Source organism: Colias eurytheme, chromosome 19 (genome assembly GCF_061535395.1).
Source record: "Colias eurytheme isolate Ceu_HAF_F1 chromosome 19, ilColEury1 Martin Lab GWU primary, whole genome shotgun sequence".
NCBI classification, from domain to species: Eukaryota; Metazoa; Arthropoda; class Insecta; order Lepidoptera; family Pieridae; genus Colias; species Colias eurytheme.
Genome location: NC_142998.1, coordinates 5,528,918 through 5,673,096, shown reverse-complemented (window position 1 = coordinate 5,673,096; position 144,179 = coordinate 5,528,918). Strand labels below are relative to the sequence as shown.

General features: G+C 31.9%; 11 protein-coding genes and 1 long non-coding RNA gene across 15 annotated transcripts; 6 read left to right on the top strand and 6 right to left on the bottom strand.

Annotated features, from left to right (window-relative positions):
• Positions 1-58,572: 58,572 nt before the first annotated feature.
• On the bottom strand, positions 58,573-64,284 carry betaggt-I (geranylgeranyl transferase type-1 subunit beta). The gene is made up of 5 exons (XM_090113177.1): positions 63,967-64,284; positions 63,638-63,765; positions 62,118-62,291; positions 61,298-61,461; positions 58,573-61,022 (listed from the first exon to the last, which is right to left on the bottom strand). Exons 1-5 carry the CDS (start codon positions 64,071-64,073, stop codon positions 60,540-60,542), a joined length of 1,056 nt encoding a protein of 351 aa, XP_089969303.1. The 5' UTR covers positions 64,074-64,284; the 3' UTR covers positions 58,573-60,539.
• A 2,503-nt stretch (positions 64,285-66,787) lies between these two features.
• Positions 66,788-69,761, top strand: RpS6 (ribosomal protein S6). The gene is made up of 6 exons (XM_090112997.1): positions 66,788-66,872; positions 67,202-67,406; positions 67,566-67,711; positions 68,242-68,412; positions 69,215-69,361; positions 69,638-69,761. The coding sequence occupies exons 1-6, from the start codon at positions 66,867-66,869 to the stop codon at positions 69,722-69,724; spliced, it is 762 nt and encodes a 253-aa protein (XP_089969123.1). The 5' UTR covers positions 66,788-66,866; the 3' UTR covers positions 69,725-69,761.
• Positions 69,762-69,851: 90 nt separating this feature from the next.
• On the bottom strand, positions 69,852-76,197 carry LOC149900182 (uncharacterized). Its single transcript, XM_090112995.1, has 7 exons — positions 75,302-76,197; positions 74,600-75,072; positions 73,606-74,526; positions 71,875-73,247; positions 71,591-71,791; positions 70,232-70,315; positions 69,852-70,062 (listed from the first exon to the last, which is right to left on the bottom strand). The coding sequence occupies exons 1-7, from the start codon at positions 76,087-76,089 to the stop codon at positions 69,922-69,924; spliced, it is 3,981 nt and encodes a 1,326-aa protein (XP_089969121.1). The 5' UTR covers positions 76,090-76,197; the 3' UTR covers positions 69,852-69,921.
• A 2,142-nt stretch (positions 76,198-78,339) lies between these two features.
• Positions 78,340-84,166, top strand: Atg7 (Autophagy-related 7). Its single transcript, XM_090112991.1, has 11 exons — positions 78,340-78,686; positions 78,890-79,085; positions 79,562-80,017; positions 80,164-80,270; positions 80,687-80,831; positions 81,477-81,635; positions 81,980-82,168; positions 82,401-82,553; positions 82,810-82,925; positions 83,221-83,503; positions 83,773-84,166. The coding sequence occupies exons 1-11, from the start codon at positions 78,490-78,492 to the stop codon at positions 83,803-83,805; spliced, it is 2,034 nt and encodes a 677-aa protein (XP_089969117.1). The 5' UTR covers positions 78,340-78,489; the 3' UTR covers positions 83,806-84,166.
• A 150-nt stretch (positions 84,167-84,316) lies between these two features.
• mRpL2 (mitochondrial ribosomal protein L2) lies at positions 84,317-87,285 on the bottom strand. 3 transcript variants are annotated; one of them, XM_090112992.1, is made up of 6 exons: positions 86,947-87,284; positions 86,563-86,675; positions 86,115-86,250; positions 85,749-85,829; positions 85,144-85,275; positions 84,317-84,567 (listed from the first exon to the last, which is right to left on the bottom strand). In XM_090112992.1, exons 1-6 carry the CDS (start codon positions 87,170-87,172, stop codon positions 84,362-84,364), a joined length of 894 nt encoding a protein of 297 aa, XP_089969118.1. In that variant the 5' UTR covers positions 87,173-87,284; the 3' UTR covers positions 84,317-84,361. The 3 variants fall into 3 exon arrangements, with proteins under 3 accessions (XP_089969118.1, XP_089969119.1, XP_089969120.1); XM_090112993.1 differs by lacking the exon at positions 84,317-84,567 and adding an exon at positions 84,588-84,732; XM_090112994.1 differs by lacking the exon at positions 84,317-84,567 and adding an exon at positions 84,780-84,898 and having other exon boundaries at positions 86,947-87,285.
• A 572-nt stretch (positions 87,286-87,857) lies between these two features.
• On the top strand, positions 87,858-92,940 carry pygo (pygopus family PHD finger). The gene is made up of 3 exons (XM_090112961.1): positions 87,858-88,137; positions 88,393-89,875; positions 90,323-92,940. Exons 2-3 carry the CDS (start codon positions 88,539-88,541, stop codon positions 90,441-90,443), a joined length of 1,458 nt encoding a protein of 485 aa, XP_089969087.1. The 5' UTR covers positions 87,858-88,137; positions 88,393-88,538; the 3' UTR covers positions 90,444-92,940.
• Positions 92,941-94,591: 1,651 nt separating this feature from the next.
• LOC149900178 (uncharacterized) lies at positions 94,592-96,521 on the bottom strand. The gene is made up of 2 exons (XM_090113228.1): positions 95,749-96,521; positions 94,592-95,662 (listed from the first exon to the last, which is right to left on the bottom strand). The coding sequence occupies exons 1-2, from the start codon at positions 96,247-96,249 to the stop codon at positions 95,039-95,041; spliced, it is 1,125 nt and encodes a 374-aa protein (XP_089969354.1). The 5' UTR covers positions 96,250-96,521; the 3' UTR covers positions 94,592-95,038.
• A 3,195-nt stretch (positions 96,522-99,716) lies between these two features.
• LOC149900177 (uncharacterized) lies at positions 99,717-101,223 on the top strand. Its single transcript, XM_090113341.1, has 3 exons — positions 99,717-99,877; positions 100,590-100,758; positions 100,995-101,223. Exons 1-3 carry the CDS (start codon positions 99,872-99,874, stop codon positions 101,129-101,131), a joined length of 312 nt encoding a protein of 103 aa, XP_089969467.1. The 5' UTR covers positions 99,717-99,871; the 3' UTR covers positions 101,132-101,223.
• Positions 101,224-103,393: 2,170 nt separating this feature from the next.
• On the top strand, positions 103,394-108,836 carry LOC149900176 (putative odorant-binding protein A10). The gene is made up of 3 exons (XM_090113340.1): positions 103,394-103,553; positions 107,095-107,272; positions 108,021-108,836. Exons 1-3 carry the CDS (start codon positions 103,548-103,550, stop codon positions 108,158-108,160), a joined length of 324 nt encoding a protein of 107 aa, XP_089969466.1. The 5' UTR covers positions 103,394-103,547; the 3' UTR covers positions 108,161-108,836.
• Positions 108,837-110,211: 1,375 nt separating this feature from the next.
• On the top strand, positions 110,212-119,680 carry LOC149900175 (uncharacterized). Its single transcript, XM_090113246.1, has 5 exons — positions 110,212-110,770; positions 111,022-111,098; positions 112,669-112,851; positions 113,237-113,295; positions 113,380-119,680. The coding sequence occupies exons 1-5, from the start codon at positions 110,595-110,597 to the stop codon at positions 118,777-118,779; spliced, it is 5,895 nt and encodes a 1,964-aa protein (XP_089969372.1). The 5' UTR covers positions 110,212-110,594; the 3' UTR covers positions 118,780-119,680.
• On the bottom strand, positions 119,676-140,967 carry LOC149900173 (synaptic vesicle glycoprotein 2B-like). 2 transcript variants are annotated; one of them, XM_090113247.1, is made up of 11 exons: positions 140,833-140,967; positions 125,973-126,101; positions 125,718-125,777; positions 125,537-125,632; positions 124,590-124,723; positions 123,428-123,618; positions 122,915-123,063; positions 122,321-122,723; positions 121,624-121,886; positions 121,201-121,360; positions 119,676-120,591 (listed from the first exon to the last, which is right to left on the bottom strand). In XM_090113247.1, exons 2-11 carry the CDS (start codon positions 126,007-126,009, stop codon positions 120,408-120,410), a joined length of 1,677 nt encoding a protein of 558 aa, XP_089969373.1. In that variant the 5' UTR covers positions 126,010-126,101; positions 140,833-140,967; the 3' UTR covers positions 119,676-120,407. The 2 variants fall into 2 exon arrangements, with proteins under 2 accessions (XP_089969373.1, XP_089969374.1); XM_090113248.1 differs by lacking the exon at positions 140,833-140,967 and adding an exon at positions 134,831-135,107.
• LOC149900174 (uncharacterized) lies at positions 136,369-136,881 on the bottom strand. The gene is made up of 2 exons (XR_016457786.1): positions 136,692-136,881; positions 136,369-136,450 (listed from the first exon to the last, which is right to left on the bottom strand). It is a non-coding gene; the product is annotated as an uncharacterized LOC149900174 (long non-coding RNA).
• Positions 140,968-144,179: the final 3,212 nt, after the last annotated feature.

The window sequence follows — 144,179 nt, the reverse complement described above, 5'->3', positions numbered from 1 at the left end:
TCACTCAGTCAGAATTTACATAGTTCATAGATTTTGATTCTTTGTTCGAAGGAAATTCGGGTGATGTTAGATATCAATAAATTCCTAGAAATAGTGCTGCTAGTCCTAACGGATAGCATTATAGGACACATTTTATATTATTATTTTATTATATCTCTACCAAGAAACGTATGCTTTTAATGTTTCACTTGTGTTATAGATATTCACCGAAATTTTGCTGTTACTCAATCACGAGAACTCATCTAGATGCCTTGAATACCCAAAGCATAAAAATATGCTCGAATAAAAAATTATTCGAGTTCCACACGATCGAAGCCGCAAGCGGGAACTTGTAACAAAAGCGCTGATATTCTTACAATCATTATTATACAACAATCACTATGAATAAAAATAACCTAAACCCCAGAGAACGTCGCTCCCTTCATTCATTGCATATCAATACCCCAGAACACAAATATATTGTGAAGTGTGGAACAATACAAAAAGCTTTTGTTTCTACCACAATCGTGTTGGAACTCGTAAATATCGCGCGGTGAAAATTCTTTTACGACTTATTTGCATATTGTATTTAAAATTCCGTCACGTGCCAACTAAATGTATACATGTATTACTTTTTTAATTTCTTCCCAATTTTAGAATGTGATCATTAACGAGTTTTTTAATTATAAGAAATAAAAATTGGTTTGTATTCTCGTACTATACTCGTCTTATGAGACGATTGATATAATATAATGTATCAATTCATCTATGTACTAGTTTTTGTATTTACTAGTTAATAAAGTAAATAAATGTTTCGACTCTTTTTATAAACTTAAAGGTTCCATGTAACAAGAGTTACATGAAAAGTTATCAGATTCCCTATAAATTTTGATATTTCATACATGCACGGCTTAAGATAGCGGTCTGCCAAGACAATGTTGGCACAAGTTTGTGATCGCGTACATGCTGTGGCTAACCTTCAATTAAAAGTGTTTGTTATACGTGCAATGCGCACTATTGAAAGCCATTATTTAACTATGTGTTATTTACATAAAGATATTAAATGTAGTAATGAAATACGTAACTGAAAGTTAAGGTAGATTATTATTACATTAATAAAACTGAAAAGAGATTACGTTGTAGTATAACCAAACCATGTAATCTTGTATTTTGTAAGGCTTATAAATTATAAGGAATATAAACTCAATAATTTAATCACAAATATAATGTTTATGTCACCATAAGATTATAAACAACTTTTATTTAAATTGGATGCTAAGCTGTTCCACAAACCATAAATTTATCACACTATTTTTTTTAGTTTATAATCTCGTCTTAGCACCTGGTAAAATAAATATGTATATCGAGAGTAATTTATTTATTTATTTATGCTTTATTGTACATACATACCAGGGCAAACAAACTTAGACTATAATTTTATACAATGTTATATATATGATTTAATGTACCAGAGCGAAATTTCTCTGTTAAACGAAATATAAAACTTCTCCTTTATACGAGTACGTCGGACTTTAAACTTTCGCCAAGAAAACCAACAAACGTCTACAAAATGTTTAAAGTCATTGTATCGGAGATGTCAAAAAAGATAAAATGCCCACTAGAATGAGGACTATTCTCCTCAGTTAACGCTCATTGTATTGTTGCTTTAGAAAAATCCATTACCGTGGTCATTCTTTGTAATTGAGTTCTTTTGTTAGTGTTCAATGTACGTAGGGTAGGTATCTACTATTTAAAGAAAATGTAATTTTTGCTGTTTTTTGTTCGTATTAAATCAACAAAGGATTAATTTTAGGGCCTGATTTGATATAGATTAATACTCATTTGTTTAAAAAAGTACCAGTTGTAGGTAGGTATTATTTAGTATTTCTCGACGACTTTTTTGTCATTTCAAGAATACCAATTATTCATAATCAAATGCGATGCAAAATTAAGTCATACAATTAAATTAGATAAATAATATTTTTATCTATCTCGCTTCTTGCAAACGAGTTTCGTTTAACTGCATAACCTGAATGAACGTATACTTTCAACTTTGTAATTAGAAGTGTACTATTATATCGTATTTACAATCTTTTATATTACTTTTGTTTTAATTTTTAACGGTACTATAAGATTATAATATACCTAATGTATCATAGATGACGTATGGTAATTAAAAACTATCAATACATTAATAATATTAAGACTCTTCAAAAGTAGTTTAAAATGCTATATTCTTACCTGTAAAAAGCGAGCAAATTCTCGACGAAGTTCTTCGTTAAAAGATTAAATTTTCATGTCAAAGCAAATTAAAAATAGATTAAAGCAGGACTCTTCTTAGACTCAGTTCGTCCAGCCTTATTTACTTTACGAATTCACGTTCACACGTTATATTTAGACAAATAATCCTTTCAATCGACTTTAACCTGAAACCAAAGTATATTCCGACAGACGCCATGGTCCGTACGTTGGAACTAAATGCATTTTTCATGTCGAGAAGGCAACTTTGTCCGAAGTTTGCTATGAACACTTGCAGTATTGATACACTGCGCCCAAGAGATACGGTGAATTTTTCTTTTGGGACTGCGAGACGAAATGTTTACGTATTTTAGGACAGTTTTAAATTTATATAACATAGGGATGAGTGCACATTCCTTTGGTGAAGTAAAATTATCTAAAGCTAAAATAATAAATATAGAAATTGTTGTATAAATATTGCACTTTGTCACATGCACATTGGTGTTGAATTCCGATAATCCAGTGCTCTTAATGAATTCAACAACGTATTATTTGTGTTTATTTGTGACGAATATAACCAGCTATGTTTTTAATCAGTCCTCCAACATACAAATTAATTTCACGTGACTTGTTAATGAACCGTAAATGATACTAATTGAATTGTAATTCGGTTTCATTTTAGTTTGCAACCAATTGTATCTGATGTTTGTTTAAACTGTGTGTTGCCTATAGATAAAGAGATTATGAAGTGATGAAAGCAAACCTGTATAGTAATGCGACATAAAGCCTGTTGAAAAGTGGACATTATATTTTCAATCAAATTAAAACGCAAATGTTTGAGTTATTTTTAGAACAATTAAATCCGCAATGAGTTATTTTTAGAACAATAAAATCAACAGGAATTTTTACAAATGATATTTAATTATCATTTTAAAAATAGGTAAATCTTTCATTCTTGTATAACAATGTTTAAATTAGATGACGAGAGATTATTCTACTTGATTACTTATTTTAAGATTTTTTTTACATACGGCCACATTCACATCATTTATTATTTATTAATTTCATATACGGTAGGGACGTCGAAATAAATAATCTAAGAGACAAAACATAGAGCACTGCACCGAGCGGAGAGCAATTGCAACTCAGATCTATTGACGTCAGCACTAACAAAGTCAGCATCTTTGCAGTCTAATCTCATCCAATACGCAGTCACGTCCCAGTTTCATACATTTCGAAGCGAAATCGTGTCGAAAAATATCCGAATACCCTCGCCCCTATATCAACAATTCGAGGAAGAAAATTGTTTTTATGGATTCGATATGCTTCAATTTCAATCGCTGGATGTGTACCGTTTGCAGCGGGGCGAGAGTATGGAATCAATTTGCTTTCGAATGAGGTCCCACAGGCCTCGTGAATAATGCCTCTTATTGAAAGAGAGGCCACATTATGCGTGATGGGAATAACACACGTGACGCGGCTGCGATTGGACATTATCATTCAGAACACTACGCCTCATTATTTGAGATTTTCCGACGCGATAGAGCGTAATAAAGTATACGCGAATTTGCACGATGTATGCGTCAAGAAATCGAAAAGTTAAATCATCCAAAATGACAGCGTAATAGACCAAGTAACTATTTTAAAGAAGTTTAATGTATTGCTAAAAGTTTACAATAATGAATAGACCCAAAACCTCTTAGAATCCATCTGGCATCCGAAATGTGATTAGTAGGCCAAACTAATACGCTACAGAGCGGCTCCAGTTGACCGGGCTCTTGGATCTCGGGTAATGGCGCACCGACTCGAATAATTCGATTGCAAACTCGACCATCGCCTTCCGCGACTAATGAACGTCTTGTACATTATTATGTACCCTAATGTTTCAATCGACTTATAGATCTCTTGAGCAATAACTGGAACGTTAGTTATTTGTGTTGAAATGTCTGTATATAACAGCTTACAAGTATATTAATTAGCTTTGCTTATAATCTGTCATCTCTGATATTTTAGCGCTCTTATTCAATTAATAAATGTTTCTTAAAAAAAAAACTTGTAATACTTTGTAAAATCCAGAGATAATTACTTTCGTTATTGAAAATTAATGTACGTGCATCTTTAAAATGTTACTAATAAATACATCAATATAAAATACAAAACAAAAAGCTTTAATACAAATCCGATCCGCTACGATGACTACGCCGTAGCACTTCGTAGCGTTATTATTTGCACTATTCAAGTATAGTTTCAAATAAGTTTGCGCAATGTTTTTTTTTTTGTTTTTAGTTTTACGTAACGTTCAAAATATTATGATGAATATAAAAAAAAATGTTTTTGACGTGACAACGTCTTATAGCCGGCTGCACGCACGAAAAAACATGACTCATGCGGCGTTACCTCGCTCTGAGGCGTTTCATGTAAGGCTTGAAGTGCAAGCGAGAGCGCGGAACGAGCGACAAAGAAGCACAATCGGACGTTGTCACGTTCTACTATCGTCAGTAAACCGTCTTTACAGACAACCAGTTTTTTAGTTCTAATCAAAGAAAGACTCGACTAGCCGATTAAAATATAAAAAATATAGTATTTGAAACAAAATATCAGTTTGGTAAATTATGAGGCGTTCTACATTGTTTATAATCTAATCTTTATTCTGTAGTAATTCACATATACTTATATTGTTTACTATCAATCATAATAAAGCTTAGTATAAGCCTAACCTAATTGTAATTAGTATTATTTTTAATTCTTTTTAATAAAGAGCGAACTTTGCCCTACTACCATGCCCTTTGTGAATGAACTTTGAAATTAGAAGAACATTCCTCAACTGGTGAACGTAATTTACGAAATGAAAGATGGCTAGTCCTTAATATTTTTCCATCCAATTTCAGTCATAAGCTCGTGAGCAACAGGCGTGAACAGGATGACGTTTACCGTTTCGTATTTGCCTCCGTTGATTTCATCTAATTGAATGACTGCCCTTATAAAGGAACGCCTGCCAATTTTCAATTTATCCAACGCTCAAATTTTCACTGAGATTCATCGGAATACGTCTGATAAGGAGAATATCCACTGTACATTTTGGCAGCAACGCATTATTAAGGTTAAAGTTTTTATTGTATTAAATAAATGTCCAGCAGTTCAGCCTGCAAGTTCACGTTAACTTACTTTTTTAAGTTCGGCGTCACATAAAATTATATAAGAGTTAATTCCTTGAAAGAACAGGTTATAGATGCATTATTATATGTATTGTTTGAGGATAAGACAAAAATTGTTTTGTTCTATTATTTTGATATCGTAAAGAATTTCCTGTTTTTCTTATGGATGAGATTCTACTTCAGTTTTCATAATCCGACTCAGTCAATCCGTATCAGTCTCTCTAATTGCTTTTATTATTTTAATTTACGGAGATGTTCAATTAAAAAAGGTATATGTATATACATATACATACATAAAGCTCAAATATTTGTGTAGTGAATAAACTTTTTTTTTTACTAGAAGATTCCCGTGAAAATGTGACACAGCGACAGTTCATTGCATTACACAGACTGTTTATATATTTCTAGAAGTACATGTACAACACATTAATAGAACACTAATTCACAAGTTTTCAATAAAATATAATCATCATATATCACCTCAATGATTTTTTATAGCTAATATGCACTGACATTTAATTAACTATACTCAAATATTTATTTCGCATACGATGAAATTAAAAAAAAACGATTGACAAATTAACGAGAGCTCAACCCAGATTGTCAGCAATAACTGAAAGCAATGTATAAGCACCTTTTAAATTATTACAGTGATACGTTTCACGTAAAAAGCGAGGCAAACGTGTTGATAATTAATCATTCGTGCTGGACTCATCAATATTTCGTTCATGTTACATTTCTTTTTATATATGTCTGTACGTAAATTAATTGTCCAGATGTTGAACCCCATGACTAATGTAATTTATGCCGATTAGAATTTTAAAACAAGGGGTTGCGAGATTTTTAAACTTAAACAGGTAGGTAATTTGTGTGTATGTTTCAACTCCGTAATTTATCACTTTTAAGTATTCCTAACATCCCATTATAAAAATCGATATATCAATTTCGTACTTCATGTTAGTTTTTTCCATTATTATATTACAAATTCCAATCTACTTACGCCGAGGTATTCACTAAAATATCATGTTAGATACTTTCCTCGAGGCATAAATTCCATTATTCATTATTAATGAGCAAACACGAAATTTACACTAAAACTTGTATTGTTAATTACGTTCCACATTTCCAAACAAACTGTTAGCCAAAGGATTATTGTTTTAGTGCTTTATATATTAATTAAAAGTATCCCATCATCATACAAACTAGCGTAAGTAGTAAACAGCCAAGTTAAACAACTTCCAGAAACTTATTATGTTCAGCTTTTAACTTCAAGAAGGAAGTTAAATATTATTTCCTTCTTCTTGTTCATATCCACACTTTATCGTCCTCTCTGGAGGTAATATATGAAATTTAGTATTCAAAGTGGACTTCAAGCAGCAGACTTTAGTAATACATTTTTTTAATAAATTTACCTTGGTAGACAATAAACTGTCACGAACTTTTGTATCGTTAATTTTTGAGAAATAAAACGAAACTAAAACACGTATTTCCTCGTGGTCTAAAACTCTTTAAATTATTAATAAAATAATTAAACAACCAGTCCTTATTAAATAATTAATTGCTCAAAATATACGCAATATATATTAAATTATAATTTCTCAAAACATCTATAATAGCGGAATATTTGAGCGGGGAAGCACGCAACAAGCGCTTAAATCAAATTGTCAGAACCCTTTTAGTGCGTGTAACTAAAAACTGTAATTCGTCAAGGGGTAACTCGGGATTAGGTATAGCGTTTAAATTCAAGTTCTGGTGCTAATGTAATTTCTGGAGGGTCGGGTCCGGGCGGGTCGTCTGAGCGCTCGTCAGTTATCCCACCAATTAAGGTGCCTTCGAGACAGGAAATCCACTCTGTTAGACGTTAATCATGTAGTACGAGCACTCCACATACAAATTACTTTTCCATTTTACGCTATGAGATGGCTCGCCGGGAAGCGATTGTCAATGAATGAAGGGAGATGCGACGCGGACGTTGATTAGTGACGCTAATTTTCCTCAACACGATGTAAGTGCTTGTTTGAGATGATTAATAACGGTCGAAGGTATCGTAATCGTTGTTTTTTATCTTGTTTCTTTTTTGGATACAGGAAAATAATTTGTTGAAAGCATAAATTTATTAAACGACACGTATTTACGTATAGGGAGATATTATACTATATTTTGCATTATATCATTATTTTATGTAGTTATGACTATCTTTTTTAAACATATGATGAAAAATATAAATTTACACTACAACAATTTTGTAAACTGTAACTTTGCGAATATTAAATCAAATTCTTATAAATCCAAAGCTTAGTTAAAAAATTCATGGCAACAGCTGCGCGTTTATCAAATATATTCACAATCAAGACATCGAAAATGTAAATCCAGCTTGTAATCTTTCTTTGGCACACTCGCAACTTGCTCTCCCAGGCTTTAATGTTTAAAATCTTAGCAATGCGGCAATCAATAGAATTTTAAGAACACTCGTTGTATTTTTGTCTACTTGCTCAAATATGTCAATATTTATAATATTAATATATAACTATTATACATTTCATTCACTTAATATCATAATTTAGTTATTATATACAGAGTATCTTATTTTTGTTTAATTGCTATTTAGACATTCAATCCCTAATTTTTTTCCATGTACAAATTCATAAGCAAAACTTACCTGCAAGCTTCTTCGTGCCTTTTAATATAATATCTAAGTAAACAAAAGCAAGTTACCAAATAAATATGTACACAGGTAGCACTGCAAGTCGTGGACACTGAACAGTTTTTTTATGGAAACAAGCATCTAAATCTGAAGAAGCTGCGTTGGAAGGTTCCGGCTGAGTGACCAGATGACGCCCACGACTACTTAAAGAAGAACCTGCGAACTATCCAAACGTTGCGTTTCTTATATTATCGCTTTAATTATATAGCCTTGGTTAATTTGATTATATACCTTGGCCGGGTTGTCTCACTGCTGGACGATATCTTTTCTTCCAGATTTCAGGACAAGATCCTACTGTATAAGGATTGGAGCAAACTTTCAATAAGTGCACGAGCACTGAAGAAAGAATCTACTTATATTTAAAACAAAGGAATAACTAACAACATTACCGTATTGGACCAACCATATTACCCGTATTCATTTTCTATCGTCTTTGAAATATCGTTAAAACTTTTACTGTTCTTCGCTATTATGATAGGTGTAGTTTGTCTTTGAATATATCTTAGACCACACATCAGGCGAGATCGTGGTCAAGCGCTTCCCTATTCTCAATGTGTCAAATATATTAGTATTGTATTTTTTTATTAAATACACTTAAAAGCACAAACTTTGAAAATTATATGCAGTTTTAATATATCCAATGATATTCCAACCCATTTTAGAAATGTGTAGAGTCGTGCGAATAAAGCGCTTTGCCACCCGCAAATATCTTATACCTATCTCTATCCCTTACGTTTCAAAGTGGCGTCTTAAATAAATGTAACCGTTTAATATTTCAAGCGCTCACAGTCGCTGTCTTTACATATTTGTACCAAACAACGTTCGGGCAGGTGGGTGACGACGTGAGCGGCGTGCTAAAGAAATCACAACCACCGGCGATTTAAGATACAACACTTGTCCAAGGCGACGCTATGGGCAACTCGAATTACTCTAAAACATGTGATATATCCTTCTAGATCTAAAGAATAAGGAACGCTTATTGTTTCTGAAACAAAATTAAATACCAGTGTAGAGATACGATACGCTAATTATTATTATAAACCTTTCAAACAAAAATGTTTAATAATAATGATTTCAAAAAGGTTTCAAAAATGATTCTTTAATATTTTCTGTCTGTATATGAAGTATTGTCATAATATTGTAATCCCCCAAATTGATTTTACACATATTATAAAAAGCCGAATATTATACGGGAGCTGTATTATTTTAGACAAAGGCTTTTGTTTAATCTCTTTTAACGTACAAATGTATGCGGTTCTTTTGAGAATATGTAAAATAGAACAGACAAGGACGAATGCACCTCTTTATAAAATGTGTAGTGTAGATTAATAGCTACTAATCTACACTAATATTATAAAGAGGAAAACTTTGTTTGTTTGTTTGTTTGATTGTAATGAATAGGCTCATAAACTACTGGACCGATTTTATATTTATTTATTTTTTAAAAATTCTTTCACCATTCGAAAGCTACATTATCCACGAGTAACATAGGCTAGGTTTTATCCCGGAAATCCCACGGGAACGGGAACTATGCGGGTTTTTCTTTGAAAACGCGGGCGAAGCCGCAGGCGGAAAGCTAGTGGAATAATAATAACGAATGTATTTGACTAATATCTACGACCTATATGTACATAGTTCAATGCAATTAATTGCAATCATTTCTTTACACAATTGCTCATAATTTTAATTGAATCACATTAATAACATCGTAATGTTATCGTTAATGGTTAATAATTGAACCAGGTGAGAATACTGATTGCCAAACACAACTCAGATAATACCTAGTTTAATTTGATTTGAAGCAATATAAACATTGGGTAGGTATATTATAGAAAAACACGGAGTTAACCAAAATAAATAATAATAACACGTATCTAGAAAAAGTTTATAAGCACAGTTCTGAAAAATATTCTTAAATTATCTTAGTTTTCTTAGCTAAATATACCGTACTTTTATTAATTTTGTTCTTATGAGGCTAAGCAATGGCTTACCACTAGTCTATTTCACGCTGCATCGTTACTTTGCCTTTCAAACAAACATTTCAACTAACATCTATCTAAACATTTAGAAAATACACCTTCAAAATAAAAACACCTTTCTTCTTTAAACATGTAAAATCAACTTATAGCCCCAAAGATAAAAATTTCAAACCATGCAATTCGAGATGTCAGCGCTTGCATGTACTGTGATTTTCATAACAAAAACGTTCCTGTTCAGTCGGACAAAGGGCGGCTGTCGACGCGAGAAAGCTCCCCAGAATACACAACCAGAGCCTTTATACAACCGAAATGATATTTTGTCTGAAATATTCATCCGCTTTGTGCTACCAACTTGCCCTGTGGCGTTCCTCCAGATTACGCCACAAATCTGTGTGAACGAGTCGCATCACGACTCCCCTTGTGCGGTCCGAAATGAGAAAGCGCTTAGGAAGTGACGAAACAAGGTCTCTTGTTAAAGAAATTAACATTTCAAAGTATAATTTTCGAATGAGCATAACTTTGGACCTTCCGTGAGGTCAAAAACAATAAACATATTTAAAATAATACCGGAATAGTACCACATGCAAGTGGACTAAAACTGCTGTCTAATAACAATCTCTAAATATAATACTAAAACCTCAGAATATGTACCTTACGTAATTTGTGTTAGAATAACTAAACAAACATAGAGAGAATGAAATCAAGACACCGACAGCGGCACGACCCTAAAACCGTGGGAGCGCGTCGAACGAAATAACAAATTTACTTAAAAGAACGTAATTACAAACAAAGTAAATAGGAGCAACTAAAATTTTGATACGAGAGTTTCACTATTTAAAGCTGCGGACGAATCGCAAACATTAACAAAGTTTGTTCAGGGGATTCGGTCGGGCTAACGAAACATTGCAACTTATACGATACAAGCAGATTTCTAGAAACTCCTCGTTTATTTGTTTGAAATTTTAAACCACTTACCTTTTAATTTGATGAAGTTTTAAAGCGAAGGCCGTGCTCTGTGTCGCGTTTCTTAAATTCAGCATAATACAGAAATAAGCTTTACCATTTTAAATTATTATTATGAAACTGTCTATAAAACAGCATTCTTCAATTTTTGCACAGTAACCGTCTTTGTGTGAGCTTTTTCCAATTATAAATCTGTTCACAAAAAATATTATTTTTTGATAGCAGTTAGATACTAATAAGTCGTTCTTAAAATAATATGTAGGTACTTGAAATAATAATTCACTTGACAACCAATATGTTACTAGGGCAAAATGAGCGAATCACGTGCTGAGAATACGACCTGCGAAAGGTTTTGTAGTCTACAACTTCCCACATTAATTATAGTTTCAAATTACTCTTTGTTTGACAAAGCTTTCAACCACGTTACAAGTCGTAAAGGGCAGTTCACTCACGATTGCGGTTTAATCCAACCCATATACTCATTTGAATCACAGTGAAGAGGCTGTGTGGGTAAAACTAAACGAAACGCTGCTCATTATGGTTAGTGTACGCGCACCCTTACGGCCCCAAGAATACAACATAGTGTTCACTTTAATTGCTTTCGCTTTGAAGAATTTTAGTAATTCAATATCTGGAAACTTCGACGGGGTGTATTAATTAATTAAAATTAAAATTGAAAAGATTTATTAGTCTTCTGACATCTTTTTCTTATGAGTTTAATAATTTGTAGGTATTTTAATTTTATAGTCTACCATCTATGAAAAGCGTCTAAATGAGCTAAATCGAAAAGATAATTTTACCTAAAACGTAAGCGAATGCAGGTAAAGCCAGCTCCGTCACGCTGGAACCCGCTTTAAAAAAAACCTTACTTTTTTCAGCCTATTTTACCTACAAACGATGCTAATAAATGTAGTATAGGTCAATTTTTGTAGTCTTATTAGTTACTTAGAAAACATCATTGATATCGTTCTAAGTAAAAAATATAAATAATAGCGTGTTGATTAGTTTTGGAATGGGTTCCAAATTGATTGTAGTTTATTGTAGTGGCAAGAAAATTCTTTATTTGCGTTGTTTTATCTCAAATTATTGCAAGAAGGTCACAATAACAAGATTTTAAAAAATAAATAACACTTGTTCAAAAACTACAAACGTTGCCAATAAATGTAGTATAGGTCAATTTTTTGTAGTCTTATTAGTTACTTAGAAAACATCATTGATATCGTTCGAAGTAAAAAATATAAATAATAGCGTTTTGATTAGTTTTGGAATGGGTTCCAAATTGATTGTAGTTTATTGTAGTGGCAAGAAAATTCTTTATTTGCGTTGTTTTATCTTAAATTATTGCAAGAAGGTCACAATAACAAGATTTTAAAAAATAAATAACACTTGTTCAAAAACTACAAACGATGCCAATAAATGTAGTATAGGTCAATTTTTTGTAGTCTTATTAGTTACTTAGAAAACATCATTGATATCGTTCGAAGTAAAAAATATAAATAATAGCGTGTTGATTAGTTTTGGAATGGGTTCCAAATTGATTGTAGTTTATTGTAGTGGCAAGAAATTTTTTTATTTGCGTTGTTTCATCTCAAATTATTGCAAGAAGGTCACAATAACGAGATTTTAAAAAATAAATAACACTTGTTCAAAAACTACAAACAATGTAGTTGATTGTAGCTAAACTCATATGTTTGCTGCTGAACCCCTGTAAGCAATAAAAAAACAAAAAATTTAGTGTTCAATATTTTGATATATAATAATTTCGATCCACGGATTGTTTATTGGCACACTTAACTTAAAATCCGGATCACATTTTCGATCGAAAATCTGCAGATATTAGATTGGATTGAATATTAATTTCGGCCGTAAGTAACTAATAAGACTACAACAAATTGACCTATACTACATTCATCAGCATCGTTTGTAGATAAAAATAAATAAAAAAGAAATATTTTTTTGCTCTTGAATCACTATAAACGCAGTATAAGGCTTTCGATGAACCAATTTTTAGTCTTCAAAAAGCTGTACAGTTTATAAAATCGTTTGTAGTATACGATCCTTCAACTGTATCGTAGCTGTTGTTAAAAATACTAACAATTACTCTCTGATTATTGATTAACAATTTTCAATTATCAAAAAGTTTTACACTTTCAGAAATTATAATTAAAAATTCAACTCATTTGCAGCTCAAGTTTTCAATACTTACGAAAGTCCGTGTATAGTTGGCTGTCATTATTTTTTAATACGAAAAACAGCACATACTTGTAAGTCCAACGATTTTGAATTTATATTTTGAGGTATATTCGATGCTACATTTACTGTAGGCACTATAGTAACTGTAAACTTGTGTACGCACGCTTATATTTAATCGGTAATGTCCATATACATATAAAGGTATGCTGTCGGAAGACAAACTGTGAAACTACGAACGATTTCCTTTTCTATTTTCTAACGTCTTAAAATGTATCACTCTATCAAACACTAAGTAGATTTATTCATTCGCACTTATAATCAGTAATAAGCAAGACATACAATTAATATAAAGGTACTGTGACAATTGTTCATATCGTTTGTAGTTTCTATGCCAGTGTCATTTTATTATACTTACCACTACAATTTGGCTAGTTTTATCTGATTTTTCTTGAAGTTATTTTAGAGGATAAATTATTTTACCAGTACTACAATAAACGATAAATGACAATATTAATTCCAATTTTTTATATTGCACTATTTTGAGTTTTTTTTCGTTTCGGATGGAATTTATCCATTATTTCATTTTAATTACTTTTGTCGTCTCAGCAGTTTCGAATTATTAAGTGACTTTGTAACATTGAACAGCAAACTACTGAACATTAAAGATATCCAACTCTTTTTTTTTTAACATATATCATGTGCAATTTAATGTACACTAAATTACGAAACTCCCACACGCATACACAAACACGCACGTGTGCGAAGATGTATGTATGAGCATGAATATTTTTTTTTCTAAAACTACAAACGACACGAAATCCAAGGCTCATAATTGTTTTGAATATATTAACTTATTGAACACTAAATTTTTTGTTTTTTATTGCTTACAGGGGTTCAGCAGCCACTACAAACATATGAGTTTAGCTACAATCAACTACATTGTTTGTAGTTTTTGAACAAGTGTTATTTATTTTTTAAAATCTCGTTATTGTGACCTTCTTGCAATAATTTGAGATGAAACAACGCAAATAAAAAAATTTCTTGCCACTACAATAAACTACAATCAATTTGGAACCCATTCCAAAACTAATCAACACGCTATTATTTATATTTTTTACTTCGAACGATATCAATGATGTTTTCTAAGTAACTAATAAGACTACAAAAAATTGACCTATACTACATTTATTGGCATCGTTTGAAGTTTTTGAACAAGTGTTATTTATTTTTTAAAATCTTGTTATTGTGACCTTCTTGCAATAATTTGAGATAAAACAACGCAAATAAAGAATTTCTTGCCACTACAATAAACTACAATCAATTGGGAACCCATTCCAAAACTAATCAACACGCTATTATTTATATTTTTTACTTCGAACGATATCAATGATGTTTTCTAAGTAACTAATAAGACTACAAAAAATTGACCTATACTACATTTATTGGCATCGTTTGTAGTTTTTGAACAAGTGTTATTTATTTTTTAAAATCTTGTTATTGTGACCTTCTTGCAATAATTTGAGATAAAACAACGCAAATAAAGAATTTTCTTGCCACTACAATAAACTACAATCAATTTGGAACCCATTCCAAAACTAATCAACACGCTATTATTTATATTTTTTACTTCGAACGATATCAATGATGTTTTCTAAGTAACTAATAAGACTACAAAAAATTGACCTATACTACATTTATTGGCATCGTTTGTAGTTTTTGAACAAGTGTTATTTATTTTTTAAAATCTTGTTATTGTGACCTTCTTGCAATAATTTGAGATAAAACAACGCAAATAAAGAATTTTCTTGCCACTACAATAAACTACAATCAATTTGGAACCCATTCCAAAACTAATCAACACGCTATTATTTATATTTTTTACTTCGAACGATATCAATGATGTTTTCTAAGTAACTAATAAGACTACAAAAAATTGACCTATACTACATTTATTAGCATCGTTTGTAGGTAAAATAGGCTGAAAAAAAGTAAAGTTTTTTTTAAAGCGGGTTCCAGCGTGACGGAGCTGGTAAAGCCTAGCGCTAGGCACAATAAAGTGTGATTTTATTTTATTTCCACACGTACCTCGAATCCTGGCGCTCTGACTCGAGCTAGACATTGTGAGGCTGTGCAACGATAATTGGATTTTCGATATATATATTTAAAGTATAAAGCATAGAAAAGGTTCCATTTTATCTATCAAGAGACGCTGAAAAGCTATTATATTTTCAAATTTCACGTTCAATTTAGTAAAAAACTACCTTTCCGCCCGCGGCTTCGCTCGCTTTGTCTAAAACATTATAAATGATATTATACTAAAACCTTCCTCTTGAATCACTCTATCTATTGAAAAAAACCGCATCAAAATCCGTTGCGTAGTTTTAAAGATTTAAGCATACATAGGGACATAGGGACAGGAAATTAAGCGACTTTGTTTTATACTATGTAGTGATAAAGAACAAAAAGGATAAATTGTTGCACTTTTTAATGCATTTTTTTGCATATATTATTCTGATGTTCTTTTTACTTTACACCCGTATAAGAAGATAAAAGGTGGATAATATCCATATCAATCACCGAATACATACTTGAAAAATAATCAAAAGCTTCTCAAAGGTTGTAAAATAAAAAGTCATTTTAATGAATAAAGTTTAGTCCTTGTATAAAATTATTTACCATGGAAATGTATGGAAATTTATGATCACCGCAGTGGATAAACTTCGTGAAACATCACTAACTCATAAGCCTTTACTGATTCTTAGAATATTATTATTCATGATGGATAAATTTTTTTACTTTTAAATTTATTATAAAATATGTGAAAATCTCATTAACTGGAAAATAAATTATCATTTCCAAATATATACTTGTCTTGCTGCTTGTGACTTCTATTCGTATTTCACAAAACAATTTAAACATCATTTTGAACCTTGAAAATTTAATATGAATTTCTGTGTAAAGCAAAGACAATTTACAATAACAACCTTAATCATTTTATAACTGATTCAATAAAATCCTTTCTAAGAACCTGATATAATAACAGACACTAGAGATATGAATATTTAAAAAGCTATTGTTATTAAATTACTACTTATAATGAAATATTTTATATATAATAAGCGAAGTAAAGTTGATAAATTTTTATGTCACATTTTAACGATAATATATTTATATAACTAACGTAAAAAGACAAAATTAAAATACCTCTATATAGTTACATACTTATCATTTTGAATGTTTCAAAAGAAAAACAAAACTGTGGCTCTATAATAATATCCAACCAATAATAAGTTATTAATTACCTACTTACTAGATACTAGATATATTAATTAAAAAAGTTACAATATACTTTCTTAATACAAATAAGGTTTCCGTTGCAAAATAATAGTACGAAACTAGTTTTTTCAATCCACTTACCACACGAAGTATTTCTTTGTTGTGGCTGTAACCGCAATTTGCAATTAACGCGTCTAGCTTCAGCCTGATCTATTTTCCAGCTCGCTTCAATTCTTTGTCGTCGAAGAGAAAACATTTTTCAAATGTATTGAAGAAAATAATTTTAATTGGAAACTCAAAGCAAAGATGTCACCACATCGCCGTAATGCTGCTGGAAATTAGGTGTAGCCGTAAATACAAACGCAATAACGATTTGAAATCGTTTCAATCTATCCTAATGGGTATCCTAGTAGATAACTTAATAAAATATACTTTGAAAAACAAATGATATATGTAAATTTAATGAGATACCTACATAAAAGTCGATAATTCAGTTTTAAGGACCAAATAAAATTTTAATTATCATGCTATACGGATTAAATGAAAAATAAATTCTATTCATTCACCTTTCTATTATGGTAAAAATACTTGGTTAAATTCGTTCCTTAAATTTCATTATTCCCGAACCAGCTTCTCTTTATTATTTTTGACAAGCGCAACATTAAGAGCTCGTTACAATAATAGTTTTTAAATCGACAATTACAAACCCACTCACGACAATTGTTTGCGCAGTGAATGTGCGATACACCGTATCAGTTTCCCAGTATTTTAGTGCATTTGATTTCAAAGAGAACAGTTCACCGTCAGAATAGTTTAAATGTAACTAGTCTACAATGAAAATAAACTAAATGTTTTAATTGCAAACGAGGTGGTGGTCTGCTTTGATGGTTTTGAGACGAAATATTCAACCAATCTATACTTAATATCATAAAGCTGAAGAGTTTGTTTGTTTGAACGCGTTAATCGCGGGAACTACCGGTCCGATTTGAAAAATTCTTTCGGTGTTAGATAGCCCATTTACCGAGGAAGGCTATATATCATCTCGCTAAGACCAACAGGAGCGGAGCACTGCGGGTAAAACTGCGGAGCGCAGCTAGTTTATGATATATTATAACTCATCGGATTGTTTCGTATTCCTCGAATACGCTTTAATTGTCATAGTGTAATATGAATCACACAAGTAATAATTAGACTAACTACTAGAGGAGGCAATTATACTTCACACGCATTGTATCTCGCTCGCACCGAGAAATCACATCCCTTACAATATTTGTGTAATTAATGTTCACGTTAGTTTATTGTCTAGAGGGTATCTTATTTTTACATTGCAATTTTTGTTGGAATGAAGAGTTTGCTTCCTTGTTTGCATATCTGGGAAAATACGCTATCTCAAGTACTGGTTTGAATTGAAAAAAACATTCTGGTTGGATAGTCTATTTTTTCGTAAAATTAACAAGATAATTATAATTTACCTCTTCCTTCTCTATCATATCCAAATTCTCGTGAAATTCAATTTCTGGTCATCAAATATTGAAAGATTGAAAGATATTACTATACACAGACATCAAACGAAAAATTGCATTTCAAAATTAAATTTGCTTCTTCTGATATGAATCCATCTAAAGTTTAATTAAATTTATTGATTATACATTATCTAATTGATTGATATTACATATCGATTTACCTTGTGAACTATTTTCGTGGCATTATTTTCAGTTTTATTGTTACATCTGCGCATTACAGTCTACAGAACATATGTTTGCTAAGGGTGAAAAAAATAAAGAATAAATCATTATAAAATTTTACAACGACAAGTACTAATTTCTCTTTGTCTCTCAGCACTATTCGCTTGTTTCGAAACACAGAAATAAATAAAAGAATTCGTAAAACAAACCGAAAACAAGAGGCGAACTGTTTCGTTGTCACTGGATATGGTAAGTGCGCTCTTAATAAATGAGTTCCAAAGCAAAATAACGAATGTATTTTACAAATATTTTGCATTAAAGAGGTATTGAATAAGAATAAAATAAATTTAATGAATGATATAATAAATGAATGACACAAAGAAATATTATAAAATATAAAGTATATAATAAATACCACGTCAAGTACAATAAATTATTTTCGAACACCATACGGGATTTAGTATGATGGCCGTTGGCCAATAGAATAGAATAGGAAGGATAGGGAATACGTCTCCCTTAGACATTAAACGTGGCATAAATTCATACATTACGTACTGAGTTAGTCTGACTGAAGACTGAACGATGCTTGACTCTCATGTACATACATACCTAATATACACCAATAATAAATTACACACTGCTATATTTTTATGATATTTTACAAACAAAATGATATGATTTTTTGGGAGAATTTATTGCTCAAACACTGAGTGAGTATGCTAAGTAAAGTAGGAACAGGGACTATTAAGTCTTAATTTTATATAATTCGTAAACAAACTTTGACGACCTTTGATTATGTAAATCGAATTAAAATTCTATTATAGAGGTGTTATATTATATCTTGGGCACATCGGTTCCAAGAACAGAGTCAATAATCAAATCAACATTACTTTACTTTATTAATTTTGTATTAAATTTTAGCATTAATTATAATTATTCCACGAACAGACAGCTCTACCATGGGAATTATAATGTACACTGTTGATTCCAATGTCATCAATTAGATACAAATTAACGATCTTTGAATACCCCCTCGATAGATTTAACATGAAGTATATTTTAACACTATCAATTAAAAAAAAACAAGTGTAGAGTCCATTCAATCGTGAGAGTGACATCAACTTCGTGGAAACCATTGGAAATATGACGTTTTCAGTGTAGCCTCCAACTTTACTAGCACCTTTATTTTATAAAATATTTTAAAGAATTAAATAATTAGCTAATTACCCGGCACAAAGGTGTTTTTCTAGGTTACCTTCTCGCTAGAAGTAATTTACTGGAGACGAGACCGGACGGCGCAACTGCAACACGATCTAATTAATTTCTTGTTCAGGTCACACCGCTAACAAATGCCGCAATCTTCTTTGGACTGCGTTTTACATCAAGCAAGGAGCTTTTATTGTAATTAAATAATATATATTTAATTATTTATACGTTTAATTATTAATCCATACTTATTTACTTATAATATTATAAATGCGAAAATAACTCTGTCTGTCTGTCTGTTACTCAATCACGCCTAAACTACTGAACCAATTTTCATGAAATTTGGTATGGAGATATTTTGATACCCGAGAAAGGACATAGGCTACTTTTTATCCCGGGAAAATGACGTAATCCCGGAAATCCCACGGGAACGGGAACTATGCGGGTTTTTCTTTGACTGCGCGGGCGAAGCCGCGGGCGGAAACCTAGTTTATTATAAATAAAAGTGATTTATAAACCAAACATAAATTATAACCAGTTATGATCTCGAAAAAGGTACTTAAGTAATATAAAACTCACTTGCAATCTTACTTACTTTCAAATTATTTGTCCATATTGGGAGTCATAAATACAGTCACAAACCAAATCGAAATATTTTCCAAACATCTATAAAAACTTTTTTATGTGCCTTGTAATTGATCATTAAGATTGATAAGTGAAATGTGTTTTCGACTGGAACTTCAGAATTTCAGATATTGGTCTCCGCGATCCAAGTTGTACCATAAAACGTATAAAAATGTTTCGTTAAACATCTGTGGGATGTTATCAAAACTTTTTTTATTTTCTCATAACCTAGTAAGTGATCAAATGCACGGGATACAAATAAAATGGGATATTATTTTTATTTCAATAATTAAGTATTTACATTGTTGTTTTTTTTATAAGAAATCATTTATAATAATAAAATAACATTATGAATAGTTGTTTATTATGAAGCTCTGGTTAATCGCTAGCTAATAGTATTTAAATACATTAGTTAACACATAGCTTTGTACCCAATGATATTTTATGTATAGATACGTTATATACTCACAATATCTCCAAAAAAAATGCTTCATATGCAGTGTCAGGCACACACAAATACAATTTTCATTTTACTTAATTTATTACATTGACAGACTGTATAAGAGAGACGGCTCTAATAAAATGATATAAATAAAAAAGACAAAGATAGTTTGTCACTTCCGCGCAGGTGTAAGCAAAAGTCATAAGAATTCACTAATTAAATATAAATAAACAAATAGTTGCCATGGTAATTGGCATAGATAAACGACACAGAAGGTTCAATGTTATAGATGTTAGGTTTCCTGCACAAGTAAACAAATGTGACAATTTCATTTACTATTTTATGATTATTATGATGTCGTATTAAAATGAAAAAAAAAATAAAAAACTTTTTTGGAGATATAACTGTATTAAGTATTTATTACTAGCTGTGGTGTTCGTTTAAGTCATCATCATTTCACCCGATAATCACCCACTGCTGAGCATACTGCATATAGTCCTCCTTATAGAACTCCATAAGGACCGATCTTAACGCTATTCGTTTCAAGGCAGTTCCCGAAACCCGTACAAGGTCATCACTCCAACTTGTAGGATAATTATAATAATAGTGGTGCCTAGATGAAAAAAAAAGGATGAAATAAAAGAAAGGATGAAGTATAATTAAGCCTTTTTTTATCTAAAACACAAATAAAATTTATGTTCAATAGCTATTTACAGAAAAGCAAATAGCCTTTTTCGTCAGTAGCGATAATCTTTTCTTCAATGTATACGTATATATTCAACATCATTTTTGCAAACAAACATTTTTGCCATCACGATTTCATTGTACATATAATAAATAGATATATTTGTTAATTATATGCACTGTGTGGATTTAAATATAAAATTAATCAAGTATTTACCCAAATCGAAATTAATAAAATAACCGTTCTATTTTCAATAATCGTATCTACATGATAATCTTTGATCACAGTGTGCGCTAGCTTTGTAACACTAGTGATTGAAGCAATGTTTTATCCCTTTCATTATTTCAATACACGTGTCAAGCAAGTGTCATTAATAAAGAATTGTAAATTGTTATTTTTACTCTTAAACTGTAATAATTTAATATATTTTGCTGTGATATGATATTCCTTTATCTTTCTTTATTTTTTTGCACGAATACGTGCACTTTCTGAACACACAGGAAGGCATTTTCGACAACTTTAATGTACCTATCGGCACACGCGCTCACTGGGACCGGTGACAATCTGACTGATTGCATTGGTCCCAAATAGGACCAATTCACAGAATCAGTTTTGGTGGCGTATTACCCGTGGTCCCCCCGCTATGTCCCCCTGTGGGTCTACGGGTAATATTTTTTCCCCGTGGACCCACTGCTATAGAAAGATTTGACAGTGGGTCTACGGGCACTGGGAATAAAAGTACTTTTTACCCGTGGTCCCCGGCTACCATGCTTTGACCATTATAGAAACAGGATTATTATAATTATTATCTACACTTCCCGGTTTATGTCCTGCGTAATTATTTCGATTTACAGTTAGTTTCGAATAGTTTCAGTTGCGGTTATCAGATTTACCATAAATCTATATTAATATTGTGAAGTTGAAAATTTATTTTTCAAACTGCAATACAACATATTATAAATACAAAATATACGAAACTAGCTGACCCGACATGGCCGTTATTTTTTCGCGTTTGCTTATTTTTTTGGCGCAAAATTATTTTTCATTTGAATTTTTCTTTAATAAGATCCTTGTCCTTTTTTTGTGTTTTTTATTTATTTATTTTTATGTCGGGTCAGCTAGTTTCGTATATTTTGTATTTATATGTTGTATTGTAGTTTGAAAAATAAATTTTCAACTTCACAATATTAATATAGATTTATGGTAAATCTGATAACCGCAACTGAAACTATTCGAAACTAACTGTAAATCGAAATAATTACGCAGGACATAAACCGGGAAGTGTAGATAATAATTATAATAATCCTGTTTCTATAATGGTCAAAGCATGGTAGCCGGGGACCACGGGTAAAAAGTACTTTTATTCCCAGTGCCCGTAGACCCACTGTCAAATCTTTCTATAGCAGTGGGTCCACGGGGAAAAAATATTACCCGTAGACCCACAGGGGGACATAGCGGGGGGACCACGGGTAATACGCCGTTTTGGTGCGTTGATGACGTATCTACCTCCTGTTTCTATATATAATATCATTGCCTGTATATCGAAGATAGAGAAAGTGACATTTCTGGGCATCACTGAGAAATGAACCCAAACGATACAATTCTCTAAACACTGCACAATGTATTCGAAAACAAATCGGAAAAGTTCAAAAACGGATATTATATGAATAAAATGCAATTTAATTTTAACTATTGTACATTTAAAACATATGAATTTTATTGCGCTCAACAACAAATACAACTCAAGAGGCAATAAAAGTATTAAAGGGTATATTTAAGGAAACTGAAGTGAAATTCAAATAACGTTATATTGAACGGATTTTATTATATTATCCAAGTCTATCTGTTGAACATAATATCAATATCAGTAATGCACTCACGTAGAAAATCGAGAGTCAGTAAGCAATGAGCGAATAATATGTTTGTTTTTGTAATTTACTCATATAAAACGCTTAAAGATTTGAACACAACAGAAACATTATTGATGTTCCTTATTGGATTACATTGTAGAGCGAACAAATCAACATCTATTCGTTTGTGTAATACTCTACTGGAGTGTAAGTATACTTCAACTTACTTCAATTTAGGTGTAGTAATTTTCTTCTTCTTATATTGAAATGATGTTTTATTTATAAATTCTCAATAAACATACCTTATATAATGCATAAATAGCATACATTCCTTTACAGTCGTTTGGGTATTAACATACAAAGAATGTTACAAAAATACGAACACAGTACACACTAAAATATACATACATACTAAAATATGTAAACGTTTGATAAAATAACAAGATCACGCATAGAAAATCACGAGGTGTCCGTGGAAAGTTGCACTTCCAAACTTTCAGCATTTCTATCTTTACGGGAAACAAACGCTAACGTGTAAGAATATTCGTAAGCTCGACATTAACAAAACCTTCGTATGCTTGGATTTTCTCGTCGACCGTCAATGCTGACCTTTCAGCGTAATTCGCCACATTTCGGACACGGGCAATAATTTCTCTCCTCACCCTCTATATATGCTACTTTTACACATACAATATTGAATTCCACTTATTCAGCGAACGTGGGATAGGCTTTGGGAAAAGGCAAAATAAATCGGCTTGATATAATATTAAATTTTCGAGAAACATACGTCCTGTTGGACATTTAAGTTTTGTCCAACGCATTTTTGTCTAAAGAATTGTTGTAATTATTTTACCTACTTATACATAAATAAATCAAAATATAGAGAAATGTGTTGTGTGATTCCTTAATTCAGAAAAATTATATATCAATTACAATATCACTTTATATACAGGGTTCAATCCAATCTATCAATTCTAAGTAACAGAAATGGAACAGTTAAACAAAGTGGTGGAAAATACATATCAAATGATTTCTAAGAGCAATTTACCCACTTAAAAACAAATAAAACTTTAAATTCTAGGAAATAGCTGACGGTGCATTGAGACCAAACGAACATAGAGCTAGAGATAGAGCAAGAGCATTCTTTGGTGATCTTTAAGTGTAAACGAAAACTCGTATTGAGTTTTATTCAGTATTAGAAAATTCACTAAAAACAACTAAATAATGCTCTAAGCCTATTTACACTAAAATAATTCGACATACTGGGGTTAGAATAAGCATTCGCTTGTTTGATCCAAATGCAACGTAATAGTGTGACATCAAGTTATTATTTGCCGATAGTTAAGTACCTACTAAAACATGATGAACGCATCAAGTCAACAGAAAATGCTCAAAAAAATAGTATAACAAATGCTTTTCGCCTTACAGCTGTAAGTTACTGAAACAGATAAGATAAAGTTCTATGTCCTTAAATTCCGACACAAAGCCTAGCAGGAATATTAGAACCAAAAAGGTGAGTTCCAATCTTCAATCTATCTAGGCATCGGAAGGTCATCTACGTGATATACGAACTTTTATAAATCTAGCCGTGAATTAAACTAAGATAAAGTATTTGAGTGCAAAAATTAAAACGTAGACGACGAGATTCACGATACACCTTACCGGGGACGGACCGGGCCGAAGTCGATAAACAAATGAAACAATATCCTTACACCTTTTAGCGATGTGCCCCGTCCGTTCATGCATGAATCACTTCATACAAAAAATATACAATAATGTTTGATCGACAGCCCGGTCAACAGCCCGGTCGTGACACGGTGTCGCATAAACCAGCCTTTACCATTCCAAGTAACGGTGTTTATCAAAACGTATGACCACGATAACATGAATTGCCTGCATGCTATTATAATATTGAGAAGAACGAAGGATAAAGACTTTAAATTTTATTGAGAATAATAGGAGCAGGTGTACTTGCGAGATAATTCGCGTCTAGTTAAGAGTCTATATTGAAAATAAGTTCCAATATAATTTTTTGTAAGACTATGGGCTAATTAACAGAAAATAACACTTCGTGCATTCTTTACTATTTAGGTATTTTTTTTAAATACATTTTATAATTTACATCTGACATTTTGGCCATACTTTTAAGGAATTAGGCACATAATACAAGCATATAAAAACAACCACTACTACAATTCTGACAAAAAAATAAACTCCATTACTGAGAAAATTGATAAAGAGAGATCCCAATATTTATGCAAAGAAACTGTATTTCAAAATTTGCAAATGTTGACGATTTGCAAATGTTTAGTAACTAGATACTAGAACTAGACAGTTAATAAATTGATAACCAGTCAATAAGAGTAATAAAATGTTCCATATGATTTATTACCAACAAAAAATTCATAAATAAGCAACCGTGCTGTTTATGACATCATTTTAATATATTTGTGAGTGCACAAAACAGATGGTTTTCCGTAACTTTCAATGAGTGATTTATTACGGATAAACGGACGTAGTGACATAAATTATTACGTATAATATTTACTGGTTGTAGGCCAAACTATGTTATTGTTGCCAAAAAATCTCTACCTACTTAGCAGTATTACGCTCACTATGTTTGTTTGTTCTTATAAATCTTTATATCGATTCGTATTTAGATACGATTAAAACTTTTCCGAAATTTAATAATACAAATTAGTAGTCTTAACTCTAAAAAGAAAAATCGTCATTATTTGAAAAAAAATCCACGTTTACTCGTATACTTTTTACTTAACCAGTGTCATAGATTAAAAAAAGAAATATTTTTTTATTTTGGCGCTAAGATTGGAAATTGAAATACAAAACCAATGTCGTTCTCATCATTAAGACGAATCCGATATCTTTCAACCACTCACGCAACAGAGCATTCTCAATAATAAATTATTCTTGAGCTTTCAATGAACGTTCCAATGTTTACAATTTTATATTATAACGAATTTTATATTCAACTAGCGGTCCGCCCCGGCTTCACCCGTGGTACATATTTATGTTTTCTCTACATAAGAACCATCCTGGTACTTCAATGAATAAAAAAAGAATTATCGAAATCGGTCCACCCGTTCTCGAGTTATGCGCTTACCAACACATTTTGCGATTCATTTTTATATTATAGATAGTAATATAATTTCAAAATAACTAGTGAATGATCATATTATATACGTAATAGAATAAATAAACCAGTAAATAATAATTTGCCTCGTGTACTGAACAATATAAAAAATGGCAACCCAATAAAGTTAATAATCTACTGTAATATGATATTTTACATAGAAAATATAATAGAAAAAAGATCGCTGTATTAGTCAATGGCAATTTAATTTACGGACCGTTGGCTCGTTTTATAAGATTACACAGGTCTTCATTAAATAAAGGAAGCGTTTAAGTGTTGTTTTATTAACACCTGGAGCTTACAGCTGGGAAGGAAAAATTTAAATTGCTCGTTGAAATAACACTGCCAGTACTTACATGATTTCGAAATTAGGGAGTAATAAATATTCTCCTTAGTACGCTTTCCAACGTCTGAAAAAAAAATTTGAGAATAGATTATGTATAGGTACGATTATTTATTTCGCCAGGTTAATAGCTTGTTATTGGTATAATAAATAATTTATCTATTTCTCTATTACGAAAAAATCCGTAAAGATTGCGGATTAAATTATTTCTCAAAAATATGTACCAATCCAATAATCTTAAATTAAACCTTAAGATTTGCAGCTGCTTCAATAATATATTGATTTTAAAGTTTGAATGAAACTGTAATTTATGAAATGTATGAATAATTTACAATAATAAACTGGTTTATATTCATAGACTTAACAATTCAATGTTTATTCATATTAACTAATTTAAAAGTTTATTCTATTAATTCATGTTTAATAAAATATAAAATTTCCGTTCCACGTTATATACTAGTTGACTAGTTTCACGAAATGTTAGATATTCATAACATCGTCCTCCGAAAAGAAACTTATGTCGGGAAAACGTAACTTTTATAATATAATGTTGTGTCTTTTGTTTTCGAACTTACCAAACTTCGAAATTCTCTAACTAAAAGTTCGATGCGAACCAAGGAAATTTCTATTATCATTTGAATATAATATCAGTATGATGTCGCAATTTGCTTATCAATAAGGATTGAGGAATCCCGAAATTACTTTAGTGTCTTGCTGTATTGTTTATCGAGCCAGCTATGTTTAAAATAATAGATTGTTGTGTTTAAAGGATTTTGGATTGTAGATATAATATCTCTATCGATATATTAACAAATCGAAAATATAATAAAATTTCGTTTTACACCAAAAAACTAAATATATTCGATAAAGATTACCTATATATTGTATATAGAGTACCTATATTATGTGATATATTGTACCCAGTTTACCAAAAAATCTCTATCTATAAACTACAAACGTGGCCTTACATTTAACATCTGTGGAGGATCGTTACGCAATTTTTCTAACTTCATTTTCCAGCAATCACGTACCGGCAGTGCCATAAAATTGCAATATCCCTGAAACACCGAGTTCTAAAAATCGTAGAGACATTTGTAAAAAACGTTATAGATCGTCTTAAAACTTCGATAATGCTATTGAACTTTTAAAATGCATAATGTGAGTGTGTTAAAAAATATACAATGTGATAACTTAGTGCCATACCTGAAATTATGAACATAATATTTACTACAGCACGAAACTCCAGGGTGTATTGAAATGGCATCAATATTTTATTAACGTGCGACATAAAACTCTGATAAACTACGGAACGTTTTTGATATTTCTCGAATATTACCTTTTTGATATATGATGAATATGAAAACGGAACTGCATGCAGTTACTGCAATTGACCATAAAATAGAATTAAATAGTTACCGCCTCATGAAGAATGGCACATGCCGTGAACTTTTACATGTGAAGTACGTAGCAATTATGGCCCGTTTGTAATCCGATAGAGCGAAACCCAATTAGAATATAATTAGGTATTTCGAATTACCCTGAGTATTATGGCATTCTATACAATGATAAATTAGATCATGGCAATTTGAATCAAATTAATATATTATCTCGGGTTTCGACAGAAATTGATGGGAGTACACCTACAAGACAATAATATAGGTAGGTACAAAGAATTACGTTTCAACCGCATTAAATGATTGTTCTTGAGAAAAATTAAATGTTTGCAATTTTCCGTTTAATTATTAAAATTAAATTCCGATTACTTTCAATGCAAAAAATAACGACGATCTAATAGGTCGAATGTTCACGAAAATCTGATCACTGATCACATAAAAATCACTGAACGACTTTTCATGCTAATTTTCAGTTATTTATACGTACCAGAATAATACATAATCTATAGAAATACTTGGTTTTGCCCGTGGGTCGGCAGGTGAAAACCCGCGCTACAGTAATAGTAATATGTTGTTGTTTTATAACAGTTCTCCCGAACTTATTCTAAAAATACAATTGTCTTACAAATAAAGTGATTTGTTTCACAAATACTCCGGAACAGAAAAAATAGACCAAATAAAAACGACTCCGCCTCGATCCTTTATACAGATAAGGTAAGAAAAATAGGTGCGGTGTATCGGAGGAGATCGATTGAAGTATCAAATCTGAATAACAAACGAAAACATTCGAGTATTGAAAAACAGACACTTATTTCTTTGATAAAAGAATACATTTGAGGGCTACGGGAAATGTAATTTATACCTTACTTCATAAAGCATTGTTCTGTGTATTTTTAGAACGCTTTTAATGATACAATAATAGTACGAACTTCCACGTAATAAATTGTTAATTAGAACTTTATTTTAAAGTCGATTGTTATATCCTGTGTTTTGATTGACATTTGTTTCAGTCATTAACATATTCATACAATTCATTAATTGCTCCATATATTTTAATACTGCATATTTTAGAAACCTAATACAGGACATTTGTAGGAAGCAGTAAGTTATCTTAAGCCGAAATTCCTGAGTCTCTATTAGTCATATAAACTTTATAAATGGTGTCTCATAACTCTTTTAGAAATATTTCTCCTCGATTTATGTCATTACCTCCAGGTACCATTTTCCAAATGGTTATTTTATGATAACGATACTGCATATACATCGACCAAAACCGTTAAATATTTGAACCGATTTTTGTTTGGTCTGTTTTGGACAGTGATAAATCGTCTGCCTATATAAAGGGTTGTATCGCACCGATATTTAAAAACTTTCTTACTTCGCTCCGCACCGATGGCGATACTATCTCAACCAGTTTAAGAAAACACTTTCCAAACAAAATATATTGTTGAGACATAAACTATCCTTCTAGTAAACAGATGACTTTTCGAATAACTTTTCGACTTATGATTTATATAAGGTACGTGCGCGTTAAGGGAAACATTATTAAATTTAAGGGTAACTATTACTGCTAGCAAAATGTCCGCGTAATATCTAAACGTAAATATTGTTTTAACATTTTGCTATGGCATGGTTAGTAAATATTATATGTACCTACAAGTTTTGTTACCAAAGATTTTCAAGCAATAAACGTATATAGATTTTAAATGACAAAATAGTATCTAATTCATTCATCCACACCCTGCTTGGATATTAATCCATTGAACTGCTCGTTAAGTTTTTCGAGAGCTATTTGGTTCGTTTATACGAGTAAGTATTATATTTGTTGATATATAATACGACTTTATGAACTAGGAATATTAAAATATTATAAAGCGATCAAATTCTTATATCGCAGTAATTATTTATGCACCTGTCAAAATTATTCCATCATACATGTTGCCAATAAAGAAAAAAACATCCAAAAGCATCTCGGAAGCGTGCGAACCCGCAGAATGGGTAATAACAAGCAATGAACGTCGAATACTGTTAAGCACAATCCCAGCTCGCTCTTGTTTCTCTTAGATTAGTAGTGAGAATAAAGGGTTACTCGACACTAGTTCCAGTGTACTTGTGTGAAACCAGCGCCTGAAACGGAATGGTTTGACATTGTCTTGCTCTCGGTGTATTATTGCTTCTCGGAAACAATAAACAGATTTAGTATCTGGCGAACGCAGACAATGCTCTTCATAGTTAAGTTTTGGGGTAATTTTAGCTTGAATTAATGAATTATTTATAAGGGAGATAATAGCGCGTTAAGAATATTACAGAGCTGTAACGTTTATAGTTTGGGCACAGTGGTGAATGGACATTACGCGTCCGGTTGGAACCTGATTTATTGGCTTCATTAAATCACTACAGGCACGTCTGCTTTAATGTTGATACTATTCAAGAAAACTAAAAGTGAATACTCATGAAGTTTGAAAGAGTAATGGTAATAATATAACATTACTCGAACATTATAGAGACTTGATAGTGATATTATGCTAAGAATATCTTAATCTTTCCAATCAGGTATACCGATTGTAATTACATAAGTTATAGGGACCACAAAATAATATATGCAGTGAATATAACAGCTAAATAAGGTAAGTACATAATTCAGAATTTTTAATGAATCACAGACCGTGCACAAACCTATATTTTTTGACATTAGCTTTCATTCAAAGGATTATCGGGTTCGACTCGAGTGGAATTATATATTTTGGTACAACATTAATAAAATGAGTGTCATTTGATCCACAATACAAATCCCTGGTGTTCCAGGAATTTGTTTGGATGAAAGATCCAAAATATTTTGACAGTTGTTGTGTAGGTTCTTGAATTTATCGTATTGGTCAAAATATACGAAACTAGTTCAAAGTGTTTATCTAACTACCTATATGTTATACTAACATTTAATTCCTTTATCGACATAATATTAATTCGCCTAAACTATATGTCAAGTAAACATTCAATAACATAAATCACAACGAAATAGAAAAAGTTACCTCAAACAAGATAAAAGTTATGAGTTTGTTGATTCCTTCTACAATAATTGGCATGAACAACTTGTATAACTTTCCACAAACATGACGACTCATATTATATGAGCGATATAATATATTGGAAGATATTTTTAAAACATCAATTAATATTACAAAGAAAGATTTATCCCAAAGCTCCTTTACTTGTATCGGTATATTTATAACTAGAATCTTAAACTCATTCTATAATGTCAACAGTACAATGCCAACTATCTAACTATTTCAAGATATTTTGCTAAATTGAAGAGAACTCTACAGGTCGATTTGTTTAAGAATAATAAATAAACCAAACCATCATATTACGACTACATTCGTATCGTAATTCGTAACTGAACACAAAACATAACATACTATTTATTACTTTTTAGACAGTACAATTTTCGCGCTAACTCAAAAAGTATGCCTCGCAAACGCTTCAAACATAATGTTAGTTTGAAAGACAAAGTCAATCCCGCTAATAGGACGTACAATAGCCGCCGCAGTACCTCGACCGAAGTTGAAAAGCAAATAAGGTATAGTGTAGCCCGAAATTTCAGTATCTAGCCTAATTGGATGTGGGGTGTGTTTGCACACCACTGCATGTTGACTCACATGTCCCACACCACGCTATGTTTAATAGATTTTATTTAATGTTTGTTTGTCAACACAATTGTACTCATTAGTGCATTGCCGCCAACATTCATTATTCCAATGAACATAAAATGTAATTAGTTGTTAGCTTTACGTTGATAATTAACTTTAATTCAGCATAATAACAAGGATCTATAGGATAAATAGATAAAATTCTAAAGTGGGATGAAAATATATTCAAATAAATAGATATTTCATTCAATTCCATTGTAGGTATGTTAAATGGAATTGAATGAAGTATCGTTGTTGTTAAGTGTCATTATTTCGAACGTTCTATATCTAATTGTTAATTTCATATTCAGTTCATTTTTTACCTTTTAATACTATCATCTGATATTTGAATATTTTATTCCTAAGGGCCGATTTTTCAATGCTTGGATAAAACTTATTCGTCGAATAATGTATAAAACTACCATTTTAAAAACGTATTCTAATTGCCCGTATTTGACAGTTTACGTGACATTTTAATATTATCGTGTAATACTTTATTGGACGGATAAGTTTTATCCAAGCATTGAAAAATCGGCCCTAAACAATATATATTTACCTATATTTCAACTGTAAAATATAAAAAGCTACATAATAAAAAATTGCAATTGAATTTGAATTTGAAACATGTTAACGATGAATTCAAAATTATATTTAGAATTCATCAAACCTTTTTTATTAGGTACATATGTATTTAAATTTATATTTAAATGTCTATATAATGGAATACCTAAACAATAAAACTTCTATAAAAACTAACGCCATTTAAATGTATCTATTCTAAAATGTTTACATGTTAGAACATATAAGTATATCATAAAAATAATTACATTTAATAAAACAAAAGAGCAAGGATCTCAAGAAAGTAAACAAAGATTATGTGAAATGATGGGATAATGTTACATTCCTAATATTAGTCAGGAGATACTTATTCGTAATATTAAATGGGGTATAGAAAAAAAATAAGCAGGATATCAATAAGTAAGCAATTTTTAAATGTATTTACAAAAATTTAATATTGTTACAAGAAGATGTAATAATAGTTCGTATACAGTATTTATACTGTTATATACCTAAATACAATACATGGAAAATATCTATAAAACGTTATCAAAAAATATATAATATGTATTTTAATTGTGAAGCAAAATTTTTAATTTGCTCTATTTGATTTTGCTCTATTTCAGTTAAAAAACAATGCGTGTTGCTTCCAAAAATGATACTTCTATAAGAAACAAAAACTTCATAGCATTTCAAAAATTTTAGAGCATGTATTTAGAAATTCTTATGTAGGTATACCAATATATAAAACAATAAAATGATCAATATAATCAGTAACACAAACTCTAAAATTGTCGTTACAAATCCAATTACTCCGTAGTATGGCAATATTCGAAAATTAATTAACCATAGAGGTTTAGACATAAACAAAATTAGAGAAATGCCAAGCTAATTACGGACATAAAACTTAACCCCAAGTAAACAAGTAACATACGAGAAACTGGGTGTACTAAATGACTTTGTAATTACAATTACTTAATTTCAGAAGCCTTGAGAGTTTTCAACAAGGGTAAAAAGTTCGCCAAACGAGACTCGACTTAAAGGCATAACAATACATTAATGAACCGCTTTAAATATTGGTTTATTCCTAATTTAATTTTTGAAAAGAACCGTTTGTACATTTTTAAAAGTAGCTATTGTTAAAATCGTTCACCAATGTATTTATAGGTATATTTAAAATGACTAGGAGAATCTTTGTGAAGTCAGCCAGCAAAATATTTGTTACTGAATTTGTAAAATAATTTAATATGTTTTATACATATGATAAATAGGGCCATAAATCTCGATTCAATGCATGTTACATTCTTAAATATCGAATGAAACCCAACGAAACACCGGGGAAAATTTTAACTTCTATTTCTTTTTATAATAATGTATTTGAGTATAATGCACAAACCGTGTCTAGATTGGTATAAAAAGGGAATCTGAAAAGTTTCAAATGACCTGACCTCTATATTTTTAACGTACAAGGTCATAGGTTGTTATCTACACGTCGGCCTGCCGTATTTTTTCTGATATCGTGAAAATATAGGTCGCAAACCGTAGCTGAGAATTGTCTTCTATAAAATCGTTCTGATAGTTTTATCTTGGAAGTTTGAATTATGATTTTAACGATTTGATTAGGGTCATATTGCACGATTTAAAACTGTTTCGTGGTTTACGAAACAATGGTCGCTCAAACACTTACATTTGCTATAACAGGCGAATGTTGAAAACTCTATTTAAAATATGCATAATATAAACATTTTTTTTATAAAAAATAATATCAAATAATTTCTAAAGCCTTTCCAAATGCTTAAAAGAATCTTCAATAATACACCAGGTCATTTATATATAAAACTAGCGGTCCGCCCCGGCTTCGCCCGTGGTACATAATATTTACGTTTTCTCTACATACGAACCATCCTCGTACTTCAAGGAATATAATAAAAAAAGAATTATTGAAATCGGTTCAGCCGTTCTCGAGTTATGTGCTTACCAACACATTTTGCGATTCATTTTTATATATAAGATATCCAACCTAGACGACAGCTTACTATCAATAGTTTCTTTTCAGATTTCGCAAAGAAAATCAGAATCCTTTATAAAAATATCGTACGCGATAGAGCTTATTACTCACCGTCTGTTTTTTTTTAATCCCATGATACGAAAAATTACATCATTTTTCCAACACACGCCGCCTATCTTGAATAAGACATAACGACCAGAGTTCGGATATTTATGACTAACGAGCCTATTCACGTGCGAAATGCCTCTAAATGGAGATTTATGAAACAGAAAACGTCGGGTAACGTATGTATGGACGCGTAGAACATAATTTGTAGACGACGTTGCAGGCGATCCGCTGCGCAATCTTCAAAATGGCTACCGATTTGGGAATACTAGTACTATATCACTGAATAAATAGCCCATGGAGACTCGTTCTTTTCTTAGAACATCAGCTGCGACAACGAAGACATCGCACTAAGGGATTGCTCTGCTCAAATCACGTTTTAACTCTACATTTCACTATAGATAAACCGTTTCAGCATGATTAATAACACACCATGAGTTACTATTGTTAATTGTTATAATTTAAAATATTAAATCCGATTCTGTTTTAGTTTCTACATAAGTGGCGCATAGCACAACATTCCACGCATATGTATTGTTTGATCTCAAATATCAAATAGTAAACACAACATTTTATTTGTAAACATCACTGAAAACCATCGGCTCAATTATCTTTAAATACGGAACCGTTTGCGGAAACTCCCAAACACAAATGAATGAAACAATCGAAGTCCTCTAACCCAATATGTTTCGTGCAACAATGACCAACAATTAAGCACGTCAAATAAAATTCAATAGGAAACATTTGTTGAAAATTGCCAAACCCTAAGCCGAAAGGGCCAAATTTGCATTTTATTAGCATGAGATCGGAATAAAAATGTGTTTATTCTGGGCTGAAAGTGAGATAGCCGACCCATAAAAAGATCGAGTGGCAATACGGACAAAGAACGCGATTCACGGATTCGTTCAGAAATTAAAATGAGATTTTATTGAACGGATTCCTCGGCCCGGATTTGTATAATTATATTAATTGAATCAGATTGTGTATGATGTTGATCGGGTAATACTTGAAGCACGTTGCAGACTGATTGATAAGTTCTCTCTTCTAAAATATAAAATTTTAATGCCAGCAGATCAATAAAACTTGTTGATATTAGTTACAAAAAACCGTATAAATTCAAGGTGAGCAAAATGAAAAAAAAAAACAAGTGCCAATAACCTTGCTTGGTTATAAATATAAATACAAGTGGATACCAACTAACTAACTTATTGACGAGCCCAAAGCCTATAGGTATTCTAAGTGTGACTCTCATTCAGAAATTGCTAAATTATAATAGTAATTTACAAATTTTAATATATTTACGAGTATAACAATATAATATATCCCAGTATAAAAAATCCACACACATTAAAAATTTGGTGTCCGAAAATAATTAAATTTTTTGTCAATTGAGAAAGTTAAGTTAAAGAGACAGGAATCGTAAAGTCGTACAAAAGGTTTTCACCAACAATATTACTTGGCCGGGATTTCAGGAAATAAAATCAGCTCTAAGAATTTATTCCAACCGAACGGCCTTGATATTGCACCAGTAAATAATATCTTTCGTTAAGAGGGTCTTTTTATTGGCACCCTTTCGTTTTATGCGACGATTATGTCATTTTTATTCTAACTTTACTGCCATTCACATATTATTTCGTTGATAGACGCAAATATTTTGAAATGGGTATATGTAAATCTACGCCAGCCAACCTGCCCGTTACAGATAACAATTTTGTCACTATAATATTTTTGTTAACTATTTGTATAGAATACTCTTAATCAATTTGCAATACCTATGTTAATCGTCTTTCTTTTCATGGACAAATAATTCAGTTAAACTTTCATGAGCGTGATGTCAAAAGTTATGACAGTCTACTTATCACTCAAAACCAGAAGCCGTGATGTATGAACGGGAATAAGCTGAATTGGCGAAATTTCCAAAGACAATACTTCGAAGTAAAACGACAGCCTTGTAAATATACAAAGTTTACAACTTTTGCACGTTCAACACATAATCCATCACTGTCTGCGTAGACGAAGCGACGAATGAATTCATACACACAACTTGGTTAATGTAATTGAATTGTTGTGTCAACGATATAATTTACAATTATTACGAAGTTATACATAATTATATGTATTCATTAGGAGATATACGTGTTTAATAGGTACGCCTACACACGCTAGTTAATGTTTTAGTAATGGATGTCAGTGTTATTATGTATACTTTGGTTACGAAAATTCAGTCAACCATATTCGAATTTACAAAAAAGGCTATATTATACAACTAAACAAACATCCTACACGATTTTGCTTTACGTGCTTACCTAATTGGATGTTTTTAACACTTTTTGCTTACGGTATTTACTTGTAAATAAAATAAAATGAGTTCATTTACGGTGTCTAAACAGTTACATTCTTTTAGCCACTATTGTATTTTCTTCACTTACATCTTAAACAATAGAGCGTCCTGACAGGTCTTGAATTAAAGACTTAACAATAGATTTAAAACGCGATAAACAAACAAATAATTAAACGACCTGGTTTAACTGTTATACGTTATTAATTATATTTACAATACATAATACTACCTACTACATATAATAATTGAAACGGTAAAGTAGATATCTGATTGACTCTTCAACGCTCTAACTAATGAACCGATTTTTGGTAAAGAGATAGAATGGACCTAGAGAAATAACACAAAATACTTGTCATAGTCCATAGGCTGCTTCGTCACAAAAACTGTAAAGGTGTGGAAAAGGAAATACATACCATTCATCATATTACATTTGTAATAAATAAGAGACATGAAAAGTAGCAATTCCAATAAACTTTACAGGTAAAGAAAACCGACACTTCTCCAACATCCAAATTTAATTCCACGAACAAATAAAACAGGTGGAATCGTAAAGATTTAAATGAAATGGCTGAGTTTTCGGACACAACAACGCAATCGTAAAAGTACCAAGATTTCAGTTACACCTTCCATTCCATTAGCTTTTATTATCGTCGATAAAATGACACGCCGTAGAGATAATCCTCTCAAACAATTATTGAAAGCTGTAGAGAGAAGCCTTGACTGTAAAGTGTAAACAAAATAGATAATAGAAACTCGGGAAGTTGAAGGGGCTTCGCTTTACATGTAGATTGCTTGCCAGTGTTTATCTATCTCAGATTTTAATGTGAAAATTATTTTAATACAGTATCATCTTTACACCACTAATTGCTCGAACTAACTATTAAACTACAGTAGAACTCCAATTATCCGAATTAATGGGGACCGGGACCCATTCGGATAATCAAGTATTCGGATAATCGGATTTAAAAAAAAAATATTGCCATTGGGGAGAATAAAAGCTACGTTTTGATATTGCACTATTTTTTTATTGAATTAAATGAAAGAAACATGAAATTTTTGTGATTCGGATAATCGGCGATTCGGATAGTCGGAGTTCGGATAATTGGAGTTCTACTGTACATTATTTTTTTTTTGCAAGTTGTGTCGAAGAATAAGTTAAAAGTATGTTAAGTAATAAAAAATTAAAACACGATTTGCTTATAATATTACACCTTCAAATGATCGAAGTATGTATAATAGACATTTAAAATCTGAAGCAATATTCTTTTAGTAGGTACTCGCGTTTAGATGGCATAAGGAAATTTTATAAACGATTTTATATAAGATATGTTACACTCTACATAAATCGCATACGGCTGCATCTGAATTTAATTATTTTAGCATTTTGAATAAATTTACTATCGAAGACAATAAAGTTCCAGTTCCAATAACAAACTACCGTTAAATCTCTATAATCGCAAAAACCGTAGCATAAATCAATAATTTAGCAAACTTTGGATGAAATATCCCTCCCAGAAGCCCTCAACAAACGTCATAATAGCATTGTATTGCAGGAATCTATCAAGACGACACTGACTTATCGTTCTCACTTAAACTATAAGCCTTGTTTCGAATTCCGCACTAATAAATTAATTTTGTTGACAACTTCGCTCCGAGTTGTGTACAGAGCTTATGACATGACACAGATTGAAATAAAGATAACGACAAGTTAACTTCGTTGTATAATCAAAATTAATTATGTCCTTGCAGAACTCGGTACGAAAGTAAATTTACGCAAAATTCAATATTAAAGAGAATTTAATTATACGTTTCGCTACTTTGTGAATTGTGACCTCCCTTATTACAGTTACTCGTGCTATTTTAAGCCCTTTTTATATTCGATGTATGAAGTATGTTTTTGCTATAAATTAGTAATTGTCTCTATGTTCAACGATATGAGACAAAGAATAAAACATTTAAATCTTATTATTATAACTCTGAGAATACTTAATGCCACCGTTAAATTTAACATTAAATTTCTCATTAAAAATGAATTTCTAAACTTTTATAATTCTTCAAAAACGATTCTTAGTGAGAGTTGATCACCAAACCAACTTTTCATTAAAAATCTATATTTCAGCGTTGTACAATTCGTTCATATTTTCCCCACTTGTGATAAAAAACAAGTCGAACCCTTCAAACGAGGGCAAACAGCGTTTTCTATTACCACCCATACTAATTTGAAACACGATTTAAACGAATACAGGGGTGTGAGTGAAGCGGCAGCAAATTAGCCGTAGCATGTAAATTGAAACGCCGGCAATCCCGTGAGTTAACGCAATTCGGGACGTATGTATGTTTATTTCGTTGCGACACGTTCACTCTTTATCGGTACGAATATTCGGTGCATTCTTTTATTGGACGATGTGCTTTGATTTCATAAATTTTCTCTTGATTGATACAATAATTTGTCAATAGAGGAGATGGTTAAAAATTTTGATTATTTCCTTCAATTCTAAATGATACAATAGGTGAGAAATTTAAAAAAGTGTGCATGAAAAAATATTATGAATAAACGCGTTTTTCATATAATAAACTTATTTGTAATGGTACATTTATAGGTACCGTTTCAAAAGTATGCAACGTAAATGTTCGCGTTAATCCCACCATGAATGTCGTCTAGTTACCGTCACGATAAATTATAAACTCAAGCTAATGAATAAAGGGACGCGACAGCACACGTCTAGACTTACATAGCACTTGTTACTCAATTATAAGTTGAAATAGAGTTTCTAGTCCTCTGCGAATGTTGGACATTCAGAGGGAGGTAAAATTTAACTTTGTGGAATAGGTGAAGCATGACATAATGACAGGCACAGTTACAAAGTAGGACGAAACATCATACTGTATTATTAAAGCCGGGATTATGTGCAACTAATACGTTCAGCTTATACAATGTAGAACTAAAACTTCGTAATCTTATGTTAATTTGATCATAAATATGTAGATTTGCTCAGTTTAGGTGGATCACAAATTCTGAGGATATATTATCGCGTTTGCTCAACTTTTCGCACTTACTTATGATAATTTGAACTTGATTCTATATTGAAGATCCAATGTAGAAAAAATACTAGCTCATTAAAATAAGCAAATAACTTGTATTTTAGAATGTTTTATAAAAAAAATAAATTGAGCTTAAATATCGCCCGATGACGCGTTAAACGAGCACCTCCTAATCAAACAACGAAATATATCCAATGAATTGGAAAATATCACAGGCATTATTATATTTCATGTTTTGTTGACTGACATTTGATAAACATTGATCTTTTCTGATTGAATAACATTATAACTAATCGTTATTATTTATGCATGTAATAAACTACGATTTGTACAATTAATTTTGGTTTAAACAACTGCGAGGTTTTTGCGCACTAACAAAGGAAATAATACAGTAAGCATAAAATACAAATCAAATTTTAGTTTAAAAAAAACATCAAGCATACCATGAGCATACCCAACATCTCTCTGACTTTCAAGATCTCAAGTGCCTTCACGCATAACGCGTTATGATGTTGCGAATGTATCTCTCCTTACCAAATTGCTATTTTAAAACTCATGTTGTGTTTTTAATTACGAGTAAGCAGAAATTTTCGCAAACGAAAACCATTATGACACTTTAGCATACATACACGCTAGAACAAATCTTCATCCAAACGTGTCTCTATGACTCTATCTATTTATTTTTTCGTTTTTTATCGCAGAGTGAGCAAAGGGGCAGAGTACCTATTGTTAAGTTGTAACAACCGTCGATAAACACTAGTAACGGTAATGGTTATCAAACTCAAACTCAAACTGCTTACATATCTAACTAGTGCGACAGACAATCCAAAAATGCACATAGAACGAGCCATTTCAAATAGACACAATTTGGTTACAGACATTTAGAATTCTTGGCTATCTTAAATGCATCGAAACTCCGTTACCGCAAATTTTCACAAACAGACCGTGTTTACACATGGTAACCGAGGCGTTGGATCGCAAACCATTGTAGCTAACACTGGCACATCCGTATGAATGGGCCCTAAAGACCTTAAATAACACTTACGTCGCACAATCGAATCGATTTCACGTGTTTATTGCATCACAAATTTTGATTAGTGAAATTGTGTAGCTTGCAAAATCGACACAGCACAACTTCAAAATGCTGTAGATGGAAATTTATTTCTGAAATTTCGTCCTCTAAGTATGAATGAATGACTCTTTATTGTACATACATAGAAATATTGTTGGTTACATGATTGAGCTAGCTTCTTATGCTAGAGATGTACAAGGAACTTTATCGCTCGTGAGCGATTTCATCTAAGGAACCAAAACAAGTATTGAATGAAACAAAAACAGACAATTAATATCTTATAAAAATAACAACTGAAGTTAACGAAAACATTCTGCTTTAAGACGTATATTGTTTTAGCATGTTTTATATCTACTAATAACAAAATTAAAGTTAATTAAATTACAATCTTGTCACACTTCAGTGTATTTAGGTCCCTATGGTACATATAAGTTGGTAATATGGAATGATTAAAAATGTACCTTTAAATTATGTAGTAATAAAGCGTATAGAGATGTTCTAGCGAGGTTTGTCAGTCAAAATCCCTAAAGGATGGACTAGTAAATGTTTGTTTTATTTAAACAAGAATATAAATGTACGAACAAAACAAATACGTTATTTTATTTCGAAATATATGCTTTTGTTTATTGAAATGTATCTGTGAAATAGACGTAGCCCAATTTAGTTTTCATTTCCCCTGACATCCCTTTAAATTCGAACCACATGTTATAATAGTACGTATTCTACAGTACGAAAGTAAATATGTATTGCCCGCTGAAAACTTTCAAGTAAAGGGCCAAATTATAATACTTACGTCGATAGTTTTTAGTCTCTGTATCGGTAGTGTACCCTTAGCTAATGTTTACTTAATTGGCGACAAGATAGACGTATTTCATAATTAAGTATTTGAATAACGGTGACTCATTGGCCTAAAAAAATAATATTATGTAGATGTAATTGAAGTTACAAACAAAGTTTTCCATAAACTACTTTTACGTAAATAAGAAACTAACAATTTGATTTCATGCCACTAAAATCAAAACATACGACCGTAGAGAGAAAAACTACCTACTCAACGCATCATAATAAAGAAAAGTTCCTTAAACCTCTGGAGATGACAAAAACTTAAAAGACATGGATATCACACGACACAACAAGCCATGAGTTGGGTAAGGAAAACACGATGGTTTTATTTGACAAAACTCAGTTGGTAACTCAATATCTGTCAGCGAAACTACAATTTGTCGCGTGGAGGTAAGGAAATAAAATAAAACTTCACAATGCTATGCTCCGCAATATTTTATTTCCTTTGCCGTAGCTGGCACTTTTAGAAAATTACGAGTTTTAATCTTTTAAATTAAAACGTAGTTACAACGAGTTTCATAAATTTGCCTAATGTACAGTATGAGTAGTGAGTTCAGACATTATTACAAAGCTTTTGATCGAAATATTATAGAACATACCTACCTAGTAATGTGTGACCAATAATCATTAATGTCATCTTTTGTATCTCAATTGGATAAACTTGGATATTGCTACAATATGATATAGAAATTAATCAAATTAAATACCATTTGAACATGTCTAAAATTCAAGTACGTTACACAAGTACAAGTCTATAAGAATTTCTTTATATTTATCGAATAACAAGGTAGACTAAACAAAAATATGTAAATCCTATTTCGATAAAACACGTTAACGAAATAACTTAAAGCGTGCTACACTTATATTTACCTACCTGAACACAAGAGCTCTGAGGCATGTATTCAATTAAGCTCGTAAGTACCTTCTCTCTGCTCAAAAGAAATTAAGGCAAGTGACTGCAACAGAAGATACTTATTTGAAGAAGCCTTTGTACGATCCTTCAGATTTTCGGTAAACAATTTGGGCAAGATTAATATAACGCTTTGCGCGTAATTTATTAGAACAAAAGAGGTAGGTATTATGAAGTGAAATTGATTTTTCTATAATACGAATTTTATACATACAATGCAGAAATATGATTATTAATTTTACCTTAGATAATAAAATCGTTTTATGTAGACAAATATAAGTTTAAGCTATATTTTTAACGAGTAGATGAAGTGTTAAAAGATATGCACACTCCGATGTGCACAGCAAATTTGACATGGACCAATAAATATATGAATAATAATGTAAAATAAGCATAGACGAGTAAGAAAATATTTAAAATCAAACATCGAAATACTAATACACCGGCAATTTTGTAATGAATGTGAAACTTCCCGTCTAGGTAATATTTTTTCTACCGCTCATACACGTTATTAAGAAAATAATCTGTCCAGAGAGTGTTGTTGAGCTTGTAAAATTGATGGAAACAATTTACACAGATTGTTCTCACAATGACATATCGACGGATCCACGCGTCCTGTTAATCTGCACCAAATTGAGATTGCCCCTTTTCACCAGAGGGCAATTTTATTTTGATTGCAACTTCCGAAGATCAGTTTATCGCGTGGATAAATATCACAGCGATACGTAAGAGAAAGCCAATTACATACAAACCTACACGTGATGTAATGTTTTCTTGTTATTTACTTTGATGTGTTGTTTCGTTGTGGACAATGATAATGAAGTTTAAGCACGACCACAAAAGTAAGGTAAGGTTTTAGTAATCGATTGTTTCTACGAATTATTTGTTAAAATTGAGACTACTCTGGCTAATTATATGATTAAAATAATTTTAAACGTGTGATTCTTTTAGGACATTTCATCAGCGATAATTATCTTTAGATATTATATAAAGTATATATTAAGTTGGGCAAGTGAATATAGCATATTTTACAAAATATTAAAAATAAATGTATTCACGTTTAAAATAAATATCCTAAAACTTGACTTGAATCCTAAGTAAAATAGGCGATGTAAAACTTTTGGTGTATATTTTTAAGTCTAGACGTAAAGCAAACATAAATGCAAATGCAGATTCAATTTTATTACTAAAGTAAATTGAATGTAGACAAAGTTAAAGTAAAAGAAGGTCGTGGATATTTTACGGTCGCCGAAAACGTTGATGGAATCAGAAGTGCTTATGTAGTGTTTATTTTGGACGTCCATTATTCTTAAATGATATTGACATAAAAATTGCCATTTGTGTATTTAAAATACGTTTGTAAATGTGTGTAAATTAATTTTAAATACTTACTTACATTACTTAAGATTAAAAAAAATCTTTTCGAGCCTGAGAGATGGTTCAAGATGGTATTTCAACAGTATGTTTCATTACATGCTCCAGGAGTCTTTCAACTTTCAGGCAATCGTGTAAAACATTTAACATAAACGAATATCGCCATCGCCGATTGGAAAAAAAAATATTGAAAATTTAAAAAAAACATCAAAGAATGACATTAAGCATATCAGATACGGGTGTCACGTCATGGATTTACATTCACTGGCACACTAATTGGGAGCCCGTAACAATGTTTGCCGTCCGCACTCTGCAGCTGCAATAATTTCATTGTTTTTACACATATTATACTCAGCTCAGACTTTTTGTCGACCCGTAATGAGTGGAACGCTGCGACTGACGTATTGAATACGAATTAAATGATCATGTGATTAATTAATACGATAATCATCTTTTGTCTTCACTCATTGTTAAGAAGACGTATTTTAAAACAATGTATTAATTCATTGGGTCATTGCTTAAACTGAGTACCTATGTAAAAAAATGTAGATATGTACCTACAAATTATATCTGTAAACCTATTCCTTGTGTTTTCGTTTTTTTTTTTTCGAGTCAAATAGACTTAATTTTTTTATTTTTTATTTGTATAATTAATACTAAGGAAAAAGTTAATTTAAGTCAATAAACATTTTATTAAAACTTCTTAACCGCGTATTATTGTAACGCAGTCGTCGGTGAGCGTTTGCGAATATTAGTTAAATAACTAGTATAATTCCAATTTGCAGTTGGTCTAACTTCACTTAGTACAATTGACCAATTCCGAAACTTAACTGGGCGACTAGCAATTTACATGCATTATACAAGTTTTTGTTCCGCACTTACCTCATTAGAAGCATTGTAATTTCAACTGCATACAAAACGCTCCGAATTCCGTTAGGTATCCCACTTGTTTATCTAATTCTCTACGTTTTGACGGTACTTAGGTTTCATTCATATAATATTTATTTATTTATTTATAGCCAAATAGTGACAACGGGATACTGTCCAACTCGAGAATGTTTAACTTTTAAATATACTGCTATATAAGAGATTAAATAACAACATATATTTATAAGTTTAAGTAGCGTTTAGCTACTATTATGTATGCTGTGGTTTAAGCGATAGAAATGTTCAGAGTATTTGTGTTAGTATGGCCGCTACGACAAGAAATAATCAAAATAAAAAATGTTATACTTTTAAAGGTTTTCCAATACAACCCCCAAACCATTTGAACCGTAACTGGCAGATTCTAATTCCGGCTCCATTCAATTTTTTCTATGGTTTCGTAGCTTCAGAAATGTTCAGAAATTGTATGTAAATAATTTATATAAAACCTCACCAAAACTTACATGCTCAAAATAAAAAGCAATAAAACGCTACTATCAAAACAATTTCAATATATAATACATTTATTACCTATTGAATTCAAAAACGTTTCATAATACATATATCAAAATAATTACAAGGGCCGGTTAAAATTGCATTTTAAATACAATGAAATTTCACAACGTACTATCGTATGAATAATGGAATTCTAATTGCCATCTCACGTGCGCATGTTTTTTATAGCAAAAAATATCTGTAATCATCTTGTAGCCCCGAGCAGCTACGTTCAAACGAAAGACGTAGCTCCTAAGCTACGAGTGCTTTCGTAGCATTGTAGCGTCTGCTACGAGATTATACCAATTTCTGTAAAATATGATTTTATACACTATATAATATTACTTATTTGTAATGATAAGCTACCCGTCTTTAATTAAAATTAATACGTTATAATATAGTATATCTCGATTCTTCATCAAGATATCTTATTTCCTTTAATAGAATCATGAAATATCTGACGAAGTACATATTTTGCTGAGGGTCCATTATTTTTACGAGCCTATAATGACCTCTTTAAAGGCGTTCTAAGAGGTCAGTGAGGAGGTCCTTGGAGCGGTCGTAAAAGATGACTCCTCTACTCATTTAAGAAAAAGGCCTTTCAGCTGCATTTTAATATGGCGGCCTAAAACTAGACAGCGTCGGACATTTTGAACAGAGTCCTCCATCAATGAGGTCAAACTGCTCTGCCTCATGTGACCGGTCACATTGTCTTTAAATTACTTTACTTTTAATTTTGACATAAACTTTAAGAGAGAGGAGATAAGTTTTAATAAAAAATACTTGTTTATGCAACTTACAACATTAATAATAGACAAGCTCTCACATACTATCCGCCAATGCCAAAGAGGCGGTAAAAAGTGTTGCCAACAGTAATATTTTACGTCAAGAACCTTTTAAATCGTAAACATCAGCGCCTGCTTTGTTGCGAGAAGCAAGAAAAACCAACTTGCGGTCGGAGTAAGTAATGAAGTTTTAAGATTTATGTTTTTACAAAGTGGTTCGTGTGAATCGCAACGCTCTCGAAATTTCTCCTTTTTAAGCCTCTGTAGGCTGTTTGCGGTCGCTTTTCAGCCCGACCGGTCGTTATCCTTATATGCGCAACATATATTATCAACAATTTAGGATAATTTGCACAAATGGAACACAATTCTAACCAAGATTTATGTTTGAACTTTTCGTCTTAATATTCAGGATTGGGTTGTTCGTAATATTGTAATTAATGACTAAAATTACGTAGGTCATTACTAAAATTGACTATTCAGTCGCTTTTAGTAATTTGTATCAAACCCAAATCACAACAATAAAGTAAATAGATTTCGAACACTGTGTGAATAAAAAATAATCTGTATAACAAGAGTTAATTGAAGGATTAATAAAACAATTGCGCGGCAGATTACACTACAACCGCAAAAATGTCAACCTTTAAAAGTATTCCATTGTACTGTTCAATTTTGGTCACTACAAACGTTTTAAAATAACAGCAAATATAAATGAGCAGTTGTAAACAGACGCGGGCCATAAGCAATTACTCGCACGCGGCTCTGTCCAACATGTGTGGTCAAAACAATCGCTTACTTTACAACGCAATAAAATGATACGCCGAGCTTGCAACTTTTAGTACAGTTAGAGATACAGTTGTGTGCCTTTTAAATTATTATAGTCGTTTAAGTGAAAGAACTTAACTAATAAAGTATTGCTATAATATATCATTTTAATAAATGCTACGAAATAGATACACTTAGCGCATTATTCCGTGTATAATTACTAAGCTAGTAACTTATTACTAATTTTACTGTAAACTAATTATGCATAGTTAAAAGTCAACATAATTAAGTAAAACTAAACAGAATACATTTGATTTGATAAAATATTTAGTTCAACCGTAAATATTATGATATGTAGATATGAAACATCATTGTTGTTATAAATACAATAGAACCTTATTAAATTTTCATAGTAAAATATGAATTAATTTATTGCTCAAATTGCACACAAATGTACAAAAGTCACATAAGCAATGTCAGTTTCAAGTTTATAAAAAATATATTTAATTAGTTTTGTAATTTGCCTCCTGGACTAGCCGCTATATAGTCCAGGCGAATTTGAGCGTTTCATTAAATCTCGTTCTGTTTCGAATGGGTTACGCTCTCACGGCGGATTGTGGGTAGGTACCTAGCATGTAATACGGTTAACCTCTTTACTTTGTAATGTATGTAAATGACCTTAGTAAATTTGCTTACGGGTACCGGCCGCGCTGTAATTTCCAAGCTTTAATTAAATAAGCGGTTAGATATCGTTTATAGATTAGGTTCTTGTATTTAAGGAAGGATCGAAATCATTTATTTAAGTATCTATTCATAGTTAGATTAATATTACTTTCCTTGATATTCGATTATCCAACTTAAATTGAAGTGTCGGAAATATAATACATTTATATATGAACTGTAAAAAAATATTATTAAGTAATACTATTGAGTTCTGTTCTTCAAATTAAATAACTCGTAAAACTCGAAACGTGTTTTGTCGTGCATTGAAACAAAAATACATCCTTTAATTTGTCTCTCTTTGTATAACTAGAAACACGAAATACAACAAACGCTTTGTTGTGTTTGTTGTGATGTTGTATACCAAAATCAAACTAAATATTGTTTATACAAAAACTAAGGTTTTACGGAAATATCAAATAAGCCATTTCCAACACGTATTCAAATATTTATTGGTACAGAATTGTGATAAGGAGGGACCATAAATCTAGATTTACGTTTGCTACTTGTTCTTTCTCAAAAGAGTAGTCCAGTGGCCTTTATTGCCATGACCAACTCGTGCTGACGGCTCAGTCACATACAATATAATCCAATTACGCTAAACCGGTATAACAAAGCCTACATCCGAAGTGTAAATGTTATCTTCCCACTGATTTATAGCTGTTGATTGCAACCGCGATGCCATATGTGGATAGCTCTAATCAGTACATTGTGTAGTTGGCCCGTAATAATTAGCTTTGTTATGGCTCAAACTCATGCCATCGGTCATTTTATCAACGCATTATTGCGATTATCCTGATATTAGCTGCTTTAGATTCCTGTAGTACATTCTACTACATTAAAGTTCTTTTACCTACACTATGTAAAGCCTCCAGATATTTATTACATTATAAGAGGTCAGTCTTGGTGATAGAATACGAAGAATAAATAAAAACTAATAGCAGGTAATATTGATCATATTATTGCACACACCCACACAATAATTGATTTATTATTACCTCGGAGCATTTAAATATCGTCGCTGTCTGGATCTCGAATACAATGAACAATGAAATATATTTATTTCTTTGTACATTTAATTTTTGTCAATTTTAAGGTATTCCTTATATTGATATTTTTTTAGGACTTAGGTATTGCATATCAATATTTTTTAATACGTTGTGAATTCTAAAAACACACGTTTTCATCTGTTTTAAACTTTTAATATTGCAGTACCATTTTACAGCTAGGTTCCTTTCAAATTAATAATTCATCTTTTAATTTTTCGAATATACCTGCGACTAAACTGGATTGATGAAATGGATGTTTGAATAATGAAATAATTAGTAAATACATATCACGTTATGCGAACTAACAACCACGTAAGTCTCACAGGAACTTAATTTATTGTTCAGGATGAAATCAAATTTAAAAAATATTATCAAACTTTAGTAGCCACCGAACGTACCTACTTACTTACCTATTTTCGATCGTGGACATATCGTGGATTATAAAATTTATTTATTTATTTATTTATTTACAGATACATGATGTGCATGTTTCCAAAGTTCATTGGCTTTTTATACCAACAGAAGAGATAAGATCACCCTTTCCCAAAGTCGCACGCGGACTAAATCGATTCGTCATCCTGGGCTGACTACACACTGTTTCTGCACCTGTATTGATGACACTATAAGTGCCGTTTCCATGGTTAATCCTAGTATGTACACTGAAAGAAACCATTAACAAATTCGTTTAAGATAAAAATGGATATTTACATATTATGAGATTAATGAATAAAAGCGTTTTATCAATCTAATAATGTGTATATTTAATACGTAGATAATAAAAATGAGTAAACACTGAAAAAATGAAGTTGTCGACTTTGCTTGTTCTATATATATTAAATTTCTCTTAGCGATATTATTAATTAATTCTCCTTTTTACATATCTAAAGACTCTTCCAATACGTATTTCATATTTATTAAATTTTCTTTGTGTCTATTTTTATATTTACGTAGGAGGGGCATATATTTTTGCACGTATTGTTTGCTTACATCTGTCGATTACTCAATACTCATACATACTCGGGAAGGATAAAACGTGTATCAGAAATATACCTGCTTTAGACAGTCGTGGTATATAGACCGTTTATACCTCAAAAATGGCTAAACAGGTATATGACAAGTGGAAAAACTATTGCAAAGTACTAGTAGGTATCTTGAAATTTGTTAGTTTTCTTATTGTATTCATAATCAGGGCCGAGCCGCCCCTGTGTGCGAAGTGTGCGGCGCACACAGGCGCCAAGACAATAGGGGCGCCGCGCCGCCACTGCCACCAAAATTATTTTTGTTACCTATATGATTGTTTTTTGTAGTGGAGTATCGACAAGTAAGTAGGTACAATAGGCGCAACATAGGCCTTGTAAACAACAAAACATCTATAACGCTTATTGAACAAGTCTCTCAATATTTAATGTTTATTATTATTCACGTTTATGGTTTCATTTTACGTTTAGGGTTTTAGTTTACATTCCTTACGAGCTCAACGCGGCAGTTCTTTGAACCATAGAAAAAGTACTAGTTATTTTAAACCGTAGAGGCGCCGAGTTGGTATGAGTATGAAATTAGACCACTCATTTCGTCCGAAAAAAAGGCAAATAAAAGAAAGTGAATTTGCGCATCTATTTTTTTGATATGTTGTAGGGGATACCTAGAAAAGCTTATCTTGAGTTTTTCGACCAAGATTTCCTATGAGCTTTCGTCGCCATCTTGAAAAAAGGGGTAAAATTGGTTTTTCGGCAATAACTCGGCTATCCAATGAAATTCGGAAATCACTTATAAGACACTTTTTGTTCCTTTTTTAATGTTCTACAATTAAGTCCTGACCATTTTTACTGTATCGTGCATCGTTATCGAGATATCGATTGATAAAGTAAAAAAATATTGTAAGACCTGGCATCCGTTTTGACGAGTGTGTTTGCATTTTTTCAATTACAAAATTTTCTTGAAACCATTTTTCATTCATTTTACCGTGTGTTGTACTTTTTTTCGCTCAAATGTACAGTTCAACTTTTTTTTTTACTGCACAAACAAATTATTTGTTTAATAAATATACTTTAGTGTGATCTTTAATTTGTTCTAAAGTCTGGTCTATGTACTTATTTTTTATCCCATCAATTTCCTAAACAATTTCCCATTCGATTCGCCATGCGAACACAACCGAGCGAGCAGCTCGCTCGACGGTGAGCGTGAATTCACCGACTCTGCGGCGCGCTGGAGATCGTAATTTTTGTCCAACTAAAAAACTCCAAAAAGAAAATTGTAGGTCTGAAATCTGAATATTCTCTACAAGTTCGAATTCTACGATTTTTTAAATACATGTATATGTATTAGATACATATACATAATGTAGGTATATGTATTATGTCATAAACAAAAAAAGCAAAAAACTAAAAATGTGTCCTGAATTTTTGAACTGAAACTTCTTTATCGGGGTTGGAAAAAAATTGAGTGTAACATTTTTTAGTTGCGCGTGACTTTTTCCGTTACGCGCCATCTTTTTCTTATCCCTACCACGCGTGATTTGACGTATTTCTGTAAAGTTGCATACCTATCGTAAATTATTTTTTGAAAAATAAGGTCATAAAGAAGTTTCACTTCGTACGTGTGTACACTAGTACACGCACATATTTTTTTTACTTTATCGATCAATATCTCGATAACGATGCATGATACGGAAAAAATGGTCTAGACTTAATTGTAGAACATAAAAAAAGGAACAAAAAGTGTCTTATAAGTGATTTCCGAATTTCATCGGATAGCCGAGTTATTGCCGAAAAACAAATTTTACACCTTTTTTTTTAAGATGGCGGCGAAAGCTCATAGGAAATCTTGGTCGAAAAACTCAAGTTGAGCTTTTCTGGGTATCCCTACAATATATCAAAAAATTAGATGCGCAAATTCACTTTTTTTTTTAATGTATATAATGAGTGGACTAAATATGAATGAGTGAGTATCTGAACGCAACCCGATGCGATGCGTGCGACGCAAGCGGGGCCCGGGGGTGGGGTCATGGGTATTCCCCGATTTTAACGAACGAGATAGCTAAGGCAAAACAAAACAAATGAACAATCATTTGATTGAAAGTGTGTGTGTGTAAGGTGCGCATTGAATTTTTATAAAAAAGAAGCGCTTCATAGGTTTCGCACACAGGCGCTGCCGGGGGTCGGCGCGGCCCTGTTCATAATCCCTTCGACATGTTCGTTGTTTAAAAGATCTGTGTGTTCTAAAGTTTGCCTCGTACAAACTTGAGAGTAGGGAACGCTAACTATAGTGGCACTTTTTCAGGACACGAAAAATGCATTTGCGATTCTATCATAAACGTTTCATTGTGGCTTACTCCTACGTGTCTCTTGTGTGGGGTCTCGACGATTCATTCGACTAGACCTTTGTTATTATTGTTGTATTCACTTTGCTCTTGAGTGCTTTGTGATGAATAATAAAAATGAATGTCTATGTTTTGGTTACTAGTTTAGGTTTCTCTTTCGTGTACTTTTTACTCAGTTATATACATTTATATTGCAATTGCAGTTATGAAAGCTTGACGAGACTAATTATGAAATCAGACCAAACTTTTGTGAGTAAATGCATTTTAAAAAGATGTTTACTACTTTGATATTTATTACCTATCTATTAATTACGAGAAAGCCCAAAACATCCTAATTCCTAATCCATGTGGAAATGTATTTAATATATGTGCAATGTGCTTCATAAAAGCCTTAAATTGATTTTGCCACTGATGAACTTTCCGTGATTAAATTAAATTTTACTAGAACGTTTAAAAGGACCGAGCGAGCTTTTTTCGCATACATTTAAAAGCTTGTTACAATATAGTCTGTCATTGAGTTGATCGACAATGGAATCCTATTGCAAAATATGCAGAAAGAAAATATGACATCATGCAATATCGGGCTGCCGATCTTTTTTAGTCCATACTTTATATTGCACATTTTTTCGGACGTTCATTTTCAGACATCAAACGGCGACGGATTAAACTTCAATTTTGACGTTATGTATGAAATTGAGCGGGAGTGGCTCATCGGTTAAAACCCCCAAACACAACTAAAAGTTCAATACTGAAAAAGAAGAAAAGTTCAATGGGTAAAAATGATCTCCAATTAAGTTTCATTTTGTGTATCTGTGTATATTTAATGTTTACATGCACGCTTTAATCCCACTTAAATAACTCAAACTAGACATAATAGACTTTATCTTAATATGATAAAAATAGACATAATACAAATAAACTTTTATACCCATTATTTATTTTGTTTTCAGAGATAAGTGGAGGAACGTTGTTAATTATAATGTCGAATTGTAATGACATTTACACATTAACTAGCATCGTGTTTTAATCCAAACTCCACGGCTAATAAAATGAGGTTTAGGGCTAGTAGTAACATCAGTTAAGGTTAGCTAGTGGTCCCGACTATATCTTAGTCTTAGTTAATGGGCGCAAACCGAAACAAATGATCGCCATTCATCGTCTGGTCGCCGAAACGTACTGTGATGAAACGAATTATTTTATTTGAACGTATGGCTTGATAAGTCGTACTCGGATTTTAGAGAACAATATTTTACTTCAAATGGCCAATATTTACATTAACGATCACCTATTTTTATTGAAGAATATGTATGACAGCTTTACGAAAAAGATATTCGTATCTACACGAATATATTAGCTCATAAAAACCCTGAATCAGCATATTATACATAAAGACCTTAAATCGGTTTAGCACTCAGATTCAAAGGATCTAAGAACATTATCCATCTCGCCCAAAGCGTACCTCGAGATGTCTTCAAATTTACATTTAGAGTACGCTTTATTCCCAGCTGCAGGCTAATAATTATTAATTTTCTATCGTTTTGAGCAATAATGCCCTTATTTTCTACGAATTTCAATTCGACTGTATTTGGGTTTTCCTAACGCTGAACTTTCGACTGGGTGAACCGATTTTGCTAATTCTTTTTTTTTATTTTAAAGCTAGTGTCTTCTAGTGTGTCCCATTAATACTATGTCCTGTTCATAAAATTGAAAGCGGCGGTTTCATAGTAAAAAATAATTATAATTTTACATTAGTAGATACATTTTAACAGTACAAATTAACGCCTAAGCACTTAGTCCGGGATACATCGCCCATTTTTGCAAGTGATTACTATCAAGCTAATTTTTTGTGAGTAGCTTTATTTTGATGAGATGCCCAATAATTTCATGTACAAAACTCTCGATTGTGGTAGCTACCAGAGGAAACAAGGATAAAATATTTTGATTTGATGGTTCTCAAATATTAATTACTAACTGAATGTTTTTTTTTTTTGTTCAATCTCAAGATAATTATCTAAATTATTCGAAAAAATATTTGTCCTACAAAATCTATGGTTTGATCAAAGAGTCCCCCTTTCCAATGTGTATCGATAACGAATCGATAACGAAGTCATCATAAATGATTACTAACCAGCTGATTTTTTTATTTTCACTTATTTAATACTTATATAATTCAACAGACATATTGTCCTACAAATTGCGTAATAAATATTTGAGAACCGTCACATCAAAAATTTTTATCCTTGTTAACTCTGTTATAGCTACCACAATCGAGAGTTTCGTACATGAAATTATTGGTCATCTCATCAAAATAAAGCTACTCACGAAAAATTAACTTGATAGTAATCACTTGCAAAAATGGGCGATGTATCCCGGACTAACTGAAATCATGAGATAACTTGTAAAGAAAATCTAAAAAGTACATCATTACAATGTTTTCCATACGAAAGTTGAAAAGTCCTTTGTTCTATAAAAATAAAAACATCTGATTGAACCAAGTTCACTTGAATTGCTAGATACCGATCGTCTATGTTTCTTTTTCTAAGATTATCATAAAATATTTCTTCGTATATCCTCTACGACACTTTGTTCATAGAGTTATTTGAATAATATTGCATGACTGGCTGTACCATGTAAATTGTAAGTAATCAGAGCATATATCCCACACAATCTACTATACCTTTAGCCAAATGTACGCGACGAATCCCGGATCATTCAGAGATTGAATAAGAATTCATGAGGAAAATAGCCACAAATTATTCTGTGACACCACATACACGATATACGTTTTATGAAAATAAGGAGGCTTTTACTGTATTAGAGATCGGATATAGATTAGTATTGGTTCAATAGGAATGTTAAGAAATGTATGATGAAAGTTATGTAATATTTTTTTATTAATTGGCAAGATTATTAACTATTCTCAACTAGAAAATGTAATGTTAATAATCAACTCTTGATTATGGACAAATTAATTTTAGCACCTACGTAATTTTACTTAATAAATCATTTATGATGTCGATCATAAAATATAAATGTGTTACGTTTATTTTAAAAAAATCAGAGATTCGCAGGAAGCCGAAAATGCGAGTGGCTTTTAACTTCGTTAGGCACAATTAGGTACCTACGTTTACGTTTAACGTTTTGTAATATTCACTTAATGTTGCAGGAATTTCAGATTATCCTTCAGCTTGAAGGATGAATTCGATAAGACGATTATGCACGAGAAGATTACATTCCCATACGACTAATTATTCAATAAGCATATCATTTCTACACACGCGTGGTTATACAGTTCTAAATGCCAAAACTCATGCGCAAGTGTAGACGTGTCTCGAATACTACGGACGGAAGTTCATTATACATATTATGGCACCATGACGGATTCCATCGATTGGCTATGGGATAGTCGAACTCGATTATGCTAGAGTAACGTAAGTGTTATAAATTAGTAGAAAAAATTTCAACAGCGTTCTAGGTCGTTTTGTCTTCGAATTTTGCCGGCGCTAGCGTGTAGAATTATTAATATCTAGTTGTGGCGGGACGAGCCAGTCCAGTAATTCAAAGTTATTTGACTAGTCTTCTAGGGTAATTCCCAAAGGATAACAATCTGAACTCAGCGTATTTTATTAAATAAATAATTGCCTGTAAATAAAGCTACTTTAAATATTTCTTGTTTACTTACTAAGGTAACTGTAGTGATGTTACACAACATTTTTAATTTTTTTTTTAAATACTTTGAAATTAAAAATGTTTTGTGTCAAAAATACTAACTTCAACCGTGGACCAATATACATATTGGGTCCATGCTTGAAATCACACAACAGCGCGGAAAGAGAAATTAATTTAATTAAGTACCTAACTGTAAGTACCCCTTATACCTACAGCTGATAATCTCCATCCATATTAAAAAATACAATATTATTCAATGTATGATAGCAGTATTATGTATAATTAATTATTTCGTAACCAAATAACAGAATTATAAGTACTTATCTCACTTAATCAGTTATCAAGCCATTCAAATGAGGTGTCATGACTTAATTCCCTTATGACTTAACGTAGCTCATCAGTTTGTCTCAACGTTTCGAGGCCTCGGAGTAGGTATTAGAGCGAGCGTGAAATTGGCTCAGTGCGTCACGACAGAACCTACTTATATACGTTTAATATACAATATATAATATTCATGTACGTGTCAAGATGTATAGCGATTAAACACTTCGCTAAAGAGATTGCTTAACAATGACATGTTTCCTGATATGCGAAAATATACCTAGATTAGCTGTTACAATATTTGCATTGATTCATATTTTATGACAAACTGACACTATGTAAAATAGCCTCTATAAATATATTTATAATGTGTCTGCAATGTCTGTATCTATTTAGATGTGTTTACTTGATACCAAATATATGTCAGTTACAGAAAACGAAATTAGCTCTATCTGTGGCTCTATCCCTTTTCATGAATAAGCAACGAATTCTTCGATTTAGAAAGCAGTAGTTCAAACCAAACTAGGAAAACCGAGCAAAATAAAATACATTTTGTAAGTCAGCCGGAAACACTCTGGTATACCGGTAAATCGCCCCACCGCGTTTTATTCGCCGTTATGTAGGCGCTTCATTACTTATACGAGCAGTATGGTTTTCAGATATCTACGCTGAAACCGGGCTCAGGGGGACTAAAGCCGAGACTCGACTTACCGAAGTATTAGCGAGAACTATGCTATCTCCACAGCACACTTGTGCATTTAAGATAGGTTAACGCTGTTCAATGAACGCCGGAAATCGTATTTCAAAAGGTTCGCCGTATGGACGCTACGCTTTATGTGAATTCAATAAATTGGTTTCGACTCGAAATATTTTTACAGATGTGAAATATCGTAAAGCAGTAAGTAGGTTAGACGCCAAAGGTGTTACAATTTTGCTTCTCGAATTTATTTGAAACGTGAATTTATTTCAAAGTAAATTTAGGTTACCTCATACCTATCTGTAATAATTATGACACTGCTACGAAAATTTGTTACATGTACAATTTTAAAAATAGCTTATTGGTAAAATTTTACATACAATATAAGACGAATAGGTTTATAATACAAAATATCTATGTACTCGTGGGTAAGATTTGATGAGCTTGAAGAATACTATGTAAAACGTGTGTAAATAAAGTACTAATCACTATTACGCAAAACGCGTAGATACATACCTAAGTAGGAATTTGTATTGTATAATATATTACACAATCTAAATGTTTAAGTAATTATTCACAGAAATAAATGAGATAAGATTAAGCAAACAAAGTTTAATTGTTGTAAGCTGGAATAAGATTGAAATGTCAACTAATACGGCAGATACATTTTATCCAACTAAGGCCCGATTTTATCGGCGGCCACGAATACGCACAAATAAGCAATTTACAATTCTGATCCAAGGAGTGAGCTCACCTATTCATCATTAAGATTTATAGTCCTTTTATCTATCCGATCTGTTTTCTTGTTAATTAATGGAAATAAGGAAAGGAAATTCTAAATAGATAAGATTATACTTCGCTTACGATTCAAATTCAAATCGTTAAAATTATTTCGGAGGCATACGATATCAATTTTCTTGTAAAAATAATAAATTATATAATAATGGACAAAAACTTTTATTTCTAGATCCTCCATCAGCTTATCTTTATAAGAAAAATTTGGCTTCCGATCTAATTAACGTTCAATTACCTAAGTTAGTAGTTACAATACATTAAGAAAACATGTTGAATAATATCAACATTCGCATTAAGTAATTCGAAATAATATTTTATATTATTCATATTTTATATTTGTTTTTAAATAAAAAGTGCATACGCTTTATAATATACTCTTGCATACAGCGACTACAGCATTTGATGTATTCCATGTAAATGTATCTAGTACCTATGGTAGACTTTACTCTTTCACTCGAGAACCACTAAACGGATTTTGACGATACTGGGCACTGCGGGCAATGATTTAGCTTATGTACCAGAGTTCACATAAGCTTTAGAAATTATTGAATAAAAATAATAATTTCTAAATCTTAAATTGATGTACTAAGTTTCATAGCATAGGATTTAAACTGTAGCTTTTTTTATTCATATAGGTACATCGTATTTAGTGAGTGCTTGGTGTTTATGAGATGTTTCAACTTTATTTAGATACACTGATTTTATTCACATACGTATAGTACCTAAACTAATTTCTTATATTCTTAATAATTAATTTAGCGCCTCTACAAAAAAAATCGAAGCACACGTCATTACTCAATTCAAACTAAAGAAGGTAACGCGTCGTGCTTCGTACTTACGTACTATAATTTTTTAGGAAGTAACTAACTACTAATTATTATTTGAATTTGTTTTTAAGCTATTGCAAAGCTTTTATCTCAGACTTTGAGCGCGGCGATTGAATGTAAAAATTCCGTAACGAAAAAACCTAACACCCCCCACTCCAACCGGCACAGCGATGCGATGCTATTCAATAGCTTTACCGCGGCAGCCCTCGAGTGCCACACGTATTTTTTTTAAAGTAAATAATATTATATAATCGTTTTAGATTCGTGCAAATGATAAACATAAAATTAATATAAAATTAATTTGATGGTACCAATAACAGTAAAATTACGCTAAGTTGCGGAAGTTGTAAATAATAAACCGTTTTTTATGATAATTTATTTTAATTTATCTACAAAAAAATTGGTTCACAATGTTATATTATGTAGATATATCTAAAATTAAGTATTAATATAATTTACAAAATTATTTTAATTGCTGAATGCAAATTAATAGAAAGATTAAAGTAAAAAAACATGTTTTTTTAATATTTTTTCAAACAACTCTACCTACGGTAATAATATGTAACTTGAAAACAATTTTCCGCCTCTTTATTAAAATTATATATGTTAAAATCTATTTCTATATTTTCGAATGCGGAAACAATAAAAATACATTAGTATGTACCTAATAATATAATGACTGGATGGTTTTTCCATGTTAATTTTAAAACGCTAAAATAAATAAAAATTTAGAAGAGATATTATATAATACTGCACTATTTTTTTATAACAACTTGAATCAAAGCGCATTAAGATTTTTGATATAATTGGACAGAACAGAATTTTATAGCTAAACTTACTGATAGAGATAAAATTAAAATTGTTCGTAGAAATGTTTCTAAGATATAAAATGTTTTATTGTTTTATACAGCTAAATTATCAGAGTTAAAGACTAGCAGTGACTATTTCCACAACTAAATAAAAGCACTCATGATAGGAATTATTGTTATTTTCTATTCTGTTATTTAAGTATATGACGAGTATTCAATTTTAACTACATACATATAAATACTCATGAATTAATCGGCTATTGAAATTCTAGTTGTTGTATCAAGAATTCAGGCTTTAGAAAGCACCACTGTTTTAAAATATGAACTTGTTAATTGTAAAATGACGTGTGTTCCACATCACTGTAATAATAAAAAATCTAATACATAATATGACTTAACCATTAATTTGAAAACCAAGAACTTAAACATGCTCAAGAGAATACATAAAAGCGAAAAGAGAACGAACAAAATCGGATTTTAATCAAGATCGTGGCTTCTTGTGTACATTATTCAACCCATTATTTTTGGTTTTTGTTGAAAAATTTGGAACATATCCTGTTTTGAACCTAACTTTATCATATTAAAACTCCCAAATCGTTACATCCTCTTAGGTGTTAAAAACTTACAAATGGATCTGAATTACTTCGCGTAGCAACTGACTAAGCTAAATTTCAGTTACTGTTTTAATCCATTAAAATGCCATCTCCTCCACCAACTTTAGCGGATAACTGAAGCATAGGTATATTATCACTTTGTAGTAGAATACATTACTATTTTATCAAAACTGTAATTTAATTATCAACTATTAGTTTGGCTTTTATCAATTTATGTTTATAAAACAAAGCAGTTGAAATCGGCTTAGCAAATAAAGTAAATATTCAATCAATCATGAAATCTTTACTTAAAACAATATTCTAAATAGTAATTGAATTCACCCTGTGCGTTTTTCTATATTTTCTGTGTGTATCTTCCTCTTTACCAAAAATATAAATTTACAATTAAAATTTGTGCAATAAATACCTAACTATCGAAAATTTTGCCATTAAAACAAAAATGGCACCATACAAAATGCATAATTTATTATTCATATCTATTTTACTCTATTTATATAAAAAGCGAGTTAATTTGTCGATAATGATAAAAACTGAAAAAAAAACATCGGAAACCTCTCCAATCAGGAGTTCGTTTGTGAATAAGCTATTAGCTAAAGTTTTAAAATAAGATCGATGCAATTGACACAAATGGATTATCACGATTAAATCCATTTTAAAACCTTATCTACTCGAAACTCCCGCTTTCTAAAAATAGAATAAAATTACAATGTCGTTGTTTCACATTAAAAAATTTATCATATAACACTTATTCATATTGATTTAGCACCTAATTACCTAAACTTTTTAAGTACTAACAACTCACGCAAAATATAACAGCAACGGTGGCAATACAACAACTTCAGGCAAAATTTTCATTGAAAGCGAATCGACGCCGCCAAAATTAATGTAACAATTTTTGATATGGCAACACTGGGACAAACTTCGTGTATATTTAAAATTATTTAAAGCTATGATCCTCCCGCCCATTGTTCGTGTAGTGATTTCAAATGATCGTGAGCACGTTTCGTTATATTCAATGTGGGTACTATTTCTAACAATCCACTTTCGCCAATAAGACTCAAGCCAGCCAAACCTAGATATGTATGCATTGGGTCGGTACAAGTGTCCGGCCATTTTGAAAAGCCGCCAACCACACAATCCTGAGTTTCATAAACATAATTTCTATTATTGGAAAAGTTAGACAGATTCAAGGAGTCCAAAATCTTTAAAGATGCTCCGACCCAAAAACTGTAGCAGGTGTCAACTGGTTTGTTCGGTCTGCCCTGGAAACCGTCTATTTGGCGCATCAATAACCACCTTCTTAGACCTTCTATTTGCTCTTCACTTAGTTGGTCCAACTGATTAGTTAAGCTAAGTGTTGCTAGAGCACAAAATGTGGTTCCTCCGTGAGATTCCAGCTCCGGACATTGGGCAATTCCATAATCATAACCCTGAAAAGAATTGATATGTTGATTTAAGTTATTGTTAAGTAAAGGTATAAGTAAAATTTAAAATATTTTCAAAACAAAGACATTCATTCTATTTAACAACAAGAAATATTCCATAGATTTTGATAGGTATACCTCTAAGGGCGCAATTTCATTGTTTGCTAACTCGTTAACTTGCAATATTTTTATTTATTCCTTATAAAATACAAATAACATACGACAACTAGTTCTAGCAGTTGTTATGAATGATGTTTTATTCATGAATAAAACATACTCACTATTGATTTTATAATATAATCTGTAGCCCTCTTTATGTTGAAGCCAGACCAATCATTGAGTATATAGCTAATACACGCGGCACAATACACAAATCGCATATCAGATTCACAGCCTGAAAGTGTTGCTGAGAAGTTACCTTCCTTTGTTTGCAAGGCTTTTACACCTGAAAATAAAAGGAACTATATTAATACTTTTTATTTTATAGATAATATCAAACAAACAAAAATTATTTAAATTTAATAATTATAATTTTTAAAGATAAATATATTATTTAAAGGTTCTTTTTTTGCTTTTGTCTGAAAACGTCTTTTGATAATATCTTTGTTGCAAGGTCAATAATAATATATACACAGAGTTTTTATAATATTAGATTTCTAAGTTTTTAAGATTAATTTTGACACAATTAGATATTTTTTATCCGACATGCACGAATGCGCCCGCTATTGTTACGAAATTAATGAACTACTTAGAGCTTACGTGAAATATCTCAATCGAATTATAAAAGTTTATTGTATCATCAAGTCATTAGTTAATCAATGCATATTTACTACAATACTATTTTTTTAAGAGAAACTTCTTTAGGCGCGTTGAGAGTAAAATTTAAAGTTCGTGTCATGGTAATACCGACACAACATGGAGTAAGGCGACGATTTTGATATCATTGAATCTTGCCAAAGAAGTTTCACTTTTGACACGTGTCGCTCGGCACACGCGCTATTTTTTTTAAATATCGGACATTAGAATGTTCGCTGCTATTTTTTTATTCAGATCGTTAATATTAATACGTCTATTTAAATCAGACACTTAAAATAAACAAACCTTCCACTATTGCTTTACGATTAAGCCTCGAGAGGTCGTCTCCCAATGCCAACAGCACGCAGAGACCCGTGTACGTCATCGCAAGGTGACCGCAACGGTACATCTTGTTCTCAGAACTCAAATCGATGTTCACCGTCGATGATCCTTGGAAGCCACATGCGGACATGTCACCAGCTAAAATACGTAATAAAATTATGCACATACCTACTCATTACATTTATGAAATACTAGCGGTCCGCCCCGGCTTCGCCCATGGTACATATTTCGCAATAAAAGGTAGCCTATGTTCTTTCTCAAGGTCTAAAGATTATCTGTGCCAAATTTCATTAAAATCGGTCCAGTAGGTTATGCGTGAAAACCATACATACATACATACAAACCTTTCCTCTTTATAATATTAGTATAGACTAATATAGATAGGACGCAAGTCCTTGAATCACTCTTGACCGATTATTTAAAACTAGCTGTGCTCCACGGTCATCTTATTAGGGTACTGTTATTAATGAATGTAATAATAAACTATGATTAATTTTAACATTGTGTAAAACAGTAAAGCCATGTTAATTTGACTACATGTCATTTAACTTTCTCATCAATACATAATTAGTCATACTTCCCTTTTAAAAGCAGTTAATGTGAAATTTAATAGTTAGATATGCTAATGTTTAACTACATTATAACTGTCTTATCAAATATGCAAATATTAGATTGACATAACAAGTAGCTACTATTTAAGTGAACTTATAGCCTCACGTATGTTTGCTCTATAAAATAATAAAACTAATCTTGTGGCCTTATGATTATTTACACAAAATTTCTTAAGCGTAGGAGATAACTGCTGCTGAGATACCCAGCCTCAAATCCTTTTACAAATTAGGATTTTTTTTTAATAAATCCTATACAATAAAACATATAAATACCTTTGAATTAACCATAAAATGGTAACTGATAAATAATATCCTACATTACCGTTAGACCAAATTGTATCTATAACCAAAAAGAGTAAAATGAAATTTAAAAAGTACCCATATTTAGTTATTATACAGAGTATTACAGAAAAATGATAATACAAGATATTGAAGACAAACAGAATGTTAGAATAAAGGAGTTATTTGTTGGTTCTTCTCCGTAGACACTGCTATCGAAATCGGTGGTAAAATGGTAATGGGAATAAGAAATGCTTCTAATAGAAATCTTAATAGTGAATAAATGTTTGAGTTTGAATAATTCAAACTAGAATTATTCTAGTTTGAATAAAGGAACATTTAATTAATCCATCAGTCCCCGGAATCACAGACACAATAGATAATCTATTGTGTCGCGCCCCGATCGGGGCGCTCGGTGGTCAATGGGTTAAATTGCAACATAAAATCGAATGCCTAACATTAAATTTAATGCCTGGAATGGTTAGGGTTAGCAAGTAATAAAAAAAAATTAAAGAGCTTATTAAGATAAATATAGTAAATGGTAATTAAGATAAAATTATTGAAAGTTTTAAATGTTCAATAATTTTTACTTACTATCCTTGTCTGGATGGACTTGCAATTGATATAACCAATCTACTATCCTTCTCTGAAGTTCTATAGATATTGATGAAATGGAGCCCAAGACATCTAGACCAGATACGGAAAAGTATGCTATAGTAACCCTGAAAAAATTATTAAATATTTATATTGTAACAAGATATATATAAATTCAAAAAAGCGAAGGTTATTTATTTACGAATCATAATAGATCAAATTATCAATCGAATTATTTTATTTTTAATATTAATTTAATAAATTAACAAATTAATTTATGAAGCTTAAATACTTTGTTTATCAAAAGTTGTGTTTATAGCAAAGTTTACCTTGTTGTATCATGAGATGATAATGATGAGGGTAAAATATTTAAAAATCGCATAAAGTATTTAACATGTTGCCTGTGAGCCAATATTCTATGATCTTCGTTATTCATTTTGGAAACAATTTTTTATTAAACATAAATTTTACGTAAAAAGAAAAATAGTTAACACTTGATTTTTATCAAATAGGTAAATAAATAAAATCCAAAATACTTTGAATCAATGACTGTACACCACACGTCGAAGTAAAAAATGTAAATGAATGGATTTAGAGGACTAAATTTCATTTAAAGGTTTTGCAATAAGATTCAAGTTACAGAATTAATCGCAGTCCAAATGACAAGTAGTAGCATAGTGCATACTTGCACCTGTCAAAAGTATCAAATGTCACTGTCACTTATTTTCCATAGATAATCAGTGTTGCCAGGACCATTGTGATTGTATGTAAAAACAAACCAACATATCTTTAATGTTTACTCTGATCTGTAGCCGATATTTTTTATGAATCATCAACAATACGTTGAGAAATCGTTTTCCGCAAGAAGCTTATATCTAATACACTGGAGATTGCACTATGACCATTAACTTGTAACAAGAAAATATGACCTTGAATGACGCCTGTATGTTTTTTTATCCCTTTCACACCAACTTGCCAAGTTAGGTGTGAAAGAGATAATTCATAATAAAACATACAGGCGTCATTCAACGTCATATTTTCTTGTTACAAGTTAATGGTCATAGTGCAATCTCCAATGTATTAGATATAAGCTTCTTGGTTTTCCGCATGTTGCGGACAACATTGCGTGTTTCAAAGTTGATTGAACTCTTTGCTAATGCTGGCCAGGAATATTCGGATGAATACGCAAACCCTCAATTGCATGAGCGGGCATAAGTTTTTGTCAGATATCACCGTGAGCGACACACGCATAGATGTAAAGCCGGTTATTAACTATTTTAACCGTGCGGTTAAAAATGCATTTTTCGTTATTAACGGTTAATTAACCGTTTTTTTTTTTGCTTTTTACGGTTAATAAGCACCATTAGATGGCGCTAGTGGCTTGAAATGCGCGTTGCGTGTTACGCGGTGATGCCAATTGCCAGCTAGCCGATTTCAATCTATAGGGATTTAAAGTTAACTCAAAAATGGAGCATTTTCGTAAATTTTCTAAAAAATCTTAGAGAAAGTGTAAGAAATGTTATAGTATGCTATATATTCGTGATCTACTCAATAAGATCTTTCATTTGATATCCCACTCGGCATGATTTGGAAATTTTTATTTTTTTCTTTGTATGTCATATTTACCTAATTACCGGAGTGGGGGGAGGGGGACCACAAAACTGGTGGGCAACATCTGTCTATAGGATGTCTGGAATCTATACAATATATATCAGAAGTCAGATTTAGGTCCGCTATTTTTGCAAACGAAACTCCACTGAGAGTGCGGTCTATTATTATAGGTATAGGTTTGTAGTAAATATTTTAGATACTTAAATTGTGTTTAGTTTACGTTAAGTGACTTACAAAAAACAAAACACAGTACCATTTTTATAGGTCGCAGTCGGATAACTAACCGTTATTTACCGCACTTTATGGGTAGCTAACCAAAAATTTAGTTAAATAACGGTAGCTAACGGGTTTTTTACAACTATAGACACACGTAAGAGCGTTTTCACATTATCCGATCCGATATCGGATATCGGATGCCCATAGCCGATACATTCCAAGATAGATTCCTATAAATGTGGATGACCGGTCATACTATATTATAACAAATATAAATATAAATATATGTACATAATCGTCATAATAACTTATTGCAAACAGAAAGGTATCCCGATTTTCCATTTATTAACACAATATATCTTATATTTTTTTCTATTTTAAACAAAAGTTTACAGGATTGGAACTGAATGTAAAGTATAGTTAGATTGATGATCTGAATTAATACACAAAAGTAGGAGATAGACACAAGGAATAGAAATAAAATTGAAATGCCATTTTATAGGTTAGCTAAAGTTAAAAATTCATTTATGGGCCAAGGTATACGTTTTTACAATAGAATTCCTCATAGTATTAAAGAGTTTAGTAGTGTTAAATTTAAAACTTATTTAAAAAATGTATTAGTTCAGAGAGCCTACTACAGCATTAAGGAATATATGGAAGATGAAAATCCATGGAGGGTTGTCGCGTAAGAATAACAGGACAGTTCTTTGGCATATTATGATAATATATAATATTATGTAGTTAGATGTAAGTAACATGTAATGTAAAATTATATTGTATATGGACATGACTTTAAAAGAGCAACTATGGAGTTTCTTGCCGGTTCTTCTCCATAGATACTGCTTTCCGAATCGGTGGTAAATTTAAAGAATGTAATGACGATTCAAAAGTGCTTCTGGAAGAAGTCTAATTGAATAAATAAATGTTTCAGTTTGAGTTTGAGTTTGAATTTAAATGCTAATGCTCCTTTATGTACTATACGTGCTATTGCTATTACTCCGTCATTTATTTTACGTGCTTTAATAAGTAATATGAAATCTGAAATTTAAACTAGCTGTGCTCCGCGGTTTCACTCCCGTGGCCCCGGTTCTGTTGTCTTAGCGTGATGAAATATATCCTATAGACTTCCTCGATAAATGGGCTATCCAATAATCCAACACTGAAAGAATTTTTGAAATTGGACCTTCCTGGTCCTTGAGATTAGCGCGTTCAAACAAACAAACAAACTCTTCAGCTATAAAATAGGTAATTAGTGTATTATCGTGCATGAATAAACTTTGTCTATAGTAAAGTGTTACATGTAGTAAAAAAAATATGATAGTTCATAGTTGTTGTTGATCTTAATTTTACATTGTCGATGGTCCTTTTTCATGGCTGACGTTCGAAGGAGCTAGCCGTAGTCATGAAGGTTCTTACAAAATGTTTTTATTTATTATATAAAATGATGGATAAGTAAAATATTCAATGAGTGATCATCAATAATAATTTGTCTACAGATAAATGTGTGATTTAATTCATAATGTGCTGTGATACGTTTGATAAAGTGTGATAAAATGAAAGTGCTGAAAAAGAACGATTCTCATGCCTTGAGTTTTCTAAGTTAATTTCCAAGTATAGTACTACTGTAAAATCGATTCATGATCGATTCTGATTTCATTTGTACAAACTACCATAACGACTTCGCAACATAAACAGTCTAAAATGTGGTTCAAAATAACCTTGTTTCGTTGTTTTTAGTTGAACGTATCCTACCCGGCAACGGGATGCCAGAAATTATTCGAAGTTGTGGATGAGCACAAGCTCCGTATTTTCTACGAGAAGCGTATGGGCGCTGAAGTTGAAGCTGACCAGCTAGGCGATGAATGGAAGGGTTATATTCTACGTGTTGCCGGTGGCAACGACAAACAGGGTTTCCCGATGAAACAAGGTGTCCTCACCAACAGTAAGTACACGAAAATATATATTTTTTCTTCGATATGAAAATTTCGCACTTTGTAATTTTTATTTGATTAATAACAAAATTAAACTATTTTGAGGTTAGGTGCCAACTTATTCAGAACTGTTTGCCGTTTCTAAAATACGGGCTTTTATTTAATTTTAGGCCGTGTTCGTTTGTTGATGTCCAAGGGCCACTCTTGCTACAGACCTCGTCGTGATGGTGAAAGAAAACGTAAATCAGTGCGTGGTTGCATTGTAGACGCCAACTTATCGGTGTTGGCCCTTGTTATTGTGCGCAAGGGTGCTCAAGTAAGTTTGATTTTTATTTCAAAAAATACTTCTTATAATAATTGTAGAAACACATTAAAGTTTCTGAGCATGTCTTGATGAATGAAACCCTGTTCTTACTGTTTCCTAGATCTGCAAATCTAGGTAATTATATGCGGCAGGGGAAATTAAAAGTTCCTAAGGTGTATTGCTACTTTATTTCCAGTAGTGATGTTCCATTTTTAGGATCGTACAAAACAATCCTGACACAAAACAACATTGTATCCAGGTTATAGGTCGCGTCATGTGAAAAGAACGCTGACGCTTAAGCTGCGCATTGGCGATTTATTGGTCTATTTGGTGTTATGGGGTGGTATAAGAATAACAAATATGTAGTTGCGAAGCCACGACTCGAGAGCCTACTTCAAAAATAAAATAAGCAGCAAATAACTTTCGTGCTAAACTCGATACATGCCAAACCACACCCCATCACTTTCATCCAGCGTTCTTTTTACATGATTCACGTTATATGTAATTGAAAGTAAACTCAAATATTTATACAATGTTTATAGGAAATTCCTGGACTTACAGACGGCAATGTGCCCCGTCGTCTCGGACCCAAGAGAGCGTCCAAGATCCGCAAGCTCTTCAACTTGACCAAACAAGATGACGTACGTCGCTATGTCGTCAAACGTCTGCTCCCCGCTAAGGAGGGCAAGGAAAATGCCAAACCCAGGTATAAGGTAAGTTCTCTTTGATTTATATCTTTTTTTAAATTTAATACTCAATATTAAAATTTTCTTGTCTTACTATATAAATACTTGAAAATCGGGTGCAACACAATTCAAAAAAAACCTCTATAGTAAATATAATTGATAATGAATATTATTATAATATTTTTATTATGTTTGTATTCATATAAATCTAGTTCTGGTTGTTTGTTCATATAAATTTAACTGAAGCATGAATTTATAGAAGTTAAATTCCTCAAATTTATTAATCATTCAGATTTAGGCATTTTCAAAGTAAATTATTAAAATTACACTTCAATAGAATATTTATTAAAAAATTTTTTCATCAAAATATACCTTCAGTTACTCCCCCTGGGTTGATTATGACTTTAATCAGGTTCAATAACTTGGTTGAAATGAAAACCAGGGTAAAATAAATTAGCTCCGAGCAGAAGATTCAGACTTATGCCTGTCTACTTTTACAGTGAGCAAGACATTAAAACTTCAGCACTTATATTACTTTGCTTTGCAACATTTTCCACTGTTATCTATTTATCTAGAAATGTATTTATAAAATAAAATTTAATATAGTTGTCAGAGAATTTAAATAACTCTCCATAATTAATTATAACTAGCGGTCCTCGTACTTCAAGGAATATAATAAAAAAAGAATTATCGAAATTGGTTCAGCCGTTCTCGAGGTATGCGCTTACCAACACATTTTAATATAATTTCAGTCAGAATTTTATTTTTCAATCATCAAGCTTGATTTCTTTCTCGTAACCATATTTTATTTTTATTTTTTATCCGCTAGGCTCCCAAGATCCAAAGGCTAGTCACCCCTGTAGTGCTGCAGCGCAGACGCCACCGATTGGCCCTGAAAAAGAAACGCCTGGCGAAACGCAAGTCCTCCGAGGCTGAATATGCCAAGCTTTTGGCTCAAAGGAAGAAGGAATCTAAGGTACTTCTATTGAATCTAGTAAATATATCAAGTTTAATTAGGTTTTGGGTTGTTGGAAAATAGTAATAACAACTGGTATCATATAACTATAATAATTTATAGTGATCATATTCAGTTGTAAGAAAAATTGCTGTGTCTTACCCCTTTTCTTACCATTAATGTAGGTAAAGGTATTAAATCAGCCACAATTTTATTGAAGAAACGATTCAACATATTTTAAGCCAAATAGCTTGGTTCGTTTTAATCTGGTAATAATAATAAAAATGTTTGTTATAGGTACGTCGTCAAGAGGAGATCAAACGTAGACGTTCAGCTTCAATTCGCGATTCCAAGAGCTCAAGTACGAGTGCACCACAGAAGTGAAATGTCTTAAAATAAAGTTGTAAAAAAACTTCTAAAATTGTTTCATTGCTCAATTAAAACCAAAACTAAATAATATAATTTAATATCAATCCAAAGATAAAACGATTTACACAAGCATATTTCACACAAACAAATGTAAAAAATAATTCATAACCAAAATATAGCACAGACAATCACAATTTATGACGAAATTTCATTTACTTAGCGTTAAGTAGGCCAAGTCCTACATATCTCGCCATAACACGTAGATATGAAGGATTTAGTTTTTTTCGCTTGCATAGCAAGGACTTCAGCAAACGCTCTGAAGATTTATCGAAAGGTCTTTGGTAGTCTGAAGCCTGCAAAGAAGTCATCAATCAATATTGATAAAGTTTATCTCTATTTCATTTATAGAATGAAAGTTTCAAATTGTAAATTCCAAGCCATTATTTATTTTAAGGAATATACTATAAATATTATATTGATCATAAATCACGCCCAAGTAATATTAATTTATAATATTCTTACTGTAGTTTTTGCTATCCAACATAGCTCCTCTAACAGGTTATCTTGATTTTCAATCGAAGCCGGTAAATATGAAATACCTTCACACTGAAAGAAATATTTAACGTTATAATTGTTTTAGAAACATCTTCGAAAATTATAGGACGTTATTTTCGGATTCGAATATTTTTATCGTAGACAGAGAAACCAACATTTATTTGATCTATTTTCAATCGATTCCGCAGCGCACGCGATGACAGAATTTTTATTAACGATACATTATTGCATTTTTGGTAAGGATCTCTAATTTTTTTTGAAAATGCAATAAAGCCTATGTTGCTCAGTGAAGATGCAGCTTTCTAATGGTGTAAGAATTTTTGAAATCGGTCCAGTAGTTTATGCGTGAAAACCATACATACATACATAATTACAAACATTTCCTCTTTATAATATTAGTATAAAAGTATAAACATGTAAGGTTGTAATGTGGATATCTCATTATTATCCACTTATGTTATGTGAATAATATTGAGAGATTTGTATCTTACAAATTGCGGGGTAAATTTTCCCTCACACGGTAACCCTAAATATTGTGACGTATTCTTTTTTTATCTCTTTCTGCGACACGCATTGCCGGTGTCTATTGGATTCTCTGTCTACGATTTTTATTTTTATAAAACTTAAGGACAACGGGCAACACTGGTCATTAGTGATTCACTCACATATAGTTAAATGGTTTCACTTTTACAGCCACATTATACATCATGTCTCTTTCGCTCACCATAATCATGCCATCTCACTTTGACGTCTAATCGTATGTGAAACTAGCTTTCCGCACTCGTTTTCAAAGAAAAACCCGCATAGTTCCGGGATAAAACCTATCCTATGTATTAATCCAAGTTACCCTCTATATGTGTGCTTAATTTCATTGCAATCGGTTCAGTAGTATTTGCGTGAAAGAGTAACAAACACACACATACACATCTATCCTAACAAACTTTCGCATTTATAATATTAGTAGGTAGGATATAGGATAGTGAGCCGTTTTTGTGCCGGTAACCTATCTACACTTTTCCTTACTTAATTTGTTAAAGGACACTAAATAGTACATTTCATTATTTTAAATAATCAGTGCCAATCTCGATCATAACACGATATAATTGTCATAATAATAATAAATTGAGTTACTTCGAGGATTTAAATAAATTAAAAAGAGGTTTTTTACGTAGTACATACTATCTCGATGGTTTTTTATAATTATTTATATAACGGTTTGCCAAACCAGAGATTTTACCAAATACGTAATTCGTTCGCGGACTGGATAGATTGGTAAACGAGCTCTATCTAGACTTGCTATTCTACCTAAATATTACGTATACTTACCTGTGGTAATTTACTTAGAGATTCTCTCTCGATAACTTCTATCTCCATATCCAATTCAGATGCTTTAGTTATTCTATTCATTGCAATCCCCTGAAGTAGAACTGTTCGGAAACGGATAAGATTTGATGTTTCTTTTTTATTTGCAAGTAACAGAACTAACAATGCCTGTCTCGATGTAATATCAGAGGTCCAAGCTTTCATCTTGAAAAATCATATAAACAATTATCAAATCATAAAGTAATCACTTAGTTACGTAAAAGTTAATAAGTTTTGTAGGTACACACCTCTATGATTGAAGATAACACTTTCCTTTCAACATTTCCATCAATAACGCTCCCCATATCTTTAGATAAGCCAAGAGCTTGAAAGAATTCATCCAAATTTGCAATTTTTTGCAAGGATGTGCTTTTTTTATAGTTAGATATGCTCGATGTTGATTTGCATTTCTTATTGAGCCTAATATAACTTCTTTTTCTTTTCACGTTATCAAATATCACTTTACTTTGAACTTTGTGTGGTATCAAAAGTTGCTGAAAATCTTTTATCTCATCCTTATAACTATCCAACTTGTAGACATTAGATGACGGAGGACTAGCTTTGTATGGCACTAAAGCGTTATTGTTATCTAAATTATTGTTTTGTACATTATCGTGTATTATATCTCTCTCCTTTTTCTTTGTTACAAATGAATCTTCCTCCAAAGGATTGTTTCGTAACTCAATTACAATTTGATTTCCAAACTGTAGCAATGTAAAGTTATCAAATATACCTCTATCAAAATAAATACGAGGATTTTCTACATATGGTAATTTAGTTTCGGAATTATTTAAAGTATTCTCACCACCAAAATTAAATTTCGGCGGCACATATGGAAGCAACGCCATACATTTATTTGGGTCACAATTACCTTCCCTTTTTGTTATTATTTTATCGATAACTTTGAAATCTACTCGAGGTATATAATTAATATAATTACCCCACCAGAAGCATGTGTTTATTTTTGGTAAGAGATTGTAGAAAGAAGAATATTTATAGGAAGTAAAATTATCTTGTTTGATATCGACCTTTTCTCGCACAAGTTTATTAGAAGAAATTTTTCCATTTCTTAAATCAACCGCTCGTGGTAACAAATTGTATGGTGAAAAAATATTTAAAGAGCGCTCGCAATTACCACGATGCTGTACTTCTGCTATTGTAGGTAGCGAATACTCGATCTTTTCCACAATATTTGGAAATGCTGTCTTTGGATTAGCATCAAAAATATTGGTTAACATTTTGGGTAATATGGTACATATTTCTGCAGGCAGCATAGCATTCGTGATTGAAGTCTTATATTTGTATATTTTAGTTTGGCTGCTAGTAATCTCAATTGGAATACACGATAAAGATTGCTTCTGTTGCAGTGTGCATGTACTATCGTAAGGGAAAGCGATATCAAAATGAACAACAATATTAGTAATACAATGCTTAACGGCAATTTGATTCTTAGTTATTGATTCTAATTGCAAATCTTGCCATGTATCTTCAAATCCTGGAATAATTTTTGTATCAAAAGTCTCCTCAATGACGTCCGTTGTATCTCTTTTTGCTTTGCCTTCTTCAATATCAGTAAGACCAACACAATCCGTTTGTGTGTACCTGTCTTCAGCATCCACTTCTGAAAAAACAAACCATTTTGTTGTAGCCTGTATTAGATATTATTGTAAAAATGTTTATTTGTTATTTTTAACTCCAAATTAATAAATAATTCACACAAATTCCTAACTAAATCGGAACGCATTAATCAGGATTGAACTTTAACTTCCCTAGAAATATTTAAATATTTACATTCTACCACTATTATGTTTGGGTCAACGCCGATAGTAGCTGATCAAATAAGTATATTATGTATGTACTGCAACGAATAAATTCTTTCCAAAGAGTTCGTATCCCTTTTTTAGAAACTTCGGTATTTCCAAATTGTTTTTATTGGAAGCTTTTTAAAACCTATGTAACGACATAATTGTATGACTTACTTTTAGTAAACCTGTGGTATTCCTCGTCATAATAAATACCACACTTGATCTTTCTTATTACATTCTCTATAAAATCACTAGCCCTCTTTGCTTTCGCCCACATGTTTCCTGGCTTGAGACGATTTACTGCAACACTTTCAGACGGAATCGAAACTGATTTGTTTTTTTGCTTAATCAACTTCTGAGCATTGATTTGATTTTCAAAATATTTGATACTTTTATTAAATTCGCTTAGCTTAGTATCTTTGGCGTCGTTGTCCATGGAACGTTGTACAGTGTCGTGATAAAATGGTTTATTACATATAATATTGAGCATCTTGTCTTTATATTGGTGCATTGGTCTTACTTTATTTGAAGCACGTGGATCAAGATCAGAAGCACCATCTTTTACTAATCTAGGCTTAATGGAAATTTCTTTAACACAATTGTTTTGCTTTATGCAATTTCGATCACCATTGTTCATCATCATTATAGGAAGTCGATCAACGGAAACATTCCGTTCAGGCGATTTATATAAATTCCGTTTTGCCGTATTTCCGTTAGTTGATGAACGTTTATTTATACTTTCGTTTTGGGCATTTGTTTTTGGAAGCCATTTGATCATAAATGGCCAAATTTGGTTGTCCAGGCCAGAAAACTGAAGTGGTTCACTATATGGAACTTTAATATAAGAGCTCATTTGGTCTTTGCCAGTAACGACTATAGGAAACTTCATGTTTGCAAGCCGCCTTTTTATATCTGCTTGTGATAATTTAGGTACACCTGAAGAACTGGGCATAGTGGTAACCAGCCTTGGCTTTCTTATTACAGTTTGCTGTTTCCCTTTGTCTATGTCTTTACCTTTACTTACAACGACTCTAGTTATTCCATTCACTTGATCCTGACGTCCTTTCATAGATGTTAAACTTGATTTTTCAGGCACTGAAATTTTAACATTGAAGTTAACTTTTAATTAACACAACGCTTTATTTATACTCACAATACAAACACTTACCAGTTTTTAGTGATATGGTTTTCAAAAAATTAGATTTTGTGTTAGTATCACCATATGAATCTGTATTTATAGAAATAGTAGCTAATGCCATAGATTTATTATCCTCACATCCAACGTTTAAAACATTATCGTCTTTGTTATTTGAAATATTTTTAGCGGAACATTTGCCATGATGTTTATCATCATCTAATGTTTTTACTTTAACATTACTGTCCTGTTTATCATTTAAAGCATGAATTTTGTTATTATTGGAAGAAATACGTGACGGCCTTTGTCTTTTTTGGTTCGTTATAAACCCTTTTTTTGTAACTTTACTGTTTTCGTCTTGTATTTTAGTACATGTTTCTTTAACCTCATCTTGCCTTCCAATTACTGTTATACGATCGTAACTAGTTGAGCGAGAGCAACTGTTTATAGAATTGCTATCATAAGATATATACGCAAATTCTTCAGTACGGCAAGTTTCAATAAATCTATAACGACAGAAAAATAAGAATAGTTTCGCGAAGCTTTAAGTATGATGGATTGAAGAAGATGAATTTAATTATTCTGTTCACGTGTGAAAGTGTGAAGAATAATAAATGTTAATATTGCAATTTGAAATACAATCAAATAGAAGCGTCTCATAAACATAATATTTTGGAAACTACAATGTTGATTAGACCAAAATTGTTAGGTAATGTAAGTGTTATATTCTCTTACCTCGTATCCTTTCGATCGTTTGACCTTCTTTTGGATTTGTTTTTATTTCTCAACGGTGCTATGCTATTTATGGACATCGGCGGTGACGGAATGAACTGGATCTTATTTATATTCCTTAGTACAGCCCAAACATCATTATCTACAACCTGGTTTCTCCCATATGTATTTGTTTTAGATTTTTTTATTACTCTAGATCCATCACCCGTTAAATGTTTAAACATATCGGTTGAACTGCTGTCTAAATTTATGTTTAATTGAGAACAATATCTTGCATCTCTATCATAAATTTCAATATTTTTATCAACAGGAAATTTTTTAATGTTTCTTTTCTTTTTAGGTTTAGGCTTCCTTATATTCTTAGTCTCATTATACTCCGAGTCATTCATATCGCTTACAGTACATGCTTGGGGCAAAGTAAGATCGTTGGGAAGGGTAAGCACAGATTTTTTTACTTTCTTGTGCTTCCGCTTGGGTATTTTAAATTCATCTGAATTTGCTTTATATATGCTAGCCGCTAACGGAAATGAAGATACGAAATCTGTTGTTTTTTTATGAACCATTTTTTTCTCTGTAACCCTAGAATGTAATTTCACCTTATCGCCATTGAGATATGGGGATATCACCAGGCTTTTTAATTGTTGTTTACTGCGATAACTTGAACCACTCTTTAAACTTCCATTAACACATGGACTCGATTTCTTCGAAACGGAGTTTAACCGCCAACTGCTAGAATCTACCGACTTTGTTGGTGAATCGTCGTATCCGCTTTCTAATGAATTAATAGCCATATTTGTAACTTTCTTTTAAAAATTTACACGAAGACTTATCAATCTGAAATTTTCTAACGTATAAGAGGGTATTATTGAAAAATTTTTATGCATCTTGACGTGATAAATGTTAGGCTTAGATTACAAAATAAAATACAGATGGAGCATGTCAATCATTCATCGACCTTGTCAAAGAAAATACGAAATCAAAAACGAATACGTTCCTCCGCTAGTGCCATAGCGATTCTAGTGTCATGCAATACGTCAAAAGGGGTTTCATATTTTAGTAAAAAAATGCTGTCTTGTGATATTAAAACGCTGTAAAACTTGTTCCCGAAAACAAACAAAAAGATAAAACATCGTTTTACAGATTTTCTGTAGATTATTTGGCTTATTTAATTTTGTATACAAATAATAATTTTACAAATACGAAGGAATTCAAAACTTCAACGTATGCTGCCAGTATTTTGAAAATGAATTTGCCATTTTTAGGGGTAAAATGGTTAAAAGATATTCGGGGTAGTACTGTTGGATTTTTCGATCGTGAATGTGATTATTTGTATAGTGCAATAAAAGTTCATGGTCATTATTAGATTATTTTAAAAAGCATTATACATTTTTTTGTTACTTTTATAAAAAGCGTCGTTTTCGCTTGCGATTTAATTCATGTGAACACATGATGGATATGATGAAAATAAAATGTCCAGCATTCTCGACTAAAAACTACCGCTATTCGCATTCATATGTTTTGAAAAATAAAAACTTTTTTTAATGTAATTTATTTAATAAATTTAATGTAATTAATTTAATAAATTTAATGTAATTTATTTAATAAAAATTGAATAAAATTATTTTGTCCATGTATAGATAACTTTAGTAGATACTAGCTAGATAGGTGATAAAATAATTTTTACAATATTATAAAATAATATCAAAATTTATATTAAAATAAAAATTAAAACATGACTGCTAATAATTTATGTAGCCTACGTCACTACCATCACAGCTACCTTCATAATTCAGATGATTGCAATGACACCTCACAAGTCACAAGTCACAACTCAAAATCGATCCAACAGTTTATACTGCAGGGCGTGTCAAAGAAATATTATACATACATACCTACACTCGAAAAACATAACCCTCTTTCTTCCGTAGTCGGGCAAAAATTTGGGAAATTTTTCATTATCTGGTAACATAACACGCACACAGAAGCACCGTGTACGTACAGTGCAACGGCGAAATGACAGCACACATAGCTTTATGGAAATGATGATAAATTATTCGGTTTAGTTCGGCAACGCTCCATCTGTCTTTTATTTTGTAATCTAAGATGTTAGGTATCTAAAGTCTGATGTCAAAAAATACATACTTATCCTTACGTAACAATCAAAAAGAATAAGGAGATCTTAAAGGAGATAATCTGTGATTTAATATGAAATGTTTGAAAACTTACGGAAAATATTTCACAATAATTTCGAATTTATAATTAATCAGCGCGTCCGCTTCTCTTCTACATTAATAAAACTACAGAGGGTAAATATAATATGTTACAATTTATTAAATAAACTAATAGTAATTATAAATCAATAGAACAGAAAGACATTTTAAACTGACGGTAAACTTGACTTTAATTTGAAATAAATCTGGGGAATCAATAAATTACGGTGGCCAGTACAATATAATTTCTTCGAGTATGTAGTCCGTAGTAGAAGCAGAAATGCATGCTCATTCTATCCTCATAAGAATAATCTCATACAATAACTTCCTCTGGAGCTTTCGTCATTTCTCTCTTCAAAACATCACCGATTTAAAACAATTTTGAAGTCGCTCCACTTTTATCACGATATCAGGATTATTATCATGTCTCTCTCCATAATACACGGGTACCACCAGAAGGAAGATACCCGGTCCTTTGGAAGGCTTACGTGGGGACACAGGTCCAACACGCAGAGGCCCTTTAGAGAATTTAATGTGTTGTGGGCTTGTTGTGGGACACCAGCCGCAGCCTGCCCATGACTGCACTATTATCATCATTATTAATTCATTAAAAAATGTAAAAAAAATCTTTTCATTGCTGTTAGTAAAATAGAATTACAGTTTTTACCGTTTTATGCATTATTACCAGATTATTACGAATAGGCTTTTTTGTATTTTTTTTAATTTGATTTTTTTTCCACATACGGTGAGAAGATATAAATTTTTGCCAGTCATTTGTCACAGTGACAGATACGCGCTTCAAGGATCGAAGTGACAAATGACAATACTTGTAATATTTTGATCATTGGGCGATCAATGTTTATACATTTTTAATAGGTATGCAATGAAATTGTTTGCCGATATCTGATATCTCATAGATGTGCTAGTGTTCTATCGATTGAATTGAAGATTTACCTAAAAATCTCATTATTAAATATTAAAATGTCAGTCACCGACCAAGAAATTATACAATATGTTCCTTTTATGTCTTTCGTACACCCATCATTCTGGCACAGTTTAACTGAATTAAAATTAAATATTGATAAACTAAATGAGAACACGAAACAGATTTATGGCCGCTTCACTTACCAAGATGATATGGGACCTGTATTTGAAGTTGATGGAACTTCTTTTAACAAGTGAGTTTTATGAAAATAATGTATGTTTATAAAGTAATCATATTAAGCTACGCTGTATGTATTCGCCGCTGTATTTCCTTGTAGTTCCCAATAGGACTTTATCCTTATTTTCATTGATTTATTTTATACTATCTGATAACTAAAATTCATTATGTTTTTAGTTTTATGAATATACATCAATCCATAATTTAACTTACTTTCAGAGATCCAGAAACAGAGCATTTATACTTAAACATAACTGGAACAATAATGAATAAAAATACAATTGAAGATTTCAAATGCATTGATAAAGCATCCCTGCTTAATAGTTTGGGAGAAATTATTTGGCAAAACATAAAAACAGAATCTTGGATCGGGAATCCACACACTCTCTTAAACTTTTTTGTACTCTCATTTGCAGTAAGTATCTTAATAAGTGATTATTTGCAATTTCATATCATTTTTGAATATAAGACTTAATAAAAGAGGCCTCTACCCCGTAAATAAATTTACAATTTATCGCTTATAACTCAGCCATTTTATTAGCGAAAATGAATATACTCAAAAAATCATAAAGATATTGGAACTTTATATTTTATTTTTGGTGTATGAGCAGGAATTATTGGAACTTCTTTAAGTTTATTAATTCGTACAGAATTAGGTAGTGTTAATAGGTATATTATATTGTATAATCAGTTTAACTTTATTTTTGGGTAACTTATCAGCCTCTTGTGACTTGAAAACTGATGTTTTTTATTTGATTGCTTTCTGAGATTGTGGGTAATTTAATTTTTCTTCTAAACCAAACATAAAAAACATACAAAAAAAACATGAAATCTTTGTAAAAACAACTTTGTTTAACAACCTCAATTATTATTTTGATTGTATCTTTTCAGGATTTGAAAAAGTTTCACTACTACTATTGGTTTGCTTTTCCAACACCTAGTCAACCAACAGTATTTTTGAAAGAAAAGAGTTTGTTTGCATCCTCACACTTCAATAATAAGCAACTAGAAGACATTTCAAATGAATATAAATCACTGGATATGCTGCAAAAATACTTTTTTATAATTTCAAAGGAAAACGAAAATATCAAAATCCATAAGTTATCTGATATTATTGGGAAGGACATTCTGAAGGAAGCTGTAAATGTTGATATGACTAAGATATATTTTGCTTTCTCTGATCCAAGCAATAATGATAATCCTGGATGGCCATTAAGGATTTTTATAGCGGCTCTTTTAGAATTTTCTCCCCAATTGTGTAAATCAGATATTAAAGTTTTAGGGTTGAGGTTGAACAAAAGTGGTGCTGCTGACAGCAGTCGCATTTTCATCATAAATGCCACTGAGGTACTTATTTGTTGATATATTCAAATTGGAAGAAGTAGAAGAGAGTTATTAGTCTAATAAATTGCTCTATTTTGTTTGTGTTATTTTATTACATTGTCAACTTGTAATTTAAATAATGTTTTTCCAATACATAATTGTTATTTTAGAATACTCATTCTGATGGCAACAAGGGATGGGTTGGATGGGAGAGAAATAATAAAGGCAATTTTGGACCCAAATTAGCAAATATGTCAGCGTCTATGGATCCTATAAGGTGAGACATTCTCTCTCCCTAAAAAAATGTTTTGGGTGTGTGTACAGTGTAATAAAGGTAATTTATTTTTTACATAAGGATATATTTTATTTAACTTAATTTAAGTATTATGTTGTAAGACTGGATATATCTGACATTTTATTTTTAGTAATCACTATTCATTAGCAGTAAATAAAAATAAAATTGCTTTACAATAGACTATTCAACTTAAAAATGAAAATAACAACAAAAATACTTGGCTTTTTTTGTTGTAGAAAAAAAAACATACATTCCCCTAATTAATATATTTGCAAAAGAATGATCCCAGCAAAAACACAGTTATTGTCTTATGTCTTCCAGTAAACTCTGGAAATACTATAAATTGTAATATTTTCTTATTAAAATGTAAATAACAAGATGATCTAATAATTCTGCAGATTGGCTGACGCATCGTCAGATTTAAATATTAAGCTTATGAAATGGAGATTGGTACCAGACCTCAATGTGGACATCATGAAGAGCACTAAATGTTTATTATTGGGAGCTGGAACATTAGGATGTCATGTGGCTCGAGATTTATTAGTAAGTAACCAATCATCAATTCATGCTAATTCATTATCATCATCATCAACTTATATTTGATCCAACTACAGACTCTGGTCTCCTTACAAAGTTTGCCTGCCACAAAAAATTGATCTACATAATGTCATGTGATATATCTAGTTATACTAATCTATACTAATATTATAAAGCTGAAGAGTTTGTTTGAACGCGCTATTCTCAGGAACTACGGGTCCGATTTGAAAAATTCTTTCGGTGTTAGATAGCCCATTTATCGAGGAAGGCTATAGGCTATATATCATAACGCTAAGACTAACAGGAGCTGAGTCACGCGGGTGAAACCGCTGGGCGCAGCTAGTTGATTATAAGGCTGGTTTTAGCGTCACGCTGACTGCACGCCGACCGTTGGTGCTGACAGCTGAAACGTATGTTCCGCTAAGAAGTGTTTTAGAATAGCGCGTATGCTTCATAGAGGTTCATTCGTTTCGGAAGTCAGCACTTATTCTTCCTCTTCCCACTGCTTTCTTCTTGTTACGATTTTCATGTATATCTGTTTTGTTTTATGTTTCATTAATTCTTTTACAATTATGTACCTATAAAATTTCTAAAACATAACTATTTTTAAACCCTTTTTTTAATATTTAACATTATTTTTGTTATCACCAGGCGTGGGGTTTCCGTCACGTTACGTTCATAGACAACGGAAAAGTATCATTCTCGAATCCTACACGCCAAGTACTGTTCACGTATGAGGACTGCCTCAATGGCGGGAAAATGAAAGCGGTCGCTGCTGCCGACAATCTGAAAAGTGTCTTGCCTACTGTTGTAAGTAAAAGTTGACAAACTTTTAAAATTTTCAATACTAAACCAATCGTAATGTATAAAAAGGCAGACCCGATGTTATCGAGTGCACTGTATCTAGTTATGATATTATGTCAAGTCATAATTCAACAAAATATGTTAAAAGTTATAGAATGTAATTGTACACTCTCCAGAATGGTAATAAGTCAGGCAATTGCCTGACTCCTATAGGCGAGCGAGTGATCTTTTTACGCATGAGAGCACACCATAATATAAACAATAGATCCTATTTTAACATAGAATATTGTTTGTGTTGTAGGTTACAACCTATTACTGGCATTTTTAGGTAATAAATATTATAATTGCAGGTCAGTAATGGATTATCAGTGCATATTCCAATGCCAGGACATCCAATAGGCGATTCTCTGAAAGCTGAAACAATTGCCAATATAAAGCAAATTGTCGAAGCTATCGAGGAACATGACGTTATATTTCTTTTACTTGATACAAGAGAGGCGAGATGGTTACCTACTTTATTGGCAGCTCATTATGGAAAGGTATTTAATTTACATATTTAACTAACAAAGTATATAATTTCTCATGTTAAATGACTATTTTTAACATGCGTTTGTGTATGTAACTAACTCATTTAGACTCTATTTTGACATACTTTAAACGGATAGATTAAATTCAAACTTTGTAGACTTATCCGAGTCAGCATGTTTTTTAGTTCTTTTTTAAATAGATATATTAAATATTAATTATTTATTTTTCTTTTTAATCTTTTAGATCGCGATCAATGCGGCTCTCGGTTTCGACAGTTATTTGGTGATCCGACACGGCTTAGGTCTGGCAACACCGGCCGCTGATGTAAAGAGTCATCATGTAAATGGCGCACAGCTTGGATGTTATTTCTGTAATGATGTTACCGCGCCAGGGAATGTAAGGGTTATTACTTTTAAAAATAAATTATTATACACATAAGCTATTTTTGAAACATGTAAACTTGACTGTATTTTTCTTTTGACGATTGATGATGGATAGAGTAATTCGAAATTATGGTCCTTCGAGTCGTATGTCTATGAATATCTTTATAGATTACAAACCAAGTTAGTAGCCTAATTTTCTATATGGCATCGCAATTTACCAAAATGTCCAATATTGATAATTTATTTTCGTTATAATATTAAATTTTCAGTCGATAAAAGATCGCACGCTCGACCAACAATGTACAGTAACGCGGCCAGGTGTCGCTGCCATTGCTGGAGCGCTTGCTGTTGAACTATTAGTTTCATTATTACAACATCCACTACGGTAATATGTACACTTTTTTAAATTATTTTTAACTTAAAAAATTTGATTCATACACTTAAATATTTAGTTTTAAAGCATTTAAATGCTTCATAATATTTTTTAAAGAAGAGGATAAAAAATCTTATTAAAAAAATTTTTTTTTGATGTCTCCTATATTCTCGCTCTAAGCGATAAGGCCGCCAATTGTACTTAGTGTAAGTTATATTTAAGTTTGTATTTTTTTTATCTTTAAGTACAATAAAGTATTTATAAATAAAATAAATATGTAAATAAAAATATTTTTTTTTCAACTCAGAATCAATGCACCAGCGCCATATAATTTAGCGGACGAAGAAGATTCAATATCTACTGGTGTGCTCGGACCGATACCTCATTCAATAAGAGGATTCTTACACTCATACCAGACTGTGACACCAACCTGTACTAAATTCAGACAGTGTATCGCTTGTTCTGATGTAGTCATCAATATGTATAGAGAGGAAGGAATTGAGTTCCTTTTAAAAGTATTTAACAGTGGAACTTATTTGGAAGAGATAACTGGATTATCGGAGTTGCAATTGACTGCCGAGATTGCTGATGTAAGTTATACTTTAAATATTATTTTGAACTTTTGTTTTTGTTTAAACTTGTTTATAATTTAATCTAGCTAACCCAATAATGTTGCCTTGCTGAATCAGTGGTATATAAAATAGTATATTCTGGGCCATTTTCAGCTCTGCAACAAAAAGTTATTAATAGATTATTCTCACAAAAATTCCATGTAAGTATTTTATCCTCTTAAATTCCTGGAAAAAAACAGAAGTATTTTTTGTCAAATCATAACTAACGATAACTCCTTTTGTTACAGATTTTAACGTTTTCGGATGAAGATGTAGATTAATTCAAATATTTAAATTAGTTATTAGATGTTTCTCGATGTTTTAATAGTCTATTTAAGTACATACTACGAAAGTTTTAGGAAAAATTATAGCTTTGATCTGATTTAATTCCATACAACTAAGCGAAAATTTGTGACTTGCACAAAGTAATGCCTTTCATGTTAAATATTGTAATAATTTGTTGTGTATATATTTTGATTCGCATTTGTAGTTGTAAGTAAGTAATTGAATGTGAATTATACAATTTAAACGTAAATTAGAACCTTGTATATTAAATAATTTAATTAAAATATAATGTTTTATTCCATATATAACATGACCTAACCAATATTTGTTTCATAATATAGTATCTATTATATTATCTGTATTCATAATATACATTACATACAATATTTCATTATAACGACTTCTGATTATACCATCTGGTCATGCATTCAGACATATATCAGTTATAGAAGTTTGGATTCCGCTTTTAACTAAGATTATAAAAACATGTCAAATGAAACATTGCAATAATTTTGCATTAAATTTATTATCTACATATTTCTACAAAAACATTCAAGGGCGCATAGAGAATTGTATCGCTGGCAGTGGGAATTTGGTTGGATGTTGAATTTCCTTCACTGGCTTTGGTGGTTTGATCTTTCTACCGTGTCTTCCATCCTTTCTCTTCCACAATCCAGATCGAGGCCGGTTTCCGAGCCATCTATTACGTTGCGGCGAACCGATTGGAGTACTGCCATGGGTTATGTTCGATAGGCGACCTATTTAAAAATAATTTTATATTTTCGTAAAAATATACGTAAAAAATATTTTTGCTATGATTCAAATAAAATTGATACAGTTTATTCCTTGACTTTTGTTAGGATATCTATTACGTTGCGGCGAACCGATTGGAGTACTGCCATGGGTTATGTTCGATAGGCGACCTATTTAAAAATAATTTTATATTTTCGTAAAAATATACGTAAAAAAATATTTTTGCTATGATTCAAATAAAATTGATACAGTATATTCCTTGACTTTTGTTAGGATATCTGTTACGTTGCGGTGAACCGATTGGATTACTGCCATGGGTTATGTTCGATAAGCGACCTATTTAAACATAATGTGGGTGTTACGTTTTATGTTTTCGTAAAAATATACGTAAAAAAATGTTTTTGCTATGATTCAAATAAAATTGATACAGTATATTGACTTTTTTTAGGATCCAAGTAACAATAAGGATTAACTTAGTTTTAAGGTACAGATATAAACAATAGAACTGGACACAAAAGGCATTCATAATGAACCTAGTGTTAAAACAAATTCACTGTAATTAAAAAAATATGATAACTTACCAACAACTGCCATACAATGTTGATTAAAGCTGAATAATCTTTTTGATGGCATCTGAACTATAATTCTATCATTTTGTTTTCGCAAAATTGTGCCATATGTTCCAGCAGCATGAACATACAGCCCACCTTGACCTGTGAATATTATATATAATTATGTTAAAAGTTGTTATTTTGCTGAATAACTTTGATTATGATTCAACTTCAGTTTCTTCAAAGACTCTTTTGTATGAATATGAGTATGGTATGAGGTGGGGTCACCTCCCATCGCCCAAAAATTCTTCCTTACTCCAACTTAAAGTCTTACTTACTTAAATCGAACTCGCGATCTATGTCAGTTTTCGTAAAATTTTAAAAGGTAATTTATGTCAGAAATCCTGCACACGCACATACCAGATTATCCACCATTACAAACCTGAATATATATTTTATATTATCCACAACTAAGAAACATCATACAAAAAATGCTTGTTTAAATTTTATTTCACTTACATAAACATGTCATAGGATTTATGTAAAAAGTTTCGAAATACTGACTTTCATGATGAATGTCAAAGGACAAACAAGAATGTAATATAAATGGATAAATATAATTAAATATAGGTCACCTGGCTCTTTTTCTATGCAATGAACCAATGTCCCTGCGGGCAGAGCACCCAGCACATAAGCATCGCCTTCATTTGCTCTTACTAAAACAATAAAAAAATATGTTTTTATAGGCAACTAGAGGTCCGCCCCGGCTTCGCCCGTGGTACATATTTCGCAATAAAAGGTAGCCTATGTCCTTTCTCGGGTATCAAAATATCTCCATACCAAATTTCATGCAAATTGGTTCAGTAGCTGAGGCGTTCACATTCTCATTTGCTCCATAAATCTTGAAGCAATGAAAACCTAAGATAATAAGTATATACCATTTATTTAATTAATTTCTTAAGGTTTTCTTTATATAGAAGTTAAAACAAAATAATAATGACCTGGTATTCTTGGCAGGTGCCTTGATGTTTTGATGATATCACCAGCCTTCATATTTTCTGTAGCGAGGATATACTTAAGTTTGTCTCCAACAGCTACAAGTGCCACATGGGCGGTACGGCATCCATCTTCCAAAATCTTAAAAAAAAGTTATAATATGTAATCAATCCCACTGTCATACATTAATTGGAAAACATAAAATGGACAAATAAATTTATTTCATTTCATTTCAATCACAACAAGAAACACCAAATCTTTTTCAGAATTTCAGTGAAAATAAATGTGTTTCTCTCATTTAAAATATTTTTTTATAAATTCTTTCGTACAACATTTGAATTTTCAATAATGAATTTTTTTGTTATGATACTTTTTACCTGTATAACTCAATAAAAGACAGAACAGCAAGCATTATGTTACCAACTTCCTAGATCTTGAGTCATAAAAATTTACCTGAATCACTTTTTCCTCCTGGGGTGGTCCTTCTGTTGGTCCATCTCTAATCCAATTAATCCAATGATATTTATGTTTTATTCCACCTCCAATTCCTTTGGCTACAACTCGACCTTGTATAAAAAAGAACAATAATATTAAGATTAAACATATTATGTCATATTATGGCAAATATTCTATTACTGTAGCTTTGTAATTATAAAATGTGACAACAAATAAGTAAGTACTTTTTAAAAGTTGAATATGAAGTTGTTTTTATCAAGTTATTTTATAAACTATAATATCATATTGCCAACTTTAATTTCAGTCTTCTGTTTCTTCAAATTTTAAACCTTTTGTTGAACCATAACAAAATAAAAGATTACATAAAAATGTAGTGCTTACCAGATTCAGGGTCGCGTCCAGCTAAATTTGTAACATCTAATGGTTTTACTGTATATTCTTCTGGAAAATGAACGATTCTCCTATAACTTTTTCCAAATCCTGGCTTTGGTTTTACTATATTAGGCTTACTTGCTAATGAAACCACACTCACATGTAATGGTCGTTTTGAAATAAGATTTGCTGTAGTTGAAATGGCGAGGCTTGAAAACAGCCGGTTTAAAGCCATTTTTATTATAAAAATATCATTTATTATAAAAGCCTCATAACCTAATTGTTACTTTTGAGTTTTCAGTTTTGTGAAAAATTGTCAAATGTCATTTGTCAAAGCAAAATCCGTGTGGTTTACGAAGTAACTATAGTGCGTTTCACGAGAGAGTTCCCCTGCCGTTATGTTGGCATACCTGACTGTCAAAAACGTCAAAGAGCTTAGAAGCGTTACAGAGCCATTTCTCTTTCACCACTTCTAAGCGTATGCGGCATGATGCCAATCTCTAAAACATTTATAAATTTCGGAAAACCTCGACAACTCTGTAACGCTTCTTAGCTCTTTGACGTTTTTGACAGTCAGGTATGCCAACATAACGGCAGGGGAACTCTCTCGTGAAACGCACTATATTCTCTAATCTGTGGTGTGGTGGGCACTGGGCACTGGCACAGAGCAATAATTAGTAATGTCACTAGTCTTTGAAGTTTGTCAAATTGTCAGTGACGATTGACGAGTCGGATGCGTGCATTACATTAGATTAAATATTATAAGTACATTCAAAATTAATAAAAAGTATATTATAAGAAACATTTAATTAGTCAATCCATCAGTTATTACTTATTTTTGTATTCTGAATTTGGGCTGTATAGTGCATTTCCTTTGCTAGACAGTGATGATTTTAAAAAGTTAAAAACGACCCCTAGCGGCAATTTTCTGACAAAAAATACATCGTGAATGTGGCGTGTGTTGTTTGGAATATCGTGAGTCGTAAATAAAAATGCATTCAATAGACTGGTAATTCTAGTTTTATGTGTTCTTCATATATGTTAAAACAATAAGTTGTCTGTAAAGCAATCGTGGATACCAAAAACTGTATGTGGAGAGTGATTTTCGCCTGATATTTTATCATATGTTGCACGCCTGCCTTGGGGTCTTGATGAGGACAAAAAAATAATCAGTAATTCCGATGCTAAATTGATAATGCAGTAAGTTTTATGTGTGTATTTATAACCTGCCATTTAAAATATCATGAAAGGCACGGGAATGATATATTTTGAATCCTATTTTATGCATTTATAATGATTAGGTTGCTGATGTTCATCTCATACTCTAATCAAAATTGTCGACGGTCATAAATCCGTAATACATATAGATAAACATGCTGAATTAACTACAATTTTTCTAAAATTATATTTTTTTATCTTGAATTATTTTTCCTTAATGATGTTTTTTTGTTACAGAAATAGAAACAACCAGTCTTCCGGCACGTTATTGCGCTTTCTCGTGACAATGCGGTGCCTTATGTATAAATGTATTTTTTAAATAATTTCTACTAGTCTACAAATCCTCATAATGGTTGTCAGAGCAGTAACAGAATAAAGCAAAAATGAGTCACAATTTGGCTGGAATGCCATCCTATCGGTTGCCGGGGCCTGGACTAGGACCTCCAGATTTTAAACCACCTATGGATACTCCAACACCACCAGCTCCAGCACCTAGCAACCCAAAAAAGAGGCGGAAAACATCAAATGCAAATAATGCTTTAACACCACCGCAACCACCTCCTACTGCTCAAGACTTATTACCTCCCCCTTTAACAGGTTATGGGGATACAATTGTGGCCTCCAACCCATTTGATGATTCACCATCCACAGTTTCGCACAATGGACCTATGATGAGTCAAAATGGTCCGATGATGAATCAAAATGGGCCTATGGGGATGATGGGACCTATGCACAGTATGGGTGGACCGCCTATGAGGCACATGAGTCCCTTACCACACAATATAAGTCCAATGAATCAACAAATGCCTCCTAGAGGAGGGATCAGCCCAATGGGTAACATGAGCCCTATGGGCCATATGGGTGGTATGTCTCCTATGGGAGGTCCTAACATGGGAATGAGTAATCACAGTATGGGGCCAGGTATGGGTGGATCAAGATCAATGGGAAGTCCAATGAGTCCTATGAATTCTATGCCTATGGGTTCTCCAATGTCATCAGGACCTATGGGAAGTCCCATGAATATGGGATCTATGGCCGGAAGCCACATGAGCAACAGTCCCATGGGCCCACCGATGCATAGCCCTCTTGGAGCAGGTTCTATGAATGGTCCAATGAATGGGCCCATGGGTGGAGGCGGGCCAGGTATGAATGTTCCTCGAATGAATGGCCCAATGGGGCCGAATTGTTCTAATGGCAGTATGGGTCCCAATAGTTCAATTATGTCACCAAGTCCAATGCAAAATAGTGGAATGGGACCTGGACACTGTGGACCTATGAGGCACGGAAGCCCTATGGGATCAGGAATGGGAAGTGGCCCAATGGGCGTGAACGGTCCCATGACTTCAATGGGTCCCGGTCCCCCATACTCCGGTAATCATATGGGGCATGGTGGTCCAATGGGGATGGGTGGAAATGGTTCAATGGGCATGGGCCCTGGACCAGGCAACATGGGTAACTGTGGCCCCCTTGCAGGTATGAGTGGTATGGCCATGGGAGGACCAGGAGGCCAGGGGCCGATGGGGCAAGGAATGGGAATGTTTGGTCCAAAACCAATGCCAGTTAGCGCAGGGAAAGTGTATCCACCTGATCAGCCAATGGTGTTTAACCCACAAAACCCAAATGCACCACCAATATATCCATGTGGTGTATGTCACAAAGAAGTTCATGATAATGATCAGGCCATCTTATGTGAATCAGGGTGTAATTTTTGGTTTCACAGGTGAGATGTGTATTTTTATTCTAACCAATATACTTTAGAACTTTTTATATATTTTTTTCTGTTTTGTTTTAAATTCTAGTGATGTGTAATGTTAACACAAACTTAATTTCTAAAACTACCATGTAATCAAACAATACATTTGGTTAAGTATCTAAAGCACCATAAAGATTTTTAGTTAAGAACTTCAAATGTACAACGATGAACAGATTTTAAACCTATATTCTGACATTTTGAAATTTGATAACAATTTATAAAATAGTGCAAATCTAGACTTTAATTATAACATCTTTGCAACTTGTGAACTGTAGAAACAACTAAATGGAATTAATATTATTTTACAATATGTAAAGCATTTTTTTAAAAGTTAACACTTAAATACTTTGTTTTTTTTTTTATAATGATTGTGACTAAGATAAATATCATAAAAGATGCAAATAAAATTTTCAGAGGGTGTACAGGATTAACAGAGCCAGCATTTCAGTTATTAACTGCAGAAGTCTATGCGGAGTGGGTTTGTGACAAGTGCCTGCACTCTAAAAACATACCTCTTGTAAAATTCAAGCCATAACGATGCGCCGCGACTTCGCCCTTGCTCCTGCCACATTGAGCAACATGCTCTTTGCCACTCATCACAAGTATTTATTACACTTCATTTAGTTTGCCTTTAATCCATTCATTTTTCACAATAATTTGATAAGTATCATGGCAAGATTTGGTGAAGTCTTATGAAAGATCTCATGGATAGAGTATAAAGTTGGTTATTGAGTGAAATGATTGAAATTATTGCCTTAAAATACTAAAATGTAACATAAAAGATGATACATTATGTATTATTGCAGTTCTGACTAGTCTTAATTATTTTACCGACATATGAAATTATTCTTAGACTTATAGAAAAATTGATGACTATTTGTGAAATTCAAAATTAAAGAAAGACTCGTAATGTCTTATGGATTAAAATTTATTGTTAAAACTTTTAAGAAAACTATTAATTTCTTCATAAAATTATTTTGATATATGAAAATTATGTATAAAATGACTTTCCTAGACATTTTTGTATGTGCATTAGGCATATCCATAAGAGCAATTCAATGTGATTATTAGACAGTAAAATTATATGAAACATTGATTCAGATTTAAGCAATATAATGGTGGCTGCCCTGTTTTGTGGCTTGTTGTGTGACGCTTTAGTCTTTGTGCATATTGTACATATGTTATAGCGTAAGATGAATCTAAACTTCCGCCTTATAATAATTGTGACCTTTAAGTGTACTTTCAAATTACAATTTTTAACTGTATCCAAATAGACAGAGCCATTTTTACAAAATGGATAGGAAAAGCTCAAAATAGTCAAATATTATTACCCAAGATTATACACAAAATATATGTTTGATGCAGCACAAATCTAAGTACAATCACACACAATATGAGCTTTATAATTTATATAAAACAAATCGTTTATTACCATAATTTTAATGGTGCCCATGTCTATGTTGAGTAGACAATTGTTACACTAAGGAAAGCAATGTACTTATTATTTGGTGCCCTCATTTGCATGTAATAATAATAATTAGCGCGTTATGAAAATGTACATACTACGATGAATCCATACGCTTTCTTAAATATAGGAGTGTTAAAATGTGTTTGTCAATTTTTTAACTTTTGAAGATTTTTTAATGGTAAAATTGTAAATTAAGTTATGTAAATAACAAAGTAGGTCGTAGATAATGATAATGAGATTATTTAAACCATGGATTGACTTCAGGTGAACATACGCAGTTGTGACTTTGATTTTATGTGTGAAATATGCGCAGCTAACTTTTTTAGCATGCCGCTGCGTTTTGCATCTGAAGTCAATCAAAGGCATTTCTATCGAATCTTCGTTATTTCGCATGTGAATATATTTTAAGTTTATTTAATGTTTGATAAAATTAATCACTGCTAAAATTTTAAACTAATATCGGGACATTTCTTTTCTTTTATGTGTCAGTTGTAAATGTTCCACTTAACTTGTGCCATTACTCATTATTCCGAAGTAGTTTCTTAGCAGTTTTAACTTGTTTACAAATCATTTTTTTTTTTTGTAATTATAATTTTATCTATTCCTAGGTTGTGAAATTTTGATTTACTATTTATGTTTCGTAAGCCATTAACATTATCTTTATGCTCAGTCTAAGCTATTTTTTTTACTTATGTAATTTAGTTCCTCTACTATATGTAAATGAATTAATTGTTTATGATGTTGGCTTGAGCTGTATCTTCTTTAGATATATTTATAATTTTATTATCTATTTCAAGTATTGTAGAAACCAGTGAATCTTGTTCTAAATATTGTCTTATTATGTATTAAATTGATGATTTATTTTTATTTCATAATCAATCCAAAACTATAATGATTTTTATTTTTTATTAAACATTTATAAATTCACCATGACATTAAGTTAAAAATAATAGAAGATTAAAAATAAAACGTATTTTATTTATGTATTTTTTACATAACGTTATATTTTATATCAAACAGATTAGTTCAGTATTATGGCATGGACAATGAGATGTTAATTATAAAGAATAATAATTAAATTGCAAAGATAATGACGACTTTCGATTTTTTTATATAATAAATAAAACAGTTTGACCAATGACCATGCCATAAATAAAGCAGCTTCTATATGAAGTAGGTAACTAGTGTTAAAGTCCTTAGTAAATTAGCCGACGAGAGAAAACATTATAATCATGTACATAATATATTATATGGAACCACACGTATCGCTAAACACATTGTACAGTTAACATGAATAAGAATATTATGTAGGATACGTGGCCATGAATGTAAAGTTAATACTTAATTAAAATATGTCGTGAGAGCATCACAATTATTTTACGGGAGACTGCTGCTGTGTACATTAACATATTGAATATAAGTACACAACCGTCATGTTGTGATGTAACAAGTTGTAATTCAGAATATTTTATAAAGTCAAAATAGAATTACGTCAGTGGTCTTATACTTGTGCATAGTTTATTTTGTATTATGTGAATAATAACAAGCAATAATAAAATTGTTATTGAGAATTTTATTTTATCTCCATTTCTTCATATACCCACCTACACTAAAAAAGTCAAGTTAAATCTTATAATACAAATTCAAACACATTTTGCGATTCATTTTTAAAATGAATCGCAAAATGTGTTTGTTGGTAAGCGCATAACTCGAAAAGGCTGAACCGATTTCGTTAAATCTTTTTGTATATAACTACATATAATATTCTATACAAAAATATCTTTGAAGTACCTACCAGGATGGTTCATAAGGAGAGAACGTAAACATGTACCACGGGCGAAGCCTAGCCGGGTCGAACCGCTAGTGATTAATATTTAATGAATATGAAGCATAGCTTCAATATATTATAACCTGTGATTATAACATACTAGGTTTCTGCCCGCGGCTTCGCCCGCGCAGTCAAAGAAAATCCCGCATAGTTGTCGTTCCCGTGGGATTTCCGAGATTGCGTCATTTTCCCGGGATAAAAAGTAGCCTATGTCCTTTCTCGGTTATCAAAATATCTCCATACCAAATTTCATGAAAATTGGTTCAGTAGTTTAGGCGTGATTGAGTAACAGACAGACAGAGTTACTTTCGCATTTATAATATTTGTATGGATTATACCGTATGAATGCGTTAATCTAGGTACTATTGAAACAATAATTATTTTAAACATCTCATATTCATTAAAATCGTGATAGAATGCGCGCTGATAAATGAGATAATACTCATGGGATCGGTTGAAAAGAGAACCATTCGTAATTTGTTAAAATAATTTTATTCCATTTAAATTAAAATTTACACAAAATATTTAGTTTTGTACCTACACAGTTTTCGCGATTTCCATAATTGCACAAACAAGTCCCTCAACATAAATAAAACCATAATATATTGAATCCAAAATAAGTTGTAAAAAAAATGCGTTCGGTGGTAACTAAAAAATAAATTTAAATTTAAATAGCAATATACAAAACATTGATTCACACATGACACAAAGAAACAATCTGGTAAAGTAGAGATTGTCTAATCTAAATCCGAGAATCTAAAAATGAACGCCCTTCCACTAAACTTAATTGTTTCAATGTGTGAGGACAAATAATTATTGAACCACTTTTATATGTGTGCGCGCGGCGATTCTACTGCAAACTTTGACTTTCGCGCACTGATTTGTCAACTAATCGGGCGATCAGTTCAGGTGCCTAGCATTGTATGGCGGGGAGAGTGCGCTATGTACGGAATGACACGTCCGTTCTGTCGTGCATCGCGTCATTTATGCACTAGTTGGCCAACTGGTCCTGTCGTTCGGGCATGGACAGGACTGGAGGACTGAACGACCAATGAGGCAGACCAATTTGTGTGTATTGCGTCTATACACGTACTTTGAATGTGAGCGTAAACACAGTGGAGGGGCGTTCATTTTTAGATTAGACAATCTATACACGACTTTTTTTTCTAGATAATATGATACAATAGTAACTACAAAAATGTACACAATCATTTTCATTAATTACCATCAATAGTCATAGTTCTATTTCCTCAATTTTATTTTTTACTTTTTAACACTGTTAGTTGTTACCAAACTGAAAATAATAAGTATTTTTAAAGAGAATAAATTTGTATTTTTTATATTTGCAGTGTTATTGTTTTAAATACAACTTAGTTTGGTCAAGTTTGGTATACAAGTGGTATATAAACACGCACCAGGATAACAATGAAATCTATAATTTTTGCAAATAAATTCAGATCTAATGTATCATTAATTGCTTATCTTAAGTTAGTTCCCTTTTACAATATTCTATGTACATCTATGATTTTATAATAAAAATAAATGATAAAAAATTAAATTAACATTCTAGAAAATGTTACAAGACAATAAGTTCAGTCTCACAATTAAGTATATAAATATGCTACTTCGTAAAATGAATAAACACAACATTACACTGCAAGTAGAAAGTGTACTTAATATTAAGTTTACAAGGTAACAACTTTTTTCTGGCAGTAGAGTTATTTAATATTAGTTGTATACAAACATCAAGTATTCTATTATTCCTAACTATCTGATACAATGACTTATTTTAAAATACTCTTTTAGTTTAAGATTAAGTAAATTCTTAAGCATATTATCCATAGTCTGTACCAAATGATGTTAATCCTTTATTTTGTATTGCAAATGTAACTGCTGCATCAAGAAAATCGTAATTATCCATTATATCATCATTTCCATTAAGTGTTTCATCACCATCACACTCAATACCGGAATTTTCTAAAGGATCATTGTCACCATAATACTTATAAGAACTTGATTTTTCAGGGAAGAAAGTTAATTGTAAATCATTAGCATCACACTGCTTAGATTCTTCTTCAAAAGACCAAGACATATCCAACTCACTAGAAGAGCTTGGTTCATTATTCTTGATGCTTTTACTAGGTGCAGGAGATATTTCATCATCGGATGGAATTGGACTACTTGAAGGTGAGATGGTGACATCCTTATTATAATTGGTAGTTATATTCTTTCCATTATCATTACTACTACTTGTACTTGATGTATTTTGTAGACCATGTGCAGAAATTGCCATCAAAATTCCTTCATTTTCAATTGTATTATCACCAGGTAAATTATTTATAAATTCTGCAACATCTAAAGCTAAAAATCTATTGTTATCCATATCTGTAGGCAGAGGAGCGATCATCCAATTATCCAAAACTCGATTAATGGTATTATCTACAAAGCATTTGGCCATCTGAAATAAGAAATTTAAAAAATAAGTATATTATGTACATTTAATATGTATCTATCTTTTATTAAAATTAAACATTATTAACTTACTTGTCTTGCTTGCCATCGAGCTATACACTGATCCTCTGTATAATTATTTGTGTGCACTAGTGACATAGGAGATTGTACATTGTCTTCATCACTGCTACTCCTGTTACCTTGAGATGAACTTTCAAAGGAACTTATATATCTTGGATATGGGATCTTATCATTAGATGTGCTAGGCGGTAAAATTTTTTCAGCATCAGTAATAGAATCAAGAGTATTGAAATCTTGTTTTAATAAATAATCACCCAATATTTCAAGATTTTGTTCTGTATTTCCCACTAGGTTACTGCGTTGATTATTATTATCATTCGATGAACTAGGTTTGTCAATTTCTTTAGAAGTGTTGGAAGGTTTTGATTCAGTATTTTCATTTTTTAAATGATATTTTCCTTTTACTTGCCAAGCAAAACGAGCTTTCTTTAGTGGGCGATCAGGTTCTATTGTACCGTCGCCATTTTCTTGTCGTTTACACGAAGACTCTCCAGTTGTCCCAGGAAGATTCATTTTGAATGCAAATTAGGTATTTCTAAAGTTGTAAATAATAAACAAACACTGACATCACTAATTAGCGTAACATATGATTGGTTGACAAGTCATTAATTAGACATTTTTTGTTTAATGACTCTTTATAAAACATTATAAAAATAATTCTAGAATAACATATCGCTTAAAATTAATACTGTTACTTAGATTCTCATTTTCGCTTACTTTCGTATGAATTAGAAATAATTAAATCCTATCTTCCAGACAGAACTCGATACTGCTATTCAGTTTAGTGATAGTGTTGCCACTTGAAAAATAAAATACACCGTACACGATAAAAATGGAGGATTACAGAAATACAATAGCTCTATTACATGTGATATAAGTAAGAAAATATAAATATTTACACAAATTGCATACAAAGTCCTAGATAATAAATACATGTACCGATTACTCACCATTTGAAGCTGAATTCATTCACTCACTTCAATAATTACGGTTGTACGTGTACCACAGATAATAATATAATACTGGTTGTATTATACAATTACTGGATTTTAAATTTCGTGCTCATTTAGGAAACTAAATGATCCCACAAGGCTGCGTGCTATCTCCTACACTGTTTCTTCTGCATATCAATGACATAATCTACATTGCTATGCAGGCAACAGTACTGTATACAGGAAATGCTCTTTATCCCGGCCGTGCGAACACCTTAAAAGAAAGCCTCGATGAGAGTCGAAACAAACTTTCCTTACTTTTCCCAGTCTTCTCCTTTAACCACTTTCCGTATCCATACCTTTTAAATCGAATTAACCATTTCCATAAAGCCTGCAAATAGCCTTTCGCCTGTTAATAATGTGCTTGGGCGGTGATGACGCCTAGCCTAACTACCATCAGTCTCTTTTGCCGGTTATGATAAAAAAAAATTCACAAAAACATTCGCGATAGTAACTAACCTATACCTACACGTTATCCTGAAACTTCAATGACTGAAAACGACTGAAAAAATTCTTTATAAACTCGTTATAATAAAACGGTCTTTAACAAGTACAATAATTTAAGATCAGTTTGGATTTATTATAAAAACTAGCGACCCGCCCCGGCTTCGCACGGGTGCAATGCTGATACTAAATACACTACAGAAAAACTGTGAACGTTGTTTAAAAAAACATAGCGATTAGCGGCCCGCTCCGGCTTCGCACGGGTATAAAATATATAGCCGGGCGGCCGGCCGGTACCGCCACAAACGCTACGTCCCGCAATTTTTAAATCTGTAATATCTTCGAAAATATTCACTTAAATCATACGGTGTAAAGGGCCATATAGATCTATATTAAATGAACAATGTATTCAAGGTATTTAATTAGTTAAGGATTAATGCTATATTGGTTAAAATCGCTTCGAAAATTAGCCATTATTTGTCGTAAAAAGTAAATGACAAAAAAAAGTTATTGTGGGTTATCCATAAGAGATAGACATATACCATCGCGGACTTTTCTGTAGACCTTTTCAATGTGTATAATACTTAGTACATTATTTTGATAAAACTCGTAGGGTTCAGCCTGCGTTTGCAATGTAAGCGGAAAAAATGTAATTTTTTATGACATCACATTAGAAACCTCAAAAATAACCGTACTTCTCCACTATTTAATGGGTGTTATTATACATATAAACCTTCCTCTTGAATCACTCTATCTATTAAAAAAAACCGCATCAAAATCCGTTGCGTAGTTTCAAAGATTTAAGCGTACAAAGGGACATAGGGACATAGGGAAATAGGGACAGAGAAAGCGACTTTATTTTATACTATGTAGTGATAAGAAAAAAATAAACACGCATCTTTCAATTATTTTCGAATAGTCGAAAATAAATTGAAAGATACGTGTTTATTTTTTTTACGATTTTTATACGTGGGTGCATGGGTACCTATAGCTTGCAGTACCTAGTCTACCAATATCAGTATTTCGTACCATCTTTGAAAAATGTGTAAGTTGGGTTGTTATAAATTATATTATCTATAGAATTTTAGTGTAAATCCATACTAATATTATAAATGCGAAAGTAACTCTGTCTGTCTGTCTGTTACTCAATCACGCCTGAACTACTGAACCAATTTGCATGAAATTTGGTATAGAGATATTTTGATACCCGAGAAAGAACATAGGATAGGTTTTATCCCGGAAATCCTACGGGAACGGGTTTTTCTTTGAAAACGCGGGCGAAGCCGCGGGCGGAAAGCTAGTATAATTATAAAGATATGCAAAGCTAATCTCCATTTCACTGAAAAATTAAAATTTGGTGGCTATAACGCGAAGTGCACGAGAGCTTCTATTTAGGTAGGTACCTACCTTCGTGTATTACGATCCTGAATCTCGATTGTATCATATCTATACTTATAATAAATCTGTAGAGAGGCCAATTCTGTACATGAAATATATTTAAAAAAAAACTATGAAGGGGTGATAAGGGATCGCTACTGATGCCAAAAATGCAATCAGTAAAATTTTTGTCTGTCTGTCTGTCTGTCTGTCTGTCTGTCTGTCTGTCTGTCTGTATATTCGTTATAGAAACAAAAACTACACGACGGATTTTAACCAAATTTGGCACAATTATTCTTCATACTCCTGGGCAGGTTATAGTAAAAGAATCATGTAAATCGGTGTAGAAACACCAAAGTTATACATGAAATACGCTATAAGTCATCGCGCGTGAATACAGAATCATGCAGCCATAAGGATTATTTTTGTGTATCAGTTGCCGCGTTCGACGCGCTTCGCGGCGGGAGCTATAAAAAGGCGGCGGGTCTGCACCCGTTTCGCGTTGTCATGGCATCACGTGTGAACGGCTGAACCGATTTCGATAATTCTTTTCTATTATATTCCTTGAAGTACGAGGATGGTTTTTATGTAGAGAAAACGTAAATATGTACCACGGGCGAAGCCGGGGCGGACCGCTAGTTATGTAATAAAATATAATTAAAATCATATTAATTAAGTAAGTATGAACTTTATTTTATTTCAAATAATATTATTTTTTATTAACCATAATAACGGGAAAAATAACAACCAATAAAAACGTAAGATTAAAGATACACATATTTTGTGATAGAGTTTAGGCGCCAAACATCTGTTCTAGTGAGCTTTTTATAATAATTAATACCTACTATAAAAATATTGTAATAATAACTTTTTAGTGAATATATTGAACAAGATATACCTATAATACCTACATATATTATGTAGGTACCGACTTACAAAAAAACGTAGTAAGTATTTATATTATACTTATGTGCTATCACATTACGATTCACAAGTAGGTGAAGTAGGTCAGTTATGTACTTACTCCTTAATACGATAAAAATCAAGATGCTTTGAGACATTTCATGAAGGAACCGGATAAGTTTGTCGTAAAGATCTTATCGTAGGCCCGTTACCCTAATCACCGCACAAAGGGGGGAGTATTCCCAGAATTAGTTAATACGATGATTGGGCTCAGTCGGCAGTCCGTCCCTATTCGTTGACCCGACGCTGCCCAAATAGTTAAGTGTTTCACTAGATTGTTTAAACTTTAAAATTACGTTTTTGTTAAATATTTCATTGTGTCTATAGAGTACATAAGTATATTAAAAAACGTTTAAATAATGCAGGTAAGACATTCCATTAGTTATGCAGCTACCAGTTAGTTATTATTTTTTATTTTATTTAATTTGTCTTCTAGAGTCTATTAACAATTCTGTGCTAGTGTCTAGGATTTCATATAATAATTTACCTTTCCGGGATGTGCCCCATTTAGATTAGGTAAAACTTAGAACATTAAAATATCAAAATCGTAACAGCACTATTTTGAACCGAGTGTAGGTGGATCTAATAAAAGGGCGTTTTTTTTATTTTAATAGTAGACCGTATTTATCTCAGAGAAACTACACATTACCATTAAGAAATTTGACCGCAAGTGCTTTTTAAATGAACTGTCAAGGTAGACAACTTTTAAAATTAATAATGTATAAACCACCTTCCGCATCCAAAATGAACATATCTATAAAATAATATAAGAATCTAGATATTAAAAAGCTATGTTATTCAGTAACGAGGTAGTTTATATGAAAAATGAAAATGAAAAATGAAAAATATTTATTTGGACCCACATTATAAAAAAGTTTACATACATGAGACACGACGATCGCCTAAACTAGGTACTAGACCTGTGCTATAGGCGAACAATTTAATCAAATCGTTAGAAAAGCCAAAAGGTGTAGACGTCGAAATGCACTGCAATTTTAAAGACGGTGATCTTTACTCACAACGTTAAACACTTTTTTTTAAATAAATAGATATAAACCTATTTTGAAAACATTTCAGATAATTTATCTCATATTCGTGGTGGGATGTGCTGGATTGGTATTAGGCGCACCACAAATGTCCGATGGACAGTTGGAGCGGACCTTGGCTGATAGATCTACCATGCAAAGGCACATTAGATGTGCCCTTTCTGAAGGACCCTGCGATTCCGTTGGTGTAAGACTTCGAAGTAAGGAAATAGAGCTTTAAATTCTCATTATTGTAGATCATGTAGAGATATAATATTTATATAATATTTTTTTTATATTTAACATATAAAAAAATGAGTTGTTATATTATGTATGAATGTATTTGCTTTTCGAAAGTAACTGCCGAACACAAATTGAACTACTACCTAATAGGTACGATGCAACGATAAAAATAACAATTGTTCGTTGAAATTATTTTGCTCTACTTTTTTTTCAGCTTTAGCGCCATTAGTCCTGCGAGGGGCCTGTCCGCAGTGTTCCGCACAAGAAACACGGCAAATTCGTCGAACTCTCGCATTTGTTCAAAGGAACTACCCGTGGGAATGGGCCAAGATTGTACGCCAATATGGCTGAGACAATATTTTTAGTACTGTTTCTGAACGGTCCAAAAAGTATCTTCATTATTTGTAGCACTTTATTTATTTATATTTTAGTACGCTAGATCTTAATTAGGGATGTAACGATACCGATACCGATGCCGATATATCGGTATCGCCGATAATAAATCAACCGATACCGATATTTTTTTATTAAATTCTTTCTTTTCTTTTATGTTTTTGCATTGTATTCATTCATATTGTTTTATTTCTGTTTCTGTAATAGTGTTAAGGAAGAGCGGAACCTCCTGACACAAGCATTTTATTTGCTTACTAGGAGTGTTCCAATCACAAATTTGTTTATGTAAAGGAAAGAAATATATAATTTTGAATTTTTTTAATTTTTAACGTGATAACGTTTTTAAAATCGTTTTAGTCGGGTGACATGTTCATAAACTTGTGTCACACCAAAACCTCACGAGCGCGATCGCAGGTATAACGAGAGAGAGACGGACCGATCTCCCGTTTCATCTCGAGCGCTGCCACTGCATTATGTTATCACGTAAACATCTCGATCGTAAACCTACTTTACAAACAACCAATTTTTTTGATATCAAATAATTCAAAAATCCGCGCCCAATGAACGATGCGGGAGGCCGCCCGCGCGTGCGCACTTAGTTTTCTGAAAAAACTCTACCAATATAGTAAACTTTTATTAGGTACTGATTGTATGTGTATTACTTAAGGGGGCGCATAAAGCAAAATAACCAATTTTCTATTAGATGATACGTGTAATATGCAAGACCAAATCTAAAAAATAAAATATATATCAAACTAGATGATATGTTCAACGATTCTGTTTAATAAAAAACATAAAATATTAAAATTTACTCGATAAAAAAAAATCACGAAGTTAGCTCTAATTTTCACACTTTTACGTTTTCTACTTGACATGGTAATACTTATTATGATTTTTTTTTCATAAACAATTATATTAAAACATTTGCAAGATATTTGTCAGAGCATTTTGTGTAATTACTTTTAGTTTTGGTTTTATCTGCGATAAACCACTTTTGGCGTTCTTTTTTTCTCGAGATAAACGTTTGATTTTGTCACGATAAAAGTGGTTTATCGCAGATAAAACCAAAACTAAAAGTAATTACACAAAATGCTCTGACAAATATCTTGCAAATGTTTTAATATAATTGTTTATGAAAAAAAAATCATAATAAGTATTACCATGTCAAGTAGAAAACGTAAAAGTGTGAAAATTAGAGCTAACTTGGTGATTTTTTTTTATCGAGTAAATTTTAATATTTTATGTTTTTGATTAAACAGAATCGTTGAACATATCATCTAGTTTGATATATATTTTATTTTTTAGATTTGGTCTTGCATATTACACGTATCATCTAATAGAAGATTGGTTATTTAATATTTTGCTTTATGCGCCCCCTTAAAGTTTAACTGACTTCGTAAAATAATAATACCTGCTAAAATAAATGGTTTTGTTGTTTTTTGATTTGGCATTTTTATTTAAAAGAATACGATTAACAGTTGTCTCTGTTAAATGTTGGTAACTTTTTATGCATAATTCACTATTTATTTTTCTACCAAGCCATCGATATCGGTATCGGTATCGGTATCGCCGATACATTACTACAAATATCGGTATCGGTATCGTATCGGCAAAATCATGTATCGTTACATCCCTAATCTTAATTATATTAAATGCATTTTTTTAAGTCTCGCAGGAAGTATGTTTAAAAATATGAATGAACGTATAGAGTCGTTTTTATATTGAAACCTAATGTATTTATTTGTGTAAGTTTCTTTTTTCAAATAATCATGAAATTAGAACAGTGACCTTAATCCTAGCTGCCAAGCTCATTAATGAAGATAATGAATGTTACTAATTATTTAATAATTTGGTGATTATAATATAAAGATAATCCATTTATTAGTAATATTGTTTATATACATGATTTAACATTTCAACATTTATGTAAACATAACTACAACCTTATTAGGTCGCACATTTATACTAATATGCGTGAACTATTTAACTTTGTTTTTGTTTTGACTTGTTAACAGTGGGTTTATAGTGTGTTCGCAGATATTATTATGTAGGTAGTTAAGTACTTATATCTGTATCATTAGCGCTTTCCAAGAATGATTGTAATGTTCCAAATCCGAATAAAATGAGTAACATGCGAAAAATATTTTTATTTTGTAACGTAGCGCGACGTTCGCTTCCAAGTTCTTTGTAGAGGGGATCTGTTAAGTAAGAGGTTACGGCATCAGCTGCCCCGGCATTCTCTCTCGAAACATACGCAAGCATAAACACACCATTGGTTCGCAAATTTACCGTGCAACATTTAGTAATTATAGATCCGGGTCTAAAAGATAATCTTAAGGAAAGTAAAAGTGACTAGTGGTTGCCGTAACACAGGATGCAGGTAAGACTTGTACAGTAATTATTCGCGAAACCTTTTTCCTTCGCTGCCCTTTCCAGTTTAAGGTATTGACGAACTTACGAAGGGCAGTAAGATATAATCACAGAGGTTTAAAATAAACATTTTTTATTAGCTCTCTTCCATTGAACGAAAACAATGTTGTTGCACTATTGCGACATGAATCGTCACGAATGACTGCTAGGGGGAAAGTATACTAGATAACTAGAACATAAATTGTATTTTTCCCGATGGTTTAAAATGTAATAACTATAAAATATATCGATACTCTATACGTTTTCCATCTTTATCAATATAATATATTTGTGTCATCAGCTGTGTTCAATTCTACGCAGCATTTGCAGACAGACAACAATCCTTAAAATATATTGTACCTATGCCTCTGGCTTCTGCTTCTCTGATAAAGTTGAAAGCCACACATCCTTTTTCTAAAACATTTTTAATGCACAGGACATCAGCCTGTAATAATTGAAATGCATTTTATCAATACGAAAAAAAAAGCTTTATTGCCTTAGGATATAATATAAATTAACCTCACGTAAATGTACAAACCCGTAACCTCAATTTCTCAATACAAACCGAGTAACTTTATTGCATTGGGGTTTTCCCGTTTGCCCGTTCCTGATTACAAAAAGCTGACTCAATTCCTTAGTAACTTTCACATGCATTTATGGTTGTTCAACATAAAACGTTAAAATTTAAATAATCTTACTAATTGTTATTGAATTGATTACAGAACCTTCTATATAACTATTATGATACTTGGTTTAACAATACGATTATTTATACCATGGTATGTGGGTGTATAATACATGTTATAGCCTTATTATACTAATACCTACAATATAATAGAGTAGGTAGGTTTAAAAATTGTACTTTTTTTCATAATATTAATGTATCTAATACGAGCCTTTTATATCGTTAACTCAAATATTATATAACGTCTGATTATGCAATTTACTAGATAATAAATATTCGCTGAACTTAAATGTTTATGCGTTTGAAACCCGAGGACAAGTAACGAACTTTGAAACTATTCAAATATATATTTTAATAAAAACCTTCCTGTTGTAGAGAATTAGTTTTCTATTCTTACGTAAAAGTTTAAGTAACCCAATTGATTTGCCCAATAACACTGACGACATCATTCTACATTTTTTTGTTATAAAAACATCAAGAAATATACCTAATCTAACATTTTTGTCTCTTGATCAGCCCCGCGTAAGTAGGTAAGGGTCGCATTTCGCACTGATATTATGTAGATTGTAGACTGCAAGTTACTTACATTGTACAGTTTATTAGATATGAAAAGAATTAGGTAGTTAGGTACATATGCCATATTAAGGAAACATAAAATTCTATATTCTTTCTTTTTAGAACGTATAGGTAATACTTGCAATCGCAAAGAATGAAAGCGAAGTCTTTATAAACATCAATAATTCTCTATCATAGAGTCAACTGACAATCCGAGATTTTATGAATTTTTTAACGCAGGATGTAGAGGAAGTGATGAAACAACATAACTCATACCTATTTATAAATATATTTTATTAAAAGATACATACTGAAGCGAAGGTCAGACGTGGTCAAACGCAATATTGACTCACTAAGTTAAACGATTTGTGGTAGACCACCAATTTTACCCAAGTTTTTAAGCTTAAATGGATATTGTTCAAACTTCATTTAGAAAATCTACTTAATACACCTAAGTATCACTATAGTGTTGTTCTCTGTTAACAATGGAATTTGCGGCAATGACAATATTTCAAATCATCATATTATTAAGTTTAATGAAATTTCATTTGTAGGTAAAACGCATTAGCACAGATTACTAAATAGAAACTGTATTATGACCATTCTTTTTCAATAACCCCTCATGTAACACCATGTAATGCGTAAATGATATGAGATAGGTACTTTATTAATCTGTATTTTCCATGAAGATGATAACAATAATACAAGCAAAGCTACCTGTTTCGTTTTATTGCTTTTAAATCGACCATGGAGACAGTCAATTTGTAGCGTATTTAGTTCTTAAAAAGTTCATTATCCTGTAAATCCCGACCCAAGAATAAGTTTGCGATAAGACATGCTTCACACAACAATAAACTGGTTTTAGTACAAAAAGCTCTACAAACGCGCTCTTTTGCTTTTTGTATGAAGTCCGATACAAAAAGCAAAAGAATTCAAAATAACTCTTCCAATACGTAACTACCATTGTAAAACTTATTGTTATTAGTTCAACTTTATGGCTGTCTTTTTAACCATTTACTTTATTATCTTTTCCTTTGTAATAACGTGGTAATAAAAATGCGTAATCATTATTTAATAATTTTTTTTGATAGCCATGGCAACAAAGTTGCTTGGTAAGTATGTATTTTGTTTTAGCAAAAAATAATCATTGTTTTCGTTGTTCACACTATTGTCTATAAATGTATGTAGGGCAAGGTGTTACGTTGGTGGAAAATAATTTTCTAATTGACAACAATTGCCTATCTAACAAATAACAAGGCATAGTAAGCGCGAGCTTTGAATGGAAATAATACTATTTTTTATGTCATTTAATTTGGTCTGACCTATAGCTCTCTTGCCTAGTTGCAAATATTATTTGATGTGCCAGTTCTTAGTTACATTACCATGATTACTCAATCATTTAATTTCAAGGCACGTACGTGCGTGTGTTGATGGTGTCTTGATTCATGGACAAATTCGATGTCTACGGACTTCGACTTCGCCTGCAAAGGATTCGGTTGAGTTAATGATTAAACTAAAGGCATATAGTCTTTCTATCTAGTACTTCCTATGCAAAGTTTCATTCCGTAGTAGTGAGCATTTAAATTAGGTAATGATAGATAATATGGGAGGTACCAAATGATATTGGTATGCACTATACAGTGCTTGAAGCAATTATAATATTACTAGATTTCCGTCCGCGGCTTCGCCCACGTTTGCAAAGGAAAACCCGCATAGTTCCCGTTCCCGTGGGATTTCCGGGATAAAAACTATGTGTTAATCCAAGTTACCCTCTATATGTGTGCTAAATTTCATTGTAATCGGTTCAGTAGTTTTTACGTGAAAGAGTAACAAAATCCATACATCCATACATCCTTACAAACTTTCGCCTTTATAATATATATATATATATTAGATATATTAGATACTAGCGGTCCGCCCCGGCTTCGCCCGTGGTACATGTTTACGTTTTCTCTACATAAGAACCATCCTCGTACTTCAAGGAATATAATAAAAAAAGAATTATCGAAATCGGTTCAGCCGTTCTCGAGTTATGCGCTTACCAACACATTTTGCGATTCATTTTTATATATAAAGAAGAAGATTAGATATTAGATGCCGTCTTATGACCTTATTTTATTGTTTAATTATTTAATTCTTAGTTTTGCCGACACCAATAAAGTTGTATGATTTTTTTTATTAGGTATGCCATCGTTAAATATAGGTACAGTACCGTATACATATAGAAATTAAATTTAATTATCTTGTAACTAAATATCGCGCATTTTTTCAGATCACATATGTATTAGTATTATGCGCAGTGGCAGCCGTCTGCGTAGCCGAAACACAGAGGCCGGAAGTATCAGACACTGCTCTGGAAGATGCTCTCAATGACAAACGATTCATCCAAAGACAACTTAAATGTGCCCTTGGAGAAGCACCATGTGATCCCATTGGCAAGAGACTTAAAAGTAAGAAAAATCTTTGTTCCTTTTTTAAGTCTTTTTAATACAAGGGGTTGCAGTCGAATTAGACCAATTTCTGATTTACAAAGTCGTAAACTTGTCGTAAAATATCTTTCGCTTTCAGTTACCTGCTGTTGATTATTCCAAATATGTGGACAAATCCGAAAAACTTAGTATGGAGAAAATGTTTAAATATTACCCAATTACTTACAAAAAAAATCACTCTTTAATTAATAATATCAGAGATTAGTAATTGTTTTTTGCATAGTGTAATCAGGTCAAGTACAATAAATTGTTCTTTTGGCAAATAAATTTTGGCATTTTAATTAAATGCTGATTGCATCATGCAGATAAAATAAGTATTTTACCATAATAAGTATAAGCCGTAACGGATCCCTATAAAATCAATGTATAAAATATCATTCAAGGTTTTATAGCTGTTATTAGGTATACCTACTATAATCTCAATAATATTTATTTTAAAATATGTTAAATGTTGCTGTTTTATCAGCTATATCCATATTGGTTATTTAATTATGGATTAAATTATAGGACGGAGGATATAACTATTTTTTTAAATTTTATATTCTCTCTTTAAATATTAAAACCATTATAGAGTATAGACTGATGTAAATCATGTTAAGTATGTTTACAAAATAATTAAATAACAGTGAATATTTATCAGGGGTTGACCTTCTGACGTAGGTATTTATTTATAGAATATGATGCCAATAATTATTTATATTTTTTATAGCATTGGCGCCATTGGTTCTCCGAGGAGCTTGTCCCCAGTGTACACCGCAAGAAACAAAACAAATTCAACGCACTTTATCATACGTGCAACGGAACTTCCCTCAGCAATGGGCTAAAATTGTACGCCAATACTCTGGATAAAATAATGTAATAATATTATGTAGAAATATTAGGCTTATAAACCACATATCAAACTATATTTAAGAATACATGCTATTTAGATACCAGTTTCTGTGCAGAACGTAGTTGAATGATTGGAATTGAAAGAAAATACGTCTACATTAATTATTAATACGAGTATTTAAATATGTTTATTTCTTTATTATCTGTATTATGTTTAAAACAAATTTAATGCACATCATAATCTCTCTTTTTTTCATTATTATTTAATTTATTTATCATATTTAATGTTTTTGTCACATAAAATGTGATTCAAACATAACCAGCCTATTATCAACTCTAGCAATATTGTGTACTTACCTTTAATTAAATAATTTTAGACGGAGATTTTATTTTAATTATAGTGATATTTAATACATATTATTATTATGTAACTGATGTTATGACTCATTGTAAAAATAAATCGGAAAATAATACTTATTCGAATCATATACATTTATGTCTAACAAGTTTGTTAAAACTTAAAATTAGTAAAGTTAGAAGTCTGTGCCTGCAACATGTAGGTAATTATTAAGTATGTGAGTTTGATAATTTTTAAGAAGGATGATATTTTTCAATATCATAATTCTATTCTATAGTTCTATTGTAAATAATACCAATTTATGTAAGTATACATTTATGAAATTGAACATGTCTTTTAAAAAAATGTTTTTTAATAAATCTCAGAACTGTTTTTTTTTTTTCATTTTAATCCAACTTTTTAGTAACGAATTTTCAATCGCTATTTCCTCCATAAATGGGCTAACTAAATCCGAAAGAATTTTTCAAATCGGACCAGTAGTTCCTGAGATTAGCGCATTCAAACAAATAAATAATAGTTATAAAATAATATATAAAAATATTCTCGTGTGACAATGTTAGCTAGTAGAAATAAAAAAAAATCTTCTATAATTCTCCGAAACGGCTGGACCGATTTCGTCTGGCTCTCATGAAATTGAGTGTGTATTGGATCGATTTGTTAATCGGCCAACATCAGAGTTACTATGTACTACGTACTAGAGAGGGCATCGCTACTACACTATTAGTAACACGAGTTAGAGCCAAGCGTCTCAAACATCGCTTATATCTATGACTAACTAGCCGCCCCACGCGCGCCCCACCGCCGCGATTGTCGCACAGATTTTGTTCGTGGTGTCCTCTCTATACGTAGTAATAATACCTCAATGGCCAACCTATTTTTTATATCTACCCGAGTAAGGCAAAACATCGTTTTCCGGGACAGCTAGTACATAATATTATAATAACTTAGAGCTGTAAATCTCCAGTGTATTAGATATAAGCTTCTTGATTAATACATACCAAGAAGCTTATATCTAATACACTGGAGATTACAGTATGAACATTAACTTGTAACAAGAAAATATGATTTTGAATGACGCCTGTATGTTTTTTATCCCTTTCACACCTAACTTGGCAAGTGGGTGTGAAATTGATAAAAAAACATACACGCGTCATTCAAGGCCATATTTTCTTGTTACAAGTTAATGTTCATACTGAAATCTCCAGTGTATTAGATATAAGCTTCTTGGTATTAATTGTTTTATTGGTTCTATTCACAGAACGTTCTATTGGGGTGTGGGTAACTAATACCCAAGGTAATATCCAAATAGTGGTAAATTATAAATTATAATAATAACAAAGCGGTATTAATTATTACAATACTCTCGGTTATTGGAAGAGTGTAAATGCAGTGAAAAATGTTAATTTAGCTGTTACTGACACAAGAAATTTACATTTAATAAAAAAAAATCGACCTTTATTAAAAGTATTTTATTAATCGTTTATAATTATTTTTCAGAACATTCTAACATATCAATAATTCAATAATATCATTATAATCACAGATTATAATGATATTCTTTCTGTGTATTCTTTTACTTTAATTTAATCTTTTTGGCACGGGCAATAACCTAGTGAATTCTTATTTCGTAATGTTGGTATATGCTGACGCTGTCCTCATAACTATTTCCGGTACTAAATTGAGCTACTATTTTTGTACATTTTTCTTTAATCGTGTTTATATTTATAGATTTTTTTTAAATATATACAATAAATGCAATAAATATTTGCCAATTTTATGTATGTGACTAAAATGTTTATTTAAATTTATAAGAATTTCTGATCAGGGGTACCACACGAAGTTACTCATGTAATATTATCGTACGCAGTCGGTGAATTTATTTACAAGTATTATTTTGCAACTTGTATCATTATTGTTATTCAAATCTTTCGCTCGAATAATTATATCGTTCCAATTATCATTCAATATTTAGATGTTATTAGATTTATGTTGATATATTGAAATGTTACCTAAAGACTAAAGTGACAGGTTCTCTCTTCTTGGTGGAACTGTGAACAAAATATGGTCGTGCGTGTCGCTTAAATCCTAAAAGAAATGATGAGTGAACAGACTGAAGTTAATTACCTTGACGGTGATGTAGTATGGGTGAAACTCGGCTCTTGTTGGTGGCCAGGTGAAGTGGTCGGACATGAGAAGCTGCCTCCAGATGTCCTACCATCGTTTAGAAAACCACCTATAGCTGTCGTTAAATTCTTTCAAGAAGATTCATAGTAAGTGGTACATTATCATGAAATGTATAAATATACTATGCAAAATAAAAATATGAACTTTCTGTTTCTGCCATTGTTTGATATTGTGGCATTAGTTGATACCAAAATAAACATGTATTTTTAATTTATTGGTCTTATATTTTTAGCCATCTATATTTGTATTTGGTATTATTTAGCATTTCCCATACAATGTTTATAAAAAAGTTAATATAATTATTTAATTAAATATTGTTGTATTTTAATTTTTTCAGTGAATATGTCAAGAATCCGAATTCTATTTATAAATATGAATGTAGTCGCAAGGATGAATTCATTCAAAAAGGACTCTGTAAGTTCAACCCTATTAAATTATTTGTTATCTTTGTTCGGTTAGTGGCATTATTTCATAGTCAATATTTTGATTTTGTGTCTTTTTATTACATGGAAGTACCTAACGGTAAAGTCAATGATAGACCACAGTGTTTAAAGTATAATTTATAAAAAAATGATCTGCATTAAAAGTAAATAAAGCAACCAGCACCAGGAATAGTCATAACTGTAGACTTGTAGAGTTAATTTTTTATATAGGTATATAAATTTAACACTACAAAATGATCAAATAAATGGGATCATATCTGAGTGTGTTAGAGAGAGAGTTTATATATGAGTTCTTGAATGTGTCATTTGTTATTAGTAAAGCAATCATTATGATTAAAACAATTTTTTAAATAAATTGTAAATACAGTAGCACCTCGTTAAGTCGAACCTCGATAAGTCAAAAACCTCCAAATCTCGAAAAAATGTCTTGTTCCCTTCCCTTCAAACCCGAAAACCTCCGTAACTTGAAATCTTGGCCCTCTGTTAGTCGAAATAATCACCGAGTCCCTCCAAGCCATTTTGGTAATTATTTTCACTCTATAACTCGAAAAATTAAATTTGACCTCTGTATCTCGAACATGGCAACATTTTATTTTACAATCTTTATAACTTGATCATTTGGACTTTAACAACTTGCCGACGCCAACGTGCAGTACACTATAATTGTTTTTTAGAAAACATTTTAGGAGTATGCGATAATAAATTTATGACTCACGTAAACACGTGTTTGCATTAAGTAGGTATCTGATGACGAAATTATCGATTCAGTAGCTCAGAAAACCGATACTAATGATTAAGATGACATGGAAGACGTGAATAGTACATGCGCTCCATGGGTTTCCATCAAAGAGGCAAGAACCGCATTGAATACCTTACGAAATTTTATAAAGCAAACCAGTATCTTTGAAAAAGAAGAATTTTCTGCTCTTTATAGATTATAAAATGCTAGAGAACAACCAAATTATCTAAAGCAAAAAAAATACTGACTTTTTAATGCCATATTTTTTATTTTAAAATGATTTGAAATAATGTTGATTTCTAATAAATAAAAACATGTTTGTGACCTCTGCAAGTTGAATTTTAATTTATTTTACCTCTGTAACTCAAAATTTATAAGAGTAAACCTCAAACTCTTTATGTCGAATCAAAATCCGCCTAAGTCGAAATCCTCCATAAGTTGAAAACTCTATAACTCGAATTTTTTGGCGTCTCCCTTGATATTCGACTTATAGAGGTGCTACTGTAGTTACCAACAAAGGGTTTGTTGCTGCTTAGCCCATAAGATTTATTTGAACAAAATTATACAACATCTTTTACTTACGTCATTGAAATCCTGTGGCTGCTACTGCAACATTTTTTAACATATTTCTTTAATAAAAAGTACATACAAATAAACTTCAGGATCAAGTTACATGTGGGTCTATATGGCCACAAAAAAATAATAGGTGAAAAAAAATAACCCTATTTGATTTGCTTTTATTGCAATTTGCTTTTTCACTTTAAAATTGGAATATAAATCTCATTAATCACATTATTTACAGATTTGTATAGAACCAAACATGGACTTATGGAAAAATTTCCTGAAGATGTAATTCGAGCGGAGACTGCTGTTGGTGGCGATATTGAAATCCTCACTCGAGATGAGTTTCAAGAAACAAAGAAAGAAAGTTATGCTGGCTTATTTGGAGACCCAAATAAAAAAACACCAGCCTCAATGAAGAAAGGTAAGGTTTTTTAGCATATAAATAGTTTTATCTATAATATTATGTATTATGAACTAATTTGTTTGTATAGCTTAATGCATTTGTCTTTGAATTTGGATCCACGGTCCATTTATCAGAGGAGGTTAAGGCTCCATAACACCACACTACCAATAGAACTGAAAGGTGAATGAAAAATATACAAAAATGGAAAAAATATTCCTTTTTAAAGACAAACTTGCTTTATGAATTAGTTTATAATATAAATATTCAAATATTTATTTGCTAAACAGAAACAGATTTATTAATATTTATTTTCAACAAATATATTACTAGGCACTAGGTGCTCACTAGTAATAATATTTTTATTTTGATTATCTTACTCTACACCTACTTTTTGTCACTGCAGGTAAACATGGAAAAGGAAAATCTGGTGACCTTTCAAAATTTTCAACTCCAATAAGAAAGGTATGTAATATTGTTAATCATCTACTTTTATCTTATCCATACAAATTATATTTTGTTTATAAATATTTGTTTTCCTTATTTCAGGTAAAAGAAAAGTCTAATTACAAAGTACATATTTTACTACAAGGTTCTAAAACCCCCAGTCAACCTGAAGTAACAACTCCCTCCACAAGCAGAGCTGGCTCAGAACCAAGTGAAGAAAAAGCACAAGAATCTAATGACCAAGAATCTACAAAATCAGCAATCATCACACCTACAGCATCGAGCACTGGAATTTATGCATGTCATGCATGTCCATTTACTACAACAAGGTTAAATGTATTAATTTTACATAATAAAACACATAGCTCTACATTTACGCCCTACACACCGTCACCAGTAAAGAAAAAACCTTCACCAAAAGCACAAAAATCTTCCTCAAAAGCAACACCAAAAATTTCTAAACCTCGAAAGCCGAGACAAGAGAAAAGTGAAAAATTACCCAGAAAAAACCAAGCTCAAAAACGAGAAGCTGAGAGTGAGGCATTGCCTGAAGTAAAGAAAATAAAAACTGATGAGGAAATAAAGAGCAGCTTGTTAGCTGATTGGGACGATGGGGATGAAGATTCAAACGGGGAATCTTCTACCCTAGCCATGGCATCATCTCCAGATGTACCCATAGCTGCTGGCTCACCAGCTGTCCCAACGCCTGCTGAACTACCTACAGTCCAGGTACCTAGTGAAATTGCTCCTCTTCCAGAAAAAAAAGAAGAAAAACCAGAGGCTTCTAATGACGCAAAATATGATTTTTGTGAGGATGAAGATTGGCCGGTAGAAGCTGATGTTGGCAGAAAAATACCACGCATTAAAAAACTTTCAATCCGTAAAGAGGAAACGAAAAGCCTAAGCATTGATGAAAACGATATGGCACGAGAAGTAGCTGAACTATTAAATAAAACTACTGTACCGGAATTACCATCAGTTCCAGAACCTTTGAAAGTCGAGGAAAATTTTCCTGAGCCTTCAATTGTAAAATCCCCTGATAAAAAGAGTGAAAGTTCAACTGAAGGCAGTAAATCTCCAGAAAAAAAATCCGATCCTCAACCGCCAAAAACCATATTTAAAACAAAAACGTTTTTTCGGAGTCGCCACTCTAGAAGTCAAGATGCAATAGGCAAATATGTTGCAGAACAATTAAACGCTGCGGAGAGGCACGATATTGCAGATTCGGAAATAAATGGTTCCGACATCAATCTATCACCAGAGCCCAGAATTTCATCACCAATAGAACATGTTAAAGTTGCTCGTCTAGCACCAAAGATTCAACTTAAGAAAATGAATGCAGAGGCTGCTCAATGGCGAGAAAGAGAAAAGTATCAAATCCAGGAAGAAGTTAAAAAGACTTATTCCAAAGCAGAAAATTTGTGTACAGAGACAATGCCCTCAACTAAAACAAATACTGTGACTGTTGAAATTGAAAATAAGGATGTGTCAGAGTTTAAGCTGGAAACAAATAAGAATGAACCGTTAGATAAAATTGATAATGAACTTACTAAAATTGAAAATAATAACGAAAATGTTGAAACAAATATAAAAAAGAATTTAATGAATGAATCAGGTGATAACATAAATATTCTTAATAACAAGAATCCCTTAGAACTGAATTCACCTGAACAGTGTAGCAATCAAACCAAGAATCAACCTTTGGAAGAGAATGAATCAATTGAACCATATATGAGTGAATCGACTGCCTCTGCTGTAGATGCTTTACTAAGTGTATCGAGAGAAGCTGATAGGGTCACTAAAGTAATAAGTGTAGATCCTCCTGAAGATTTGTTTGAAGATGATAATAAGGACACTATAAATGGATCTAATATTATTGGCTGTGAGGATAAATTAAAAGAAATGAAAAGTAATGTTATAGAAAAATTGAATCAAGAATCTGAAAGTATCGAAACAACAATCGAGCCTTCATCTCAAGTTGAGAATGATACAAAAACAAGTCAAGTTCCCAATCAAGAAATTGAGACAGAACCAGAACCAGCTTCCAATGAGGAAGACTCGTTAAAATGTGAAATGGTAATAAATTCAATAGATACAAATGGTGGCAAAAATGGAACAGAAACAATAGAAACTAAAACAGTGGAAGACATAATAGAAATAGTTCCCAATAATATTCCAACTGAATCGGATCTACAAATTGCAGAAGCTTTAATTAATTTACCTTCTACTACCATTCAGAATAAAGCATCAATTGATAGTCAAGATAAAATAACGTTACTATCGTCAATTAATAGTGAAGAAGTACAGGAAACAATTGAAAATCCCCAAAATAATTCATTCGGGGATTCTGAAACTAAACAGCATGAAAATGACAGTACTCCAAATGAAAATGTAGCTGTAGTTAAAACGCCCATCTTGACAAATAATATTAGATTTGAAAGCGAAGAAGAAAAGAGTGAAAATTTAAATGCTGCCCAATCATTAGTTCAAATGTCTGAATCCATAGATCATAAAATTAACATATCAGAAATTAATGCTAGCAAACAAAATGATATCAGTTCTGTACTTTACTGTAATAAGGCACAAGACGTCAATAGTTTTGAAAATACCACTGAGGTTGTGTTAGGACAATCGTCTGAAAAGAAAAGTGAGATAATTAATGGTAACACAAGCAAAAACGAAAGTACACCTAAATTACTAAAAATTTTAGAAGGTCCTTGCACTTCCAATGTAACCGCCCCAAATAATGCTTCTATCAATAAGAAATTAATTGTTTCAAATAAAGAAAAAATATTAAACATTGATGTTGCCAAATCAGCATTAAAGTCAAAACCGCAATCTACGAAACAAAAAATTATAATTAGACGTACCACACCTAATAAAACTTTATTGAATAATGTGACTGAAGTAACAACACCGGATAAAATAATTTTATCACGCACAAATAAACCATCTGAAGATGGTTCCTCTGTACAAAGTTATACAATACAAACAACACCAGACATTCAAACAGATAATAATACAATCATTATTCAGCAAAAAATTCGTAAAATTGCAAAACCAAATCCTAAACTTCAAAAGATAAAACCGCAAATCACACCATCTAGCTCTGTTGTTGATAATAAAACCGCGAAGGAAGTGTCAAAACCCAACGACTCCGTGTTTGATATAAATTCAATGCCGATTGTTTTGTCTGATGACATATTGACACCAGAAAGTATAGAAAAAATGCCATTCGTAATGTCAGATGGAAATCTTATAACCACTTCCAGCAATACTAGAACTCCAAAAGGAAAAAAACTGATAACTCACACTGAAAAAATAACGGTAACCTCGGCTTCTAATAAACCAGACATAAAATCGCACATACATCATCCATCTCTTGATAGTAATAAAGTAACAACGCCTAATATTCTCTCCAAGTCATCTAAATTAAGAGGATCCCCTAAACCCATGTTAGTAATAGATAAAACAACGGGTAAACAACAGATCATTATGACGAAATCGGAAACTCCCATAAAGGAAGTAAAACAAACGCCCACAATAATACAGACACTTCCAAAAACTACTAATAAAGCAGAAAAGTTCATAATTTTACCATCGGCTAATTCTCCAAGACCTGGCAGAACACAAAAAATTGTTATAGATCCTCAAACTGGGAAAGCGCATGTTGTAGTGGGGAAAGGACCGGAAACAAATACTACTGTAGCTGACAACAAACCAGTGTCAGCAAAATTGTTACCATCTGCTTCTGATACTACTACTCCTGGAAACACAGTAATGATTATTACTAATGCACAAGGCACGCAGTCAAGAATAGTCTTAACTCCTGAACACGAAAAAATTCTATTTCCTAATAAACAGCAAGCAAGTGTATCACAACTTAAAACAATAACACAACGTATTTCAACAAATTCTTCTAATCAACAAAAAAATGTGGTAACTACAGTTGCCTCCGTTAAAACACCATCTAGAATAGTGTCAAAACAAAAAAGTGCCATCATAACTTCAAAAGGGCAACTAATTGTAGGAGGTAGATTAGCAACAACTACGCAAAATATAGCACCATTACCGGAAATAAGACCAGCACCAAAACGAGTTTCCACTGAACCCAAGAAAATTGTTCAAGCTATCCAGAAAAACTCTTCAGAGCCGTTAATATTTTTACAAAAGTCGGGTGCCGTTATGCAACTCACTGCTGCACAATTTGAACATTTACAGCGAACAGGACAAATAATTCAAAAAGTTCCTGTTCAGTCTCAAGAAAATAAAGTAATCGTACAGAAAACAATAACAATATCTCCAACTGACACCCTTGTACCTATACAAAAGCAGAGGGTGAGAAAAAATCTAGCTGATTCTCCAACACCTATGAAAAAATTAAAACATGAAATTGCAATAGCTCCTGCCCCAGCACCAACTTCACCTATGCCCGCATTGACACCAATATGTTCTACAAACATTTCATCCAGTTCAATTAATAACCCAAAATCTTCTTCTCTACCCTCATCCTCAAATTATTCAAATGTTGATAATTTTGAAGAATTACTACCTACCACGGCAATCGCTCGCCCTAATGAGACTTTTGTTGCGCAAACTGAACAAAGTACACAACCTACTGCACCACTCTCCGATGGACAACTGCTGGCAGTGCCGGGGGAGCATTTTGGAGGACCACAAGGTTCATTTTATCTTTGTGTTGAAGAAAATGGTACATTTACTCCAATAGATAATCGACCATTAGTTTTAGAAAATAATCAACTCGTTCCAATGGCAGAACCAGTTTCAGCCCTTGCTCCACAACCTGAACGCAGGGATATTTTAGAGGCTGCGCTGGCTAATAGTGATGTTTTTCATGCTGAAAGCACACAAAATGATGCACCCGATTTTCGGGACCTGAATGCAAATGTATCTGTCCATTGTAGAGTGTCAGAAACTAGTACAACTTTAAATCAACCTATAATGACTCCAGTCGAAGTACCCACGAAAGTAGACATGGAACCGACCATACCGTCGAGCTTAGACGACAGATTGGCAGTTATTGGTGTTACGCCTCACTCGGTGCCTACTTCACTGGAGTTACCAATAACAGTCACAGATCCACGAATAGCCCCTAAGACTACTGACCCTTTAAGTAACAGTAACTATAGAACTTCATTATTGCCTTCACCTAATACGGAGATGACGTTTGTGGTCACGGAAGAAACAGATTTACCGGCCGTCGGTCCCATATCTATGCCTTTATTGACAGAGGAAGAATCAGTGGGAAAATCAATGCCAATATTGACTGATGAGATTACGGAAAGAACAGTATCATCAGTAGAATCTACCGCAGGCTCCCCCTCGTCGATTGACGTACGGGAATCGGAAACCGAAGACGGAAGTCAGTGGCCCAGAAGAATGCTAACTCCTGGTTCTGATATCTCTGAAGCCTCCGTGGAGATCCCACTACAGCCAGCAATACAACTTTCTGTTAGTGAGCTATCACATAATAATAGTTAATTAATTCCTAGTGTTTAACCATATGTGAGAGAGACAATTGTTTTCATACATGGTTTTAGCGATGCTAAACGTCATGGGTCACGTGTAGTAAGAATATATACGTATTCTTATCACAACAATGAAGAACACAATGTGCAATAGGCTAAGTTTTTATATTATTTAATATCATGATAGCCTACGGCGAATAATTTAAGTCAGTTGAACTGTTGTGTAGTAAAATACACATAATATTATAAGGATTTCATCATTGAATAATAATGTATCACAATGTGAGGACTAAAGTGAACTATATTTTGTAATGTATTGCATAAGGATGAAAAATCATGTGCGTGTTTCAAACGTGCACAAATGTAAATATATAACGAGAGATGACTGATGCTCTATTGATTGTATTCATCTCTGTCTACTTTTATTTTATTAGTTTAATGCATTATGCATATAGAGTTTAATTTAAGATTATTATTGTAAAATAAAATTTATAATTATAACGTTGTTGGATCATATGTGTAATATATGAAGTTATATTGTAATATTTTTTATAACGTCATCCATCTTCTGATAAGTAACATTGTGTACAATTACGCAGATTTTGTACATTGAATTGTGCTATAATTACTAAGGTCGAAACGGACACAAATATGTTTATATACTTTGGTACAGAAAAATAACCAGTAGAGGTTACTGCTTACCAAGAAGTGGTCAAACAATGTCTCAATTAAATTAAATTTTCATTGATTTTAATTGTGTAGCACTTATAATAAGTACAATATTTGTAAAAGTAACTAAACATAATGTCGAAAGCACATTAACTTGTGTGAACTATGTCTGGATGTAGAACTACGACAATGAAGTCTAACAACTTCTTTGTACTATAAGGATTTAATAAATAAACTTCATTCAATGTATCGTTTTATTTATATATACTTATTTCCTAATGACACCATGAATTACAAATTGATTATTTGATTCTTTTAAATTATTTTATGTGTTCAGAATATAAGAATTTACAAATTTGTATTCTAACGAGTTTAAAGGGTTTATCTATGATTTAAACTAAACTATATCTACAAACTACGGTAACAATTTTTAATTTATAAATTCGTTTTAATACATGTGCAAGTAACAACAGAACTGTACGGTTTATGACTTAACCTATAATACTTTCATTAAAATGTAAAATAACAATGGCAAAATTATCTCGGTAAAGCGTTACAACGCGATTTTAACATCATCCTAAACGCTAGTTATTACTATCATTCTGTTTAGTCCATAAATTAAAGAAAGGTGTTAATTATAGTAAAAAAATATTGTACAAATATGAACAAACTATCTACACCGATACTTAAATGTTTATCACAACACAGCAGGACTTACAAAAACGTACATTAGTATATGTAGGTATTGAGAAAATAGTACAAAATTACTGTATTTTATATTTATTACAAAATATAATTCAATGTTTAAATATGAGGTACTTAATTCTGTTTCGGATAACCAGGTATAAATATGCTTTATCGAAAGTAATTTAAAATGCTCTATAATTTTTAGTTTTCAAATTATCCAAGAAAATTTAAAGCTGCTCAAATATGTAGGTAATTAATTCCTTCTTTTTGTATAATTTGTCGTCGTTATTGTAAGGCCTGCCGCGTGGTGTTAGGCAGGAAGAGGCACATCAGACCGCCGCTGGCGAGCAGCACGGCCACTATGAAGGTCGGGGCGGGACAGTATGTGTCCAGCAACGTGGCGATGACTACGTTGCCGATGATACCACCGAGACGGGCCGCAACCATGGATACTGCGACGCCGGTAGCTCTGTACGAAATAATTGAATATATAATTAGAAATATATATTTTTTAACTCAGTCCCATTTGTCAATAAAAGGAAATCTTAATAGTTTTCAATAGAACCCGAGGAAATAAGTGAGCACTGAGCAGCATAACTAAATATTAACTACTAACTTTCCACCCGCGGCATCGCCCGCGCAGTCAAAGAAAAACCCGCATAGTTCCCGTTCCCGTGGGATTTCCGGGATAAAAATGTATGTATCTATCCTATGTCCTTTCTCGGGTGTCAAAATATCTCTATACCAAATTTCATGCAAATTAGTTCAGTAGTTTAGGCGTGATTCAGTAACAGACAGACAGACAGAGTTACTTTCGCATTTATAATATTAGTAAGTATATGGATTAGTGAGCGGTAGCTTTGCAACATTTTTTGCTGCTCGATGGTTCTAGCTGGTGTAGTACCTAACTACGTCTGCATTGCGATAAAAATATACGCTACGAATTGAGTTGCGGTTGGTATAAACGTTTCATTTATGCGAGTTGCGACTAGTCTATGTAATTATTAGTATCAAAGTATTACATTAAGAAGTTCCTGATTATATTTGTTAAAAAAACATATAATAGCAAGTAACCTACCGTAAGTTGGTTGGAAAGACTTCAGTAATCAAACAGTCGAGGGAAGCGTTACCGCAGGATATGACTGAACTGAATATAGCACTGACTATAAGGTTGTTGGTCTTGTTGTAGACGAAGTACATCGCAGCTGAGCACAGACCCGCTGAGAATGTTGCGAATACTGTAATAAAAAGGAAAATTATAGTACCAACTTTTAATTTTTGAGGAAATAAATTTGGTATTTGTAGTTAACTAGGTAACTATAAAGCAGTGTGAAAAGAATGCAGCACAATTAAATCAGCGTTTTACGATTTAGGTTTCTGACAGTTAGCAGTTTCGTGGTAGATAAGTATCATAATAAATTAGGAGACATTTTAAAACAAAATTAATTGATTATGCTCTAACTCTGATTTTGTGATCAAAACACATTAAACGTTAACCAACCTAAGAAGAACTTCCTGCCAAGTCTATCCATGCCGAGCACAGCGAAGATGTTGGATGGTATCGCAGCGGCCACAGTGATGAGAGACTCCATGAATACATCAGAATTGATGTGGGAATCGCAGTTAGCCTCCGCGGAATGTGTACCGAACTTTGTGACGTATGCTGTGACTTGGCAAATGTCGGCCTCTGCGTTGTCGTGTGTGCGCGACCACTCGTCGAAACGGTTGAACATCTCGGGGAACCACATCATCAGTCCGTAGTATCTGTTGGTGCAAATTGATAATGTGAATTATTTTAAATAAGGCAATCGTAAAAGTACTAGGTATGTAGGCATTTCCTTTGTCTACCTTGCGAATAACAAACGGTGTTTATGCGACTCTGAGCGTTGCTACTCGCATCGCGAAATTGTGTTTGAAATAGATGAGAAATTTTGTTTTCTAAATACTTAGTTAAATAAATAAAAAACAATTTTTCAAGCACACGTATTAAGTAGATAGACAAATTAGTGTAAGTAGTTAATATAGAGTTAGAGCGTATACGCACTTGCGCACTGTGCGGTCTGCGGTAGCCGCATCGCAGTGCGCATAGAAATGAATATTACGTACATAATTGTGCTTGCGGTCAGCCGGACGGCTACCCGCAATGCGGCTACCCGCAGAGTGCGTATATACGCTCGGTATTGACTGCGGGTACTCACCCAATATGGAATGTAAAATTAATCGTGATAGAGATCGTTGTAAACTTGAGAATAGGCGGTACGAATAATTGCTTGCTGTGTTCTACGATATCACTTAGCATTCTTCTCAACTTCGATTTTGGCTCCTTATTAGCTTCAATTTGCTTTTCTTGTTTTGGATGCAGCGGTTCGTCTACAAGCAGTTGCTTCACTGGGTACTCCTCTTTACTACGTCCCGTGTTCATCATATAAATGCCTCTAAATACTTCTAATGCATCTTCATGGCGTCCGGTGGATATCAAAAACTTGGGTGATTCAGGTAGTAAGAATAAAAGTGCGGCTACCAAGAACGATGGTAGGGACATCACCAATAAAAAGATACGCCATGAATTGTAAATAAAGGCACCTTTTTGAATCCCGATCTCTGTAATGAGAAATTAAAACAGAATTATTAATGGGTTAGGGTTATAAATTATAATTTTAATGTGGAACTTATAAAGACGTATCGATAATAAAGTAGGTAATTTGAATGCACAATAGTGGAGTTTGCAAGTTTGACTTAATTATAGACATCATTTTGATAACAAATTGAATTAAAGTTGTCTATCGACTTACCGCTTGGGATAATAACCCACGCCAAGCCTGCGACGAACAAATTTCCCAGTGTCCAGAAAGCGGCCATAAAACTCAACATAGCACCGCGCTTATTCTTCGGCTGGAACTCTGCGAAATAGGACCAGATGACGGGTCCTGATCCTCCCAATCTAAAAACAAATTTACGGTATAAAAATACTGGTTGTTTTGCGAAGAATACGAATAAGTATTTAAAAATAAACAAAAACTTTAAAAGTTGGAAGTTGGATTTACAATTTCATTGAAGTCAAATTTAAAATAAAAGTGTAAGTGTTCTTTTATTAATTTAGAAAAAAAATACCTACATTGGCTTATTACCTACTTGGTTTGATTGATTGAAGTTAATTTGGTGTAATTGAGAAATAAAGCATGACTGGATGGATTGATACCTACATTTAAAATTAACAAGAATTTTAATCTTTGCCAAGCGATGCTAAAATTCACATTACTTTGACGATGACTAAGGGGAAATACCAGTAAAAACGTGGAACTTACGCTGCACCGTTGATGAATCTGAAAAGCATGAACAGTTCATAGTTCTGGCTGAAGGAAGATGCGACGATCGCCAGAGCGTTGATGAAAGAAATTGCGATCAACACCCGCTTGCGGCCAAGAGAGTCGGCCACAGACCCCCACGCGTACGCGCCGACCATCATGCCGATGAAAATTATGCTGTTCAGCCATCCCTATACAAAACATTTATAATTTTGTTACAAAAAACATAAAAATCAAACATGCTTTTATTATACGTGTCTTTTATTTATTAAAACCGTTTCTGTGATAACTTTATCGAACTTTTAGTGATGACGCAAATAAATACCTCAAAATAATCTAATGTGCATTTTATGACCAATATATACCAGATTCTTTGTTTTATTATTTTAATTAATACACACTATATTTTTAAAATATAAAATAGGGAACCCATTTCATTTTTGCTTCTAATTGCTGGGCGAATCTTACTATCAGATAACTATATAGTACCTACTTAGGCTCATATCATCATAATACCGACCGACATTACCTACCGAATTACTCTGGGGTAATTTAAATTCATTGCTTAAAAATTCACACAATACAATTCTATAGCTGTTTCTGATTTTATTGTTTTAACTAAACATCATATAAATAAAATATACCGCTCAACAGCTACCTTATTCACAAAAACAAATATTTCAACAAAAAGTGAGATTTGAATTTGTTCACCAACTTCAACACACGTGTGGTGCTTCAAATTCGTAGAATACGAAATTATTAATGTAACATGAACTCATATATTTACGGAATCGGACAGTGATTGAGTCTATAATAAGTAATAACGTTTAAAAACAATGTGTTTGTATTATTCTATGTATTTTTCCCAGATAGCACATGCTTCAAACATCTTTTATATTCAGAAGTTTTTTGTACATAATCATTGAGCATCTTAATTAGTATTTTTATATTTTCATTACACTATAGAGGTATTTAACTCGGTAATTGTGTATAACAGGTACCTAGTTACATGTAGTTATTGTAGGTAGATAGTAGATACCTACACTAAGATGGAACTGTAAGTTTACTTATTTGCAGTGTATTCTATGATAGGTAGAGAAACATCTCTACATTATTGAAAAAATAAGATTTTTTAAAATAATATTTTATAGTAGGTACGTACTTTCGTTTCCGTTGTAAGGTCTAAGTCGCACTGTGCAGAAGGTAGGATGAAGGACATGGAGATGACGTCCATCTCCTCTGAAGTGCTGACGAGACCGCAAACGGCCAGCAGCAGGTAGTGGAAGCGGCCATAGCCTACAAAAACGGGATTTAATATTTAGTTATGCTTATGATTATAGAGCTGATAATATAATCTATGATTAAGCAAATTAATTATCGTGGGAAAATCATTATATTGTGAGGTATTTGGAGTATTTTGACTTCACTTTGGAGTATTTTGATTACTTCATTAATTTTAGACAATTACTTACTAAAAGAACGTTATTTTAAACTGCTGAGATATTTTTTTAACAAGCTTTCGCCCGCGATTTAACTCGCGTGATGTTCAGATAAATTCCATACTTTGACATATCTGTGTAATTTCTTCCAGATGCCTAAAATCAACCATGTTTTATGATACAGTCACTAATATCCATTTCTAATCATCCTTACAAACTCTCGTATTTATAGTAGTAGGTATGTATTCTAAAAGATATTCCTTTCGCGAATAGAGCTTTATATTCCAGTAGGTACTTTTGCTAAAGATCACAACAGATTAATACGTTCGTAATAGCATCACGCCACTGTATCCTGTGGGTACGTAAACAAGTCTCACTCGTGTCAACGCGCTTCCGAGAAGCAATCTCTGTTTACAACGGGGACTTCATGCCCGTGGAATGCAACGCGAGCACTCCTCATTCATAAATCGAAACATTACGGTTTCCTTTCTTCGAGTTACTCCTCTATTTAATAACTGAACTCGGATCCTATTACACGTGACACGTTTATCATGTGAACGTAAAAAAATAACTTAAGCCTCGTGTTCAAAACAAAGGTTAGCTGACAAAAGCATTTATACGTTGTCGTTGTGTGATTCATGCATCTGTCTGAATGATAAGAGTTACTCACGAGTTAGTTCAATAGCCTTTTCGAAGTCAGCCTTTTCGGTATTGGAGCCCTTTTCTGGGTCGAACTTTACTGGTGACTTCAGCGAAGTAACGACGCCTGTGTAATTAGCAGGAAATTAAAACGGTTGCACACGGTAGTAAATAATATAAATACAATTGAAATATTTTTTCTTGGAACTTACCAAGCTCGGCGGTTTTCGAACCTGGTCCGTTTAGTTGGTGGTCACTTTTTACATCACAATCTGTAAATAAAAGTTTATCGATTTAAAATTTGTAAATTAATATATTCATAACCAACTAAGAATAATGATATAAAAAATATTTATTAGCTAAAACTAAATTCAAGAATTTCGTTTCAATTGTCATGAAACGGTTGGGTATCCAATTGAAAATTAGTCGTTACTCTTATAGTAGATATGCTTAGTTTGAAAGCTTACTGTGAGGTTTCTTGGGCCCAGGGTCAGTTTCTACCATCCTATGCGTGCGGACAGCGATGTATGTCGGCGGGTCGCGGACTTGCACTTAATTACTGGCTTGGGGTTCGGTTCCAACGGCGCCCGGCTCGTCTGTCGAGGAAGCAAAACTATTTAGTAAAATAAAGACTTACCGTAGAATTAATTTAAAATAAAAACAAACATTTGGATTCTGCATGCTTTATTTTATTTTTAATTTAATTTTAATACACTAACTAGTAGGAATCGTATCCATTTGTAAATGCATAAAAGTGCGCTATATGAAATGATGATGAAATGTTCATCGTAAAATATTTGAAGGTTAAGAAGAGATGAACTTTTGAAGAAACTAAACTAAAGATAGTTGCAGACAGATTCAAAACGTTTTACGTTTGATATCCGGAAAATGTTTTGAAAGTGCTTAATGTACCTACGTCAAAAGATACTTGTGCTTCATATATTGCTCGTAAAAACTGAAAGAGTCTATTTTTGATGGAAGACATAACCATTCCATTGTTGCGGGAAACTTGAAAAGTTACATTTTTAGTTATATATAATATTTACTCTATCCAATCCGTCGAGTTCGGGCCATAAATGGTTTAAACTAACATAATTTGTCTCTATATTATTTATACGGCTGTCCTTTCTAGATACTGTCACTTTTTTATGTCCCAAAACTATCTTAGCTTCCAGATAATTACCTGCCAAGTACCTACTTATATTAACATGAGATTTTGTTCATTGCACAAAAAAAAATAGATGCCCTGTTAGGGAACATTCTGGTTGGATGTTCAAAACTCCTTGATATCAAACAAGGCATCCCATTCAACTACTAAGTAGCTTATCATGCATCATCATAACACCGATATAACGTGTGAATCATTCTTGTAATGAAATTTTTACTATGTTCTTCCCTATAGAGTAGCCAGTGATTGCAGGAAGTGATTGCATTGAGGCAGATTTGTTCGTCGGACAACGATCTATTCTAATGTACTTGCTAGTTGCTCGCCTGTACATAACAAGCTACGCACATACAGATAATAAACAACAAATACTGGGTTACTATAACTCGAGGTTATATGAAAATGAAAGCTTTTTTTACAACATTGATTGAATGGCGGGAAGACATTTGTTGCTCTACATTACTAAATACAAGCATTTGTTTGATGTTTGTTTTCTTTTTTTCAGCTAGTAGATAACTAATAAAAGATTATATTAATGTTACTTTGTCCTCTGTATGTTTAAGACCAACCGCGATGCGAAACATCAGGATGTTAAATCAATAATAAACCGTGAAATTGCTGTTGGATAGTGTAGGTGTTAATGAATTGTGTAATTTTATTTAAATGTCTTTTTTTAAGCAGCCAATATAGTTTTAGGTTTTATGTTACGACTATTTTTTTCTTGATGTGCGCTAATGTGTTATAACTTTGTCACGCATGCCTCATTAACTGAATCTCCGACACACCCACATATGTACGCATATATTTTATATTGATCCTTTTTAATTATTTAATAATAAATATAACGAACGGTAATTAATATAGGTACATATTACCTATCTAGGTCACAAAAAACAACATTTCTATTTTCTATGTATTGCAATTTTGGAATATAAATTAATAAAGTTATGTATCTTGCAAATATTTTTCAGAACCATTGAAACAAAATTAAATTTAAGTTTTATTTTAGAATCCATATACAATCGAACTGTGTTATAATAGACGCATCATTAAATAAGATTAGATTCGCGATATTGAAACAATGTAGATTGCAATTAACTAAAATGCCTTCGTAATAATATTTTTTTAATGACCTTGCTTATTTTAGATCTGTAGATATAAAATTAAAGATATTTATTGACATTTTCATTATTATTGAATACTATTTCTTGTGATTTATTATTTCTGTGGCACATTTATACGAATTAATCTATTTCCTGGTCGATTTTTTAATCAGAAATATAGAAAAAATAGATTCTAACTAAGCATGTACCTAGGATATTTTTAAATTTATTTAACACGTTCACTGCGGCACCTAAAATGTCAAACTTACCGTTGTTGCGGCATGTCTTCCATACTTCACATCGGCAAGTTCACCACTGTGCGTCATGAGCCATTTTTATCACATCGCACCTTCTGACTTTGAAGGTTAATAATTTCATGAAATTTCAAGATATTTCAAAAAAAAATTTTTCAGATAGTAGTATATATAGTCTAGTATATACCGCATGAATAGCTTTTAGTTTGACCAAATAGTTTAAAAGATATGAGGGAAAATGTAAACCCCTGATTTTGTGAAAAATTATTTGCCATCCCGCACTGCGTTGATACGGCATGTTTACAGTAATAGCGATGGGAAACACTGTAAAATAAAACATCGATATCGATATAAATCAATTTTGTATATTTCAGTCTGTTTGTTAACAGATAACGAGATCGTCGATACAAAAAAAAAACACATATAAAACAAGGTACTTGATAGAGTACTATCAGGAAATTGTTCAGTAACTTTTGTTTTAATTTGTTCAGTAACTTTTGTTTTAATGTTTTATATTATTTTCACAACTGTCATCACATTTTTGCATTTATGCTACGAAATAAAAGAAAGTAAAAAAACTAAAGCCTTTAAGGTATCATTGTCATTTAAAAAAACTCAAAAGAAAAGTGCTTCGGTCCTGGTGCATCACTATGCGAGACTGACACGCGGCGCGCTCGCAGTACAGTGCGGCATGAGGTGCTTGTCCATGGCAAAATATTTGACATGCCGCACACAAAAGAAACGGTTTCTTTTCTATGCGTTGGTCCAATATTTTGCCATACGATTTTTAAACGAAATTGAGTCTTACTTCAAACTGTGATCACAAAAATATATTTGTCTCTTTTCTAGTCATTGATTAACATATAAAAAACCTCGCCGCACCACGGTGAAAACTGCGATTTTGGGCGCCGCACTGTGGTGTAGTCGCTGATGGCCCGATACTGGACATGCCGCAGTGAACGTGTTAACACGTTTTAAACTATTTAATATATGGTGAGGCCTAAAAAATTGCTTTATGGACCTTGGCTAAATTGGCATGACATTGGTCACGTGCGACATTTTTACAGGCTTTTATTTAATTTATTTTATTCATATGTTGCTTCCGGTTCAAAGATTGAGCTTATTTTCCAATAACAGCTTTGATATTGTTATAATTTTGATGATAAAAATAATACGATTTTGAAATAATAACACTACTTACTCTCCTTTAAGTAATAGGTAAGTTTTACATGATTACTCACACTTAGTTCTATACTTAGAATAACAAAAAAAAAAATCAAGAAGTATTTAATGTTAATGGACAAAAAATAATGCAAGGCAAATTAGTAGCGATACAAATTGAAAAATTGCATTTGGCTTCTACCCAACTTCGAGGACTTTTTATGTTGTTTTTCTTCCTTGATATTTATTCAGTATACCTACACGTACTTATACATACAAGCTCTTAAATTATTAGGTTGCGTTTCAAATAAAATTATCCGTGGTGCGTGTAGATACATATGGGAGTGACATGACAAAATATAAGTTAGTAACTACCTAATTAATATTTAGTCACTTTTAGATATACACGCTAGAATTATTTGAACACGAAAAGTGTTTGATTTAGTTTGCTTTATAATATAAAGTGTAAATTTATATGCGACCTTCAGATGCGTCATCTTGCGACAAGTACCTATTGAATCATAAGGACGCTGTCACAAATCTGCGTTACTCAAATTTAGGTATCTAACGACGTAACTTTGTTCGCGGCAATATCACGCTCACGTAAACATAGCGCATTCCATTTTATAGACCATCTTCATACTTGATATTATTTTTAATTTTTGATATTATGTATTTTTATTGAAATTGATTCCAGAAGATTACTAGGAACTTTAAAAATTCATTTTGTTACTTTTATTAGTAGGTACGATCCTAATAAGTATGTTAGTATATTCAAACAACTTAAAAAAGTGTGACTATTTTACATCATTATTTCATTGAATAATAATCTATGAATTGTATACAATATCAAAGCTTTTTAAGAAATGTATAATTATTATCATACATATGACGTTACCGGCACTGTATTAAATCCGGCATTGTATACAATTCTTAGTAAATGTATGTTATTCCGAAAAATAGTCGGAATGAAATAAATTATAGGTATTCGTCACATAACACATTACCTAGGATACTCTTAAATCTGAACTTTTCCTACGTAGCAACACATTTGCAAGTGTGGGTAGTTTTTGGGGTAGCTATTAACCAATATGAGGTCAAAACTAAAATCCAAGATGGCGCCGACGAAAATTTTACATCTTTTCGTCATGGGTGTCATTTTCAAGGTTTTGGAGTAGCTCTTAACAAATATGAGGTCAAAACTAAAATCCAAGATGGCGCCGACGAAAATTTGACTTTTTTCGTGATGGGTGTCATTTTCATGGTTTTTGGGGTAGCTATTAACGAATATGAGGTTAAAAATAAAATCCAAGATGGCGCCGACGAAAATTTGACTTTTTTCGTGATGGGTGTCATTTTCATGGTTTTTGGGGTAGCTATTAACGAATATGAGGTTAAAACCAAAATCCAAGATGGCGCCGACGAAAATTTGACATCTTTTCGTCATAGGTGTAATTTTCTTAATAATAAAGAAGTAAACTAAAATAAAATAACAAAGATTTTCGTCGGCGCCATCTTGGATTTTATTTTTGACCTCATATTGGTTAATAGCTACCCCAAAAACCATGAAAATGACACCCATGACGAAAAGATGTAAAATTTTCGTCGGCGCCATCTTGGATTTTATTTTTGACCTCATATTGGTTAATAGCTACCCCAAAAACCATGAAAATGACACCCATGACGAAAAGATGTAAAATTTTCGTCGGCGCCATCTTGGATTTTAGTTTTGACCTCATATTAGTTAATAGCTACCCCAAAAACCATGAAAATGACACCCATGACGAAAAGATGTCAAATTTTCACCGGCGCCATCTTGGATTTTAGTTCTGACCTCATATTGCGTAATATCCACCCCAAAAACCATGAAAATGACACCCATCACGGAAAGATGTAAAATTTTCGTCGGCGCCATCTTGGATTTTATTTTTGACCTCATATTGGTTAATAGCTACCCCAAAAACCATGAAAATGACACCCATGACGAAAAGATGTAAAATTTTCGTCGGCGCCATCTTGGATTTTAGTTTTGACCTCATATTAGTTAATAGCTACCCCAAAAACCATGAAAATGACACCCATGATGAAAAGATGTAAAATTTTCGTCGGCGCCATCTTGGATTTTATTTTTGACCTCATATTGGTTAATAGCTACCCCAAAAACCATGAAAATGACACCCATGACGAAAAGATGGCAAATTTTCGTCGGCGCCATTTTGGATTTAAGTTTTGTCAAATTGCTTTACCCCACCAATCCGTTAAAAAACCACCAAACCCATAAAAAAGAGGATCTCAGTCAACATAATTTTTAAAACATAATTTTAAATTACAAATAACTGGAATATGAAACTTATACAGTTTACTCTTATAAAGTATCAAATATTTCAAATCACGAAAACGACAGTATACGCACAATAATCTTTTTCTAATTCGTTTTTATTTTTGGGACGAGGAGCGATACACCCGTCCTTCCAAGAGCGCTTCTGAGCGCGGTCTGACGACCCGCGAGAGCAAAATGTATGAAGAAATCGACAAGTATTTTTAATTTAGCTTATAATTGAAATAAAATTTTGATTTAGATACAAAAAAATTATCACAATCTATAAAGGACTATATATCCCTCAATAATTTATAGGTAAGAAGATAGATTAGGCTTTTAATTTTCTTAAAAGTGTACCGGTTTAGACCCCATTTTTTTGCATTTTATGCCATCATTGTGCTGGGAAAATCGTATTTCAGTGACAATTTTGTATGACGTCGTACAATTTTTATAAGATGATCGTAGAACTGAATATATTATCTTTAAATTAAGATATTACTTTGTTCTCACGTGTAAGTGCTTTGAGTTAAAATTGTACCGTAAAATAGCGGTTTTTGTTAAAAATCTGTTATAGCACCCATTTAAAACATATATCTAATATTGTCTAACTTTGATTAGAATATCAATAAGGACCTTTGAGAAGAATTACTGTTTTAAATAAATGTTTCGGATACGGTATTTAGATACCTGTGAATTTTGCATTTTCGGATAATCAGGTTTACCCAAAACCGTGAATGAAGAAAAATACCTGAGTATAAACATCACGTTTTCGGATTTCAATCCGTTCTCCTAATAAATGGCAACAGTGCGAGTTAGAGACAATAGGATTAGCACTTTATCATTGCAGACTCTTTGAGATTTTAATATTACCCTGATAGACAGAATAATAATTCACGAATAGATTTAAACTAAAGCAAAGCTAATTTAATTTTTTTTTCATTCAGTGATCAAAATCAACCTAATTATTGAATACAAACAAAATAGCAATGATTTATATTTTCACAATAAATTAAAGGTATGTCGCTGGGAATAAAGAAATTGTGGAAAAAAAATGTGTGAAAATTGGCAAAAGTAAATAATGTCAACAAGTTTGTCTGGCTTACTAACTAATTGTGTGGGACTGTTCAAATGGTATGATCATTGTTATTTAATTGTCATCTCTTACCAGAAAACAGTAATTAGTAAATATTATGCACAAACCATTGCTATCTATTATGTACAAAGGCATTGCTTAGCATATTCGGCCTCCTCAATGTCATCGATTTTTTTAACTGGCTTTTACGTTACGTTTATTCCCGCTATTTTAATAACAACGAAATCCTGTTTTCTTTCTGTATATAAAATCGAAAATTAATTAAATCTCACTGGTCAGGGGTCCAAGGCGTCCTTGAAATGAAAAATACCTACTTATATTCTAGTAGGAAAAATTTAAAAATGAAGTTAATGTAAATTGTGAATATAAAAAGCAAAATATACCTATAATTTAAACGTAGAGTTAGAGTTATATTTATACGTATTTTCAAAATATATAGGTTACTACGACTTTCACCGTACATATTTGGTAAAAATAGCGCAACTTACATTACTGTGCTGCTTTTTTTATTATATACATATAAACATTATAATATAATTATAGCAAATAAAATAATGCATGTGTATAAATATGTGGTTAAATTACCTATTAAATATTCGTGACGAATTCAAGAGCAATTTATTTATATTTATATTATTTCTATTGTAGTGAATAAATTAGCCATAACAATGATTCGTCCTCTCTATAACGAGAGGAAAATTTATATTTAAAGAGAAAAATGTCTAAAGGCGTAACACTTTTCTTTGATTTTATCAAACGCAATGTTAAATATGGAAAAAAATAATCGTTATAAATTACCTATGTGGAACTCAAGGATGGAGTTTACAAATTAGGCGTGTGAAACACATTTATCGATTTCCTAACAATGATTTACACATTTAGAGGTTCCTCATCGGATATTATTATATGGAAACTGTTATATTTATTACAAAATTGTCAACAATCTCATAAAATAATTCTGTTGCATTCATTAAAAATATCTCGTTTTTAGATATTCCATTTCCCACTTTTGCGGTAAAGTAATCTAAAATGATTAATGTAATTAATTAGCATATTATTGGGAAGCAAATTTTTGTATAGGTATTTACGTAGTATTTATTTATTGATTTTAAGTCGTTATGTAGAACGGAGGCATTTTATAGAAAGCAGCAAAACATCGAAAGTTTAAATTTATAGAGCAACATTAAAATATTTTTGAGCCTTATCTATATAATATATAAAACTCAAAGATGACTGATATAGTGATCTATCAACGCACAGCCCAAACCACTGGACGTATCGGGCTGAAATTTGGCATGCAGGTAGATGTTAGGACGTTATAGGCATCCGCTAAGAAAGGATTTCCCGAAATTCTTGAGGGAACGGGGAAAAACGGGGATGCACGTACAAAGTCGTGGGCGGAAGCTAGTTTTAATTTTTAAATAAAAATATAACAAAATAAAATATTATTTGTTTAACATATGTATATTAAAGCGGTATAAGGCAGTTGAAGTACCTATTTATGTTAAATTATTTTATTTTTAAATCAATAATATTATATATATATTCGGTCAACAGACTAGTAATAGTTGTTTGACATTCAACGATATAGTGGTACATGAGCACGTGATCAAGTTATTATTTATGCATAAATAATGAAATAGGTTTATTTTATTATTTTTAAATAATAACAAATAACTATACACAACGGAACCAATATGAAAAAAATGAAATGCAATAAAAATAGAAATATAATATTTAAAATACCCTAAATACTAAATACCCTAGTGGAAAACAAAATTTTCCAAGTTTCCGTAAGAATAATATATCTCGTATTCACTCTTCATTTCAATTTAAAGTACCTATTGACTATTTTTGGTGTTTCCTAGATTATCATTAGATATAATATTATAACACACACACGTTCATTTTCACTTCGGTAGGTAGTTAGTAGTATATTTATTTCTAACAAATAATTTTTATTTGTAAAAGCTTTCTAATTGCTCTTTAGCTCTTCCATCCAAAGAGTTCATAATTGTATTAGTTATGTTTTTTTTATTTTTATTCTTTTGGTCATCATGTTTTTTACAGCTTTTAGATAAATAAAAAAATTGCGAAGTCTATATTTTGCGTAATCTTGCCAAATTATGATATATATATTTAAAGATTTTAGTATTCGAATATTTTAATTTATACGTGAAGTTTTAAAATACATCAAGATTATAAAAAAAAATTTAAAATGTGACTTACCAGTTAAGAACAGCGACTTACAAAATGAACACGGGTAGAATCTCTAGTGGTGGTATATAAGCATCCCAAACTTTTAACAGCGTTTACTGTCAAAAAGTTCTATAAGACACTAAACCAAATATAAATCGTTTATCAAAAAGCACTGGTGGGAACCATTTCACGTCACTTTCCTTCTCGTAAATCTGCATAGAGCGCGTTCAAAATACTGTTTGTTTGCCGATGATATTTACGTATAGAAAATAATTTCTAATTTTAAAGCTTGTCTTGGCGTGTTATCAGTGCGAGGTCGCGTCGGGTTATGTGATGAAGGCTCGAACGCTACTTCATGCCTCCTTGTTATAATTATTTATTACTCGCCCCACCTAGCATTGTTTCTGATAATGGTACCTCAATTGGAGTTGTGAAATTGTAATACACATTTCGTGACTTATCACAGGAAATTAGTGCCGTTAACTTTCAAAATTACTATATTTTTCCCGTAAAACAGTTTCATAGTGTGTGACAATTATTGTTTCAATCCAGCATGAATTAATAAATTGAATACGAGCCTACATAATATCATAAGGTTTCAAATATATACTTATGAAAAATCGCAATATTTTTAAATATACGTCTCGGCTCTCGATAAATTTATTGGGTACACATTTATTAAGATTTAAAATTCCCTGGTATACTACTAATATCAAACTAAACTTACAATGTAAATGCGTTTTGTAATTGTGCCATTGAATGAGTATGTAATAAAGAACAAAGGGGTTGCTTATCAAAACAATTACTTAATGAAAACGTAGGGTAGACTGGGTACGGTTGAAACAATTTCACTTATAACGACCATAACTTTGCTTTTTATAACCCGAGCGATGAAAAATATATGTTAAATAAAAGAGCATGTATCTGTCTACTAATAGGCGTTATGATTTTAGTTCCATGTGTATTATTTTTTATAGCAGATCAAATTAAAAAAAAGAATCCGATTTGTTTCAACCGTCCCCATACCAGGGGCGGTTGAAACAGTGATTGGGGTCAGTTGAAAATTATGCGAATAATACAAAATATAGCATTAAAATATGTTTTATTGATTGTTTATTGTAAGTCTAACAATAATTAAGTAACTCTTTTACAATAAGGTCTGCTCTCTAAATATGGTGACATACAAACAAGACAGAAGTACCTACTCCTCATCTTCTGATGATATCTTCTATTGTATTTTTTTCTTTTTTGCTTCTTTGTTGCTACTTTTACATTTTCTTCCATCAAACTTCTTCCTTTTTCCTCTATCCAATCGCTTCTTCACTTGCTTAGCTCTTGTTCGTTTCAATATTAAATCTTGCTCTTTTCTTATCTCTTCCTTATCTGATGTGTCAGTGTAAATAGTAGACTTCTTGAGTTTTCGCCCTCTATTATTATACCTTCTATTGTTATATCCTCTATTATATCCAATTTTTTTATTTTCTTGCTCGCCAGAGTCATCTCGCATTTGAATTTACCTAAGAAGCGATTAATTGTGCTTCTTTGCTGCTTTTCGCAATGATCTCCGGTTTTCACTTCCTCATACGCGTCTTTGTACTTTGATAAGTCTATTTATCTTCCCGAAATCTCTCTTACACGTACTATCGGCATCTAAAAATACAAAAAATAATTAAAAAAATGTTTCAACCGTACCCAAAAAAAATGTTTCAACCGTCCCCAACTCCTACTTTAGGTAAAATACAGTTATAGTAATTGTAACAACCATGATACACAAAAACTAGTCACAATGTTATATTCCACAAGATTCACTTCAAACAAAAACGCACACTTAATACTGTCACTTAAATAGAAACGCCAATAATTGGAAAAATCTCCAAGCAAAAATACTTACTTTTGGTCATAAAAACATAATAGGGTCTTATAAAATCAGCTGAAGCGCGCGGAGATCGACGCAACATTGTGGTTCGTGTTTAGAACAGTTGTGCGCTTCATTTTCCCCTTGGACCCCTAACCCCCCCACCAACGGTTTGCGAGATATTCGTGTTGTTTCAACCGTCCTTTGTTTCAATCGTACCCAGTCTACCCTACTTATGTTCATTTGGCGGAGAGCTCAAGAGCAGTAATTACTTTCTTCTTAAAAAAATGTTAATTTGTTTATGATGTGTCTATATTTGTTTATATTTATTATTTTTTGTTGTAGAAAAAAAGAAGAAAAGAAGTAATTTCATTTGTTTCTTTTTTTAGATTTATGGCTTCGTTTACTCCCTCGATTACTTTAGTAAATTATTCCAGAAATGCATGTACACCTGCTCTATTAATTATTTGAAGATGAAAGGAAAAATATATATCTTATCTACATATATGTACCGTTTTCAGGATAATGTGCGCATCGCTACCTAGAGGTGACATTTTTGACTGTTTACCCTATTTTATCCATTAGAATAATAACACATCCACCAGTTTCTGCACCTTCACTAATTATACGTTCAAAGATATGTATGCAACTTTTCTATAATATTGATACATAAGTATAAATAAAAAAAGAAAGTAGTTCCACTGATTATAATAGCTCTACCCGCTCTACCTACAATATTTAAAAGGTCAATTTGACATAAGTAGGAAAGTAACATTTAATAATTACAATTTAATTAATAATAATAAGAATGATATCTAATAAAAAGTATATTTCCCTGTTTGATAATTTGAGAGGAAGTCTAATGCAATTTGCAATTATCGATATTTAATTTAATTAATGTAATTCAATAAAAAAGCATTTGAATAACTTATTGTATGAAATGAAACAATGAATAAGTAAATGCAATCCCGTTTGTAAGTTCCTATCTCCGTCTGCGTCTCCTCATAATGCAAGTAAAATCATTAAACGTTTCATTTTTATTATAAATATTAACATTTAATGGTTGCATTAATTAGTTTTCAAGACGGCAAAGCAATCTAGAGACACTTTACTACCTATATAGTAAAACGTGTACATTTATTTAAATTAAGCTGAATAATTGTCTTGTAATTAAATTTACATGTAACGAGAATACGATGATGTATATTATTATTATGCATCTTAATGAATCGGGCGTAAGAAGCTCTCTATATTCCTGATCTAATTTGTCCAATGAGTGATTTGTGAGACTACACAACTATATAGGAAATAAATAGTGAGCATATACACATGACAGCGATTTATAAAAAGTAATCACTTCGAGCTGACCTCCGAAGGTGGCCCGTGAATGAGCAGAGACCGGTCTGCCAAGGTGAAGGTGATGTCGAATGCATTCAGAACTAGTGTATCTAATGAAGAAATACGATTCTTAAAACCTATGCATGTGACGCGGAAATTGCATAATTAACAACTCTTTCTATGCATGGTGTGATATATTATTTATGGATAGTATAATTATTGTACCTATATATAAGTACTGTATATTGCCTTAGATATATACATAATTATATAAATCTTAAACATGATATAGATTTTTCAAATTACATTTTTTCCAAGGCATATTCATTTATTGAGATACAAATACATTAATTAAGTTCTATTCTAATGTATTTTTCACTTAATAATGTATTGTTGACACTGGATATTCCAAGAAATTTACCGTACATGCTTTCTCTACTTAATTATCTAAGTAGGTTAAAAATGTCTAGCGATTCATCTCTAAAAATAATGTTAATGTTGAGTTTCTTTGCTTTGCATCCTAATTGATTATTTGATTTTTTGCGGTATTATGGTAATGAACTTAAACCGGTACTAACAAAAATGCACTGAGAGCCAAAACATTAGCTGGAACTTCATACAAGCTTCTGACCATAATTTAATTTATTGTCGAAAATATGATTGTGTTAGAACCAATTTTGCCTAATACATATTTAAAAAGATATGCCTTTATATGAGGTGGGCGACCGGTAATGGGATTATGTTTCAATCTTGTATATGATATTAATAAAGGGTACCTACCTATCGCAGGCAAGTTTTAATATTTTGATATGTATAATATTGTTCCAAAAGGTCATTTACTATAAAGTGCATTTACCTACCTTTTGGGTTGAAGGTGAATGTTATTACTTAAAAAACATTTTGTTAAATGTACATAATATATATAGCACAAAATGTCGTGACATAAGATCGTAATGACATTATTAGATACCTATATTTAACAACTTTTTTGTAATCAATACAAATGCACCCACTAATATAACTTTTAAGATAGTTGTTCACATAAGAGAGGAAATTTGAACGTCATTTTGTTGCACACGATATAACTCTATTTATAGAGTTATACCATCATAGGAAATTTTTTATCCAAATATCACATGAGAAATTCCGCAGAGCAGGAATTTGATTTTTAAAATATGAATCATTTGAAATTAATTAAGAGCAGATAGTTAGTGACATATCACACTAGCGGATTGCGAGCGGTTTCAAAGCGGAGCGGGTGCGCAACGAATACGTTGCGGTTGCGCAGCGAATTCGTTGCGGACGCGTGGCAGATGCGCAACGTTTACGTCGCAGTCATGTACACTCATTAACAAAATGGAATCCGTGCTGGTTGTTACTTATAACTTGTGATAGTATAATAATTATGAGATCATTATTTTTTACGAGTTTCATAACATGTTAATGTTTAGGGTATTGTTTTATCTATTAAATCTTGGTCGAAATGCAATCAGATAACTTAATTGCTCATTAAGAAAGTTCATTAGTGAAATAAATGTTAAAGCTCCTTAACTAAAACAGGGCTATCTTATTATTAGATAAATAGCAGTGAATAGAAAATTTTATCAAGCAACCAGCAACTCACTATCACTTTGCTCATAATTAGGTTCACAAAATCTCTTTATAACATACGTTGCTATGGGAGAGATTATACTGGTCAGTCGTTACATACTTTTGGAATGTATGGTACATTCTAAAAGTCCTAGTAATTCAATTTTATAGCACCTTTTTTTAACAACTCCAGTTGTTATTACATCTTTAGTTAACTGTTAAGTAAGTGCATTTCCACAGTACGGTTAAAAAATTGAGTGCTACAGAAACGATGGAAATATTGAATGGAAGTTAGGCAAGGCGGAAGGGCTGGCTTTTGTGCGAGAGTATACAAAATGACGCGTCCGCAACGAATTCGCTGCGCAACCGCGGCGTGTTCGTTGCGCGCCCGCAACGTATTCGTTGCGCACCCGCTCCGCTTTGAAACCGCTCGCAATCCGCTAGTGTGATATGGCACTTAGAGATGCCATAATTCAAAGAATTGACAATCGTTGCTTCTATGAATTATGGCATATCACTGAAAATATATTTACAAGTACGGATGCAGTAAACATATGTGTTGTAACTTATATACGTGCGTATATTTAGTATTTACGTCTTGATGTCGAAATATATTGACATAGAGATCAAAGGACCTTATCTTTGTTCATATTTAAATATCATTCATGATCTCGTCACTGTGAACCAGTGAAGGATGCTGTCAACTACCGAACTGCCAGTCAACATATGATATCTAACGTAAATTTACCAGGCAAACAGTTTACATGGCTTATGTAAGTAGTGTCTAACATTGTAAACTAAATTGCGTTTTATGCATTTAATACTGGTTATAAAAGTAAATGAGGAAAATAATTAGAAAAAGAACTTTTGTGAATTCATTAACCAATATACTTTACAAACAAAAAGATCTACAGGCCAGTAATAAAAAATAAGAGATTTAATCAGCTTGAAATGGGAAGTTAAGGTACAACTTAAAAAATTAATTTTCAAGATATGTATTAGACTCAAATTGAAATCCATTGTTTTTTTAATAGTACAGTCCTTTGAGTAGAACAAAAGACAGGTACAGTAATTACATTGTAGACATGAATAATGGAAGATTACAATAACATTAAGATCTAAATTTATAAAGCTAATGTATTTAACATTGCGGTTGCAACGGGTGTGAGAGGTGCGTGTTAATTTCAATACAGAGAGCTGTTATGCCAAGAAGGATGTCGTGTGTTGCAAATTAACGTAGGTCACTTACCGGACGATCTGATGTGCCTCTTAGCTTGTCGATGAAGTGTGAATGTTCCGCCAAACTAAGTGGCTATGAACGAATTTTTGGTGAAATAAAAATGGAGGTGAACTTAACACTAGGATCTCTCGTGGAAACACTCGTGAGAGTGTGGGCGGGATGATACTGTAACAAGCTATATATCAAAGGAGGCCTCGGAGTGTCAACAGAGACAATCTTATAGCAAATACTGCGCGAAAACATCTAAACATTATTTGGATAAGGATTCTAGACGTTGACGTGACGTAGTTACTATTTTTCCGGGGAAATGATTACTAATAAGTAGGTATTTACCGACATGTAGCATATAATAAGGGCATGAAAATATTGATAATACTGTCTTGTCTGTAATTACAAGAATTGTGAGATAATTTTGATTTATATGATGTACTTACCTCTGTTCTTTTTAAATCATTTTCGTTTATATTATTGTTTTAAGATAAGTAATAAGTATATAGGTATATACTATATATGTCTGTATAGTTGATGCGCATAATATTTTTGTTCACGTCGATAATGCTTATAAGCACATTTACCTACTTATATATTAACTTATCTAATGACGCATATATTACCTACATATAAAAGAAAAACAATTTTAATATCTAAGCTTAAAAACGTAAAACTCACGTAGCTACTGAGATAAAGAAAATAGAAAAATTAAAACGTACGTAATGGACAATGGTATTTATTGTTAGATATATGCTCTATATACTAAATAAACATTATAATAAAAAAACATGCTTAAACTCATGAAATTATTGTATTGTCACCGATCCTTCATAAGTGTACAAAGTTTGAATAAAAAATTTCCGATTTAAGTGGGTCAAAACTCAAAATCAAGTCTAAAGAAATGGTTTACGGTCTACAAACACACAAACATACAGGTGAAGCTAATAAAAGCCTGTTAAAAAAGAGAGTTGAAAGGAAATTAACATAAAAGTCTAGGAACTATCCGGTTCATCATCATTTTTGCAGGCCTTATCGCAGTGTAAACAATTTGATAAAATCTTAAAATAGTCAATACATGGCAATTAACGTGTGACGTTGTGAAGATTTAGTGATTAAACTATTTAAAAGCTTACAACGTATGAATGTTACATATAGTTTGCTCTCGTTAAATATTTACATTAAATTTAGGATTTATCTTTAGTTAGGTATATAATATATTTCTACGCTGTATAATTTTTTTTCTAAAAAAATTTAATAATCAAACAAAAATACAAACAGAATGTTCCAATTCCTATGGGAAAGATGAAGAAAAATTATGAAAAACAGAATAAAAAGATTGTTTTACTATTTAAAATAATATATATTATATGCACACATATCTATGAATCATCTTGAAATTCACTCTAAAATAAGAATTACGCGACTACCTAAATACCTACTAATAATTGTCATTGCTTTATTGTGAAATCAAATATTTATCAACATACATTCGTTTAAGAAAACATAGTTACTTAAATGGTAATAAATAAGTAATTACCATTTAAGTATAAAGAAAAAGTAAAGTAGGTACTTTTCCTAGAACTTTCATTAGGTACAACTATATTTCAATACCTATTTCTCTGATAAACACACATCAACAAAATATTTTTTACATTTCATCAAATTTAATTAGTAAAATATGGAAGAATTAAAGCTTATTTAAAGTTGTTTAATAAAAAAATATACCTAAGCTCAACTTATGTTTCTTTTATGTTTGGAATAAAAATTAAAAATGTTTATATTTCTCATCACCGTAGAAACTTAGGATGATAAAAACTTTCATTCCTTCTAGGACTCCCTTCCCCTCCCCGCCCCTTAAACATCTCACGTACTTCCTTACCATTACCAGTCTTTTATTTCAATCCTTTCGTTATCCCCTTCCCTTTAACGAAGACAAGCCAAACGTTATCAAAAACGGGCCTGCAAGTGCAAACGCTCTTTCGCCTCTGCAAATGTCATGCCAGCTCCTTTCAGTCTATGACATTTAAAAAATCATTAATATCTAACTTTAAGGGCTTAGGAAATAGGAAAGGACGAATGAAGCCACGGGTACAGGTGGTAGTCATAAGATTATATTGACGATAGATTACAAGATACTTATACATAATATAACCAAAGGCCTATCCTCTCAAGGTGCATAAAACCAGTAAATATTAACATGATCTTGAAAACAAGCAAGCGTTTATCACTTCATTGTTATTTATTTAGATGATAAGTATACTATGTAATTAATATATTTTAGGGCAGAAAAGGCCACAAAATGTAGGTTTACTACGTCTCTCCCTGACCATAAATATAGATACTATAATCTTGTATAATTTATATTATAATTAATGATTGAACGTAGGTACTGTAATAGTTTTAAATTTTCAGTTTAAATATTCATCTCTGCCGGAATTGTATGATTCTATGTGCCCGGGCCCCGGGGAACATTATATTATGAACAGTGTCTTACATCGAAGCTAAAATATAGATATAATGAGGAAAATTGGGCAAATGTAGCAAAATTTCCTACTGGCATAAACGATAGTACTGAAGTGTATAATCTCCTTAAAAAGTCTTTCTGTCTATAAAACCAACATGGGCGTAGCCAGCCATGGGCTCAGGGTGGGGCAATCATATAAAATAATATGTAACTAGAAATACCCGAGGTCTTATACCGGTTAAATTTTAGGGTTCCAAACCTCAAAAGGAAAAAACGGAACCCTTATAGGATCACTTTGTTGTCCGTCTGTCTGCCTGTTTATCTTTAAACTTTTTTTCTCAGGAACGCGTAGAAATATGAAGCTGAAATTAATATTAAAATACTAATGTCTACCGTACCGTCCATTGAAGCTGTGAAAAAATCAAACTTATAAACTAACGCAATCAAAAGATACAGCCGTTTATGCTGTAAATTTTCTCAAATTGCGACTTTCGCTGTTCGCAAGGGAATCATAACCTACAGGGTACTTTCAGTGAACACAGAATCTTGAACAATGTAAACAATGGACTATTGTTAATTATTTAAAATAATAATTTAAAAAATATATTCATGAGTTTTCAATTTCAATTCATGAGGTTTAAAGTTTACTCAAAAATGGAGCATTTTCGTAAATTTTCTAAAAAATCTTAGAGACAGTGTATGAAATGTTATAGTATGCTATATATATTCGTGATCTACTCAATAAGCTCTTTCATTTGATACCCCACACGGCATGTTTTGGAAATTTTTAATTTTTTCTTTGTTTATATACCGTATATTTAATTACCGTGGTGGGAAGAGGGGGACCACAAAACTGGTTGGCAACATCTGTCTATAGGATGTCTGGGATCTGTACAATATA

Bases quoted from the DNA above. Each gene is read 5' to 3' on its own strand.
- betaggt-I (XM_090113177.1), bottom strand. From the start codon at position 64,073: ATGAATAACGAAGATCATAGAATATTGGCTCACAGGCAACATGTTAAA. The intron at 62,292-63,637 runs GTAAGTAAAAAT...TACGTATTTTAG, and splicing joins AGTCCATCCAGACAAGGATA to CTGGTGACATGTCCGCATGT. The intron at 61,023-61,297 runs GTGAGTATGTTT...AATTCTTTTCAG, and splicing joins ATTATATTATAAAATCAATA to GGTTATGATTATGGAATTGC.
- RpS6 (XM_090112997.1), top strand. The intron at 68,413-69,214 runs GTAAGTTCTCTT...TTTATCCGCTAG, and splicing joins ATGCCAAACCCAGGTATAAG to GCTCCCAAGATCCAAAGGCT. The intron at 69,362-69,637 runs GTACTTCTATTG...TGTTTGTTATAG, and splicing joins AAAGGAAGAAGGAATCTAAG to GTACGTCGTCAAGAGGAGAT.
- LOC149900182 (XM_090112995.1), bottom strand. From the start codon at position 76,089: ATGGCTATTAATTCATTAGAAAGCGGATACGACGATTCACCAACAAAG. The intron at 75,073-75,301 runs GTAAGAGAATAT...CTGTCGTTATAG, and splicing joins AACGATCGAAAGGATACGAG to ATTTATTGAAACTTGCCGTA. The intron at 70,316-71,590 runs GTAAGTATACGT...TATTTCTTTCAG, and splicing joins CTCTAAGTAAATTACCACAG to TGTGAAGGTATTTCATATTT.
- Atg7 (XM_090112991.1), top strand. From the start codon at position 78,490: ATGTCAGTCACCGACCAAGAAATTATACAATATGTTCCTTTTATGTCT. The intron at 80,018-80,163 runs GTACTTATTTGT...TTGTTATTTTAG, and splicing joins TCATCATAAATGCCACTGAG to AATACTCATTCTGATGGCAA. The intron at 82,169-82,400 runs GTATTTAATTTA...TTAATCTTTTAG, and splicing joins TGGCAGCTCATTATGGAAAG to ATCGCGATCAATGCGGCTCT.
- mRpL2 (XM_090112992.1), bottom strand. From the start codon at position 87,172: ATGGCTTTAAACCGGCTGTTTTCAAGCCTCGCCATTTCAACTACAGCA. The intron at 86,676-86,946 runs GTAAGCACTACA...TTTTTATACAAG, and splicing joins TGGACGCGACCCTGAATCTG to GTCGAGTTGTAGCCAAAGGA. The intron at 84,568-85,143 runs GTAAGTTATCAT...ATTTTTAAATAG, and splicing joins ACATTGTATGGCAGTTGTTG to GTCGCCTATCGAACATAACC.
- pygo (XM_090112961.1), top strand. From the start codon at position 88,539: ATGAGTCACAATTTGGCTGGAATGCCATCCTATCGGTTGCCGGGGCCT. The intron at 89,876-90,322 runs GTGAGATGTGTA...TAAAATTTTCAG, and splicing joins TGTAATTTTTGGTTTCACAG to AGGGTGTACAGGATTAACAG.
- LOC149900178 (XM_090113228.1), bottom strand. From the start codon at position 96,249: ATGAATCTTCCTGGGACAACTGGAGAGTCTTCGTGTAAACGACAAGAA. The intron at 95,663-95,748 runs GTAAGTTAATAA...TTCTTATTTCAG, and splicing joins CTCGATGGCAAGCAAGACAA to ATGGCCAAATGCTTTGTAGA.
- LOC149900177 (XM_090113341.1), top strand. The intron at 100,759-100,994 runs GTAAGGAAATAG...CTTTTTTTTCAG, and splicing joins CGTTGGTGTAAGACTTCGAA to CTTTAGCGCCATTAGTCCTG.
- LOC149900176 (XM_090113340.1), top strand. The intron at 107,273-108,020 runs GTAAGAAAAATC...TATTTTTTATAG, and splicing joins CATTGGCAAGAGACTTAAAA to CATTGGCGCCATTGGTTCTC.
- LOC149900175 (XM_090113246.1), top strand. From the start codon at position 110,595: ATGATGAGTGAACAGACTGAAGTTAATTACCTTGACGGTGATGTAGTA. The intron at 112,852-113,236 runs GTAAGGTTTTTT...TTGTCACTGCAG, and splicing joins ACCAGCCTCAATGAAGAAAG to GTAAACATGGAAAAGGAAAA. The intron at 113,296-113,379 runs GTATGTAATATT...TCCTTATTTCAG, and splicing joins TTTCAACTCCAATAAGAAAG to GTAAAAGAAAAGTCTAATTA.
- LOC149900173 (XM_090113247.1), bottom strand. From the start codon at position 126,009: ATGGTAGAAACTGACCCTGGGCCCAAGAAACCTCACA. The intron at 123,064-123,427 runs GTAAGTTCCACG...ATTTGTTTTTAG, and splicing joins AGATTCATCAACGGTGCAGC to ATTGGGAGGATCAGGACCCG. The intron at 121,887-122,320 runs GTGAGTACCCGC...TTGCACCAACAG, and splicing joins AATTTTACATTCCATATTGG to ATACTACGGACTGATGATGT.